General features: G+C 43.1%; 1 protein-coding gene across 2 annotated transcripts; it reads right to left on the bottom strand.

Annotated features, from left to right (window-relative positions):
- Positions 1-29174: 29174 nt before the first annotated feature.
- Positions 29175-139427, bottom strand: LOC147619767 (nuclear pore complex protein NUP93A-like). Of its 2 annotated transcripts, XM_086825601.1 has the most exons (15): positions 139163-139427; positions 138958-139049; positions 121245-121311; positions 120778-120837; positions 119949-120038; positions 119258-119521; positions 113866-113961; positions 113565-113699; positions 113424-113477; positions 113254-113337; positions 69829-69915; positions 56971-57864; positions 56661-56842; positions 35677-35968; positions 29175-30005 (listed from the first exon to the last, which is right to left on the bottom strand). In XM_086825601.1, exons 1-15 carry the CDS (start codon positions 139262-139264, stop codon positions 29928-29930), a joined length of 2577 nt encoding a protein of 858 aa, XP_086681727.1. In that variant the 5' UTR covers positions 139265-139427; the 3' UTR covers positions 29175-29927. The 2 variants fall into 2 exon arrangements, with proteins under 2 accessions (XP_086681727.1, XP_086681728.1); XM_086825602.1 differs by lacking the exon at positions 35677-35968 and having other exon boundaries at positions 139163-139410.
- Between the last annotated feature and the right edge of the window lie 4752 nt (positions 139428-144179).

Here is a 144179-nt window from a genome sequence, read left to right as displayed (position 1 = left end):
ATAGTGCAGTTGTTTGCTAAGGCCTCTAGATCCAAGTGTGACATACATAAATCTAGGATTACAGGCTTGACGGAGGAGGACAGCTTTGATATGGAAAGATGGGGGTGTGAGGTCATAGGAAGGGTCATTACTACCATGTCCTTGGCATGAGTAGGCAAGTGTAGAACCCCCAATCCTCCCATCTCTTTGGGAATGCAAACTTTATCCCAGGCCAACCATGCAGATACCTTCTTACCATCATTGCAATTTCTCCACATAAAATCTCTGATTAGGGCAATAATCCTTTTCCAATGGCACTTTCTAAATTCTATCACAAGACAGAGGAACATTATATAAGTATTGAGGACTATGTTGAAAATGGCCAACCTGTCATGAAATGAAACTCCTACCCCTTCCCATATTTTGAGTTTGCCACAAAATCTTTCAATAGAGCCTAGTTGGTCAGATCCTTGTTAGTCACTCCCACCCTAAAGGGAACCCCCAAATGTCTGATAATTTGTCCCTTTTCAATTTCTTCAACATGAAGAAATCTAGACCAGGATGCTCAGGGAGGTAGTGGAAGAATCTCAGGTGCAACTCAAAGGCCAATGGATGGGGCTGGATTGGAAGCAGAAGCTGCTATCATTTGCTCCTCTACAAATTGTGAACTCCCCCTTTTACAAATTTCTATACTTTAATTGGAAATAGGTGATGGGTTTGATTAGATGGAATGGGTGCACTAGAGCCTATGGGAACTCCTTTTTCATCCTGAACATTTGGGTGCACTAGAGCCTATGGGAACTCCTTTTTCATCCTGAACTCATAGATTTAACCCCCCCAACTCAATACAAGGACATCTAGAAGATTGAACAACAGGGGTGTAAGAATATTAGGGAACCTCTGGGACTGTTCACAAGTGGGCTGGAAAGAATTATATCAGATTGAAAGGGAATTTGGAATACAATACAATGAGGTACATGTGTTGAATTCTACGCTTGAAGAGGTTGGGAAAGGCTGGACCTCCATAGCTTCTAATGGAGCTTCTTGGATACATGATTAGGCCTGGTTCAATTGGGGTCGAATTGGATAGAATAACCACCAAAGCAGTATATGAGGAAATGAGAAAGAGTGACATCAGTGTTAAATACTATAACAAAATATGGAAAGTTAGGTGGTGCTTCAGTACTTGAAGGAAGAGGTGGAGTCTAACTTGGGAATCCCAAATCCTAGTGAAAGATCAGACATTTCTTTGGAGAGTATGTTTGTTGGCCTTACCCCCTTGGATTCAAACTGCTACAAAGAAACTGTACTGTTGGAATATGTCCTAGATGAAAATCAGTAATTGAAGAGGGGAAGCTTGCTTTTTGTGTGACTACCCTGCAATGGGTAGAAGAGGTAAATGGGTGGATGAGAGCTTGGGGGTTAAGGGGTCATGGGGTGAATGGCTACCAGGGAGTTTAATTAGGGGGTAGGAAAGGTGTAGTTAATATTGAGTAATATAAGATCTAGGGGATTTGGGAATTTAGGAATTTGCCAATTTTTAATAAAGGATCTAACCGGGGGGTAGATGTGTTAGTGATGTTCATATGTGTGCATTATTGTTGGTTTGCATATCATATTAATAAGCTGAATAATAATTTGTTTATTAAGGCAATTTAGGCATTACAAGTAGGGATTAGGTGATGCATTTCTCAACTAATGGGATATTAACATGTACTAGGATACCCTAATGTTTGTTGGTATGTGGCAAGTGTACACTACTTTGGAAAGATGTGAGGTCAAAATATCCCAAGTTTGGGTCCAAAAGCAAAAGGTGGTACTGTTATATGTACATTATGTGTGCTATGTTATATACACATTATGTGTGCATATACTAGGAGGCTAACCCACATTAGGCTTGTGAGCATGGGAGCATGGGAACAAGCTCTAGTGGAGCATGGGTTAGGACTAACCTTAAGGTTTAAGGTTAGGGTCAGGCATCCAAGGGTCACACATGAGGAATGGAAAGTCAAGAGTCACTTGAGGGCCCTCCTATATAATAGGGGCATGGGGCACACTCAAGGGGGCTTGGAGGTTTGGGCTCCATGAGGCCAAGGCTATGCTATGGTCTCTTGTGTAGAGGTCCATATCTACTCACCTACCATTTCACACTATAGCTACATGCTATTGGTTTGTATTATACCTCTTGATGGTATGGGACATCAAGGTAGAGGTATGATGTATTTCATTCTTTATTCATGTGTGCATCCCTTGGGCTCGGGGGTGGTTGGGTGGTTGAGTTTATGCCTGTTCTATGCATGTTTTATGCATAAAACATGCATAGAACAGGCATAAACTCAACCACCCAACCACCCCCGAGCCCAAGGGATGCACACATGAATAAAGAATGAAATACATCATACCTCTACCTTGATGTCCCATACCATCAAGAGGTATAATACAAACCAATAGCATGTAGCTATAGTGTGAAATGGTAGGTGAGTAGATATGGACCTCTACACAAGAGACCATAGCATAGCCTTGGCCTCATGGAGCCCAAACCTCCAAGCCCCCTTGAGTGTGCCCCATGCCCCTATTATATAGGAGGGCCCTCAAGTGACTCTTGACTTTCCATTCCTCATGTGTGACCCTTGGATGCCTGACCCTAACCTTAAACCTTAAGGTTAGTCCTAACCCATGCTCCACTAGAGCTTGTTCCCATGCTCCCATGCTCACAAGCCTAATGTGGGTTAGCCTCCTAGTATATGCACACATAATGTGTATATAACATAGCACACATAATGTACATATAACAGGTACTAGATTTTGGTTGTACCGAAAGGAGAAACAACAAGTGGATATCTTTCTAGCATTAATTGAAAATCCTATGGGTAGGAGACTAGTGGTGAAGATTTGGACTAAAGGGGACTATTTTGAAGAGCATACCACAAAGGGTTTTACTTTTGATATTCTGGAGGATGAGAGGTGGGACTTAATATGTTGTCTTCTCAATAGGGACTGGGATTAGAAGTGATGTGGTGATGGTTTAAAAATACCTATTGTAAATGGCTATTTTTGTCGTGTGAATATAAATATATCATTATTATTGTTCCCAAAAAAAGCTCTATTGGATTTCTCGAAACAAACTTACTTTATGCAAGATACTGTGAGGAACACAGGGAAATTGTTTGGTCAAAGCTCATGGGCATCAAGAGATTCAAGGGTGAAGGTATTTTTGCAATCTTTGTTTTTTAAAACTTTGTTTGTGTAAGTATTTACAATAAAGATGAATCACCAAGGTGGAGGTTCCTTCTCACAATTTTGTTTTTGAAAATTTTGCACTGGTGTAAATATGTTTTGATTAGCATTAATTGTTTGTGTAAGCATAGTTATTGTTTAAAATAAACATGGCAAGACAACCTTTTGCAAGGGGATGTTTTTTTTTTGGTGAAAGCAAAAACCAACCCAACCTAGATTGTGCGACCCCTTTAACCCCTTCGCACACTGGATTCCCGGTTGTTAGCAGTGGAAGTAGCTTCCTCTTGCGCGGGGCAGGGTTTCCCACTCGGGGCCTTGTCCACAAATGTCCGAACACGAGACTAATCTGATGGTCATTCCAAAACCAAAACCGGGGAAATTTCCCTTGCTCGGAAAACGGGGACAATTCCACCTTTTTTATTTTCTTAACGAATTTTCTAACGGGTCAAGAGAACTAAACTATCTATCCTTCACCTTATTAAACCAGATAGAAGGAAAACTATTACAGACTTAACTTGAAGATATCAACGCTTTTTTTTCTTAATCGAAATCAAGCACAGTCGATGATCTAATCATTTGAGAAAGTCTTCAGGTTTTTATTTAACTACTCGAATTCTAAGCGTATTCCTATTATTTCAATTTCATTATTAATATTCCACTGATTCCAGCCTAACCCCATCCGGCCCATGGGTTAGCCACCACCCAACCACCACTGGAATCATTAGAACCAAACAATGACTCACCCACCCATAATTGAATACCTTTCTAAACTCTTGCTTTTGAATACAGATACACGCACACTCCTCTTTAAAACTTTAACTTATAAAACAATCCATTGACAACAGTTATTGGTTACAAATATCATATCTCAAAATTTCCATCCAGTCCCTTGTTTCTTTAAAAAAAAATATAGTATCACTTTGGACTCTCCGTTGAGACCAGCTGGTCAGCCAACGAGATCCAGTTAACAGATTACAATAATCATTTCGTCCATCATACATATCGTCCATGACATACGCATGGGTGTCCTAGGCACCGCGAGCATGTGCATCGCCTGGTCAGAACCCTCTAAGATACTCCTTAGGTGTCCTGGCACTTCACTCAGGGATTGTTTCATCGGCCCTCGTCCATCGTACCAGAAGCGCACCATTTTCACCGTTATCGAGGCTGGTCAAGACCTCGGCAGGCTTTGCCGCGTGAGTTGTCCTTTGAACACTCCCAGCTGTTGCAACCGAACTTCCCTTAGAAAAACATATACCAAATGCTCCCTCCAGCATTCTGGCGTAAGAGACAGTCCTTTAAGAAAACAGGGTTTTTATGCAAGTTTTCAGTTTGATTTTCTTTTGAATACAATGAGTATATTTTGAATCAGTATCCCCAATGAGTATATCTTGAATCAATATCCCCAAAACTTCTTGAACGGAATTCTAAATTTCATACCAGAATTCCTCGAATTCTGTAACCTTGATCAACAGATCAATTCGAAGGGTCTCAAACTTAGTTTCAGATTTGGTGAGAGTTTTGAGGGTATTTTTCTAAACTGGTCACATCTTCTTTCCTCGAAGCTGACGAAAGAGTTTGGTCTTGGTCATAGTCTGATTCAAGGTTCGAGTTTGATAAGATTTTTCCTCCTGAACTATCTTTCTCGAAAAGGTTTGATAATTCAGTTACTATTTTACTGAATTTCTTTCTTTAAATATTCACTTAACTGATTTCTAAATTAGTTACGAATTCCAATGAGGAATAAATTAATCATTTATCTGAATATTTCAATCTCAATAGATTTCTTGAATTTTCTTTTTACAATCCGTGTGAGTATAAAACGATAGAAATTTCTCTCTTAGAGTATTGAATTATTCATTTATCAATTTCTCATAGAATTTAAGAGAATTCTAATTTTGATATAAAAATTCTTTATGCATCTATTTATGCATAAAAATCAACTTCAATGGGAATAACACCTAAAAAGAATTTCTTTATGCATCTATTTATGCATAAAAATCAATTTTTACAAGAATAATGCTTTTATAATAAAAATTTCATTTATGCATCTTTCTATGCATAAAAATCAAATTTAATGAGAATAACACTTTTATAATTAAAAAATTTCCATTATGCATCTTTCTATGCATAGAAATTAAATTTAATGAGAATAACACTTTTATAATAAAAAAATTTTCATTGTGCATCTTTCTATGCATAGAAATTAAATTTAATGAGAATAACACTTTTATAATAAAAAAATTTCCATTATGCATCTTTCTATGCATAGAAATTAAATTTAATGAGAATAACACTTTTATAATAAAAAAATTTCCATTATGCATAGAAATTAAATTTAATGAGAATAACACTTTTATAATAAAAAAATTTCCATTATGCATCTTTCTATGCATAGAAATTAATTTTAATAATTAATGTCAGTGATATCCATGCAAATTCATAGGTGAATATGTACATGAAGTAATTAGAATATTTCTTTTAGATGCAAAAATGGTGGGAATTACTCTTTTGGAATAACATAAAAACAAACTTTCTTTTTCACAAAGTTCTGAAAAATTTTGCCATAACCTCCTTTGTATGGCTGACCATTTCTCATTTTTATCATTCTTTAATTGACTTAAATTAACACAAATTAGATGTATAGGACTCTAATCTACACAATTTTTAAAATTCAAGAGAGTAAACAATAAGAAAAGTTTAATTAATCTTTTAGTTAATCTTTCTAGGTTTAAGAAGGGCTAGAATGTAAAGAAGAGAAGGGGGTGGCCTTTTCCTCAAAGGCATAGCATTTGAATTTAATTCAATCAACAGTAAAACATGAAAATCAAGAAAACCATAGATTTAAAAATTAAACAAGTTAGAAAAATTAGCTTACATGGAGCTTGTAAGCTTTCCTTTGGCTTGAGGGATTGAGGGTTCTACTCTTGTTTGAAGCAAGAGTGGCCACCAATTCACTTTGGAGAGGATTAGGCCAAAAACAATTGAATTATCAAGAAATTCAATGTAGATGGCTCAGGGCAAGAGTAGAGTAACAGTGCATAAACACCATTAAGATTTTACAAAGGGGGAGGCTTCTATTTATAGGAAAAAGTGAGCCTCAAACCAAGCAAATTGATTCTAGAATTTTCCAAATCAGTTTGGTCAATTTTGGACCATTTTTGGGTCAGTTCAGCTTACTTTTTGGATCTAGTTTTGAAATAGGAGAGAGGAGAGATGAAATATCTCATTTATTTGATTTAAAATTGGAGGGTAATGATGAGAAAAAGGTGCCTACTTCATGAGGGGAGATCCCCTCTCTGAGGTGTCAAAATTTATTTATTTTTAAATCTTTTTTTTTGGTCCTTAGTCCACTCTTCATCTTATGTGAGCATTTACTCATTTTTTGGGGAGGGGAGGTTCTTTTATTCTTTAATTTATCTCCTCCCTACATTTGGATTAATCTTATTGGTCCATAAGAACCTTAATCCAAAATTTTCAAAAAATTTGGACCCTTAGGCTAAGGTCTTTTGTGGGAGGATGCAAATTTCTCCAATGGAGGTGATTGAGTTTATGTAAGTTAAGGAAATCAACTTGGGAATTGAAGAGGACTCAAGACCAATCCAAGTAGTTAATGGGTATAGGAGGATGACAATTTCTTCAAGAGGTGATTGAGTTTATGTAAGAGCACAAGGATTTCTTTACATATAAGGATTTAGTAGATGTTCCCTTTGCCATAGGCACCCATCAGATACCACTAATTAGGAGACTAGCCCAGCCCAAAGTATGTTGTTAGAGTCAAAGAGGAGCTAGAGAAGATGGAAGCACCTAGGATAATAAGCCATATTGAGAATTCAATGCTTATCTCCTATAGTGACTACCCTAAAGAAGAAGACCAACAAGATCAAGTTATGTGTAGACTTTAGGCCACTTAATAGAGCAACCACAAAGGATAGATACCCCTACCTTTCATGGGGACAAACTTTCATGGATGGAATACTAGAGGATGTTGTAGGTCATGTGATTTACTTGTTTATGGATGGGTTTAGTGGGTATAACCAGGTTAAGATTGATGAACTGGGCGCTTTAAGATTGTATTTGCCACACAATGGGGGACCTACTACTAGGGTGCCATTTGGAGATTGTGCATGCACATTTTAAAAGGATCATTACAATGATATTCCATGAATTTCTTAATGACTTCATCATGAGGGTATTTCAACATGAATCCCTCAACTTCAATGGCAAAGAAGGTATGTATAGAGTGGAAGCCTTCCCAAAGCATGTTAGACAACTTAGGTTAATCTTTGCCAAATGTAGGAAGTTAGTCTAAGGGTGTTCGAGTGCTTCTTTTTGGTCACCATGGTTGTCTACTTGGTCATGTCATCTCTAGTGAAGGGCTAGCCACAGATCTAGAGAAAGTAATGTTAGAGTTGTAACCACCTAAGGGAGTGCAAATTTTCTTGGGACACATAGGAGATTTGTAAGGATGTATGCTGATGTCACATTTCCCTTGCCAAATCTTTTAAACAATGAGGTCCCATTTTCATGGGGAGAGGACCAAGTGAGAACTTTCGAAGTGATAAAAATCTTGTTAGCAAGAGCACCCTCCATGGCAAGACCAAATTGGACAATCATCTTCAATAAACACACAAATGCTAGTAACTTTGCTGTGGGAGCAGTGTAACCTAATCTTAAAAGCCAGTTTGATTCTGCCATACAATATCCTAGTCGCTTGCTTAATTGAGCTGACAAGAACTACTCCATCACAAAAAGTACAGTCTGGCCATAGTGTATGCACTACCTACATTTTATTGTTACCACTAAACATCAAGCTTTGAAGTATCTAACAAGGCTCATGTGTCTCACCACAAGATCTAGCGGTGGTTATTATTAATTCAAGAGTTTGACTTAAAATTTTTATTTACACTTGGTAGGAAGCCTCAAATGTTACATCACCTTTCTAGGATAAAGAGTGGTGATGAGAATAGTCCACCACACCAAAAGACACATGTGATGACTTACTAGATAGTGTATTCTTTGAGGTAGATGTTGTTTCCTCTTGGTTTGGGGACATAGCATTTTTTCTTTTACACAAGAAGGCAAGTTTCCATAAGGAATGTTAGGATGGCCAAGAGGAGTTTTCTAGTAAAAAGTAGGCCATTCCAACTGGTTGGAATGGCATTCCAACTGGTTAGGATGGCCAAGAGGAGTTTTCTAGTAAAAAGTAGGCCATTCCAACTGGTTGGGAGGTGATTGTATAACTTGGGAAGAGGAGTTTTCTAGTAAAAAAGTAGGCCATTCCAACTGGTTGGGAGGTGATTGTATAACTTGGGAAGAGATGGGATCATGAGAGGAGGTGTGTGTTGGAACATGAGATTTGAGATTTGGTGTTAGTGGAGCTCATAGGTCATGGATCATGTCAAATGAGAATCTACCAAGTGGGATTATAGTGGTCAACAATCTTCAAACATTACAATAGCACACGTAAGAGATTGTTATTTGTTCCAAAGGGATATAGCCAACCTAACCAAGTTGAACCACTCTCCATTCCAACCCACACCACCAATACAAAAAACCTTCGAGAGATGGGGGCTACATTTTGTGGGTTATATATAGCCAAAGAGAAAGATCGCTCAATGTGATTATATACTAGTGGCCCCATAGATTATGCAACCAAGTGGGTCAAAGAAAAAGCAACTAGGGACAAGACATTAGACACAATGGCCAAGTTTTTATATGAGCAGTATATGGGTGTTCAGTGGAGATAGTGTTATGTACACATTATATGTGCATATACTAGGAGGCTAACCCTCCCTAGGCATGTGAACATGGGAGCATGGGAATATGCTCTAGTGGGGCAAGGGTTAGGTCTAACCTTGGGTTGAGGTTAGGGTCAGGAAACCAAGGGTCACACATGGAAATGGAGAGTCAAGAGTCACTTGAGGGCCCTCCTATATAATAGGGGCATGGGGCATTCTCAAGGGATGTTCTCTTGTGTAGAGCATTGTGTCTACTCTCTTGCCATTTCAAGCTAGAGCCAAGTGCTGCTAGAGTGAAGTCATATCTCTTGGTGGTATGGGACACTAAGGTAAGATATGTGATACTTCATTGTATTTATGTGTGTACCTTTAGGCTTGGGGGTGGTTGGGTGGATGAGTATATGCCTGGTTCATGCATGTTTATGCATGGTTATTAGCTAGAGAGATCTTTAGGGTTTTAACAGATAGTAAGTCTTAGGTGTAAACACATCATAAATGAAACCATAAAGATACTCTGATTAGATGGAGATAGTGTGAAACCATAAAGACATCTTAGCTAGGTACCTGATGGAGATAATGTGAATGATAGGGGTAAGCACTTCATGAATGAAACCATAAAGACACTCTTGGCTAGGTACCAAATATTTCATAGGAAATCTTCAGCATACTATCCTAGGGAAAATGGACAAATATTCCATAGGAAATCTTCAGCATACTATCCCATGGAAAATGGACAAGTGGAGAGGACAAATAAAGTGTTTGTCGCATATCTTTTTCAAGTTATGTACTAAGCACATTAGCAACTGGGACCATGATTTATTAAGGGCCTTTTGGGCTTATAGGATTGCTTATAAAGCAACATCCATTTCAACTAGCATTTGGTTTAAAGCAATTCAACTAGCATTTGGTTTAAAGCAATGATGCTTTTGAGTTCTATCACCCAAACCACTACCGATTAATAGAAAGTAGAGAGGATATGCTATTTTCCTACTACTCGTGTGGCTAGGTTAGTCAAGTTAGAAAAGTTGGATGAAAACAAACATTTGGCATCTTGGGTAGTAAGGGTAGAGAATAGAGGAGAGCATTTGTCCAAACCTAGTTTCAAGGAGGGAGACTCGATGCTCCTGTATAACTTCAAGTATCTAAAGCACAAACCCAAACTCATATTTGGGTGGAAGAGTCCTTCCAAGATTTGGAAGATCCCATCTTTAGGAGTAGTGATATACAACCTTAGCAAACCAGAGAATCCCCCTAGCCAATAGGTCTATAATCAACCTCTACCTCCCTTCTCAACCTTTAAATTGAATCCCACTACCTCCCTTCTCTTCTTTGTGGTGCCCACACTGCACTGGACCATCTAATGGCATCATACCGCTACACAATGGGGTTCAACCCTAGAGGAACCATCTCGAAGCATTCGGTAGACTATCTAGAAGTAGAGGTGCACCACCAACGGATACATGAGAGGTGCGTGCACTGGCATTGAAGGCACTACACCCGACACTCCAACTGGCATCTTTTATAGATAGGAGATTCTACTAAAGGTCGCCACTCTAAGGGCATCTACTAGAGATAGGAGATGTCACCGGCTCCACCATGCCTTGCGGGAATGCTTATATGGTCCCTTGACTCATGAAGGACATCATCCTTCATACTACATTCTAGCCTTAGCCTTAGGTTTTGTAGTCACTTGTCATCAACTAGAGCTCGTGTGTTGTCCTACTCATTATGACCTCTATTGAGTGTGCACGGTAAAGTGAGGGCATGTAATAGTGCCTTGGAGTAGTACAAGTGTTGTCCAGTCTTCTTGTCTTGTAATCTAGTCACTTTTGTTGTGTTCCACTCCGTTCTATCTATTCCTACATGCATTGTGCTATGAGCATTGAGGACTCTGAACATACTGCCTAAAGAAGAGCCACCACTTTAGTAACCGTGCTACATGTACACTAAAATTTGGCACACCCAATGGGACTCTTGAAACTTGAAGTCCCTTACCTCTATGTCCTCTATATGCCTAGTACATGCTCCTGTGGTAGTCCGGTTAACCTATCCAAGAGTCCTCTCTCACAATGCTGCTATAGTGGGAAGAGGTTCAACTAGGGATCCCCTTCCACCTTTCCCTATGGAATCCAACCTTGATAATCCCACTCTCGAAAATAATGTTAGAGGCCAAGCCAACCCTCTTGGTCTAGCCAATCCTCCTGATGTCGCGCGAAAACCCTTTCCACGGTGCTAGACCGAGTTAATGTCAAGCTTCTAACCTTTAAAGGATCCTCCACTGAAGATGTAGATGACTACATCTGGTGGTTCATCTCTATATACAAGTGCCGAGACCTTGAGCGGGAGGATGCCTTCTTGGTACTCTTCTTGTCCACTCTACAAGGCTATGTAGATAAATGGTTCAGTCAGTTTCTAATTGACCACTTTATGGACTGGGCCACCCTGAAGAACACCTTCCTCTGCACCTTCTGTCCTGGTAACAATGAGGACTCAATTCTCTAGCAGCTAGGGAAGCTGTAAACTAGAGGGTGTTAGAAACAGTGCTGGTGGCTCGCTTATCGACTTACCCTGGAGACTTAATAGTGCATTAGTGGGTGACACATGCCTTGCCCTAGGTCCACCCAATAGAAGATTTGGGAGGGTCAGCCCCCACCAACTACCTTGTTGGAATCCTAGGAGCTAGCCTCCCAACTAGAAAATGCATGACTCATGTTTAAGCATGATGTGGGCTCTGTACATCCAACGGTGACACCACTGGATGACCCGATGGCTTAGCTAAAGCAGGAGTTGGAGGAACTCAAAGTGATCCAAAAATCTTCGAGTAAGGAAAGTACCCTGCTTCAACTCTAAAGGGCAATTGAGGATGTAGCTTGTCAGCAGTGATATCAGAGGTATTATCGACATCTAACTTCCATCCTCTGGAGAACATAGTGTCCTTTTGGTTTGCTACCATGTCATCTTTGACATATTCTCGAGGAGAAAGTTGATATGATAATGCACCCAGTACCTCAACATCAATACATTCAATTTCTGGATGCAAGGCATCAACTGACATAGAAACAATGGTTACTCACCATTTATCTTCGAAAGACTTATCGTCATTTACAAACTGAAGGAAAAGATGCATCTTGTGAATTTTTTGACCATGGAGATTGTAAAAGTCCATGTACCACTTCTTTGGCGGCTCGCCACTCGCCATGTCAACATTTGATGAAAATAACATTTCCTCTTTGGAGTCATCTGTGTACCTGAAATGAGTTGAAATAAAGATAAGTAAATTATATAAAAAACAATCATACTTACATCCAAATGAAAACTTCCATAGCATGCTTTCAAACCATCCATAGCCTAGTTCAGAATTTTATTATATTTTAATATTTTGTGCAAGCACATGTAGTGGTTGGGCAAAGCATCATTCTAAAATTTACCAACAAGGGAGCGGAGAATAGCCCGAGGGTCACACAAGGTTCTTGAGAATGGCCTTAGGGCCATTCTAAAGGACATTGTGCTTGCAACAAGAATGGGCCATTTTACCATGCAATCTTAAGATAATGGCCCTAGTGAACATAGGATAATCTAGAGTGACCCTTGGACCAAGCTACAATACACATGTCGGAATAAAAATTGGACCTAGGCCCAAGCTACCAACAAGAACAAATCTAGCTACTACACACAAGGGAATCTAGCTTGGAACTAGGGCCAAGCTACCATGAACAAATCTACACCATCTCTGCTGGCAACTTGGTCGGGGCCAATATACTAGCAAAGATGGTGTTGCTTTGTTGATAGCAGCACAACCATAGGGGAAATCTACCAAAAAAGAGGATGTAGATGTTTTCAACCCAAGGTAACTTGGCCCTAGGCCCAAGCTAGATTTTAGCGTCACATTATAACACCACCACCATGGGTCAACCCCAGAGGAGAACTCGATGAACTATCTAAAAGCGGAGATGCACTACCAACGGTGGTGGATACATGAGAGGTGCATGCACAGACATTGAAGGCACTATATCAACAATCCAACTTCCATCTTCTAGAGACATGAGATTCTACTAAAGATGCCACTCCAAGGGCATCTACAAGATTGGAGATGCCACTGACTCCGCCACACCTTGTAGGACTGCTTATATTGTCCCTCGACTCATCTTGAAGGGCATCCTTCATGCTCTCATCCTTTAAATTACATTCTAGCCTTAGCCTTGGGTGCTGTAGTCACTCTTGTCATCGATTGGAGCCTATGTGTCATCCTACTCCCTATGACCTTTGCTAAGTGTACACAATATAGTGAAGGGCATGTAACAATATCTTGGAGTAGTACAAGTGTTGTCCAGTCTTCTTGTCCCTCTTGCAATCTAGTCACTTTTGTTGTGTTGTTCCACTCCATTCCATCTATTCATACGTGCAATGCACTGTGAGCATTGAGGACTTTGGACATACTGTCTAAAGAAAAGACACCAATTTAGTGTGCCGGGAAACTAACCTTGCTACACTCTCCCCTAAGGGCGTCCATCAAAACTATAGTACATGAATGTGTAAAACAATATAAATCATGCGTACCCTTGATCTGGCCACTTATCTACCATGGTAGTATGGATGGTAAACCATGTGCAAGGAGGCCGAGGGGGGATAGGAACAAGCACTCAATTACTACCCACTAATCCACATTGTCATCCATATAATCTATATCTCAAAATAGCCTATAGCAAGGACACCATTAGATTAGCATGAAAAGAAGGATGTTACTAGGAGTACATGTGTCAAAATTATCAAGAATGAGGTGATGCTTTGATTTTGTTGAACATAGAAGAAGACTCTCACATGATCCTTGCATATTAAGGTAGGAAATATATTAAATAGAGTAGAAGCCATAGGCTATTATGAAGGAGAAAAAGAATGAAGAGAGAAGGGGTCACGAAATTGCCAAACTCTTTTTGTAGAATGATGCCCATGGCCAAAAGCTTAAAAGGAATCACCTAGAAAATGGTTTCAAGTTAAAAAAGAGCTTCAAAATAGTATAGTTGATTCATGACACTAGCATGAAATGAGTTTGAGGAACTTCACTAACTGAATTTTAAAATTGAGCAAGAAAAATCAACAAAAGGATGCAATTTTCATACCAAGATGTGGCACTAAACAAAAATTCCATGAAATCAAATAATATAATTAACCAAGGATTTGTCATCACGTTCTAAGAGAATATAGGGGAGGTTCACCAGCCGTAACAACTTTGAAGGGGGAGATGATATGTGTGTGGTGTAGTGGTGGTGGTGGTGGTGGTGTGTGTGTGTGTGTGTGAGAGAGAGAGAGAGAGAGAGAGAGAGAGAGAGAGAGAGAGAGAGAGAGAGAGAGAGAGAGAGAGAGAGAAGAAGAAGAAGAAGAAGAAGAAGAAGAAGAAGAAGAAGAAGAAGAAGAAGAATAGCCACCCTTGAGTATGGCTGAACATGTGCTTAAGGTTAAAATTAATCCTTAATTAAGGTGTGGATAAAAGTCTTCACCACCCTTGAGTAGGGTATAGTCAACTCTAGATCATTAACTACTACAAGTGAGGTCGTGCTTACCAATTGGGTGTAAGACCCCAACAATATAATCTATACTTTCCAAATGCTTATGTGCCTTGTCGGCACCTTCAACACACCGTGAAGCTCCCTAAGGGCCTCATCCTTATGATGCCCAGTCTTGGCTAACAAGATGCCCCACTAAGATTGTTAGTTCTAGCTAAGATGGGTGGCGAGGTATACATGATCACAAACGAAGATGATATGGTTGCTAGTGTGGGTGGGGGCATGCTTTCACTAGTTGGTGAAAGTGTAGTTGGGCTCACCAACTAAGTGTTGTTATAGCCCACTCCATCTCTCTCCAGCTTTCCTCACTCTCTCTCACTCCCATAGAAAAAAAGAACATGACTTAACATGCCATGGTGGGAAACTTACTAATGGACTGTAATGGATGCAACCCTCTCTTCTTTCAAAAAGAGCTGTATGTCATCGTACTCCTCCCGATTGTCATGCTAGCTTGGTTATAATCCATTGGGTAGACACACACTCCTCTCTCTCACACACACTATGGTAGCTACACAAGCATAAGGATAGAGTAAAGAATGAAGAGTAGTAAGACAATTGCATAATGGAGAGGAAGTTGCATTATAAGAGTAGCAACACAATTGCATAGTGGAGAGGAAGTTGCATTATAAGAGTAGCAACACAATTGCATAGTGCGGAGAGTAAGTTGCATTATAAGAGAAAAATAGATTTTTTTAAAAGGCTATAAGTGATCGATCACACACTTACATTGAGGTCGGTTAGGTGCCCAAGACTCACACTCTTAGAGTGAGAAGAATCACTATAAGTATTATGTCATACCATTACGTGCACCCATCCAAGTTGCAGGATTTGGACACCGTTGCTTTATAGCTTGATTATATATCCTTTTTTGTGTCCATCTTTTCTAGAATATTAGTGGCAACATCTATTAGTCCCAAAATGAGTTAACATTCCCCACTTCCTGATGTCGATCGTGTCCTGTCGTGATCGTGTAGAAAAATACATTGTGAAAATAATTGAGAAGTTTGTTACTGTTATGTTCTCGATACTAGTAGTGAGTGCTCGATGGTCATTATTCCTCTAGAATGAATAGGGAAGGCTTGCCTCTGAAAGCAATTGCATTTTTTTCTTTTGTGTGCTCTCTTTTAAAAATATTTTTGGTTATTTTTTCTCACTTTCTTTTTTGACAATCATAAGTAGGGTCACACTATTTTATTGTCAAGGTTATAGAAGGGTTCTAAGAGACTGGTTGCAATGGACGAGAAGAGATGGGGGGGTTAAGAGGAACATAGACACAATCATCAGAATTAGAGTGTGAATCTTAGTTCCTCATCAGAATTAGAGTGTGAATCTTAGTTCCTCATTTGATACATTGAAGCAATGTAAGAAAATAGTTCCTTGGTTTAATGCTTTCCTAGTTGTAATATAAGATAATAGCTTCCTTGGTTTGATGTTTTTCATGTTGTAGGGACTGTTCTCAAATAAACTTAAAGAGGATGTCCTTAGATGCTTCATCCCATGTGCCTTTTTATTTATTTATTTATGTATTTAAGTACTTTTACAAAGTAGATATACAATGAAGTGCATGAAGGTGAGTCATTTAAACTCTTGATGTAGATGTATTTTTTTTTATGTATTTAAGTACTTTTACAAGTAGATATACAATGAAGTGCATGAAGGTGAGTCATTTAGACTCTTGATGTAGATGTTGTGTTGAAGTTAAAACCATTAGAGAGGCTAATAGAAGAACTCAATCAACTTACGAGGCTGATTACTATTCTTGCGAGTGGAATGTGGGGTAGCGGGTCCCATTTTTAGTGAGGTTTTGGTTCGTTGAAGTAGTAAGAGTAAAGAAACCCTTTTGTGCTTACACCTTTCAAGGGAAGCCTAGGTGATATGGCTTGGCTTCTGCCCACCATGGGCCCCCATCCAGAGATGTACCTCAAAGGATGTTGATGGTGACATTATTGTGCTGATGAACGTTGCAGTTCTTCTACCGTTGGGTGAGAAAATACTCATGTTTACTCATATAGCATCTAGTTAGCCAGCTGAAACAAAGAATGGCAAGTTGAAAAACTTTGACATGAAAAACTCCTTTTCATGACGTAAAAATCTATGGTTTTTCTTGGCAACTTCAACTTTTGGATAATGTCACAAGTATGGAATGCCCCCACCTAAGATCTCGACACAAGGAGGAATCTAGTGTGCATACTGCATGAAGATGGGAAACCACGATACTACCCATTGCTACAAGAGTCAACCAGCCCGCTAGTCACCTGCCCAACACTTGGCTTTTTCAGCTTTATCGCAAGACCCATGCTTGCCAACGCACCTCACCTAGGGTAGTATATGTGCCTTAAAGAGGAGTTCTAAGAGTTGGAGAATTATTGTTGTTGCCTCCACTATTACCACAACAACCACCCATTCCCAGAGTGACCCCCATGGACCAATTGACCTTGATAGAAATACCTGAGGGAAAGGAAGAGGGAATGGGGGGACACTAACTACCTAGAACCACGAGAGGTCTAGAGTCCTCCAAGTCAAATCCAAAGTCACTACATTTAACATGGTGATATTATCTACCTTGTATATATAGCTATAATGCAATCAAATAGGGGGAGAGACATCAATGCCCTAGGGTATTGTATGCCACTAAAATGCTATCACTCCAAGGGACCTTACCAGTTGGTAGAGTGTCCCATTAAGAAGGCTACGGTAGCCTCATTGACCAGTCTAAAGCCACTACTAGTACCACTCTATATAGGTTGTGGTATATTAAGAAGGCTACCGTAGCCTCATTAAGAAGGCTACGGTAGCCTCATTGACCAGTCTAAAGCCACTACTAGTACCACTCTATATAGGTTGTGGTATATTAACCATATATACAAGGATTTCCCATTAAGAGCATCCATTCTAGGTTGTCTGACTCAAGAGCACAAACCAAGTATGAGCCTTAATTTTTTAAGCGTCAGGGATGGGCTATTACAAATAGTTTCTCTCAATGTCATGACTACAATGTAGAATAGGAGAGAGTCGCCACTCACGAAGCTGCTCAAGCTTTAGATCCCATACTCAAAGGATACAAAAAGCAGCCCGAGTCCTACTAGTTGACAAAGTTTTGAAACGTGTTAGAGTTACACCTAAGACCAAAATACCAAGGTACAAGAAGATAGGATGAGGGGAAGACCAAGTCATAGTTCAAGAGGGATCAAGTGAGGATATTGTTTCTAGCATCTCTTCAAGAGGATACAATTCAAGAGGGATCACGTGAGAATACAATTCAAGAGGGATCAGGTGAGAATACAACTCGAGAGGGATCAAGTGAGGATATAGTTTCTAACATCTCTTTATCCTCTTCAGAGGAAGAATCGAATCCCCATCCTATTTAGAGACTTGGAAGAACTAGTCATAGACCCTAGCAACCTACCTAAGAAGTTGGCATAATATCCCAATCCTATCGAGGAAAAAAGTAGGCTAAAAGTATCTTAGGAACTGGTAAGGGCATGCCAAGCACAAATGGACACTCTAACATCTCTTCAAAAGGATAGAGTTTAAGAGAGATTATGTGAGAATATAATTCAAGAGGAATCAGGTGAGGATATAGTCTCTAGCGTCTCTTTATACTCTTCAGAGGAAGAATTGAATCCCGAGCCTGCCAGAGATCTAGAAGAACTAGTCATAGACTCTATCAACCTACCTAAGAAGTTGGCAGAATATCCCAATCTTATTAAGGCAAAATGTAGGTTAAAAGTAGCCTAGGAGCTGGTAAGGGCATGCCAAGCACAAATAGATATTGAACCTCTTGTAGCCCCCACGGTTGGAGAGGACGCTAATGCAAAGACTAGTTTCACCTTGCTCAAGAGAAGATCAAGTAAAGAGCCAATTCATTCCACAATCTAAGAAAACTTATAACAGGGATTGGGGATGAAAACAAAATCTTTGAGGCAATGGCCTCCAAACTCTTGGGGGATTGACCAAAGAGTACCACACTCAAAAGGGCCTATACACATTTCATACACCATTATCGATCTCGAAAGCTATAGTGATAGTGGACAAACTCCTAGATACATAGTTGGACTCATCACCTTTCTTTCCTCCGAAGTGCAGATTTCTATTAGCTCCTTACTTCAAGGAAGTCCAAGCCTATGGAAGGACTTAAAGGATTAGATGGATAAAAAGTTAAAAGCGAGAATGGAAGAACAACCGATTCAAGACCCCTTAGATGAGAGGTAGTTCACTAAGCCTTTCCAAAGGTACAAATAAATAAGCATTACTTTAAAAATGATGACATGAGTGCCGTCCTCCCTGCAAAATACAAGGAATACCAACCAAGTCACCACCATCTTAGATGGAGGGTGGGAGTCAACATCATTACCAAGCAGTTCTGGGAAAAGTGGGGGCAACCATCACTTGACACTACCAGAGTTGATAGTTAAGCTTGTTGATGGGGCCACAAAAAAACCCATGTAGCTATTGTAGAATCTAAGAATTAAAACCTTGGGTCTAAGTTTCTGCCACTCTTTTGTGCAGCCCAAATCTTACGACTATATCCTTGTTAGACCCTTTATGAGAGAGACCCGAATGGTCCCATGATTGGGGCATAGATCACATCTACATTAAAAAAAGGAATGAATCCCTCAAAGTAAACTTATGAACATAGAGGAACTTTTGCCGAAGACTCCATAAAAATAATGCCATTGAGCTAACAAACTTGTCATAAAATGTGACGAGGAATGTGAGAGCTAGGAGTTTGCCTCACATTTCACAGGTGGAAGACTCTTGGATGCACATCCTTGCAACTATGGACATCCTCCCAATAAGAACAAGTATAAGATATGCCACAATAGTAGATGGCAAGGAAATCCCTTCGATATATATGTTGAGTACTATAGTAATGCAAACATGTGACAAATTTGAAGGTGATATTCGTGGCCAGGAGGTGGCAGGTTGGGGTCCAAAAAGATAAAAAAGGGATGATCAATATATTTTCTGGGGGGAGGAAACAATATAGATCATCTTTTCCTCTTTTCTTTTCTAGGAAGGAAACACTATAGATCATCTTTTCTTCTCTTCTTTTCTAGGGAGGAAAAGGAGACATTAGCTTCAATACATCTTTTCCTCTCTTCTTTTCTAGGGAGGAAAAGGAGACATTAGCTTCAATACATCTAAGTGCCATAGACTCCCATGTATATTTTTGCCATTAGTGAAAAATCTTTATGAAGTATTCATCAAGTTAATAGCCACAGAGAGAGATGAGCCTACAAGAGAGAATGAGTCTATAAAACTATCTTGCTCTGAAAAAGGGCAAATAAAAAAGCCTTAGTAGAGGTTGAAAAATAAGCTAAGAACATCCTACAAGAGAACACCTACACTAAATGACCTTAGACAGGTGCCTAAGCATTTTAAAATGTGCAATGTGGGTGACCTTTCTGCACACTTTGAAAAGGCGAAGAGAACCCCTGATGGGAAGCTTATAATATGTTATGATGGATTGGCAGAAGTTAAGGAGGTCAACATAGTAGGATCTGACAAGGATCCCAAGCCTGTATACATTGGAAAGGAGTTATCTATATAAGAAGAAAAAGACCTCATTGACCTACTCACATAATTTCAAGATTACTTTGCTTGGAAATATACCGATATGAAGGGCATACTCCTAGAGGTGGTCACATTTGTCTAAACTCATGGTTCACGGATCATGTCTCCAGGTTCATGGCTCATATCTTTAGGCTCACGTGTTTATCTCACATCTTTTTTCATGGGACTGTGGGCTCCAATCTCCCACCCTAAGAGCACATTTGGCCTAGTTTTGGGACTTGTTAGAGGTTTTGGGGACTTAAGGGGGGAAGCATTTAAGGGTTCTAATCTTAGTTGATGGTTGTTATACAAGTAATTAATTACTTTTTTATTATTTTTTGTTAGTTTTGCATGCTTCTAAGCTACTAATTCAAATAATGTATGAAGAAATATGAAAAAATATGAAATGCATGAATGAAAATAAACTCTCACTTTAATCCACACCTAATGGAGCTCGATGCTCATGTTTTTGGAGTGAAGTCCACTCCTAATCATAATTGCTAAGATATTCCTTGGCTTAATAATGCAATGAAATCTAAGCCTTATGGACTCCAAAATCATGCAAATCACCTAAAAAACAAGGTTTTCTTCTTCCCAAAGATATGAAACTAGAATATCCTACTGTAAATCAACTCTAAATAAAAAACAAAAACAATGAAACTAACACATCCAAGGCTCCAAAACCATATGTTTTTTTGGAGTGTTGTTATATATTTATAGTAGTACTATAGTGAGGCCATGTATAGATGCCATGGGAAATTTTGTCCCATCAGGTTTTTTCCTATATCCAAGTGTGAACACACATCGTAGGGTTAACTAGAATATAGGGAACCACATTCATTGTTGAGGATTGCTGCATATTTGTACTTTCTCCTTTATACTTGCAGAGAGCCTCATTGCTCTCTCCTTTGAGATAGCCATTCTCTCTTATGCTCTAAACCCTTGTGTTATTTTCATTGAGCATTATGTGTGTGTGAGTTCATCTCCATTGTGAGCTAATAGTGGTATCACACCAGGTTTCTCTTTTTCACCATTGAAGTTTTTCTTCCTCGAGATTTGGATTAGTGCAGTCAACAACTTACTTTGAAGCATTAACTCCAACACTGCAGTTCAACGACTTGCTTTGAGTGGCTTCAGTCTCAATAACTTGCTTTGAGTGGCTTCTCCAACAAACTTGTCTCCAACAATTGTCTCCAATAGTACTACATATGCCGTCATCTTTGTCACTTTGTAGCATCGATCGGCCGTCAAGACCCTATCATTGTCTCCCAGCAACTCACCTCTTTACCATAGCTTGACATTAACAATCACTCGATTCCTACATAAATTGTAGGATTCAAGACCAATACAATCATGCGTTTCATAACCAGCTCAATCGTGCAATTCACGATACTTCATATCAATAATATGGAATCTATATAGGATGGTCACATTGTTATATGTGCCAAAAATATCTCCTATCCAATCAAATTCATTGCAAAGATTTTCCTTACTACTCCTAGTGATGAGGATCTTTGTCTTCAAAATGTACTTTTTATTCTAGGTATAAAGAAGAATCTACTTTCAATGCCTAGTCCAACAAAACGGGGGATCTTAATATTGAATTCACAGATGATAAATGCATTGTGCCATGACAAAGAACATGACACGTATAAATTGTGCTGCTTACTAAAAATTTTAGCCATGGTTTGAGAATTTTACCATGGTTTGAGTAAATTAGACATGTATGACAAGTGTGATGATGCTTGTCTATTGGGGAAATCACTTCAAATGCAATGAAAGATGCAAAGTTGTGGCATCTTAGATTTGGCCATACATCGATTGGTGGATGAATGCTTTTGTAGAAACACGGGATGTTAGAAGACCTGCCTCAACTTGACACCCCCCCGACCCAAATATGTTTGTGAAGGATGTATCCTTGGCAAACACTCCCGCCAACCTTGACCCCCACCCAAACATGTTTATGAAGGATGTATCCTTGGCAAACACTCCTGCCAACCTGCACAGTGATGTGTGTGATCCAATGCGGACTCTGTCTTTGGCAATAAATATTTACTTTGTGACCTTCATTTATGATTACAACAAATTTGGATGGTCTTACCCCATGAAAGAAAAATTAGAGGTATTTTCTCATTTTCAACACTTTCTTGCTTTGGTTAAGAATGAAACTCGTTTAAACGTCCAAACCCTCCGTATAGATAGAGGGGAAGAATATTTATCTAATGCTTTCAAAGAATTTTTGGCACAAAAAGGCATTAACACTAGTCTTGTAATTGAGCCACAAAAGTGGCTTAAGCCACAAAAATGGCTCAGGGTAGCTTTATGTAATTCTTTTATAACTTCCTTATATGTTTATAAAACTTAACAAAACTTTTTAGGTGCTCTTTTTAGATATATAAAAAAATTGAGTATTGTTTTTTGCTTTAAAAAGTCCAAAATAAAAAAGACTTCTTTAAAAAATGATCAAATCACCAAAAAACATCGTGTAATGCAACTTGGGGGGTTTTTTAAATTTTGAGAATTTTTATGTAAACAATATAATATTTCTATAAATGTATCACATGCATATGGATGGATTTCATAGCATTTTTGGCCTGCTTAAAAATCTTTTGAGGCGTTTTATAGATAGTTTATTAAAATTTTGAGTGGTCTAGCCAAATGAACTAAAAGATGACAATATAAGCATATATAATCTCACCCTTTTTTAGGCCCATTATTTTTTCAACTTATATTTGATCTTGGACGTATTTTCCTAAAATGGTTTATGTATATAGGGTTATAGTTGAGAAGCAACAATTTATTTGCAGAAGTCTTTAAAAGCCATACAAGTGGCTTTTTCTTTACAAGTATAAGACTAGTGTTAAGCATCAATGCATAGTTCATTATATACCATAATAAAAAGATGTTGCTAAGAGAAGAAACAAGAATCTCCTGGAGATTGTTAGATGCATGGTTAAAAACAAGTTTGGGATGGAAGTAGTTCTTTGTGCTACCTATGTGCTGTGAATAGGTGCCCAACTAAAAATTTGAAAACCATCGCTCCTTATAAAATCTTGGTTCAACAAAAAACACAAGGTTAAACATGCGTGTTTTTGTTGTTTGGCATATGTCCATGTGCTAGCACAAACTAAAACTAAGGTTGATGAGATAAGACAATGAAATATATTTTTATTAGCTATAGAACCAAAGGCTTTAGTCTCCACAATCCTCTTATCTAGAAAATCATTGTTAGAATGTTCTCTTTGTTGAGGATCCTATTTGTCCTCTAATGGAATTCAATAAACATACTATGCCAATTCCCTAGACATGTTTGATGGTATAGAACCAAAGGCTTTAGTCTCCACAATCCTCTTATCTAGAAAATCATTGTTAGAATGTTCTCTTTGTTGAGGATCCTATTTGTCCTCTAATGGAATTCAATAAACATACTACGCCAATTCCCTAGACATGTTTGATGGTTTGTTGCCATTGCCAGTGTCTATTGATACTCTGTAAATTTTGCCTACCTATTGTCATTTGTTGCAAGGGGGGAGTGCTCAAGAAGCGGATGTACCAACTTTTGATCACAACTAGAAGATGCATTGAAAAATCAGTAAATCAATGAGTCTAGGATTATGCCTAAATGGGTTAGAAGCACCTTACATAGGATAGTAAATTGTTTACTCCTTTGTAGAGTATAACTAGATCCGGTGCTAAACCCATCTCTTTAATAGATATTGTTGAGCTTTCATTTCTTAGTTCTCTACATAATGTAGATGGACCTGAGTCTTTTGAAGAGGCTCAAGAGATCTACGTTGGGTTAAGCCGTGCAAGATGAAATTCAACGATTCAAAAAATCATACTTAGGATTTAGTGGATCTATCTCTTGGAAAGAAAGCAACTAGTACTAAGTGGGTTAACAAATTCAAGAGAAAGGTTGATGTGGATCTGCGCGGCCGGCGGGCGGCGGACAGATTCAAGGCCAAACTTTTGTTGTGAAAGGTTATGTCTAGCAAAATGGGATTGATTATGATAAAACTTTTTTTTCCACTTCTCATATAACCACAATCATATTTGTTACCACTTTGGCAAACCACTATGGATGAAAAGTGTACCAATTAGACATCAAAATAGCAGTCTAGAATGGTGACTTATAGGAAGAAGTCTATGTGAGAGTCAACCAACTAGATTTGCCCAAGCTGATCAAGAACAGAAGGTATACAAGCTCAAGAAAGCTTTATATGGTTTAAAACAAGCCCACATGGCTTGGTACTAGAAGATTTATGCCTATGTGATTGGACAAGGATTTCAAAATTACAAAAAAGGAACTTCATATGTCAAAAAGGACAAGTAAGATTTGCTTGTTATCATTCTTTATGTGGATGACATGTTATTGACAAGAACTGAGGATTTAATTGTAGCTTTCAGGGCTAACCTTGCCTCAAATTTTGAGATACCAGATCTTGGTCTTTGCACTACTATTTAGGCAGCAAGATAATGCTATAATCGTTAAGCAATCAAAGCACATCAAGGCACTGCCCATAAAAAGCTACAAACCAATCTCTACACCAATGAAACCCAATGTAAAGCTATAGGATCCCAAAGAACCATTTGACATAACCACTTATGATCAAGTTGTTGGATGACTTATATATTTATGTAACTCACAGCTAGACATTTAGTTTGGTGTGTCATATCTTTCAAAGTTTATGCATTACCCATGCATTAATCATTGGCAGGCAATTAAATGTATCTTTAAATACGTACAAGGCACTCAAGACCTTGGATTGTTCTATGGCAAGGGGGTGATTTAGAACTATAGGCCTTCTCTGATTTGGACTGGGTAGGTGATTATGATACATGCATATTAGAAGATTTACAAAATCGTACGCAATATCTTGGCAATTGGAGTCACACAGGCTATAAGGGGGAGATCTTTAATAGTCATGGGCCATAAATTGATGATTTCATTCTCAACAACTTCTTGTACTTAAATTCTAGTCGTAACATAATATAGATAGTAGTATTAGGTCTGTGTTATATCCTACTACCATCTGGCAATAGGGAAAGCAAAGGAAACCAACAAAACCTTATGTAAATTATTCACCAAGATTGTGGAAGCAAGAAAATTGGATTGGGAGCAAAAGCTTCACTTTGTCTTGTGGGCATATTGTACTATAGTCAAGAAAAGCACAATTTAAATTAACTTTTGGATTAGAGAACATAAAGCCAATGGAGTTTTTGGTGCCAAGCATGAGAACATTAGTGCACGAAAGGTTGGATGTGAATGGATCCATTGTCAAAAGATTCGAGGATTTAGAGAAACTGAATGAAGTCTACATCATGGTAGCACATGCAATGATGAGTAAAAAGGCTTAGAGGAAAGCTTGGTTTGGTCGCAACCTTAAGAAAAAGGGTATCAAACGAAGAAGATTTGGCACTTTTGTACATCTCTAAAAGCACAAAGTTAAGTTAAAGTATAGAGGTTTGGGATCGTACAAGATTAACAAATCACATAGTTGAGGACAATGAAAATGCAAATCACAGCCAATGAAGAGTTGCAACTTTCATCAAAGGAAGTAGATTAAAGAGCTACTATGCCAAAGAAGAGCCAAGGACCATGGAAGTTCCAAATCAAGGAGAGAACACAATGATATAAACCTCTTCATAGTATTGTTGGATGAGTATGCCAATAAACACTAGTGATATAAACCTCTTCATAGTAGTGTTGGATGAGTATGCCAATAAACACAATACTGGACCCATTGCAAATAAAGGTGTAAGCATGAAAGACTATTAACAAGGATGTGCATGCCAATAAACACAACATTGGACCCATTACAAATAAATGTGCAAGAATGGTTCCCAAGACCCAATTAACAAGGATAGCGATTGTGTCTGTATATTCCACATCAAATTCAGTTTAAGAGCAAACAAAAACATCAAATCAATCATTACCCACCCTACGTTATTTGCATAGCCCCACATATCAAAGTAGATTTCAATCAACTTGAAACTAGGGTGACCCAAGCCACGTCATCTCTCTTGCCAAAATGGAAGCATAAAAATAGATCAATCAACAATAAAAAGTGGCAACCCAATACAATTCAAGATTTGTGCAAAGGTGGATTCCAAAGACAATTTTGGATGTTCAACCAACAAAGGATGGGTCAAGAACCTTCAAGTGCAAGATATCAACAATCTCACAACTCGTGACCCTTGTGCTGCCTTAATTTTTGATGGGCACGCTTGCCCTTCAAAATTGACAGGCTTTACGAAATATTTTTGTATTTTAGTGTATTTTTCAAACATTTTATTTTTTTAACAATTACTTTATGGCCAAAACACTAAAAAATAGGCCTGATGCTATTATAAAGCAACTACACATTGGAGGCATCTAAGGAATCCAAGGAAGCTCCACAACACTAACAAGTGGACACATTGGAAAGTTAAATAAGGAAGAAAAAACGGGTTCCATGTGTCGTACAACTCACGAAATTGTCATAAAAAAAAAGAATAATAAAGTTGATCAATAGTTCAAACATCAAGAACATGGAACCCCCAAAAAATCTAGGACATGTGCAAGAGCTAGATCACCAATGTTATTAAGGGAAAATCAACATAGCTACACCTAGACCCTAATGAACTTATTGTTGTCACACATATCAAATTTTTTTAACCATGTGTTGTTAAATCAAACCTCACAAGTCCTTATCATCCTCCCTTGCCACTTGATTGCAAAAATAACTTCACCTTTTTAACTTTATTGTTTGCTTCCCTCCACTACTTATTACTAACAAACCTAAAACCTACCCACTAATCCTTCTTGCACGCCTATACATAATTCTACCTTGCTACCTTATACAATATTTACTTAAATTACTCTAATATAATCTTCTCCATATTTTGGTTCTTATTATTAATACATCTTTTATTCCCTAGCATAGACAACCACTTGCCCATACCTTCACACACACACACACACACCACTTATCTAATCTTCTCCATATTTTGGTTCTCATTATTAATACATCTTTTATTCCCTAGCATAATAGACAATCACTTGCCCATACCTTCACACACACACACACACACAAACACCACTTATTTCACCACCATGCCCCACACCAATCAAAGGCTTAAGGTATCACCCATTTCTTGTTAGAGTCAACTCTCTTTCTAATAATTTTCTTAATGTGATCCACCAATTTAAACCTAAGAACCTTCTACTCAAATTCATCTTTCTTTATCCATCAATACAATTATAACCTTAAAAACTCCCACTTATTCTTTTATTCTTTTTCCTTTTTAGTTTGATCATCTCTTCCATTCTTCATCTAAATCAACTACAACCTATTCCTTTCCATAGAAGCTATGCTACCCCCTTACTAACCCCAAAAAAGAGAATGGTCCTTGTCTTCTATTTTACTTAAGAGATGATCCCATTGCTTGGGACTCTATGAAGTGGGATGTAGGCGGCCAAGCCATGACTTTCCAACACCCTCCCTCTCGACGGCCAAGAGGTAGGGTACCCAAAGGCCCTGACAATATGGGACTCAGAGACTTCTCGCTCTGTTAGTGATGTCATGATTGGTACCACAATCTTCCTTTTGACCTATGATTAGGTACCCAACATGTCAGCAAGCTTGTTTGTCTGCTCTCATACACGCATTCGACCCTCGCTCAACTCCGTCGAGAGTAATTGGCAAGTCGACAGGGTCCCTAGCTCTAATACCATGTTGGAAATTGGAAGCCACTTCCCAAGAGGTCACCCATCCTAGTAGTGTTCACGCCACTGCGCGCTTAATCTCCACCACTCTAATCCCTTCTAAGCCATGAAACTTCGTGAAGAGGGATGGGAATGGCCCTAGTCTTCTATTACTTATAGATGATCCCATTGCTTGAGACTATACGTGTGGGATGTAAACAATTTGACCACAACCTTCCAACACCCTCCCTCGACAGCCAAGAAGTATGATACCCAAAGGCTCTGATGATACGGGGCTCAAAGGCTTCTTGCACTGTCAGTGATGTCATGGTTGGTCTTAGGATTTATACACACAGCCGTCTTCTTTTTGGCCCATGATTACACCTGGCGTGTCAACAACGAGCTTGTCCATCTTCTCACACACACATTTAGTCTTTGTTCAACATCATCGAGAGGAATTGGCAAGTCAACCAGTTCCACTAACATCCCAACATGCCCTCCCTAACTCTGATACCATGTTATAAATTGGGAACCACTTCGCCGGAGGCCACCCATCCCAACAGTGTTCAAGCCACTGCGATCTTAACCTCCACCACTCTAATCCATTCCAAGCCACTGAAAATTGGTGGGGAAGGCATGAGAATGGCCCTAGTCTTCTATTACTTATAGATATCCCGCCAAGCCATGACCTTCCAACATTCTCCCCTCTCTATATCCTCATCTTCATGAGGAAACCAACCAAAATTTGTAAAAAGAGATGTACTCACAGATTGTCAACTAGTTTGACATGCATGGTTATCAAACGGACCGCCTCCCTTTTGAGCACAACCTAGACTCCCCATTCTTGGCGCTCTTCCAACCACATCATCCACCTCGACTTGACCCAACTTTACATGAGTTAGACATGGGCATCATTGCCAGAGCTTTCAACCAAGCTTGACTCCAATAGACAGCACATCTTGAGGGTTTCAGGTGATGAGGCACCAAAGTATCTTTACAAACACATCACATGCAATGAGATTGTCCTCTCACTGAGCTGAGTTTGACCTAGGGAGAGGTGCACATCCCACGAGAGGCCTCAGTATGCAAGTTATTCAAGATTGGGGAGATTAAGATGGAGGAGCATTACACGTGCGGATTAAGCAGTATAAAGATTAAAGGTGTCTAGGCTTGTACTTCATTGAGCTTCGCCATCATTTTCTCAAGTTGCTTAGTGCAAAGTACGAGGAGTAGCAAACCCTGAGTAAGGCTGATTCTTCACAACTTTAATAATGCATGGTCAATGCAAATCAACTCTCATAAAATCAAATTAGTCAAACATTCAGGTTTCGGAAAGTAGAAGCTGACACTGTGAACTCTTCGGTGACAACCTTCAGACACAAGGTAATTTACCACATTGCTCATATAAAAGAGTTGATCAACAGGCCAAACTTCTTGATGTATGAAAAAGTTGATCAACAGCCCAACCTTCTTAATGTATCCACCCCTTTGTTAGTGTATAAGACACCATTTCATTACATCAGCATAAATTTGACTAAGCCAGCAAACCTATGGAAAGTTTGGATTTACCTGATGAGCTTCACTCCAAGCATACATCAATTGACAATTCCAGAAAAGTTTTTACATAGACAATAACTGGCAATCGAAGAACATGGTTCTTCAACCACTGTGCCTAAGCCAATCCCCATATTTAAGGCATCAAAAAAACTATTTGCTCAGCTAATCCTTAGGCCCACAACCAAGACAGAATTTGCAGCCAACAACTACATCATCAACGACCAATATAAAGCGTAGAGAAAAATTCTGCAGGGAAGTTTCATGTACAGAAAAGTTACTCCTCTCAATGAAAGGAGAAAATAAAAAGGTTTAGAATCTAGTTGTAACTGCTTCCATACTCCCTGCTTATTAGACAGTGCCAAGTCAATCTACCACAGGTGTGAAGTTGATACCACAAGTCCATCAACCTGTTAACGATTTCTTCCACAACAGACCCTCTGCTGCTATGAATTTACTCCCAGAGTCCATTACCCTGTAAAGATTTCTGCCTCTATGAAAATACTCCCAGAGTCCACCCTGTTATTATTTCTTCCAAAAAATTTCCTCTTCTTCTATGAACGTACTCCCAGCATAAAACTTTCTTTTGTTGTACAGAAGCATTACGATTCCTCAGAGGATTCGGGCAACTCTTTCATAGAGCTCATTAGGTAAACCCTTCGGCAAAGAATTGGCAACAAAGTTTGCAATCTGAAAGAAGAAAAAAGGGCTTATAAGATTGCATCAGCAACACACAAGACTCCATACTTTTGTTCAAGCACTTAAAAAGGAGTTTTTTTTTTTGGGAAAAAACACTTATTTTAATAGCAGTATGCATGATTTAGTCTGGGCCTTGCATATATATGTTCTAAGCAGAAGCTGATAAGGGTTCTTCCATTGCCTGTTTTGGGAGGCATTTGGTCCTCTTGGCCAAGTCATCCACTAAAAGGGTTGGAGACGAGTGGCCCTCTACTTCATATACTAAAACAGAAACCAACTCATGAGGCATATTGGGAGACCCGTATAATGCCATCAATGTCACTTTTTTTTAATAGCACACCACCAACGGACGACTAGAATAAAAAATTCTTCTCCTTTTGCAGCAACATGCTCCAGGAGGTGGAAGAAGAGCCGTCCGTTAAGGGAGGTTACTAAACCGGTATGCATGAGCTACTATGGGCCTTGCATGGTCTGCTCTAACAAGAAGTTGATAATGGTCATTCCATTGCTTGTTTCAGGAGAGATTTTAACAAGATTCACTAGGGCCGGGTGCGTAAGGGCGTCTAGAGGCCTAGGGCAACGGATAATGTGATATGCGAAATGCCCAAGGCCCTAGGCATTACTTTGTATGTCTACAGCTGAAGGCCCAATAGGGGGGGGCGTTCAACTTTAGAAGCCAATTGGCCACTTTATGGCATCAATTGGACGAGGGGGGAGCCACTCAAGCATGTGATAGAAGCACCCATTGTGGGGATTCCAAAAGAGGGCTTCAGGATCAGCCACCTTGCAAGGCTGGGTCATGAATGGGAGGTGAATAGAGAGAAGAAAGCCCACAATGAAGATGTGAATGTTGATCTGTGTAATTGAATCAATCGGACAATTACCTGGCTGAATTGGGGTTATTTGGACTGCGTACCAATCGGGGTCATCTAATGAATATCTGTAGGACTGAGAATTTACAGATGTCGTGTATTTGAGGCTGAAACTGTTGTTGCGCACAGGTGCTCTGTGCAGCCAATTCACCTCTTCTTTTCTACAAACAGACAACTATTAAAAGCTCTCAAAGTCTAGGCCACAAAGGCTTTGAAAAAGGGGCCGCCTAATCAAGAAAAAAAGTTGCCAATAGGTGCTGCCCTTCTTTAAGCCTTGGTCAACATGCCTAAATTGAAAAGGTGTGACTCGGCTGCCTTTGCGAAGAAGACAAAAATGTTGAGCATGTATAGAAAGGATGGGGGGGGGGGGGTGTGTGGGGGGCTCTCTCATGTGTACTTCACCATATGGAGGTAAACGTTTTTGTCCAAACACTCACCTACAGGCTAGCATGACTGGTTTTCCACTTACAATTTACTTGGCCTTGCAAAGAATACTATGAGCTCCTGGGATGATTGGGTGCTCTAATGGCCAAGTGCTTCTCCGTCTAGACGAGTAACTTTGTGTAGGTAGTAGACCCTCTTCCCATCTGTGTAGTTGTGCATCACTTCTGATCCACCAAGCATGACGTTGGGACTATCACCTTCTCCTTCCTACTGAGAGTGTCGCCCCAAAAGAAAATGTGACAAACTGATGGTAGCTATCACTATTCGAGCCCACACGATCAGCTTCTCCCTCTGCGCGAAGACGGACTGCCACTACTCCTTGCCGAAACCAGCTCCAAAATCTCACAAACTGAGAGAATCACATAGACCCTGCATCCTCTTTCCCTAGGCATGCAGACCTACCTTTGGACTATTTGCAACCTAGAGAGTGATTTTTGCCACAGCCTTCCTGTGCGTCTTTCTTGCTCTAGTGAGGGTGGTGGTGTTTTTTGTTTTCAGCCTCTACAGAGGTGTCCCATCTCTCTTTCCTGATGTGGCCTCCCTCTTTTTGTATGTTGACCAACTCAGCAGGTTGTTAATTGCTTAACTCTTCAAAAATTGTAGTCTCCTTCATACAAATGTTTTTTAAAAAACTAATAGAAGGATCTTTCTTTAAGGGGGCAAAAAAAGTTATGTAAGACACTCAAGAGGGGTAGAACTTACTAAAGGTGAAAAAGTATTTTTTTAATACTTGATTTTTTGGAAACCCTAAAGACCAGCAAATGCCCAAAACTCTCCTAGGTATTGTGACTAATTCAAAATGCTTAGAAAGATAGGTGAGTAATGCTACCGAAAGGATGTATAGTACATCTAGTGTTTTCGTCTACATCACCTTAGAAGAAAATTAGGCGATTAAGATAATCTGGTACATGTGTGAAACCCTTGTTTAGTTGATAAAACAGTTCAGATGATGTCAGGAATACACATTCAATATACTAAGTATTTAGACTATTTGGTAAAGGAAAGCGATAGGCTAGAGGAAAGCTACAATTTTGAAGAAGGTAAGCAATTTAAAGAAGAGATTCACTACTGTTGTTTCCAAGGACATAAAATTCCTCAGAGGGACTAAGTGTTACAGGTTAGATGTTCCCCTAGGGTGGGTGCATAAATCAGAACTCTAGTGGGTTAGACCAGTGGATGCGGTGATCAATTGTAAGGGAAATTTTCAAGGAAAAGGCCTACGCAATAATTTGTACTTCAAAACCTCGAGGCCTAAAAAGGGGATCAACCTTCAGAACATAGTCACAATGCAACGAGAATGGTCATGCTGTCCGGAACAGGAATGGCATATCGGGATTAGGGCTTAGGGAATGGGAACGCCACATCAACACACACACACACACACATATTATGAAAGTTTTTGATCTTTCATTTAAAACATGACAAACACGATACATTATACATAGCCATTGATCATGAGACTTGAGCACTCAAGAAAAACAGAAATAGATCCAGATTCCACAATCAACTTCTGAAACTTCAAACAATACAAAGAGAGGCAGCAATGCGCAAGAGCTACAAAGATAGATGCAATGCGCACGAGCGAATCCCAAATGTCAAATGACAGAAAACTAAAAGATGAAGTACAACATATCAAATGTCAAGATCAGCAACTAAATCATCATGAATTGCTCTGGAAGAGCTCCGAATCTCATCATCATGGCCCATGTCCATCTACATTGCAACATCATCTGAATCTGAAGAAGGGTGAACATCAATGAAACCCTCTGCCTCCGGAATGTAGAGTTGACTAAGTAGTCACAGATTTGCAAAGACATAAACCGAATCATTGGATCTTTGTGTAGCAAGTCGGTTCTGCTTCTTTGAGGCAATGTGGCTACGCTCAATAGGAGAGGAACTAGCTCCTTGGCTCAAAATACGAACGACAAGATGCTAAAGCTCAAGATTCCCTGCTCCATAATCCTCCCACCATAAGGTGGCACCCACACTGCATATGTCTCTTTGCGCATCTACTGAACCAAATCTTTTTTGCCTGCTTCTATAAATTGATACTTGATCTTTGATACACCTCCTTGGGGAAGGATCTAGCAATAATTTTCCTTATACTTTCTCCAAGCCATCTACAACCTCCTCATCAATCTCTCGGCCGCATCTGTGGAACTCTGGATCTAGCACAAACCAATTGCATGCAAGGGTGAATAGTAGTTATCCAATCGAGTTTGGGAAAGTGCTCTCAACTCCTCTTGCCTTCCCTCATTAGGTTCCACCTCTCTAATGCCCTCTATCATCTTGTCCATGTCCGCATAAACCTTGACAATGCAAGGTTGCTTGTTGTCTGCAATCCTTTATATGTGAATGATGGGCGTCACAACAACATTAAGATGGACCACATCAGCCCAAAATGCATCACGATTCACATTATGTAGCATGCTCTACTTGTAATTGAATCAAAGGTGAGCCAATTAATCCATTGATCACTCACCCACAGCTGTTTCAAAACATTTCCCACCTTTTGAAGCCTCTCCAACATAATAAAATTGTAGGCAAAGCCGGTTTCAAAGTATTTTAAGATATCCTTTTGGAGAGACCACTTTCTGAACTCTGAGAGAATGTAGTGGTGACGAGTGATAAAATCGACAATCTCTCTCCCTTCCTTTCTCAATGACAAAAGCCACCCATGGCAAATCCCCAATGTCCTTCAGCAAATTATTCAGCACATGTGCAATACAAGGAGTGAATGTGATATGGGGATACCTCAATTCCAGTCTTTCCCCTCCCGCTATATTTGATGCTTCTCCATCTCCTATGACCTGAATCACATCTTCTTGATCAATGGTGTCAACAGCCTTTCCCCACTCCTCCACAAGCACATCGCAACTCTTCCTTGTTTCAGATGCATCATGTGAGGATAATAAATGCACACCACCTCATGAATACGCCACAATACCATAGATGGTGCAAGAGCAAGAGTCACTCCAGCCATCAGTGATAAGAGACACCCCATTTCTCTTCCACCCAACATGAATATTCTTTGATGCTGCATCAATGGCCTCTTTCTCCAAAGTGGTCCTCAAAGTCTCTGATTATGGAGGAGTATATGTGGGTCCAAATCCAGCACTTGCACGGACCATCTCTTGGAAATATGGTGATCTTGCCACATTGAATGCAATGTGATCATGAAAGAAAAACCTGGCATCTGCAACTTCTCACTTCCAACAAGGATGCCATGAACTAGGAATAGTTCTCTGGACACCTCACGATGGTGATGCCGTGGGGACAGCAAAAGGCCCAAGAGGTTTACCCGGAGTACAGTCGGTACTCCCAACCTGTGCATAAGTACCACTAGATGCAATAGACGCAAAAAAAAAAGAGGGATTCACACCTATACATCAAGCCTTTCCTGTAACTTCTTCTCTGTTGCAACTGATTGGCAAAAAGCCATATCATGGCCATGTTCATGCATCAAATGAGCTTGCACACGATTGGCACCTCTTGTCTTTGCTTGCTTGCAATATCTGCACTTCGATTTCTTGGCACCTCCACTTGCATATGCCTCTGCTTGCTGCCTGAAGCTCTAGGTGCCATTGAATGATTGATGATTGAAGGAGAAGAAGATGAAAGTGATGAGGAGCAGGAGGAACAAAGAGAGAGACTACTCACTGGAATAAAGAAATAAAATGCAGTCTACAATAGGCACGAATGCTAAGACTCAAGAGGCAGCCAAGACGATAGGCAGGCAAGATGAGAGGGCCGACTCCTGAGGCAGCCAAGGTGTGTGCTCACTGCTGTGTACCGCCCGTGAGAGAAGAATTCAAAGACGGCATGTGAAGGACCTCGAGTCACTGTTCAATCCCAGTGAGGAGTCGCAAGCTAGCGCAAATAAATAATAGCAGCCCATTTTTTTCATGTGCACTGGGTCACAAAGATAAGCTATCATGCAAGGCTGGGTCATGGATGGGAGGTGTACAGAGAAGAAATCCCTTTCCAAAGCCATGAGTGGCGATTTGATTTAATTGGAGAAATCAAGTAATTATCCGGCTGAATTAAGGTTATTTGGACTGCATAATGTGTTTTGGGCTGAGACTATTGAGGAAACTTACTAGAGTCACTCACTAGAGCACAGCTACAGCAAACTTGATGATGGAGCACTTCATGAAGGAAACCTAAGATACTGGCCTGATTATATGTAGCACTCGCCTTTACTCAGTTTTTCCCTGCACTCTTTCAACTATACAGAGACATGCATTTAAATTATTGGCAAGGTGGCAGAAGGTTTTCCGTCAATGCACAAAACAAAAGGGCATTCCAAAGTCTTCAAACATCGGAATACAATGGATAGCACATACCTTGGACTTCATTGCCCTGACTGTCCCATCAATGTCAGGAAGATTATCTAAGCACATGAGGGCAACCTTTAAGAGATCCGGTATGCAAGATTGAATGCTTGGAGATACTGTGTGTAAAAACTCATTGCCTAGATCATATTTCCAACTATCTAAAGGAAGAAAAGACAACTTTGAAAGCTCCACTAGTGCATCAGTGTATTTTCCATTTCTTGCAAACTTATGGAATGCCAATATTGTTTCCAACTGCCTCAAGGCCGTCTGCCTTTCAGCAATCAGTTCCCTGTCTTGTGTGCTGTAATATTCAAACAAACTAAAAATTAGCTCTCTCTCTCTCTCTCTCTCTCTCTCTCCCCGCCCTTGCTCAGGCCCCCAAGGCAGCAACATAACTCACTCTCTCAGCTGAAACTCCTCTCTTTCCCTTTCCCCTACATGACTTGACCCCCCCCCCTCCCTGTTGCTGTTGTTTCGCACTGGTGTCATGGATTAATTTTCAGTCCATTGGCTGTGGGAAGTTCTGCAAAAAGTCATGGCCAAGACCGGGTTTAAAGAGGAGCTCGTGAAGGTGGAGGACAAGCTCGGCACAATTATCAAAGAAAACAAGAAGATGGTCGACTCTTCCGTTACCGCAATCATAAACCACCTCTCCAAACTCGAGAAGGGATTTGACAAAATCCAAGAGCTCGAAGAGAGATCTTCCAAGCAAGAGGCTGAGATTTCAGCCTTAAAGGAGGAACTAGTGGAGGCCAATTTGCATGCTAAAAGTCAAGCGGCTGAAATCTCAGCCCTCAAAAAGGAGTTGGAAGCCACTTCAAAAAGCAAGCTTGAGGATGGAAAATTTCAGCCCTCCTTTGTTGAAGAGCTTAATACCATCAAGGAACAAATGAGGATCATTCGAGAGGAGGAGGAGCAACATAAAGAGAAGACATCTTCATGGATGGAGGTGATCACAAAGACACAAAAGAAGATGGACGAGGCGGAGAAATGGATCGAGGTCGCCAAGAAAGGGAAAGGTAAAGAATCGCCACCCATCCCCACTCCCACCATCATCAACAGGACCCTTGAAGAGGAGCAAAGGAGGAAGACCCGGGCCTTACATGTACGAGTGTCCGGTCTAAAAGACCGTGATGATGCGGAAGGGGAAACCAAGGAGCTCTTCTCTATGATGGGTATTGAAGCCACGCACACAAAGGCATGGAGAGTGGGAAAGAAGAGAGAAGGTAGTGGCGAATCTTCTAAGGAGAGAGCACTTATCATTCGTTTCCCCTCCATGGAAGCGAAGAAGGACTTCTTGAAGAGACGTCCTATACTCAAGAAGACGGGATGACCTCACTCTCTCGCAACTTGCCCACATGAAAGAAGTTATGCCAGAGATAAGGGCAGCCCGAGAGAAAGGGAAAGTGGCCTTCTATAGAGATGGTAGAGTGGTGATTATGGAGAGGCGCTCTTCATGACGGCGTGAGACCTATGGGACTACACTCAAAGTTGCTACTTGGAATTGTAATGGATCTCTACACCTTGATGTAGGGGCTTTTGAGGATAGTTTCACTGGGAGGGATATCTTCTACTGTGAGACGCATCAGGCTCCTGGACAGTCCATGCCACATGTTAGTGGATACCGATGGGAGACAGCTTGTAGACAGGAGACTCGTTCAGAGCATAGAGGACGGGGCTTAGGAGGAGTGGCAGTATTGTTTACAGAGGAGCTACAACCACTGATACATATAGTCCGCAGAGATGAGCAAGCTAGGTACATGTGGGTTAGACTGAGGGCAGAGACAGGCAGATATCTCTACATTGCTATATGCTATTTTGCTCCTAGTACATCAATGTATGCATCACCTAGCGGGCAGTCTCCCTTTTCTATTTTGGATGATGACATTTGGGAGTTCTCCAGGAATGGTGACATCATTCTCCTGGGGGACTTCAATACCAGGACCGCCCATAACCAGACAGTATTTTATGATACCTCAGAGGAGATGTTGAGAGAGCTTGATGTTAGGGATATGGGCCTATCTAGACTCTCACAGGATGAGGAACATACAGTGTATGGGCGGTATTTGATAAACATGGGGACTGCACATGGATTGGCCATCCTGAATGGCCTACAGAGATTCCCGACATCGGGCGGTTTCACTAGCTTTCCACATAGGCATGGTGCAAGTACAGTGGACTATGTTATGGCTCAGCCCAGTCTCATTCCCTCTTTTCAGGATTTTATGGTAGGTACTAGGCCGGTTCGAATAGCAATGGATCATGCTATCTTGTCCTTCACTCTCACATTTCAGTTCAGCACAGCTCCATTGGGACAGGTCTCCACACATACTCGTTATACCTTTACGAGGGAGACTGACACCGTGTACATGGATGAGATATACAGACGCTTATGTGCCGAGGAGCCGGGACGGCCATTAGATGAGCTCACTCAGATATTGATAGAGACGCTTCATGCTGCAGCATCAGAGGCATATCCCCATAGTCAGCCTACACGGAGACGATCTGGGAACATGCCCCAGAACAGTTGGTATGATGAGGAGTGCAGAGAGATGAGGATCAGATTACAAAGAGAGGTGCTCATGGGTGTTACCACTCAGAGACAGTCACGGATTACCTTCCGGCACCTAGTGCGACGGAAGAAGAGGGCTTATCTTGCTCAGTTAGAGAGGGATTTGTATCAGTTATTTATGAGTCAGGACTCAGGCGAGGCATGTAGACTATTCCATGAGCATTCACCATCACCAACCATTACCTCCACAGAGATTTGGGGTGAGTATGTAGCATCCCTGTACACAGCAGCAGGACAGCCGCTCCTGCTAGACCCATCGGAGCCATGCCCAGAGACATGTGCTTTCTATACTGCTGAGATGGTAAGGAAAGCTATTGACAGGATGAGGACTCGGAGAGCATATGATCATGATGGTTTGGTAGCAGAACACTTTATTCATGCCAGAGATATGCTTGCAGAGCTTATTGCTATGATGTTTAACCGAGCCATGTGTGAGGGTTTTCCTGAATCTTGGAATATGTCCACGCTTGTGCCTATCTTCAAGTCAAGGGATCCCATGCTTCCTGGGAATTATCGTACCATCATGATTGGTCACACATTGGCTAGATTATATGCATCTATTCTTGAGCAGGAGTTGAGTAGATGGGCACAGAGAGGGGGCATACGTGCATCAGGGCAGGCAAGGTTCAGAGCAGGCAGGGTTCAGGAGAGGTTTCTCCACTCTTGACCATATCTTGACACTCAGAGCTATTATTGAGGAGGGCAAATTATATGGCAGGAGGATTTATTGTTGCTTTGTGGATTTCCGCAAAGCTTTTGACACAGTACCGAGAGCCAGACTGATGCGCAGACTACAGGAGATGGGAGTGCCCACAGAGCTGATTTGGGGAATCATGGCTTTATACACGACAGTTGTGGGGCAGGTACGTACTACTCAGGGTATATCTGAGATGGTTCACTCCACTATTGGGGTGAAACAGGGCTGCCCCCTTTCTCCCACCTTATTTGGCATGTACGTGGATGAGGTTTCAGGCTAAGTATAGCGGGAGGGTGACAGAGGAGCACAACTAGCAGGGACATGGATTCCGTTGTTATTGTATGCTCATGATATTGTGCTGATCTCAGATTCTCCAGCGCGTCATTTGGATGCATTGCACACGTTTGCACAGGACAGTGGATTGTCTGTTAACCTTGGTAAAACCAAGGTGATAGTGTTTAACACCACAGCACAGTGGGTTAGGAGGTCAGTAACCACCTTTACATATGGTCAGGAGACAGTGGAGTATACAGATGCATATACTTACCTTGGTGTGGTTTTTAGTGGCCCACTATTTTCCTTGAGGAGAGCAGCGGAGACCAGATTGACCAGAGCTTATGCAGCATTGGGGAGACTAGAGACGATGTGTTCGCAAGTTCAGTTTCAGGAACCTCGAACAAAGCTCTGGCTCTTTGACACTTTGGTCACTTCAACCATGCTGTATGGAGTGGAGATATGGGGACCCTCAGTGGATCACCACAGCCGAGCTGGTAGCACTGATGGATAGAGAGGCCCTTGATTTCTATGATTTCTCGGATGATTAGGGCCAAGGCCTCCATACCACATGATATTATCCGTGCAGAGATGGCTGCCCCCCCCTTGGTAGTAGAGGCACTCACTCGATCAGTCTCCTTTATACATAGCACTTGGGCTCTCCCTAGAGACAGATATGCTCGCTTAGCCCTGGAGTCTTCACGACAGTTGGCATCACAGGGAGACGGATCATGTTGGTATGCACATATGACAGCTTGGTTCCAGCTGCATGGCTTTAGTATGGACAGGCTACCTCCATTTCAGTACTACCTGGATGCACCCTCCCTCTCTCACACGGGCAGAGATTACCAAACTTATCACGCAGGACTTGATTCAGCTGGACACTAGGAGGACATGGATACAGCCGACACACGAGCTTGGTACGAAGATGTCTCCAGCTCACGCAGGATGGGTTTGAGATTAGACCCAGCTACATGGATACTCATCTTTCTCATGGGGTACGGTGTGCTATTGGTCAGATGCGCACATCCTCACACCAGCTAGAGATTGAGACTGGCAGATTCAGAGGAGTACCAGCTGAGGCCAGGATTTGTCAGCTGTGCCAGATGGAGCCAGAGACAGAGTTACATTACATATGTCACTGTCCAGTATATTATGAGATACGAGGCCGTTTTCACTACCTGTTTAGAGAGGGTTTCGGACCACTTCCTAGAGTCATGAGATACCAGGATCAGAGATGCCTCGGATTATCCTTGCTGGAGCTTCGTAGACATAGAGAGGGTCTCTTGAGAGGGAGGGGATCAGAGAGGGAGAGACACCTACAGAGGCAGATTACAGACTTCTTTCGACCAGAGATTGAGCAGTCAGGCCAGCAGGCATTGCAGCTAGCCCCAGAGTATAGCCACACTAGAGGTACACTGATTGATCGGGCTATAGAGCTGGGGCGGTCCAGGCGCCCCAAGATGAGAGGCCCATCTCGACACCGGCGGAGACTACAACAGAGGATCAAAACCATACTGGCACGACATGGGAGACATCCAGTCAGAGTACTCACCATGGAGGACATTGAGGATATCCGCCATCCACCGATGAGAGACATCTTTGGATAGTGATGTGTATGATGCTTACCTTTGTTGCTGGAATTTTCCTCCCAGATGTTATCCATTAGGAGCTCCTAGTACCATACTTTTCCTCATAGTTATTTCAGTTTCAGTTAGTTGTTTAGTTGTTTTTAGCTTTTCTTACACAGACATTGTATCAGATCCACCAATTGTTGTAACCTTTTTGGTCTCATAGGTCATTTTGGCCTTTTGAAGACGTTAATATATCATTTCATTTCATTTCTCTCTCTCTCTCTGTCTCTGTCTCTCTCTCTCTCTCTCTCTTTCTCTCTCATTCATAATCCAATATGTATACACTGATACCTTGCACATGGCTACCTGTATTATCACACATGTTCCCTATATTGAACGCTAGTTTCCTTTTTCAGTTTTTTGGTCCTTTTCTTTCCATAGATTAGTACTCTCATGGAACTAAATAACACTTTTGGTCCTTTTCTTTCCATAGATTAGTACTCTCGTGGAACTAAATAACACTTTTGGTCTCATTGACCCTTTGGGTCTTTTGAGTTCAACCGGATCCTCCGGTTAAATATATTCAGACTACACATACATCATACATGGGTGTTGCTGCTGTCACAGATTGGTAAGAAGTGAGAGTTCTACGGAGATCGCTCACGAGAATGGATTCATTGAGATCCCCGAATACAAACAATTACACATCTCACATGCTATGCATATCGTGATTGGTCAGCTGAGGGTATCCTCTTACCACCTAAGTGTAGAGACTGGCAGAGCCGAGAATATCCCATAGGAGGACTGGATATGCAGAGTATGCACCACGGGAGTGGTAGAGGATGAGGCCCATTATACACTTAGAACCACTTTAGGTGTCTGGCTTACTACGACATATAGGGGAGATTCCACTGCCTTTTCAGAGACGGATTTGAGTCACTTGCATACGTCAAGTGAAACAATATGAGAATCAGAGATGCTTGGGCATGTACTTGATGGAGCTCAAACGACACAGGGATGTAGTGCTGAGGTAGCACACTAATAGACAGGCCCCATCCCTGACAGGACACCTCTCAGAGAGCCATCACAAATTTCTTTGTGGTACATGCATCCACATCAAAGTCCACCACCCATACCGGTGCCTCAGAGCCAACCACCATACCCGTACCCCAGAGGAGTTCTTAGCAAGAAAGCCCCATCCATTCTACCAGCCAAACGCCCCCGACCCATAGCATCACCACACAAAGACAAATCCAGGATTTTCTTTGCCAACATGACATGCTCCAATCACATGCCTGACCCTCTTCCTTCCACCACCCATACCAATGCCTCAGAGCCAACCACCCATATCCGTACCCTCGAGGAGTTCTTAGCAAGAGAGCACGATCCATTCGACCAGCCAAACACCCCCCGACCCATAGCATCAAGACGCTCCACCACATAGAGACACATCCAAGATTTTTTTTGCCGACATGACATGCTCCAATCACACATGCCTGACCCTCTTCCTTCCCTGAGATTGGTATTAGCTGAGGGATCAACCGATAATCAAAGAAATAAGGGAATGGCTTCTTTATCAATACCTCTACATTGACAGCATGAAAAACTAGCATCTTATCAAGACTAGTATCTCAGCCAAGTAAAGGTGGAAATCAAGGGTCTCGTTCGCATTGTCACATTCACTATCCTGACATAGAAAAGAGATGATTCAAACATGCGTTTCCTCGTGGCAGAGGAAGTGGAAGAAGAGTCCCTCTCACCTTGATATTTTTTGAAGTAACTACCTCCTTGCAAAGAAAATCAGTATGAGCCGATTATATGGCAAGCCCACATAGACACTCCTTGATTTGGCCAATGGGTTCCCCGATTTCTATCACAAGCATAAACAGACCAACGACTGTTACATGCCAACACCCTTAGGGTTAGGGTTAGGGTTAGGTCTAGGGATGTGGACTGACCGAGGTTAGGGTTAAGGGCTTATTAGCTAGGGTGTGGGGACTCAGAGGGTTCATAGGTGGGCCAAGGGTGCTAGCAAGATGAGTCTCGATTGGCTAAGACCCTGTAACTAAAGCCTAGGGCTAATAAAGGCTAAAACTCTACAAATAAAAAGTAAAGAAAGCAACGGCCAATTATAGCTAAGTTATTGCTTTATAAGTGACCTTGGGGGCACTTATGAGTTATTGAGGTATCCACACATTAGACAACAAGGCTACCAGGCGCGTGCAAGACCTTATGACCATGGAGCTACAAGGTGGGTGGTTCGACCTAGTGGTATGGGATGCTAGGTTGGGGCATCGGTACTAAGCAAGCTAGTGTCTATCAGACTTGAAACTCGGGGATGGGTCCAAGAGAGTCTACGGTTGGGTGGTGAGTCGCTAGCCACAATAGGTTGTGGTCATGCGATGCAATTGATATCGGGTCTATGAAACTTGGTTAGGATTTCGGTTCTAGGTCAAATGATCCTTCACTGTGGTATGTGGTGACCTTACATTCTAGCCGTCAATTGATCAAAGATACGCCAGGGTGGACGCACGTCCATGAGATTATTTTGAGCCATATAGTATCTTCAAGCTATTTGAGAACATGAGACATATGCAGAAATTGATGGGGAGTTTTATGCATAGCCATTAGTATCTACTGGTTATGCGTGAAAAAACAATCTCTGTTCAGTCTTACATGAGGATTGGACAAGGGAGATATTGTGGTTGGAATATTGTACCGGAGGTACATGGCACTACGACTTGTTTGTACATTAAGTGGACTAGTGTTTGCCTACAACTAATGCAGGATGCCATTTGATATGACAATTGAGGTGTGTTGTGGGTATGTGCTAGGGTTCTTATCGTAGACCTTGTTTCACTTTAAAGACCGAATGTCCTAATGGGCCTTGGATGAGAGATAGTAAACAATTCGATCTTTGTAGCAGGGTCTACAAGAGGAGTCTTACATTGGCCTAGATAAGAAGCAGTAAACTTGGGTAGATGCTATGGACACATGCCTCAATCCAAGGGTTTGCTTACATAGGTTTGTCTCCTTATACATTCACGAGGACGAGAATTGAACAGGAGGAGGAAAGTATGCTAACGTCCTGAAAGCTCTAGAGTTAAAGCTAGGGATGTGGACGAACCTAGGTTAGGGTTTCAGTTCTAGGTTAGATGATCCTTGAGCATGGTCTATGGAGACCTTACATCTACCCATAGTAACAAAAAAACCTGTTTCTAGCTTTCGAAACTTTGAAACAGTTTTTAAAAACCTCGAAACCTCTCCAGTACGGCAATTTCGCCCAAATTTCAGGTTTAGTTTTTCCCTCCCACCCCCCCGCCCCCTCCCACCCACTCGATTTTTCTTGGATTTTTTTACTTTTGTTTTTCTTTCATATCCTCCTCAGCACCTTCCTTCCCTCTTCTTCTCCTCCCTCCCTCCTTCCCTTTTCCATCTTCTACTACTTCTTTCACCTCTAGTCCTCCTTCCTTCATTCTCTTCTTCTCTCCTCTTCATCTTTCTTTCTCATCTTCTTCTCCCTTGCTCTTCTTCTCCTTTTCTTTTCTTCTCCTCTCTTCTTTCCCCTTTTTCTTCATACACTATCCTTCAATGTCTTAAATCTTTCCCAATTTCTACCTTTTCTTCAATTTCTTAAGAGTCCTTGATTGAGCCACTTGTGGCATCTAATCAAGCAAAATTACCATAATGCCTCACCAAAATAAGGATGCTTCCCCGAGATGTGTGAGAAGACACCATTTTTTCATCATTACACTATATTTTTAGATCGCTATTATAAGTTCTTTAAGTATTTATACTTTATGAAATTATTGATTTTTGGAAACCTAACGGTTTCTTAGCCGAGGGACGAAACCTTTCGAAACAAAACCCCCAAAACCTCGAAACGAAAAAAACCTCGATACGTTTCTTATGACTATGCATCTACCCCTTTCACAAGTTAGCAACTGTTACATCCCAAGGTTAACATAACTAGCTATGGGTTAGGTTAACCAAAGGATGGGACTAGGCAACTAAAGGGAGAGGTCTGGGAGTTTTTAGAGGCTTTGGCTATTATGGCACCTTGTTTTTCCTTTTTTTTCTCTCCTGACTAGTCTTAGGTCCAAGATCTTCATGTAGTTACCATTTTTCACCGCCCATAGGTGCCCGCCTGTAGGCAATGCCACTAAGGAAGCACCTTGCGGGGTTCTGAACCTAGGACCTCCTGGTCCTAGGCAAACACCTTCACCACTCGGGTTATCACCTCATTGGCGGATATTTATGGCACCTATCTTATAGGAGGCCCATACTCAATTATTGAGTAAGTTTAAGGGAAGCTCATTAGACCTTTGACTCAAGGCCCTACTGAGACTAGTTGAGTTTTTGAACCCAAGACATCTTGGTCCTAGGCAAACGTTTACCTTCACCACTTGGGCTATCACTTCATTGGCGGCTATTTATGGCACCTATCTTATAGGAGGCCCATACTCCATTATTAAGTATGTTTAAGGAAGAGCTCGATGTGAGGCCCTACTGAGACTAGTCCATGCGTACATCATAGGGGTCTAGATGCTTCTAACCTCCAGCTCAAGAGTGAGCCTAATGGGCTCTATGATTGGACAACTCTAACGAGGACCAACAAGTTCTATGGCTTTTGGCACCGCAATAATTTGATTTCGAGGAGTATTACTTGGCTTTTGAACATGGATCCTCAAGGAAGTCAACTTGGGGAACCTCTTGAGCAACACGAGTTGGATGAATCCCAACCACCTCAGCCAATGGCTAACCAACCACTAGGGAGTGACCATCTAAATCAGTCCCAATCCCTAAGGAACCATATTACTTTACTACAGATCTAATGCTATGCCAAGAATTTTGATGTCACCCTTGCGCGGTGAAACTGGAGGTACTAATAAACGGAAGAACTTTGCAAAATCCTACAAAGAACAAAAACAAGGACTCATTGGAACGCCACATCCAAGCCAAACAAAAATCAATCCCAAGAAGCATTCTAATGGAATCAAGAAGAGGACTGGGCTGCTTACGAGATGTTGGGAAATTCTCACAGGACACATCTGCTTAAGTGCAACCACCCATCTAAAGAGGAAGACCTCAGTGCATATCAAGGAACTACAAGGTGATTCATTGATCCAACTTGCTGATATTCATCATTTGGCTATTGCTATCATTGCCAAGGCCTTAAGTCCGAAGGATGTCCTCTAAGTTGAAGAATATATAGGCAGCCATTGGGTGCGGAGTTTATCTGACAACGGCTCTACTCACAATTTTACTTCTTTGTGCTTGTTGCAGACACTAGAGGCAAGTGAACATTTATGTAGCTAGACTTGCTAAGGGTGCAATGCCGACTAAATAGTGGCTAAGCTGGGAGTCTAGATTCACAACTATCAGGAGGCTTTGGACTTCCACATGTTTAACTTGATAGGATAGAGATGTGACTTGAGGAATATCCTCATTCTTTGAGAAGAGCCAGACCTTAAAATTAGATTATAGGTCTCATAGGCTCTCTTATGTTTATGATGGTGAACTATATGTAATCCAAGGTGATGTCTATTGGCATTCAAAATCGGATGTACATGTTACTCGGTAACGACCAAGGAAATAAATGAAACACTTTTTTATCCAAGAATTAAATTTTTGTGTTGTTTTATTAATCTTTTTAATTTAGTAATGTCTTAATGATCATCCCCATGATAATTGAAATTTGTGTTATGTAATGAATCAACTAAAGAACATCAATTTCTAGATCAAATATTGTGTGAATTTTATGGTGCTACCTAGTGAGGACAATAGACAATTCAATCGAGTTACCAACTTCACAACAAATATATGGGTTTAGCCACAAGGAAGAGCATGAGATGGCTAAACAGTTGCAAGAGTATCTCATAAAGGAGGAAATTTAACTGAGTAAATTTCCATGGGGAACGCCCATTCTCTTGTCAAATGTAAGGTTCCCCCTTTCCACAAATAGGGGAAACACTTAAGATAGTCCGCTAAGTCTTATGTTAGAGAAAATTTCCTACTCATCGACACCTTGACCATACGAAGATTCAAGGATACGATTCATAGGTAAGACCTAGTTCTATCCCGCAGGGGGAGCGTGGTCTTCTAAAATCAAATCACCCATAGGGTAATTGATCACATAAATTGGGCAACTACAAGACTTGATTTCTAAACGCAACGCTTTTTTCCTCATCCATGCAAGGCACAACCGCTGGCCTAGTCTTCTAGAATAGAGTTGCCCGAGAACCTATTTATCTAGCGTAGGGCTTTCACTTAATCTGTTGGAAAGCTACCCGACTAATCAGGTCCACCCGTCCGTAGGATGGTGCCGTCGGGGCATTCCATCCTCCCACTTTCCACCCTACTCACGCATCAATTTGTTTTCTAATTAATCCTACCACACTGTTTGACATAAATAAACATATTCCTTAATTAAGACCCTTTTTCACAAGGTTCGTTAAAACAGCCTTCTTACACAATACAATCATACCAAAGACAAGATGTAATTATATAAAAAGTTTATACATGAACCAATTCCATACAAGCCAAACCGGCTCTCTTAATCTTTTCCTTTATACCGCCGATGATCTAGAATACGACCTTCCAGTCTCTACATGCTGGGCAAAACCCTCAGGACCATACACCTCATCGTCGGCAGCTGGCGAGGACTCAAGCCGGCCTGTCGCCCTCTCAGGCTTCATCGCTCAATCCTCCCGCCCCTCAGAGGGATGTCTGCGCACTAGGGGGGCTAATTCACCGCACTAGCCTGGGCCCTCAGAACTAGGCAGCATCATCACAATCACTTGCCTCAATCGGCAAACCTCATTCTCCCAATGGTATAAGGGATACCATGGGCCAACTCCGGGCCTTACTAACGTCTCCGCCGTCTGGCTACACAAGCACAAGAACGGGGCAGCGTCAAGGCAGGGAGAAGTTGTACCTGTACCTTAATTTAACCAAGATAACAATCCATTTACTCACTAAACCATATGACTAGGATCCATGTCACCTTCTTTAAGAAAACAATCTTTTTCACAAAGATTTTAGCATTTCAACTTGAGATTGCGATAAGTCATTCTTTATTAAGGCATATGCTATTGCTTAAAAGAATACAAACTTTAAATGGTAAATCAATCAAATAGATCACTGTAACAATCAATAGAGAAGCCGGGGCCATACCTCAATCCTTAAGAATGATATGTAAATAAAAAACAAAATATGTATATACCTTATAGAAATTTGTCGTTTATCTCGTTGTCCTTGCTTGTTAACAAGAGCTTTAGAACTTGACATATGAGAATAGAGTCTTCTAATACCTTGTCCTTTGATTGAAATCATCCAATAATCTCCAAACTTTATCTCCTCTTACTCGTACTGTGATTCTTCTCTCTTTCTAAGATCTATGGCAAAATAGCCTTCTCCTACAGGTCTACAGCATAGTATTCTTTCTCTAAAAGAAAAGCTATGGAGTTTCGGTCTCTTCCTCCGAAAGACCATAGAAATCTAAGATTATTTTCTGAGATATTAGATAAGAATGAAGGGATATATGCATCTCAAACTCTAGGATTACCTTGAGGCTACTTGCTGCCTTCTCACAGTTTTCTCTATGTAGAGACCCTGACAGAAACAGCAAACTGTTTCGACCATAACTCTCTGATAAAAACTCAGAATATAGTCATATAACCAGTCAAAAGAACGGGAAGGCATCTGGTCTACAAGCCAACGCGGGCAGAATAGGCAAAAACGTGTGTATATAGCCACAAACACGCCATCTTTGGAAACACGTTGTTTTTCCACATTTTTAGTATGCATGGACTCTAAATGTGTAAAAGTACTCTAAATATGACCTCTTATCACCTAAAATCGAAATTCTATTTTTGGGGATACTTATCTCTTAATAGAACTATTCTTATGTTCTTATTTCTTTTAGGATTTTTGGAGCTAATATTTTTATTCTAACACTTTTCTAATGTTTCTAGCCTTATTGTCTCACTCTTTCTAATTACACTCTCTTTTCTTATTGAAATCTATATTAAAAGAGACACATACATACATGGCTTGGGAGGGACCTTACAAGCTCCCCCACTTAAAAGATTCGAGATGTCCTCATCTCGCGAGCTGGGTAGTATCTAAGTAAATCCTCCTGTCTCTTTCAAAGCGGTGTCCCCACCACTAAGTAAAAATCTTCTTTTATCTAAACATTGTTCTTAAAGAGTCTTTTATTTCATGTGCTTGGCTCGTTTTATTATGCCTCCAAAAGGTCTTTATTATTTTAAAGTTAATTGACCTTATTATCCTAATTTCATGCATTCATATACCTCTCATATGATATGAACCTTCGAATTCCTTATTCTATACCTCCATGTAGTATGGTACTTAACAAATTATCATGGAGAAACATAAGGGAATCAATCCTTTACGCAATCCAACCTATGATAGCGATTTCATAATCTTAGTATCGTCTTGTAGAATACCTCTATTCATCATGCATATTACTTCACATGAATCTTGCACCAATCATCTATTTACTTATAGAAATACTTGTTGAATTCGGTTATCTTTAACCCTGCTATTCCTATTTCTTGACCTAATTTTTTTGCTCGAGCTCATGATTCCTTGTAGCCAGGGTGGGCTTGACATTCCTCTTGAATTAGGGGACCTCTTCTTGATTAACATGGAAGGACTCATGTCCTTCTCGACACTTTCTATATAAAAACTTTATCATAGTCTGGCTATAATTATGGCTTCTAAAATAGAGGATGGTTTCATATTCTTGATGAGGTTATTCAAAGGTAGATTAAGCTTCCAAATGAATCGACGGAGAAGAGTTACCTCATCCAGCTCTAGAGTAAATCGGAGAAGTTTAACAAAAGTTTGGTGGTATTCTTTTAGGGTCTTCCTTTCTTGGATTAGCTCAAAAAAAATTCATTCATTTTATCCTCTCGAAATCCAGGAGGACAAAACCTTTCACGAAGGTGTACTTTCATGGCATCCCATAACTGATTCTAGCTCCAGTGGATTAAATTGACAACAATGCTTCTAACTTTTTAGCTCCAATCGTTAGATTGACAACAATGCTTCCAACTAATTTGGCATTTCTTATGATTTTTAGACGCGAGCAAGGGTAAGCTTGCTTCTTTCATTATATCCATTAAAAGTTCAAAACTATCAAATACTTATTATAGCGCCGCATCTAAAGGCACTCTGGATTAATATATGTGAGATCTTCATTTTTTAAGAATTACACATCTGGTGCCTTGGGATTGACACATCCAAAGATTATCAGGATTGACACAGCTGAGATGATTAGTTTTCTAGTATCTTGGGATTAACACATCTAAGAGCATGATCCTCTGGGAATTACACATCCGAAGTTAGACCCATGTTTGTCTGAGATGGGTTCTAGATCTTGGATGATCATCCTAGTGTAAAGCATCCAATGGATGGCATTCACACGTCAACTATGCAAACCTTAATGGAGTTATAATCTTAATAATTTATAATATGCAAGTTAATGAGATATATCCTGAAAAATTTCTCTAAACAAAGTTTCGGTCTATCCTTCTATTTAGTCTCTCACTAGTTTCTTAATTTGATCACCCTATGTTTTTTTCTCACAAAAGGTTATCTCCCCAATCTTATTTCTCAAATTTATTGTACAAATATCTTACGTGTGCACCCCCAAGATACAAGCACAATTTCATAAGATGATTGTCTCAACATGTGAGGATATTCAAATCACTTCTATGGCCAGTAGAGATGATTGATTCGTCCTCATATGATAAACAATCACTTGTTTTAATCCCTTGACAGTTAACCTTTGAAAAACAAATCCTAGCAACTAAGATCGGCTCTGATACCACTTGTAAGGTTCCCCCCCTTCCAAAATAGGGGAAACACTTAAGATAGTCCGCTAAGTCTTATGTTAGAGAAAATTTCCTACTCATCGACACCTTGACCATACAAAGATTCAAGGATACGATTCATAGGTAAGACCTAGTTCTATCCCGCAGGGGGAGCGTGGTCTTCTAAAATCAAATCACCCATAGGGTAATTGATCACATAAATTGGGCAACTACAAGACTTGATTTCTAGAGGCAATGCTTTTTTCCTCATCCATGCAAGGCACAGCCGCGCTGGCCTAGTCTTCTAGAATAGAGTTGCCCGAGAACCTATTTATCTAGCATAGGGCTTTCACTTAATCTGTTGGAAAGCTACCCGACTAATCAGGTCCACCCGTCTGTAGGATGGTACCGTCGGGGCATTCCATCCTCCCACTTTCCACCCTACTCACGCATCAATTTGTTTTCTAATTAATCCTACCACACTGTTTGACATAAATAAACATATTCCTTAATTAAGGTCCTTTTTCACAAGGTTCGTTAAAACAGCCTTCTTACACAATACAATCATACCAAAGACAAGATGTAATTATATAAAAAGTTTATACATGAACCAATTCCATACAAGCCAAACCGGCTCTCTTAATCTTTTCCTTTATACTGCCGATGATCTAGAATTCGACCTTCCAGCCTCTACATGCTGGGCAAAACCCTACGGGACCATACACCTCATCGTCGGCCGCTGGCGAGGACTCAAGCCGGCCTGTCGCCCTCTCAGGCTCCATCGCTCGATCCTCCCGCCCCTCAGAGGGATGTCTGCATACTAGGGTGGGCTAATTCACCGCACTAGCCTGGGCCCTCAGAACTAGGCAGCATCATCACAATCACTTGCCTCAATCGGCAAATCTCATTCTCCCAATGGTATGAGGGATACCATGGGCCAACTCTGAGCCTTACTAACGTCTTCGCCGTCTGGCTACACAAGCACAAGAACGGGGCAGCGTCAAGGCAGGGAGAAGTTGTACCTGTACCTTAATTTAACCAAGATAACAATCCATTTACTCACTAAACCATATGACTAGGATCCATGTCACCTTCTTTAAGAAAACAATCTTTTTCACAAAGATTTTAGCATTTCAACTTGAGATTGCGATAAGTCATTCTTTATTAAGGCATATGCTATTGCTTAAAAGAATACAAACTTTAAATGGTAAATCAATCAAATAGATCACTGTAACAATCAATAGAGAAGCTGGGGCCATACCTCAATCCCTAAGAATGATATGTAAATAAAAAACAAAATATGTATATACCTTATAGAAATTTGTCGTTTATCTCATTGTCCTTGCTTGTTAACAAGAGCTTTAGAACTTGACATATGAGAATAGAGTCTTCTAATACCTTGTCCTTTGATTGAAATCATCCAATAATCTCCAAGCTTTATCTCCTCTTACTCGTACTGTGATTCTTCTCTCTTTCTAAGATCTATGGCAAAATAGCCTTCTCCTACAGGTCTACAGCATAGTATTCTTTCTCTAAAAGAAAAGCTATGGAGTTTCGGTCTCTTCCTCCGAAAGACCATAGAAATCTAAGCTTATTTTCTGAGATATTAGATAAGAATGAAGGGATATATGCATCTCAAACTCTAGGATTACCTTGAGGCTACTTGCTGCCTTCTCACAGTTTTCTCTATGTAGAGACCCTGACAGAAACAGCAAACTGTTTCGACCATAACTCTCTGATAAAAACTCAGAATATAGTCATATAACCAGTCAAAAGAACGGGAAGGCATCTCGTCTACAAGCCAACGCAGGCAGAATAGGCAAAAACGTGTGTATATAGCCACAAACGCGCCATCTTTGGAAACACGTTGTTTTTCCACATTTTTAGTATGCATGGACTCTAAATGTGTAAAAGTACTCTAAATATGACCTCTTATCACCTAAAATCGAAATTCTATTTTTGGGGATACTTATCTCTTAATAGAACTATTCTTATGTTCTTATTTCTTTTAGGATTTTTGGAGCTAATATTTTTATTCTAACACTTTTCTAATGTTTCTAGCCTTATTGTCTCACTCTTTCTAATTACACTCTCTTTTCTTATTGAAATCTATATTAAAAGAGACACATACATACATGGCTTGGGAGGGACCTTACATCAAAGAAGAACGGTAGCATGCACTTTTGTGTGGATTAAAAGGGGTGAATAAACTAACAATGTAGAACCCTTATCATTATCTAGGATAAATCGCATGGTAGATCATCCACAACGTACTAAGGATTTCACCAAGATCAATTTAAGGTCTAGCTATAATCAAATAACGATTCAAACCAAAGGATGTGCCTAAGACTCTATTTCGAACGTCGTATGGCCTTTAGGAGTTTTGGTTTTACCTTTTGGTTTAACCAATGCTTTCACTACTTTCCAACAGATGACAATTTACTTTGTCCATATCTAGAACATGAATTGTAGTCTCCTGAGATGGCACACTTATCTATAGTATCTCATTGAAAGAGCACATGCAATATCTCACGGTCGTCTTGGAGATTCTTAGACGAGAGACGTTGTATGCAAAGGAGTCAAAGTGTGAATTCTTTAAATAAGAACGGGCCATAGCTTTACCATTGATGATATACAGATAGAGCTGGATAAGAACGGGCAAGGTGAGTGCTCGGCAACTAGATCAGTGTTTTTAGGACACTAAAGGAGCTAGTTACCTCGGCAACTAGGTTGCTTGTTGTGAATCCCAGTAAAAAGTTCGTGGTGCCAACAATTTTGCAATAAGTGCAGCATTGTTCCAAGATAAGAGACCCATAGCCTTTGAAAGTAAGAAGCTATCAAAGACACACATGCGCTTTTCCACCCAAGTAAAGATATATCTCGCAGTGATCCATGCATTGAAGATCTAGAGACACTATTTTTATGGTGAAAGATCTGTAGTATCGTTCGTTTAAGTATGTTTGTGGTCAAAGGGTCTGATGGGTAAGACTCATGCAAGAGTTTGATTTTGGGTAAGACTCACTGAAAGAGGGACTAAGGCCAGGGTTCTTTGTTTCTGCCCTACATTAGGTGTGTCATGACACTCATACATACTTCTGGTACCGTTGACTAGACAAACCTTCTTGTTTTAAAATAGAAATCCATCGTTTTTAAATAGTGATCCGCCTCATATGAAATACTTGACTAATAACTTTCTTTCAATAGTAGTCCTTTGAGCATACCGTATACAAATCACTTAGATGTCATCGGTTGCTATTCGTTTGAACCAATTGCCAAAGTACAATTAATCTTGGCATCGCTCTTTGGGAGATAGATACAAGTCAATCAATATCTCCGTGAAAGAGAGAGCATTCACCTCATGAATCCTACCAAGGGCTTTCAGAACCCGATTGGTTGCGAATGCTATTGGTTTGGACCAATTACCAAAGTACAAATAATCTTGGCAACACACTAGATAAAAGTCAATCAATATCTCTATGAGAGAGATAGCATTGACCTCATGAATCCTACTAAGGGCGTTTGTAACACAATTGGTTCCTTAGTCGGCCAACTTCTTTTTTGGCCACAAATGAAATCCCATTAAGAAATGTGTGAAAATGTACCCAATGTCAACTTAATAAAGCTAAAAGGCGTAGAGTTCGGAATATACTACATCCACTATAAATTCCAGAGCACAAACGGTAATATATCTCCAACAATTTTTTAGTTGAATCACCGTGTACTAGTAGGGGCCATGATTCGAGTCATGGTGCACCTAAGATGGCTAGGTTTATACCTACGAAGTCAAATGTTGCGAGCCATGAATTGGCTTAGCTCTTTGTAGATTAACTATGCAAATTCTATAGGTTGCCATAGGAGATTGTCAATGAGCAGGATCCTTAATTCACTACACAGTTGTGGCAATCACTATTTTCCAAATTGGAAACATGCTTAAGTATGTTGTCTCCAGTTGGATGGTAAGACACGGAGCAAACTAACCAAACTATGGAGGACAAGTGGAGTCTGAGTGGGAACAATATATCCCACAGATAGAGTTTGCTTATAATGCTAGTAGGTATTCATGTTTATGTATGGTTATCAACCGAAACCACCCATAGTCGTAGGACTAAAACGGGAGTCGAAATGCAATCAGTAAAAATATGCTGAGAGTTGCAAGGGACACTGTGTAGAGTGCTCAAAATCACAATTTATATCACACTAACCATAAGCCTCGATCTCACAATGTCCCTTTTTTAAAAATCAGATCTCATGGTAATTGTATTTAGAGACCATTGAGTAGGCTGATCTACAACCACCTGAGGTTTTAAAGAATATATCTAGTCATGTCCTCAAGGTGAGGATCTCCTTCATTGGCACAACGACATTCTTTCAAATGACTAATATGAAAGACGGGGTGGATTTTGATTCCAGGAGGTCGTGGTAATTGATGAGCCACGTTACTTATCTTCGTTGTAATCTAATGAGGACCACAACATTGAAGACAACTTTTAATGCTTGCCGGTCCTTATCATCTTAGAGTCCTTGAGGATTTTGAGGATTACCCCCATGCCTTGCTGGAAGACTCTCGGAGTTGGGAAACTGTGCATTTCCTCAAATTCATTGCAAACGACATCAATGGTTCTTAAGAGTAAAGCATGTTAAATCCCAAGGCCGTGACAAGGTTAACATGACTAACCTTGGTAAGGTTAACTAGGCATGGAACCTATCTCCTATCTTATGGGAGGCCTATATAAGTGATTTATTAAGTCAACTTGAGGGAGAGCTCCTCAAACATGACCTTGAGTTGTGGGCCTCTTGAGACCGGTGTGTCTTGCAAGGTATTATGGGACACCAAGGTTTTGCATATGGAGCCAAGTCTCTAGATGCTTCTAACCTCCAGCTTGCAGGAGAGCCTATAAAGCTGAATGGTTGGGCAGTGAGCTAGATACCAGACTCTATATGTTCCTTGGATTTGCTAACCGCAGGTCATTGTCCCAACACTTAACCGCAAGGGGAAATATCATGTGGACCAAACACTAGTTAATGAATTGTAAAATTCTCATCACCATCCTTGCCAAAGGAATCAAGCCACGAGTCATGACGCCTTTGGAGACCATACCGTACAGTCCAACTCGTAATTGACCACATCACCTAAACTGCTGCTTTGTGAAGCTTTTGACCACAGCCCAACTGCCAGTTGTACCAAATACAAGTCAAATACAAGGTCATTTGGGCAGTGACCCTCTTTGAGCAGATCATTGGTTGAGTGTACAGTGTAGGGGGTTTCAGAACCAGTGTGCAGCACAACTGGCATCCAGCAAAGCTGTCTCCTTTCCCCAATCCTCTTTGGGGTCTATATATTTGAGCTAGAGGATCTCACACCCTTTCTATGCATACGACGTATCACTAAAGTCCTAGCCACCTTGAGGCTCCAACTTTTCTTTCAAGATCTGATAAATATTAGGTGAACTGGTTCCTTGCATGGGAAAGTATTTCTATACATACAACGTATCACTAGAGTCCTAGCCACCTTGAGGCTCCAACTTTTCTTGCAAAATCTGATAAATATTATTTGAACTGATTCCTTGCATGGGAGAGTATTTCAAAGATGTACAGGGAGGTTGAGAATTGGGCTGGGGAGGGCAATGGGCCCATGGCCATTCTACTCCATTCTGAGCAGGCAAAAGACCGGGTAAATCTTGCAAGGCACTCTCAAACATTTTCAAAGCCTTTTGGCTTCGATTGTTGAAGAGAGAATCAGCATGTCCACTCAAACATCCAACCATTTTGGAGAGCCGCCATGGATGCACTTCATGCAGCAGCTAATTAGGCCCTCATCCTTGCCAGACATCCCTGTCCAGGACTCCCTTCACCATAGAGTCAAACCTCAAAAACAGCAAAGCAACGGATCACAAGAAGCTACAAACTGAGTCACTTCTCATGGCTGCAGGATTGGGTTAGCAATAGCTATCTTCAATTGTATGCATGTAAGTGTGCACCTTCAAGCATTACAAGTGCATGAATTCTCTCATGAGCCAGAGGAAAAAAAGACAAACCTGGCAACACCAAGAACTCTGCTTGATTCAATAATACTGTTTCCAGCTAAAATGAGTCCTGCAGCTCTTGTTTCTCCTTCCATTCTCCCCATTGCAACAGCATTCACTGCCTCGGAAAGGCGGCTATTAACTATTTCCAATGCTGAGGCAAATGCACCAACACGCTTCAGCAGCTCAATGGCCTGCCATAAAGATCACTGAGCAGCTGATAATCCAATTCAACTAGCTTAACAAGCATATGCATTCATATTATGCACCAATTTTATGGAAATTGCACTATTCAGGTTCTTGTATAGATAAAAGGGATAACCTTGTCATATAGGCCAGAATCTTGGCATTGGCATGCAACCTCAAACAAGAAGTGCCGCTGTGCTTCATGATCTGGTAGAAATCTTTTCAAAGCACCCTCAGAACCTGTGCCAAACAAACCAAGCAGCAAGTGGACTCCTCCGTCACTGAGTAAAATTTCCGAGAGTAGCTGTTTTACCATCATTTGCCGTTGCCTTGCAAGATCAACACTCGTTTGACCACTCCATGATGCTGCACCTCCACCCATAGCTGCTGCCGCTTGTGCATAGTATTCAAGTGCCAGAGCTAAATTTCCCTGCCGCTTGTATGATAATCCACAATAACGGATGATGCCCGCAACTTCCGCTACACTATCCATTGACCCAAGTTTGTGAGCACTGCTAATCCCTTTGAAGAGCACCCCCTTATCAGCAATTGCTATGGCTATATGTACTGCATCTATGTTGTTACTTCCCGATTCATTTATCAGGTACGAAACAGCTGCATACAATTGAAGGCTTAGAAGAAGTACATAAGGATAAACTAATGGATCTTTGCCATTCCTAGTATAGTAAGATGGCTCAAATTTCAGCAAATAGGCTTGAAGGTCTTCAATACTGTATGACTGCATCCCTACACTTGTGCTTTGCAAAGAGGCATAGTTATCATCTCTGGCCACAGCAAGGTTGAACCACAAGAAGTCCTCAATCGTATTAAAGAGTGTCGGGATTTCTCTTAATAGCTTATCCATCAGCTGTCTACTTGCAGAAACGATTGCATACACAAGAAGCTTATACTTGTCAGTGCCGGCCCGCCCTGGTCTCTCTCCAGTTCTCATCATTCGCTCACACTCTTCTGCTGCCCCTGCTGCGGTGGCCCCTGAGACCAAACCTTGTGTAGATATCCACTCTGTCAACTGTAAAATCATAACAGACTTGTCAAAGGCATGGAAGATTGAAACATAGCAATTGTCTATTATATGTATCATATTCTCAATAAAATAGTACCAGAACAAGCACCATACACACTCCATTTGTCAGGACCAGCTACTCAAGCAAACATTTTGGAAAATAACACTCATTACAAACCTTGCTTGAAACCCACCATCCACATTTGTAATCAGCTTCAAGCACTGATAATTAGTATTCTTATCCATCAACTAAAGGACACAAATCGTAACAGACTTCTCAAAGGCATAGAAGATTGAAACATGGCAATTGTCTATTATATGTATAGCTTTAGACAACAACATTTAAATACATGGAGCTTTATTGCGCTTAGCTTGCCTCGTTGCTTTCCTAGTTCCTGTGAGTGTTCATCTCAAATTCCAAACTTCAGGAAGGTTCCTTGAATTGTAGATCGTTGTGGTTGAGCAAAAAAAAAAAAACCTTTCATAACATGATACTTCTCTCTTATACATCTGAAAGATGGATCATTCTACATTATTACAAACATTCCTGAATTTAGGCCCTAAAAATAGAATTGAGCCACCAAAAAGGCTTGGAAATTGACAGTAACTTGAATATATCTGAAAAATAGGGGGCACATCATTGCCCAAAAGAAATACCAGGGCAGTGTGTATATTGATCATATTCACAATTTGTTGTTACATAGCTGTTGATATGAAGGATTGCGCACCCAGAGGTATGTTGCTGCAAATGTGTCACCTAACTCTTATAGGAATTTTATTTCAATAACTTAAATACGCATATAAATGGATGCAAAACACACTTGACTGCACCCTTGTCAGTTTTGAATTTTTTTACTTTCGTTGTTTTAATTGCCTTCAGCAAATAGCTTTTCCCAGCAGGGCATGGCCTATCACAGACAACTAGTCCCAGTTAGCAAGCTTTCCTCTTTCCACCAAAGCTTCGACATAACTTGCTTTCCTAGTTACAATAGGGCATTTTCATTTTCACACAGCCCTTCTTGATGTCCCCCTTTTCCTTCTTGTAGTCCAGCCTCGGCTTATGGTCCATCTCCACTTGGTTCTTAGGGTTCTCTTCAGTAAAGAAACATCGACCACGAGGGGCCCCTACGATTCCCAAGTTCTTCCCAAAGACATTAAAATGGCTAGCCCGAAGGAAGTGCGTTGATCGCCAAACAGATTCGACACAAGCCAGTCATCACCCTTCCTGCCCACTGGATCCTTAACCCCCACTACTATATCTTCTCCCCTTGCAATAAACCTTTTCTTCCCCAAGAATATATCCTACTGTAAGCATCTACAAAATGTAGAGTACAACCCTCAATAGAGACAACAAGATACAAATGGCCCCTCATCCAAGGTTAGAAAACCAAAAACCAAAAGAAACAGAAGGGCTTATTGGGAAGTGGTGGGGTTTTTTTTTTTTTTTGAAGGGAGGGGGGGGGAGAGAGAGAGAGAGAGAGAAAGAAAGAAAGATATATTAACGTCTACGAGAGGCCAAAGTCGGCCTATGAGACAAAAAATAATACAACTGTGTTCTTCCGGTCATCGGAAGAAAAGAAACAAAAGAAAAAGTGTGCATGTGTCTGGATACAACTGTGAATCATCATGGATCGGTGGAGCCCATATACAAACAATATAAGGAGAGAGAGAGAAATGAAATGAAATGAAATGATATATTAACGTCTTCAAAAGGCCAAAATGACCTATGAGACCAAAAAGGTTACAACAATTGGTGGATCTGATACAATGTCTGTGTAAGGAAAGCTAAAAACAATTAAACAACTAACTGAAACTGAAACAACTATGAGGAAAAGTACGGTACCAGGAGCTCCTAATGGATAACATGTGGGAGGAAAACTCCAGCAACAAAGGTAAGCATCATACACATCACTATCCAAAGATGTCTCTCATCGGTCGATGGCGGATATCCTCAATGTCCTCCATGGTGAGTACTCTAACTGGACGTCTCCCATGCCGTGCTAGTATGGTCCTGATCCTCTATTGTAGTCTCCGCCGGTGTCGAGATGGGCCTCTCATCTTGGGGCGCCTGGACCGCCCCAGCCCTATAGCCCGATCAATCAGTGTACCTCTGGTGCGGCTGTACTCTGGGGCTAGCTGCAATGCCTGCTGACCTGACTGCTCAATCTCTGGTCGAAAGAAGTCTGTAATCTGCCTCCGTAGGTGTCTCTCCCTCTCTGATCCCCTCCCTCTCAGGAGACCCTCTCTATGTCTACGCAGCTCCAGCAAGTACAATCCGAGGCATCTCTGATCCTGGTATCTCATGACTCTAGAAAGTGGTCCAAAGCCCTCTCTGAACAGGCAGTGAAAACGGCCTCGTATCTCATAATATACTGGACAGTGACATATGTAATGTAACTCTGTCTCTGGCTCCATCTGGCACAGCTGACAAATCCTGGCCTCAGCTGGTACTCCTCTGAATCTGCCAGTCTCAATCTCTAGCTGGTGTGAGGATGTGCGCATCTGACCAATAGCACACCGTATCCCATGAGAAAGATGAGTATCCATGTAGCTGGGTCTAATCACAAACCCATCCTCCGTGAGCTGGAGAAGATGATCTCTATAGAAAGCCATCTTCGTACCAAGCTCGTGTGTCGGCTGTATCCATGTCCTCCTAGTGTCCAGCTGAGTCAAGTCTTGCCTGATAAGTCTGGTAATCTCTGCCCGTGTGAGAGAGAGGGAGGGTGCATCCAGGGAGTACTGAAATGGAGGTAGCCTGTCCATACTAAAGCCATGCAGTTGGAACCAAGCTGTCATCTGTGCATACCAACATGATCCGTCTCCCTGTGATGCCAACTGTCGTGAAGACTCCAGGGCTAAGCGAGCATATCTGTCTCTAGGGAGAGCCCAAGTGCTATGTATAAAGGAGACTGATCGAGTGAGTGCCTCTACTACCAATGGGGGGGCAGCCATCTCTGCACGGATAATATCATGTGGTACGGAGGCCTTGGCCCTAATCATCCGGGAAATCATAGAAACCAAGGACCTCTCCATACGTCTCCATCCATCAGTGCTACCAGCTCGGCTGTGGCGATCCACTGAGGGTCCCCATATCTCCACTCCATACAGCATGGCTGAAGTGACCAAAGTGTCAAAGAGCCAGAGCTTTGTTCGAGGTTCCTGAAACTGAACCTGCGAACACATCCTCTCTAGTCTCCCCAATGCTGCATAAGCTCTGGTCAATCTGGTCTCCGCTGCTCTCCTCAAGGAAAATAGTGGGCCACTAAAAACCACACCAAGGTAAGTATATGCATCTGTATACTCCACTGTCTCCTGACCATATGTAAAGGTGGGCATTGATCTCCTAACCCACTGTGCTGTGGTGTTAAACACCATCACCTTGGTTTTACCAAGGTTAACAGACAATCCACTGTCCTCTGCAAACATGTGCAATGCATCCAAATGACGCTGCATCCCCTCTGGAGAATCTGAGATCAGCACAATATCATCAGCATACAATAACAGCGGAATCCATGTCCCTGCTAGCTGTGCTCCTCTGTCACCCTCCCGCTCTACATAGTCTGAAACCTCATCCACATACATCCCAAATAAGGTGGGAGAAAGGGGGCAGCCCTGTTTCACCCCAATAGTGGAGTGAACCATCTCAGATACACCCTGGGTAGTACGTACCTGCCCCACAACTGTCCTGTATAAAGCCATGATTCCCCAAATCAGCTCTGTGGGCACTCCCATCTCCTGTAGTCTGCGCATCAGTCTGGCTCTCGGTACTGTGTCAAAAGCTTTGCGGAAATCCACAAAGCAACAGTAAATCCTCCTGCCATATAATCTGCCCTCCTCAATAATAGCTCTGAGTGTCAAGATATGGTCAAGAGTGGAGAAACCTCTCCTGAATCCTGCCTGCCCTGATGCACGTATGCCCTCTCTCTCTGCCCATCTACTCAACTCCTGCTCAAGAATAGATGCATATAATCTAGCCAATGTGTGACCAATCATGATGGTACGATAATTCCCAGGAAGCATAGGATCCCCTGACTTGAAGATAGGCACAATCGTGGACATATTCCAAGTCTCAGGAAAACCCTCACACATGGCTCGGTTAAACATCATAGCAATAAGCTCTGCAAGCATATCTCTGGCATGAATAAAGGGCTCTGCTACCAAACCATCATGATCATATGCTCTCCCAGTCCTCATCCTGTCAATAGCTTTCCTTACCATCTCAGCAGTAAAGAAAGCACACGTCTCTGGGCATCGCTCCGATGGGTCTGGCAGGGGCGGCTGTCCTGGTGCTGTGTACAGGGATGCTGCATACTCACCCCAAATCTCTGTGGAGGTAATGGCTGGTGATGGTGAATGCTCATGGAATAGTCTCCATGCCTCGCCTGAGTCTTGACTCATAAACAACTGGTACAAATCCCTCTCTAACTGAGCAAGATAAGCCCTCTTCTTCCGTCGCACTAGGTGCCAGAAGGTAATCCGTGACTGTCTGTGAGTGGTAACACCCATGAGCACCTCTCTCTGTAATCTGATCCTCATCTCTCTGCACTCCTCATCATACCAACTGTTCTGGGGCATGTTCCCAGATCGTCTCCGTGTAGGCTGACTATGGGGATATGCCTCTGATGCTGCAGCATGAAGCGTCTCTATCAATATCTGAGTGAGCTCATCTAATGGCCGTCCCGGCTCCTCGGCACATAGGCGTCTGTATATCTCATCCGTGTATACGGTGTCAGTCTCCCTTGTAAAGGTATAACGAGTGTGTGTGGAGGCTTGTCCCAATGGAGCGGTGCTGAACTGAAATGTGAGAGTGAAGGACAAGATAGCATGATCCACTGCTATTCCAACCGGCCCAGTGCCTACCATAAAATCCTGAAAAGAGGGAATGAGACTGGGCTGAGCCATAACATAGTCCACTGTACTAGCACCATGCCGATGTGGAAAGCTAGTGAAACCGCCCGATGTCGGGAATCTCTGTAGGCCATTCAGGATGGCCAATCCATGTGTAGTCCCCATGTCTATCAAATACCGCCCATACACTGTATGTTCCTCATCCTGTGAGAGTCTAGATAGGCCCATATCCCTAACATCAAGCTCCCTCAACATCTCCTCTGAGGTATCATAAAATACTGTCTGGTTATGGGCGGTCCTGGCATTGAAGTCCCCCAAGAGAATGATATCACCATCCCTGGAGAACTCCCAAATGTCATCATCCAAAATAGAAAAGGGAGACTGCCCGCTAGGTGATGCATACACTGATGTACTAGGAGCAAAATAGCATATAGCAATGTAGAGATATCTGCCAGTCTCTGCCCTCAGTCTCACCCACATGTACCTAGCCTGCTCATCTCTGCGGACTATATGTATCAGTGGCTGTAGCTCCTCTCTAAACAATACTGCCACTCCTCCTGAGCCCCGTCCTCTATGCTCTGAACGAGTCTCCTGTCTACAAGCTGTCTCCCATCGGTATCCACTAACATGTGGCATGGACTGTCCAGGAGCCTGATGCGTCTCACAGTAGAAGATGATGTCCCTCCCAGTGAAACTATCCTCAAAAGCCCCTACATCAAGGCGTAGAGATCCATTACAATTCCAAGTAGCAACTTTGAGTGTAGTCCCATAGGTCTCGCGCCGTCATGAAGACCGCCTCTCCATAATCACCACTCTACCATCTCTATAGAAGGCCACTTTCCCTTTCTCTCGGGCTGCCCTTATCTCGGGCATAACTTCTTTCATGTGGGCAAGTTGCGAGAGTGTGAGGTCATCTCCAAGAAATATTCCCGTTTGCTTGAGTGTAGGACGTCTCTTCAAGAAGTCCTTCTTCGCTTCCATGGACGGGAAACGAATGATAAGTGCTCTCTCCTTAGAAGAAGATTCGCCACTACCTTCCCTCTTCTTTCCCACTCTCCATGCCTTTGTGTGCGTGGCTTCAATGCCCATCATAGAGAAGAGCTCCTTGGTTTCCCCTTCCGCATCATCACGGTCTTTTAGACCGGACACTCGTACATGTAAGGCCCGGGTTTTCCTCCTTTGCTCCTCTTCAAGGGTCATGTTGGTGATGGTGGGAGTGGGGATGGGTGGCGATTCTTTACCTTTCCCTTTCTTGGCGACCTCGATCCATTTCTCGGCCTCGTCCATCTTCTTTTGTGTCTTTGTGATCACCTCCACCCATGAAGATGTCTTCTCTTTATGTTGCTCCTCCTCCTCTCGAATGATCCTCATTTGTTCCTCGATGGTATTCAGCTCTTCAATCAAGGAGGGCTGAAATTCTCCATCCTCAAGCTTGCTTTTTGAAGTGGCTTCCAACTCCTTTTTGAGGGCTGAGATTTCAGCCGCTTGACTTTTAGCATGCAGTTTGGCCTCCACTAGTTCCTCCTTTAAGGCTGAAATCTCAGCCTCTTGCTTGGAAGATCTCTCTTCGAGCTCTTGGATTTTGTCAAATCCCTTCTCGAGTTTGGAGAGGCGGTTTATGATTGCGGTAACGGAAGAGTCGACCATCTTCTTGTTTTCTTTGATAATTGTGCCGAGCTTGTCCTCCGCGAGCTCCTCTTTAAACCCGGTCTTGGCCATGGCTTTTTGCAGAACTTCCCACAGCCAATGGACTGAAAATTAATCCATGGCAGCAGCACGAAACAGCAGCAACAGGGAGAGGGGGGTCAAGTCATGCAGGGGAAAGGGAAAGAGAGGAGATTCGGCAGAGAGAGAGAGTTATGTTGCTGCCTTGGGGGCCTGAGCAAGGGTGGGTGGGAACAGGGAGGCGGAACAGCGAAGAGAGAGAAAGTGGAGAGGGGGTGGGCGCAGAGCAGGCAGCGAAGCGGGAGAGAGAGAGAGAGAGAGAGAAGCGGGAGGCGGAACAGCGAAGAGAGAGAAAGAGCGAAGGACAGGCAGGCAGCGGGATAGGGAGGCGGAACAGCGAAGAGAGAGAAAGGGTGGGTGGGAACAGGGAGACGGAACAGCGAAGAGAGAGAAAGTGGAGGGGGTGGGCGTAGAGCAGGCAGCGAAGCGGGGGAGAGAGAAAGAAAGAAAGAAAGAAAGATTTTATTAACGTCTTCCAAAAGACCGAACTCGGCCTATGAGACAAATCGGAGTACATGTATGGGGTATCCTCTGTCATCCCAACAAAATGAAAAAGTACTGAATAAAAAAGCTGAATCTGGGTGTGCAGGGGATGGAGCTCTATTACTAGGAGAATGCAAAGCTATATGCATGGAGTATACAATCATGGAGAGAGAGAAGCGGGAGGCGGAACAGCGAAGAGAGAGAAAGTGGAGAGGGGGTGGGCGCAGAGTAGGCAGCGAAGAGAGAGAGAGAGAGAGAGAGAGAGGGAGATTTCTCCGAAGGATCACCTAATACACAGGCGCAAACAAGATTAGTACAAACAAAGAAAGGCGTAGCAAGCTCACCACCCAACTGTCAGTTCGCATTTTCAAATCTCCCTCGAGCGAAGGGCCTTATAAGGTTCGGTCCATGCCACTCAGCCCTAGCCTCCCATACCACCATTGTCTGCCTCCATAGAAGACTACCCGTGATCCGCCATGTCCATGGCAAGAGTAAGCCTCTTGGTCAAGGTCCAAACCACACAAAATCAATAATAGCCCAAGACTCATTTATATAGTGCTTATTGGTCCTGTAAGTAACAGTCTAGTCAAACCTTGGATTTATTGAATCTGAACCTTAGCCGCTTGAATTCACATGCTTTTCCTCCAAGGCTCCCCTAACCCTGTTGAATTAGTCCCTAACCCCAAGGGTTAGTGTTAGGTACATAACATTTCTCCCCACTTAGGACATTTCCACTCCTGAAAATAAAAGAAGGAGAATCTAGCTACCTCCGTCAACTGTCTTTGAAATCAAGTTTATACATGTTTATCAAATCCCCATAGCCACGTATCAAGATTCAGCTCAACTGAAGCTAATGTTCCTGCTGTATTGACTGTGGGAACAAGACAAAAAAAAAGAACCTTTTCATATCCTTGAATAACATAAACCATCCTTCAATCCTCCAACTTCTCATATGCAAGCGGAGGGTGGAATAGAGATACCATGCCGAAGCCTCCTTTTGGACGCACGCGGTCACTCAAGACTTTTTTGAGATTGCACTCCCACACAAGCGGAGAGATGGTATCCGCAGGATACGAGACCAGGATGGATCCATGTTTTACGTATCAAGATTTAGCTCAACTAAAGCTGATGTTCCTCTTGTATATGACTGTGGGAACAAGACAAAAAAACATAACCTTTTCATATCCTTGAATAATATAAACCATCCTCCAATCCTCCAACTTCTCATGGAAGCGGAGGGTGGAATAGAGATACCATGCTGAAGCCTCCTTTTGGATGTAGGCAGTCACTCGGGACTTCTTTGAGATTGCACTCCCACACAACGGGAGAGATGGTATCCGCAGGTTACAAGACTAGGATGGGTCTCGCAGGCGTGTGTCCACAGGCGGACAACGCCGTCGTCCGACCCCCCCTCCCCCCATGTGAGAGCCATTGCCACATATTTCTTTAGCTCTCTTCTCACGGGTGCCCCGTATCCTCACAGGTGTTGAGCAAGTTTGGTGACATACGAGAGAGGTGGTCCCTTGCGCTATCTGCACCTTCACATCTGAGGAGTTGGCGGAGGCTATGACAGCATTACCTAGGGACAAATGCCCGGGAGAGAATGGGCCGCCAGCCTCCTTATTTCTCCATCACTTGGATCTCATGGAAGGCGGCCTCACAACTGCCTTCAATGAGATTAATGGTTACAAGAGCCATGCCAGAGACGTTGTCAAAGGGATTGATGCACTTGATTCCCAAGGAGGGTGGTGACCAACTGGAGGTTCGGCAGTGGAGACCCATACCTATCACCCTTCTAGGGACCGCCTACAAAATTCTGCCCAAGGTTATCAGCCGGCAACTGTAGCCCTTACTCCCCGACTAGATACATGGTACACAGCCGGGTTTCATTCATGATCAAAGAATTTTAGACAACATCTCCACCTTCTAGGAGGTGACCGCTTTGGTCAGGATGCGTCAACAATGTTCTCCCCTGTGAGGACAAATCTATTGTCTACTGTGTCATTTCTCAGTCAGTCGGTGTTAGTTGAGAAGCACAGTCACAGTTGAGGCTTTTTGGAGGGAACAATGTGTAGGATGGGATTTCCAAAGGACTGGGTCCAAGGTCTTTCGAGACTCCACTCGGCTTCACACACCCAAGTTATTATTCCAGGAGCTAGAGGCGACAGATTTCCACTTTTTTTCTCGGTCCGTCAAGGCTGCCCTCTAGCATCTTATCTCTTCATGTTTGTCACTGAGGCCATGAGTAGTTTACTCTTTGCCCAAGAGACCAGGCTCCAGAGACTACGATTTCCGAGCTGCTTGATTCCGAGTTCATAGATGACACAACAACATGCCTGTCAGGGGACAAGAGGAACCTCCAGAGATTCGCTGAGGCGATTGAGATCTCATGTCGTGCATCCAGAGTCACAAGTCAGGTGGATTTTGGGTTGGCTTACCGCCCGCTCCGCCTTGGTGTCCAAATGAGGCTTTTCAAGGGGCACTCCAATTCATTATCTTGGATGCCAGGTTGGCATTGATATCTCCCCCGAGCAACAGCTAGCCCCTCTTCTTCTGAGCATTTAGAAGAAGTTGCTTTACTGGAATTCAACCAGGTTTTCTTTAGTTGGCCACGTTATGGTGGCAAACCAGGTTCTTCTCACCACCACATGGTACATCACCTCCTGCTAGACTACCTCTTGGGCTTGTATTGGTCACATTCAACAATTGATCCACAACTTTCTGTGCCCTGTCAATGAGACGGTAGGCCTGCCCGGGCCAAGGTGGCCTTGAGAGCAATCATTCATCTGCGACGCAGAGGAGGCATGGGCATCATCGACCCCTCCATTCAGAGTCATGCCCTTTTGGGCAAGTTGATTGTTTGAGGCCTCCTTCCGCATGGTGAGCCTTGGAAGGGGCTAGTATCTCCACCCGCACCCCGATTCTTGAAGGCCCTTGGCGTCAAAGCACAAGATAGATTTTCACAGAGAAGCGGGCGTGTAGGTTTAGTTGAACATTTAAGGACAGATTTGCAGCCAATCTCTTGCATACTTGGGATCACCTCAAGCTGGCCCTTCAGCAGTCAGCTCCAGTAGCCTCTGACAGCCTCTAATCTGGAACACCATGGTCCGTCTACCTAGTCGTCACATGCTTGGGGCTCGCCTACGCATATCAAGGGGAGCTTTGAGGATGGGCCCCGCTAGGTCATGTAGAGATTGGCTTACATTCAGACAGTTGTACCCAAAGGCTCAAGAGAGGGGCCTTACTGGAATCCGGGGCAAGGACAGACTTAGCCTCGACATCGACTACTCCATCCCTCTTGAGTGGCTGACCTTGGCCCGGGCAGGCCTCCCGTCTCACTGCCAGCACACAGAAAGTTGGAACCTCCTCCTCCGTAATAATTGGGAGTGTTCACTGCTGTTGCGCTCTGGGGCAGTCCCAGAGGGTTAAGAGGGTCTTTCCACTCCCATTCACTGGCGTCCCACTGAATTTGCCAAAGCCAGAGTCTCCAAAACCTGTGTCGGGCTAGGGAGGTCGATGTGCCAGCGGTGCTCATGGAAGCCACTGATCCAGACCCTCTGAAGTGAGCCATCAATGAAGTCCTCCATTGGGAAGAGGGTCACACACCCATGCCATCCGACTGAGAAGATGAGAGCTCTACCCCGGTCTGATCCTAAAACCACCTGAGGGATAACGTGGCGCATGAAAGCTCCCAGCCACTGAGGAGGGACCTGCCGGGGCAGGGATCTTATAAGGGAGTCAAGCAGTCGGGGGGGGTGTCTGAGTCGATGGTGAGGACTATCTGCTCTTTGCCTCCGATCTCAACGAGCCACCTATCCTGAGCATCCTGGGGAAACTGCCTGAAGCTAGTCCACTCGCCCAGCGACTGGGCAGGGCCCAAGCTGAGGGGGCCTCAGGCTATGTGAAAAGGGGTGACCACTCTGCATCCTGAAGAGGCAGTTCCAGATCAACAGCTAGCGGAATCTCTCCTCGTTCGAGGCCGGGTGAAGGTGCTGAAGGGCTGGCTTGAGATGACCACAAGCTCTCATCAAACTCGCTAAAAATATTTCCTCAAAAGTGGTGCTCAAGCCTCAAGATCGGGCCTCCGTGAAAATCCATCATACACTGGGAGTCCATAGGCCACCAAGCGATGGGGTCTTAGTTGAGATACGGTCCATCAGTTCCAGCATTTAGGCGTGCCCTGAAGAATGCCCAGCAAGATGTAATGTGTCACATGGTGGCAAGGAGCACATGGTTAGCGAGGGAAAATCTCTGAAGGTTCCCCTCCTCTCCTGAGAGGTAGGCAGCTGTGCCATTTGTGAACTCTTTTACCGAATGCTCAAGAAAAGACCATGGTGGTGTTGGAACCCAAGGAAACGAAGAAATTTCGTGTCACCTTATGTCAAGTCTGCATCGAAAAGGATGTGCATGCATGATATTGTTACTTCAACGTTGTACCACTAACGCCTCCTAGGGGGTACGAGTTGCCTCCACTGGGGTGCTAGTCCAAGGTGTGCTCCTAGAGACGCTGGGACGAGGCTAAGCTGCAGCGGAGACTCCTTTCCTGCTCATTAAATACCTTGAGTGTCCTTTGCTGCCACCTGCAGAAAAAAGCTGACCTCTTGAAGAGCCCTGTCTAGAGCTGAAGCAGCAATGCTAATGGGGGTGGAAGAGGATTCCCAAATCTCCTCAATGCACTAGCAAATCTCTAGGAAGGATGAGGCAATCCAGAATCCTAGCATTCTGTTAATGATCTTGTCGCTACACGTCACCAAGGTGCAAGAGACCTTGGGCGTGATTGCAGTAGGTGGTGACATATAAAATATGTCCCTAATGATGTGTCAAAATATTGCATGAATGCATTGAATATAGAGCATCAAAGGCCAGGGAGAACACCTAGATTAACTTCAAGCAATTATTTTATAAAAGCCGCACCTGTGAAGCAAAGGTCCTACTGATTCTGGAAGATTCAGCAACCTCTTTGGCTTCTTCGTAGTACCCTGTGCGCATGCAAAAGAATATCTGTTCACAACCACCAAAAATAATAAGATATAGCAAAGCTTCAACAATCTACAACTAATGCAGGCTAGCACTGTGAAAAGCAATGCTGCATGCAATTCCAACTCTATATCTAACAGAGGACAAGAAAAAACGGGGGAAGGTGTGTGTATTGGGGGGGGGGGGGGTTTGAAGAGAGGATGCAAGTTGTCCTTGTACCCACCTAAAAGATCTGTTGTAGTCTTTTAAGAATGGCATGCAATAATGTCAACCTACAGAGGATTCAAAGGAATATTTATGATAGCTACTTCCACGTCAACACAAGCTCAAGACTCAGTATCTTTTCAAGTTATGCAGGTACAGCATCCATAGTCATTGAGCCGCTCTATAGAAGCATAGTTTGTTGAAAGTTGTCACTATAAAAGCACACATGCATGTTTGTGTGCACTCAAGCATACATGTATGCCCACCATCTGAGTGGCTCATATTGGGATTTCGGAGTTAGTTGGTGTGAACACCCTCTAGAGGTGTGAACAAACACAAACAAACAACAAAGCATCACACAAGAGACTCTCGAGGAGGAGAAACGCAGGAAGGTTAGGTCCCTCCATGTGCGAGTGTGGGGGCTACAAGTGGGGGCTTCCCCCAAGGCAAATGCCATTACGCTTTGCCACATGATAGGAGCGGACGGGACCCCCCCGCAATCCCCCCCCCTCCTTTTCAGATATGGAAAGATATGAAACGAGAGCGGCCCATCATCAGATTCCCTGATGCCACTAGCAGACATGCATTCTTAGACAGACAGGCTGCCCTCAAGGGCACACGTGTACATGGAGGGATGATCTCACCCCAGCACAGGTGGCACACCTACGTGAGGTGATAGACAGTCCATGAGGCCTGTAGAGCAGGCAAGTGGGCTGTCTACAGAGATGGCAGGGTCATTATTACTAAGCACCGTCCCAAATAAGGATGCTGGGGTCTATGAGACCAAACACCTAAGATGAGCAGTATGGAACTGCATGGAACTGCAATGGCACTTTGTGGTCAAATCTAGGAGGTTTGAGCAAGATTCTCACACACCCCGATATCATTTTCTATGAAGAGACTCATCAAAGCCTTGAGAGGGAATTACCATAAATAGCCAGGTATGAGTGGGAGTCAGCTTTCTGAGGCGAGACGGCCCGCACATGAGAAAGAGTACATGCCTCGAGAGGGGTAGCTTTCCTTTTCAGAAAGAGTACGTGCCTCGAGAGGGGTAGCTGTCCTTTTCAGAAAAAGTAGCTTTCCGAGGCAAGACAACCTGCACATCAGAAAGGGTATACGTATCTTTGGATGCAGCTACAGCTTCCAAGGACAGAGCCATCCACATTGCTGTGTGTTACACCCCCTTACATGGACAGTCACCGTACTTACCATCATATGGGGATATTCTACAATTCTAAGAGCTAGGGAAAGTCCTCCTGCTCGAAGACTTCATTGCGAGGACAGGGAGTCAACAGGTTCCACTACTTGATCAGGACGACCCTATTAGACTACAGGAGCTGGAAATCACAGACACAGGGTTACAAAGATCATCACAAGACCATGAGGTCGCGATGTATAGCTGCACATGGTCATGTTATCTATAACGGGATGTCCCGATGGCCCTCCTCTGACACCCTCACCTCCTTCACTTACTCCGCAAGAACAAGCACTCTGGATTACTTGACACACCTTGTCCCCAACTTCTCCATCCCACCATTCCCCTTTAAAGCTGACCATGCCTACCTCTCCTTCATTCTTACCACTCCCCTTTAAAACTGACCATGCCTACCTCTCTTTCATTCTTACGATTAGGCAGATCTGATCCCACACTGGCAAGGCATATTGATCCCCCTACTACTTTATGCAGATGACATCGTCCTTCTTTCAAATTCAATGGAGGGGCTTCACAGACATTTGGATGCCTTACACAGGACTTTTGCACTCAACGGGACCTCACTGTTAACCTTGGTAAAACCAAGGTGATACCTCCCGACCCTTCACATCTAGATTCAGCTTCACATTCAAAGGGGATCCTCTAGAGATTGTCCCCTCCTATGTCTATCTCGGCATCACTTACAGTGGCCCACGCTTCACCATGCTTTCCGCAGCACATGCTAGAGTGACATGGGGATATGCAACCTTGAGCATACTTAGGCAACAATGCTTCTAGACACGTTTCTAGAGTCCACAACGAAGGGCTGGCTTTTTACACCCTCGTCACACCAGCCTCAATGTATGGAGCAGCCTTCTGGAAACCAGATTTATCCGATGAGGATTGGTAGCGAGTTGAGAGGCCCCAAGTCATGATGCTCTCATGGATGCTCTAGAGCAAACCATCAGTCCCACACGAGATTATCCAAACAGAGTTTGTTGCAGCCCTGATGGTAGTGGATGCACTCTTCCAAACAGTCACATACCTCCATCACATTGATCACATGGATCCCTACAGGTACCCAAGGCCTCCCTTCGGATCCTCAAGACAGCTAGCACTCGTAGGCCACCCTAGAGTATGGTATGCCCGAGTTTCCACTTGGTTATCAGCATATGGGCTCCACATGGACCGCCTCCCACCCCTTCAATATAGTTTGAACTCCCCTTTTCTCCAGCTCTCTCATCAAGACACCAATATTATTTGGTTAAATCTTCTTAGCCTCTACATCAACTGCACATAAATCACACCTTTAGAGCTCCCACCGAAGATGCACTTCTACAAAGATCACTTCCTCACGCTCATTGAGGATGGATTCATCCAGCAGCCGGGCTACCCGAGCGTTCACATGTCCCATGCCATGTGGATTGCGATTGGCCAGATACGGGTTTCATCCCACCGCCTCATATTGGAAATGGGAAGAGTTGAGCGCGTCTTTAGAGCCCAGGAGCTCATACGAAGACCTAGGGAGGAAGGCTCTAACGATTATGCCACACAAAGGTAGAGACAAAGGAGCATTACATTTGTCGTTGCCCCTTCCATGAGGGATTTGGCCCACTCTCCAAGACCAACGTTGCCTAGAACTCTTCTTGATCAAGCTCTGCAGACACACGGACAATGTCGTGAGAGAGCTTCATCCTCAACCATCTGACCCCTTCCTCGCCAACCAACTATCACTCGCTTCTTCTAGACTTAGCAGGATGAGGACACCAATACAATGGATCCCGTGGACCCACTTCGGGCTTCTCCGAAACCACCTTGTCCGAGAGGAATTACCTCGGACCATGCCTCCACATACCAGCATGCCCGATGCCCTCGGCCCCCCAAATGTCGCCCACCATCCCCTCACGAAAGTGGTATACCTTCCATTGGGCATTGTTTCTTATGTTTCATGTTCTTGGTATTTCATGATGAGATTTCCATGGACAATTTTGTATCACTCTAGTGAAATAGTTTGTTTTGTTACTATTTTAATTTCCATTCCATGATGAGATATGTCATGGACATTATTGTATCACGTTGGTCTCATAGGCCTATTGGGTCTGTGGTAGTGGTTTAATATATGTTTCTTTCTCTCTCTTTTTCTCTTCACCATTGTCATGGATTGAGTTTCAACTCTCCTTAAACTCACATCTCTCTTCTACACTCACATCAGGGAAATCTTCCACCCTCCATAACTTGAGCTTCATATCCTATGGATACCAACATGGTATCGGAGGTAGGGTGAACCATCATCCTGGCTACTTTTTGATGATAATGCTGCCATCATCACCAACATCATCACTGTGTTTTTTTTGGAGCAACAACCTTAGTGTAAGCCCAAATCCAAATCTAAGTTCTAGTTCCAATTCAAATCTGAGTCCAAGTTCCAATCCAAGTTCTAGTCCCAATCCAAATCCGAGTCCAAGAATCACTCTCTCATCCCATGACTAATCTCCACAACTCCTACAGCCTTGTCGATGAAGAACACCATGGAAAAGCACTTTCTAGCAAGAAAATTGATATCCAACGTGTTTTAATGGTTTTTGGGCAATAAAAACCTCCAAAAAACAGTTTTTACCTTTGCTTTTGCTCTTTTTTCTTTTATTAATAAAATATTACTCAACTTTTGGTGCTTTGCTTTTCTAGCTTTAAGGCCTTGCGTTTTGGCCTTAGGGCTGCTTTTTGAGAAAGTGCCTTTTAGCTTTTTGGTCCGGCTTAGTCTCCTCTTTCTAATGGTGCCCTTGGCTTGCAGTCAACCCAGCTTGACTTTTTGCTTTTTCTTGCTTTTCTAACCAAGAATGGTGCTTTTTCTTAATCAAACCTTATGGACCTTGTCGCCATGTCTTCTTCCACCTCTGTGGTGTCCGGGCATGGGCTTCATCATGTGAAATAGAGCTAGGAGGGCCAAATAGGTACATTCCCTCCCTCTTATATCGCAGTTGTCCTCAACTGCGGACCCCAAGTGTTCCAAGTACTTCCATATGTCCCTGGTATATCCATATGTTCCTATACCGCAAGTGTTCCAAGGACCGCTCAGACTATCTATCCTCAAGGCCATCTGGTCACTAGGACCGCTCGAGAGTTCATCAATAGTCATCTCGGCCATCTAGTCGCATTGACCGCCCAACTATGAAATCCAATAGAGTCATCTGGGCCATGTGGTCGCAATGACTGCCCAATAGAGTCATCTGGGCCATGTGGTCGCAATGACCGCCCAACAATGAAGTCCAATACAGTCATCTGGGCCATGTGGTCGCAATGACCACCCAACTATGAAATCCGATAGAGTCATCTGAGCCATTTGGCATCTAGGCCATGTGGTCGCAATGACCGCCCAACTATGAAATCCAATACAGTCTCATCAGGGCCATCTGGTCGCAATGACCGCCCGACTGCGAAGTCCAATAAAGTCAATCATCTGAGCTATCTCGTCGCAATGACCGCCCGACTACGAAGTCCAAATTATATGGCATCGTTGCCGTCCAATGGATCATCTGGTATCGTTGCCTCCCATATACAAATCTTGTTCTAGCATCGTTGCCGTCCAAATAACCATTATAAGCAGAATAATGATCAATTCCAGTCTAATATATATATGTGTGTGTGTGTGTGTGTGTGTGTGTGTGTGTGTGTGTGTGTGTAGTAAAGAGAGCCAGAGGTATGATCCCTCCCTCTTGAATCTGTCTTTTGATTACAAGACATCTATATGTCTGTACTTCAAATATATTTGGACCAACCACTGCCTCATAAGCTCGAAGTAAGTCTCGATAGTCCTAGAAGTACTCCTCTTGCATCCATTTCGCATCCAATAGCGAATAATTCTCGAATTCCGAGACGAACTTTCTGAGTAGTCTTTTCTCTTTTTCTCACAGAATGAAACTCAATCTCTTCTAACTCTTCCACTCGTGGTGGTGGATCCTTCAGAACAGGCTCCTCTAAGGGTAACCTGTACATGGTTTCAATAAAATGTGTCCTCCAATGATTTGATCGGTCCAACCAATAACAAACATGGTTGATCTTCTTGGTATCCTAAGAAAGGTCCATATACTATAATTCCCTGACTTTGGTAATCCAAAGATAGAATCCATAGCAATATTCTCCCATAGATCATTCAATGGGTGCAATAATCCAGCTGGTGTTTGTCGATCAAACTTGACTTTCTGACAAACAAAACATTCTCGAATCATAAAGTGCCATGTCCTTTTTCATAGTAGGCCAATAGAAGTGGCTCTCCAAAGCTTGAAGTGTAGTCAATGTGTCTCTATGACCCATGTAGGAAGGATCATGGCACTCTTCCATTATCTTGGCCTCAATTCCTTATCACACATAACTTGGGTTCGCATCATAAGAAAACCCTACTTGATGACATAAAAAGTCACCAAATCTCTAATCTGCAATCTGTTCCAAAACATCTTTGAAATCCTCTTTGGTAGCATAAGGATCCTTCATCAAAGTGAAATCCATATGGTAATCCATAGAAACCGTGTCTCCGAGATAATGCATCTGCTTCCTTGTTGTCTTTGACATTCATAGGCCACAACATGGCCTGCTTGGTTAAAGACTGCTCCAATGCAATCTCCTGAGGTATCATACTCTACCATAAAAGGCTTTGATAATCTGGAATAATCAACACTAGTCCTTTCCTAGCATAAAACTTTAATGCTTGAAAGATTCTTTTTCAGCTTTGGCCCACCAAAATCCCACGGCTTTCTTTGTCAAATCATGCAATGGACTTGTTACCACGGCAAACCACTTGATAAACTTCCTGTAGTAAGAGCATAAGCCAAGGAAACTTCAAACCGCATGCACACTAGTTAACTCTGGCCATTCCATAATAGCCTTGACCTTGTCTGGATCCATCGTGACCCCTTCCTTGGAAACTATGTGGTCCAAGTACTGAATTTCTGCCCAAATTTTAAAAAAAAAAGAACTCACTCGTCTTACCGTTCACATATAACTTGTGTTTGCGGAGTTCCTAAAATACCATATCCAAATGCTTTCGATGCTCTTTCTCATTCTTTGAATGCACAATAATGTTATCTAGGAAAGTAGCTGCAAACTTTCCATGTTCTCGAAATATTCTTTCCATCATTTCGTTGAAAGCAGCCAGGGCATTGGTAAGACCAAAAGGCATCACCAAATACTCATAGAATCCAAAAAATAGTCTTGAAAGCGGTCTTGTGAATGTCCTCTGGAATAATCCTCACTTGATGGTAACCACTCTTCAAGTCAATCCTGCTAAAGATAGTGTCTCCATCCAATCTATCCAAGATATCGTCAATCCTAGAAATAGGAAACATGTTCTTCACAGTGATCTTGTTATGAGCCCTGTAATCAATACACATACGCCAAGAATCATCCTATTTCTGAATCAATAAGACTCCTATTTCTGAATCAATAAGACTGGGGAGCAAAAAGATAATGAGCTAGCTCTAATCAAACCCTTTTCCAATAGCTCGATCATTTGCTTCATAGTCTATTGTTGAGCTTCTTGGCATGATGTCAATCTGATGATCTTTCGATCTCTCTGGTTTCTTGCTTTGGCTTGTCAGGACAAATTGCAGCCAAGTGTCCATTCTTTCCCTTACTTGTCCCGAAGAAGCGGTATCTATAAAAAAAAGTTTGCTTGGGAATGGGCTTCCTGTTTTCTACACGATATCCTTCTACAATGGTGACTCCTTTAGCACGAAGATAAGCTTTAGCAGCTTCAACTCCTTTGGCTTCGGTGGCTCGATCCTTGGTGAAATCTTCAAGCATTCGAGCCCTTCTTTGGTCCCATTCCCTCTTGGTTCTCCAAGCAAGGAATTCTTCATCTCTAAGAAATTGTCTGAATTGCAGAAAGTCATGTACTCTTCTGATGACATGGTTGCGATCTCATACCCTAGTTCTTATCCTGAAGTCTTGGATCAGCCTGATAGTTGTTCCCTTCATTAGAAGGTTGGTTTCCCTCTTCTTTGGACATGGCTCTGTCACCCAAAGAAAGTTTCTTCAAGAGAAATCTTGCTCTGATACCACTATAAGCCCAGATCCAAATCCAAGTTTCAATCCAAGTTCTAGTTCCAATCCAAATCTGAGTCCAAGTTCCAATCCAAGTTCTGGTCCCAATCAAACCGAGTCCAAGAATCACTCCCTCATCCCATGAGTAATCTCCACAACTCCTACAACCCTGTCGATGAAGAAAACCATGCAAAAGCTCTTTCTAGCAAGAAAATTGATATAAAACGTGTTTTAATGGTTTTCAGGCAATAAAAACTTCCAAAAAGCAATTTTAAAGGTTTTTGGAGTAGTTTTAGGGTTTCTGAAATTTCACTCCATACATGTCCGTACGGCTGTAGGGATCCATGCAGTCATACGGGCAGATGATGATATAGCGCTACAGCCAATGAAGGTGCTCTGAATCAATGGACAGTGATGAAAAATTCCATAATTTGGTTCTTAATCAAGTAGATGATGATGGAGAAGAGGATCTCCTTGCTTCAACGAAGATGGCAACACGATGAAGAGGTTCTTCTTCAACTTGATGCTCAAGCCTTGCTTTTTGCCAAAAAGCCTTCATGCTTTTTCTTTGCCTTTATATGCTTTGCTTTTTCCTTTTTGCCTTTGCTTTTGCTATTTTTACTTTTATTAATAAAATATTACTCAACTTTTGGTGCTTTGCTTTCCTAGCTTTAACGCCTTGCATTTGGTCTTAGAGCTGCTTTTTGAGAAAGCGCCTTTTAGCTTTTAGTTCGACTTAGTCTCCTCTTTCCAATGGTGTCCTTGGCTCGCGGTCAACCCTGTTTGCCTTTTTGCTTTTTCTTGCTTTTTTAACCAGGAATGGTGCTTTTTCTTAATCAAACATTCTAGACCTTGTCCCCATTTCTTCTTCCATCTATCTGGTGTCCGGGCATGGGTTTCATCACGTGAAATAGAGGTAAGACAGCCAAATAGTTACGCTCAGTCTCAACTGCCAAAATAGTTGCTTCTCCACTGCCCGTGGGGCAGCTCTAAATTCACTCAACTATCCCGCTCTCTCCACTATAGTAGCTTCACAGCATTCTCTTCCTTCACGGCTTGGAGTGCCACTCTCAACTGCAATGCAGCCGCCAACGACTGATTTCCAGACCAATAGAGCTTGTGCCGCCATGTCAACACCAGATAAGGGGCTATTTCACATGCAAGGTGAAAACGGCTTTTTTAGCTCTTCCTTCTATCAATATTTAGAGTGTTGTTTCGAAAAGTTGAGATTTTATGAATTGGATGACAAATTTAAAGAATTTAAAGAATTTAAAGCTTCTATAACTTGAAAGATTTGGACCTTTTCTCAAATATGGAGAAATCCATCCAAGTGGAGATTCAGCACCCGCAAATTTTTGGAACTTTTTCAAAATTAAGCCTCTTGCATCAAATTGGAGTCTCCATACAAACGAAAATGTTTTGTTTACAGTTCCCAATTTGTGCAAGTATAGGTCCTCTACCTTAGACCCTAAGCCTAAAAAGATAGCCCAAGTGTCAATCGTTTGGCAACACTATCAAAAGGGACAAATCTTCATCGACACATCGACCAGAGGTTTCTAAACTTCCCAAAAGTTCTCGTATTTTCAAGCATGAGTCAAGAGTTGTATGCCCGGGATGTCCTTAAAATCTGAGTATTTTGTAGTGAGGGTTCCTTGCCTAGAAGTTCTCCAAAATTTGAATATTTTGGGTTTCTTTATGTAAAGCTCCGACATTCCCTCTTTATCCTATGTTAACCCTTTCCAGAGACCTCTCAGGCATTGAGGTCGACCACCTCTTCACTTTCACTTCATTTGGCTGTAGGTGCCATAAGGATCGCACTTCACTTAAATGGTTATGTATTGTATAATTTACATGAGCGCTCACCATTGTCAATGAAAGGCACGCCACGGGATAGCTTAATTAAGGCTAGGACTTAATTTTTAACTTTGGCCGCCTAAATGGTGTCAACCCTAGAAACGAAGGAGATAAGACAAAAGGAAAGCGTTCATTCTCTTGTATTATCTTATGCGTAATTTAAGTGTGCTCTTGCTCTCTACTCTCTCCCTCTTGCCTCTTGCCTCTTGCTTGTATGCATGATTTAAGCTCTCTAGCTGCTTGTCTATGAAGGAACAACAGAGCTACAGCTAGACTAGAAAGCAGGAGCAACTAAACTAAGACAAAGCTATGGAGGAAAGAGCTCAGAGACAAACTTAAAAGCTGAATCTGGGTGTGAGTGGGGGAGGGGATGGAGCTCTACTACTAGGAGAATGCAAAGCTATATGCATGGAGTATACAATCATGATATGCAACCTAGCTAGCTCCATCCTGTACCATACTGGGAATATAAAATGGTATACATCAATGAAGGGGGTGTCCACAGCTGCCTGGGTGTGCTCTGAAGTGAGCCAGTCGCTCCGCACCCTCTCTGTGAAACTGAGCTCTGATCTCTGTCATCTTTCTCTGGTATAGGCGTGGTGTTCGAAAAGCCAGGTGTCCTCTGTCTCCTGCGGGCTCTGAGTGTCTCTGATCTCTGGAGAGTAATTCCCTGCCGTGTAGGGGCTCGGAGTGGGATGAATCTCTGAAAAAATGTAGTAATCTATGTCTGTCGTCCCCCCTCTGGAGCTGTCTGGAGCTAACTACTCAGCATAGACTCAAGTTTAGTTAGGTTACAAGATTGAGACTTGGTACTCATGAAAAGACTTGAGAGCTTGCTGGATTATCTATTCATGATAGAGACCTCACTTATATAGAAGTGAGGTACACAAGGTACAACGTCAGCCCTCTATATGGGACAATATGAAATGCCACATGGGAACACCCTCAAACTCCTACAATACTAGCACTCCTAGATGCATACATAAAAGAGGCAGTTCCTTGATATTCCCAACAAACCCCCCCTCAAGGAAATGCCTCATACTGTATCAAGGATGAAGGCCTTGGACTGTTAGGGTTAGGGTTTGGAGGTGCTGCAAACACAGGCGTGGAGAAGCAGAGAGAGAGAGAGAGAGAGAGAGAGAGAACACGACTCTTGTATGTATTCAGATAATGAAGTGAAGTACAATAGCCACATAATAAAGTGACCTAAAAAGATGTGTGTTCACATGTCCGGCCATAAAATGTGCCGGGTGGACCAAAACACTTAAAAACTGTTTATAAGTGTAACTAAGCTAAACTAGAGCTAAATTGGGGAAAAAACCTCCACTAACTGAAGTAAAAAGTGCCCCAGTAATCTACTGATGATCACTAGCACTCCTCTGGGTGCATACACAGCATAAAACCCAACAAACCTCCCTGGAGTGATATGTGATCACTGTACATCATGCACCAAAAGGAAACAAATTCAAAGCAGTGCGGAATGCTTCGAATTTCGCACGTGGTAATGCCTTGGTGAAGATGTCTGCCACATTCTGATCTGTAGGACAGTAGATCAGACTAATATCACCTGCCTAGAGTCTCTCCCGAACAAAATGATAGTGAATCTCAATGTGTTTCGTGCGAGCATGAAACACAGGATTCCTGGCCACAGCAATGGCACTCTGACTATCCGTATAGATAGGTGTAGGCTCCTCCACTGAAATATCCATATCAGTCATGAGACGACGCAGCCAAACACACTCAACAGTAGTAGTGTAGGCTGCTCTGTACTCTGCCTCACAAGACGAAGTGGCCACTGTGGTCTGTTTCTTGCTTAGCCAAGAAATGCATGAAGAGCCAAGAAAGAAACAATTTCCACTAGTGGAATGTCTGGTATCAAAATCACCAGCCCAATCTGAATCACTGTAAGCATATAACTGCATGTCACCCCCCTCAGGATAAAGCAATCCAAGAGACAAGGTACCCTGCAAATACCGGAATACACGCTTCACAGCTTGCCAATGTGACAACCGCGGGCTGTGCATGAATCTGCTCAACTGAGAGACTGCATACTGAATATCTGGCCGTGTAGTACACAAGTAAATAAGGCACCCAACAGCCTGAGCATATGTAGTGACATCAAAGGAAATACTGTCATCTTGTAGTGACAGTTTCATCCCAGGCTCCATAGGAGTACTAATAGGCTTGCAATCCTGAAATTTAAACTTCTCCAGAAGTTTAGCAACATACCGAGATTGCAACAACCCAATGCCTCTGTTATCCTCCACAAACTGTATGCCCAAATAGTAGTCTATAAGTCCCAAATCAGACATGTCAAATGTCTGTTGCAGTATCTCTTTAAAAGCTGCAATTTCGTCATCATTTGATCCCATGAGCAAGAGATCATCTACGTAAAGACTGATGACCAGCAGATCTGTCTCTTCTTTCTTTACATACAAGGTGGCTTCTGATGGACTGTTCACAAATCCTTGAGTGAGTAGAAAAGCATCTATCTTTGCATACCAAGCTCGTGGAGCTTGTTTCAAACCATACAAGGCCTTTTTCAGCCTGCATACTTTCTCTTCATGACCATGTTCTGCAAAACCTGTGGGCTGATATACATAAACTTCCTCCTCGAGGTCCCCATGTAGGAATGCAGTCTTTATGTCCAACTGGTGAACAACCCAACCACGATGTGCAGCCAATGCAATGACACATCTAAGTGTCGACATACGGGATGTAGGAGCAAATGTCTCCTCATAATCAATGCCCTTCTTCTGTGCATAGCCCTTTGCAACTAGACGGGCTTTGTACCTGTCAATGGATCCATCTGCATGTCTTTTCAACTTATAGACCCACTTAGTACCAATTGCTTTCTTGCCTTTGGGCTGATCAACCAAATCCCACGTTTGATTCCTTTTAATAGAATCAAGCTCATTATGCATGGCTTTGTTCCAATGCACATTATCTCGTGCATCCACAAATGAATCAGACTCATCATCATCCTGTAAAAACTGGCTGCCATAACCAGATTCAAATCCATGATGTGTGCATGCTCATTGGTCCGTGTCTCCCTACGAGTACGACCAGCAAGAGGACCCTCTAAATGGATGTCCTGTAATGTCCTCAAATACCATCTAGGTATGTGTCTGACCTGTGGTGCCTGCTGCCCCATATTTGGTTCAGCTTCTGGCTCAATTTGCTGCTGAATTTCTGCACCACCTTCATCATTTGATGGCTGTCCTGTACCCTCATGAGTTGGATCACCAACTATGGAATGAAACTCCATAGGTAGTAGACCTTCAAACACATCATTTTCAGCCTGATTTGCATCATAACCAGCCATGGATATTTCTGATTTTTCATCAAAAATCACATCCCGACTAGTGAATATCTTCCTGGATAGTGGGTCATATAACCGGTAGCCCTTGCTCTCACGGCTATACCCAACAAAAATGCATTTTGTGGCTTTATCATCCAACTTCCTCCTCAACTCTTTGGGTATGTGTGCATCTGCAAGACACCCAAAGATACGAAAATGTGATACAGAAGGCTTGCGGCCATGCCAAGCCTCAAAAGGAGTAATGGAAACCAATGCCTTTGTGGGACATCGATTCAAAATATGACAAGCACACATGACAGCTTCCACCCAAAAGATATGTGGTAGCCTCTTTGCCTTTAGCATACATCTGGTCATCTCCATGAGTGACCGATTCTTCCTTTCTGCAACCCCATTTTGCTGTGGAGTATAAGGAGTAGTATACTGATGTTTTATACCTCTACTCTCAAGAAAGGAATTCAACACTTAACCTTGCATCCTGACTCTGTTTCAGCAAGTGCTACAAAGGCCAAAAATGCATCATATACCTGTGATTTCTGTGTCAAAGGATAGACCCAGCATATACGAGAGAAGTCATCAATAAATGTAGCAAAATAGAAGCAACCACCTAACGACTTCGTCTGCATGGGACCACAAAGATCACTGTGTATAAGCTGCAACTTTGCAGTTGCTCGTAGAGCCTGATCACGTGGGAAGGAAAACCTATGCATTTTTCCCAAAATACATCCTTCACAAATGTGATCTGGAGGCTTCTCCATGAGAGGTAGATCTGTAAACATGTTATGTCGCTGCATAAGCATAAGACTACCAAAATTTACATGCCCCATGCGAGCATGCCATAACTCCGCACCAACCATAGCTGGAGTAAGAGTGAATGCATTATAAGCAGACTGATCCACTGGCTGAAATGCATCCAACTGATAAAGTCCATGACATAATGTACCAGTAAGCATCAAGGTCAAAGCATTAGCTGTCTCTGACCATGCATTTATCATCATCAAAGTGGACTTGCATACCACAATGTGCTAAAGAAGAAATGGACAACAAATTCTTCTTTATCCCTGGTACATATAAGGCATCTGTAAGGCGGAGAATGGAGCCATCAATGGCTGTGAGCTGAATCTCCCCAATGCCATGAACTGGATATGAAGCATTGTTGGCACACTGAACAGCTTTGCCAACAGGGGCAGGGCCTACATGACAAAACAAATCCCTGCAAGATGTGATATGCTTTGAGGCACCACTATCAAAATACCAAGTACATGCATGCTCTGTCATACTGAGTGCCTGTGAAGACCAAGAGGCATCATAGCTGCATGTATAGAAACAGTAATCCCTGTCCTCAACAAAAGAAGCAGTCTCTGGAGGAGCTTTAGAGGCATCATTTACAGACATCCCAGATTCTTTTGCCTTCTCTTTGGCAATCCTCTTTCTACACTCTGTGATGTAGTGACCTGGCTTCTTACAGTAATGACATTTGCCCTTCTTCTTGGGCTGTCCATCACCTTTCTTGGTATCCTGAGATGAACCACCATCACCTGAATTCTGATTTGAACTCTTTGGCTGAGTTTTTCCTTTCCCCTTTTGACCTGTAGTAAATGCTTGTTCACCACTTGTGTTCATATTCATATTCTTCCTCATTTGCTCTTTTTGTAGCAAGAGAGCAACAAGTTCCTGATACCTAAGGGGTTCAGCACCATTCCTCATGCTGAGGTTCAAAGAGGTATGAAAAGCCAAGTAAGATCTTGGCAAAGAGTGCAAGATGGTGGACACAAGCTGTGTCTCAGGAATAATCTCATCCACATTGATGAGTTGCTCTCTCAAATCCTGCAGCTTGTTTAAGTGGCTAGACATATCATCTCCTTCATGCATTTTCTGATTTTCCACCTCTCTTTTCAAAAATGAGATCCGAGCCTCATTACGAGCAACATACATCTACTCCAAAGTCACCCATGCATTCTGTGAAGAGCCAGCTGAACGAATATGAGGTATAATAAACCTCTGTACTGACAATGCAATGAGTGACAACGCTTGTGCATCCCTGGCATCCCATGTCTTCTGAGCATTTGTTCTTTGAACAGGCAATGGCTGCCCTGGAGCCTGTACCTGTTGTCCTCGTCCACGAGCACCCCCTTGGGGAGGAGTCTCTGGAGCCAATGGACCTGGACGTGGTTCATCACCACTAACAAAATCCCAAAGACCTTTTGCCACAAGCACATTTTTCAGCATAAAACTCCACAAGGAGTAGTTCGTGCCGTCCAATTTGTCTTCCTTAGACAAATACGTGAATACATCACTCTGCTGTTGATTTGCCATTATGCCTATGCACAATGTTGTACCTGTGTATCAAAAAACCCAATCGCAAGAACCCTGATAGCAACTGTACTCCACTGAATACAGTTCACCCAAATATGCCTGCACTCTCAATCCTCTGAATGTGCAGCTCAATGCACCAGTGACTGAGTAGAGCAGCAAAAAATGGCTTACACAGTGCCAAAATGTCCCAAAAATGCCCAAAATTACTGCACCCAAAACCTTGCAAAAAGCCTATAGACTTCTTTGCAAGAAAGTCTGCCTGTATCTGCCTATAGATTTTCACAGAGAAAATAGAAATGCCCAAAAATCAAAATTTGTAATGCTTACCACAGTTGAGATTTCAACAGGGACAAGTTGACTGCAGTGTGCAGGTACGGATGACTTGATTGTTGTACTGTGCAGGTACAGATTACTGTACGGAGCAGACTGCAGGTACAGTGAAAGTACGACGGATGTACTCAGACAGAGCACTGTATTGAACAGTGCAAACAGGTACACTGCAAGTACTCGTTGCAAGTATAGTCGACTGTATGCAAGTACAGTACGGAAGCAATCGACTGTAAGCAGGCAGGTACAGTACGGGTACTGAAGCAGTCGACTGTAGGCAGGTACAGTACCAACTGAAGGCGGCGCTGACAGATGCAAAGGCGACGCTGACAGGTGCAGTACTATACTGAAGGCTACGCTGACACGTGCAGTACTGACGGCGCAGACTGTGTATGGGCAGGTACTCGTGTACGGGCAGGACAGTACCTGAAGGCGGCGCTGAATGTGTACAGGCAAGTACAGGTGTACGGCGAAATGTACAGCGAAGGACAGTAGCTCGTACGGACAACTGACGGCGAGGGTGGCTGGTGGCTATGGCCTGTACGGATCGCTCTGATACCAAATGAAGGCCTTGGACTGTTAGGGTTAGGGTTTGGAGGTGCTGCAAACACAGGAGTGGAGAAGCAGAGAGAGAGAGAGAGAGAGAGAGAGAGAGAGAGAGAGAGAGAACACGACTCTTGTATGTATTCAGATAATATGAAGTGAAGTACAATAGCCACATAATAAAGTGGCCTAAAAAGATGTGTGTTCACATGTCCGACCATAAAATGTGCCGGGTGGACCAAAACACTTATAAACTGTTTATAAGTGTAACTAAGCTAAACTGGAGCTAAACTGGGGAAAAAACCTCCACTAACTGAAGTAAAAAGTGCCCTAGTAATCTACAAATGATCACTAACACTCCTCTGGGTGCATACACAGCATAAAACCCAACAAAGGATAAATCATAGGCTCATGGTTTCTCATGCCAGTTTTTCTGGACAAAGATAAATCCAAGGCCCTAGTTTCTCATGTCAGTTATGGGCTTCCCCTAGGTAGAGACAAAATGTGGGATATACAAGGACAAACACACAAAACCCCCTCCAATGGTTATCTCTCCTGCATGTACAAGGATAAATCTTAGGCCATATGTGGACCTAGTGTCTCATGTCTGCAAAAGGTACCGTGGAGAAACAACATACACTTGGCCTACATCCTATGGTGGCCAGAGGTGTTTACAAAGAAAGAACACACACACACACACACACACACAAAATACCATAGATACCTAAAAGGAGGTTTACAACCCTTTGGAAACATGATCTAGGAAGGGCTCACTAGAAAACATGAAGGTAAGGAAAGGGCGTGACTAGCTAGCTCTGATACCATATGAAGAAACAACAGAGCTACAACTAGACTAGAAAGCAGGAGCAACTAAACTAAGACAAAGCTATGGAGGAAAGAACTCATAGACAAACATAATGAAGGAGCTAACTACTCAGCATAGACTCAAGTTCAGTTAGGTTACAAGATTTGTACTCATGAAAAGACTTGAGAGCTTGCTGGATTATCTATTCATGATAGAGACCTCACTTATATAGAAGTGAGGTACACAAGGTACAACGTCAGCCCTCTATATGGGACAATATGAAATGCCACATGGCAATACCCTCAAACTCCTACAATACTAGCACTCCTAAGTGCATACATAAAAGAGGCAGTTCCTTGATATTCCCAAAAGTCTATGAGAGTGTGATTGTGTGAGTGAGTGAGAGGGGGGGACCAAGCTGGCAGTTGAGCTAAGAGGAGTGTGGATTTTATTTGCGAGATTGAGCACACTGATATGGCGTATCACCAATTGTGATTGTATCCAAGAAATTACGAGGTAAGTGACATACCCAATACACCATATCAGTGTGCTCAATTGTGATTGTACCCAAGAAATTACAAGGTAAGTGACACCTCTGTATCCGATGTACCAGCACCCGTATCATTTGTAATTGTTGAAACAACACTTTTACCTATTGTTAGTGTTGTACTGGAGTGTACTCTTGGACCTACTTGTGTGCTTGTGCGTTTTTGTGCGCTCGTATTAGGAGAACTTGAACTCTAGTCTCTACAAGAGGATAAGCCAAGCTCTAGTTAAAGAGCGCCTGTTTGTGTGTGGTCACAGAACAACAATTTCGCATTCATCCCTCTCCAGGTGTATGAGATTGGTGGTTAAGTCACGATGAGTCTTATGACGAGCCCTACATCAACATTCTACATACTCCAAAAATATACTTCGGTATTGAGGGGCAGGCCGCCCGGTGGCTTGGGGGGGGGGGGAGGGGGGAGCGCCTTGTTCACAACCCTAGTGATGATGTATTGTGCAGTGCTTGTCTCTTTTGCATATTATCTTGTGCAATGTTGTATCATTCAGTTGTTATGTGCAATGTGGCTTTTACATATTTAGCGTGATGTGTGTATTGTTCACAAGACGGTGCCCAAGGGCGTTCACACATAGCCAGTGTAGTTTCAATGGTATCAAAGCACGATTGTTTTCCTCTTCTCAGTGGGGAAACAATCAATTGGGCAATGGGCTCCGTGTGGACAGCTGTTGAACATTATGGACAGCCATGCACAAAGTGGTCAAGGGGCTAGTTCACATGGCGTAACAAGCGATACTCAAGCTTCTGAAGCTTTGGGCAATAAGCATATGCATGCAAGTTATATAGAGGAGCAAATACAAATGGGAAAGCCTTCTCAAGGTAAAGAGAAGATGCAAGAAGATGACCCAAATGTAGTGAAAGGGAGAGATTAAAGGCAGTTGTATGCCAAAGATGAAGGCACTTGTATTGCAAAGGTAGAGATTAAAGGCAGTTGTATGCCAAAGATGAAGAGCTCGAGATGCTCTATGATAACTCGCGGGTTCACAAGCTTATGGAGGCCACAAAGGCCAAGTCTATGGTGGCACACACTATGGATTCTATGGCGAAGGAATTGAGTATGAATCCTCAACTACCTTTTACACACTGAAGATTTGGTGAAAGGCAATCCAAGGGAACTTTGTGTGAGAGAATCCCCGCATGGGGAGAGGTAATGCTATGTCTCGCACGGTGAAGTCTTACGTGCACAAAGATGAGGCTTCCGTGACTTCCAATCAAGCCTCCGCCCTGCATGGTTTGAGAAAAGAAAGGGGGATGTACAAGGCAAAGAGAGTGGCAAAGAGGATGTCAATGTACATGTGACACATGCTCCGCATGGGGAAAGTGGTAGGCATGTTGTCACCAATTGGCCGACCATTTGGTCCATCTCCAGTTTTGTGTCTCGTTCACTTGAGGCCAGCCCGGTGTCTCATGTGAAGAGGCCAGTATTTTTGCTTAACATGGACGGGAGCCAGACTAGTGCCACCCGTGTGTTAGCAGGATGGTGTCGTATGGACGGGAGCCAGACTGGTGCCACCCGTGTATGACCTGGACTGTTTTCTATCCATGGGATTGTCACGCTATGGAAGAGCCAGTATTTGTGCCGTGTCTTACCTATGGGACTGTCACTCCATAGGGAGGCTCGTGCCTGGAACTGTGTTTTACCTATGGGACTGCCACTCCATAGGAAGACCAGGATTTATGTTTTATGTCGTGCTATTTTTGTGCCCGACAAATATTTTGTACTTGTTCCATGAACGAGAGATATGTCCATGATACTATTTGCACATGCACTCATGTTTTGCATGTTTGAAACTGTTTTCACATGACTTGTATTTTTGTGTGTGCCTGTTTGACGTGTCACTTACTGAGCGGGGACGCCTACCAGTGAGTCGTAAAGTTTGCTCTGTCTTCTGACGAGTTTTGTTGCATGTGAACAGGTGGTAAGTGTATTGCACTTGTTGGTTTAATAGTTTATTTCTAACCTTTCATTTTATAAGGTTCTAAGTTCACATTTCATTTAAAAGTGGGCACCCATTATGGGCACCCACATATGGGCCAAGGTGGGGAGCCACACTTAACCCTTAAGTGTGTGGGGGTGGATGCATGGCCACCTACCCACACCACACCATGGAACTGGCCGCCCCCATGCAACCTTGGGGAGCCGGCCAGCTGTGGTCGTGGAACTTCCCCTCCAACACCTACAAAGGGCGATTGTGCGCCTCCTCTCCGACACAACAGGCTGCGCTTCACCTCCAGCAAGACGACTGCGTATCCTCTCCAGCAGGCTACTTCTTCTGTCCTGCAGGCGGCGGCTGTGCTCTGCATACCGGCGCCTCCTCCACTTCAGAACTGCTGCGCCTCCTCCTCTCAGGCTGCGCTTCTGTTTTCACAGGCGGCTGCACATCAGAACTGCTGCGCCTCCTCCTCTCTAGCTGGGAGCTGTGCTCCTACAGCCAGACGGCTGCTGTACCTACAGCTGGTGGCTGCGTTGCCTCCTCTTGCAGGCGGCTGTGTGTCCATCTCCAGCGGGCTGCTCCTCCTCCCATCCAGGCGATCCCTTCTCCATACAGGCGGCTATGACTTCTACAAGGTGGCTGCACTTGCTCAGCAGCCAGGCGGTTCCACCTCCAGTTGGCGGGTGCGCCTACTCCACCTCCTCCCCTGCAGACAGCTGCTCTCTTCTCCACTGCAGCTAGGTTTCCACTCCACTTTTCCAGTGGCTACACCTTCTACATTGGCAGCTCCTCCTCCCTCTCTTCGACAGGTTGCTGCACCCTGGTGTCTACTTCTAGTAGCTGCACACGAACACCTCGGGTATTTGTCTTCCATCTGCGAGCTACAAGTAAGTGAATTCAGATTTAAGTAAAGAACTTTGTTATAAATCTGATAAGGGATTCTCTCTACGGCTAACACCCGTTCGGTGCCGGGTAGTCCAACCTTTTGGAGAACTACGGTCCAAAGGTGCCGAGATAGGGAGAGCCAGGCGTTAGTACGGGAGCGCCTGTTTGTGCGTGGTCCTCGAACACCAGTGGGGCGCTCTCGCGGAGTCCAGTGAAGGCACTGGACTGTAGAGACTGGACCACTCAAGTGGTCGCTTTCCTTCGAACATCTACTTCGAGCCTCTTGTTTGGTACTGTATTCATTTGTACATGGACATCATCTGGTTCATTGAACCCATGGAACATTGTATTTGTTAAATACTCCCAATAATATATCATATATTGAGGGGGGGGTCGGCCCGTTCTGGCCCCAGTGCTGGTGTCCATCTATTTCATTTCATTTCATTTCAAATTTCAATTGTTATTAAGTTGTCCATTTCAAATTGTGATATTAGGTTGTGCTATTACACGTGTGGGTGTCCAACGGAGTCTATTCCCACTTGAAGGGATCGGTTTCACATGTTAGCCCCCACACTTTGCCTATGGAATTGGCTAGAGATGAGCCCGTCATTGGCTGGAAGTTGTGCATAATGTTGGGACAGCCAAAGCTGATTATGTATCACATGCCACTCATGCCACCGAGTACACCCATGGTGAAAGAGTCTCCTGCAGGGATCCTTATGTGATTGCAGGGATCCTTATGTGATTGCAAGTATTAGGATGCGGTCTTTGCACAGGTCACTGTTGCATAGAGCACATGCCTCCCTCCCGAGGGTCTCATGCATGCATCTATTGCCGCCCCATTGGATAAGGGAAAGAGAAAACGGGAAGATGAGGGTCACCATGCCAAGAGACTAATTTAAAGCAGGTGAAAAATCTGTGAAGTTTGAAGCCTATCATGGTGATTGAGATATAAGCAAGGCAATGACTTTTATAGCCCAATTCGACATTGCCATCAATGTTGAAGTTTTCTCTGAGAAACCCAAGGTTCGCCGTGTAAGCATGTTTCTAAAGGTCTCGGCTGCCCATTGGTGGATCACGAAAAAGCTCTCTAGCAGCCCCGTTCAGACATGGGAGGACTTTAAAGAGAGATTTGATGCACAATTCTTGCCTCCCAATGCCGTGGAGAAAATCATGAGCAAGTGGGATAAGATTGACTAGAAGAACAATAAGTCCGTGCAAACATATGTAAACATGTTTTGGAAGATCTACTTGGAGGCCTCGCCATTCTTGCTTGTGGGTGAGCCCAAGAAGAAAAGAAAGATCAAGTTTGGACTTCAACCTATCTACAAGTCCAATCTTGATACTCACTACAATGCTACCTTGCACGACTATATAGCAGCTGCTCTTGCCACCGAGAAATTGGAGCATAAATTGCAACGTTCTAGTAAAGGAAACCATGCGTTCAAGGGAAAAGAGAGGGCTGGTCATAACCAGCAAAAGAGCGCATAGCATGCTAAACCTTTTGTGAAAGATGGAAAGAGTGGTGGGAAGGCTGAAAATATGCAACCAAAGGATGCCTCTCAGAAAAAGCACAAGTTTAGCCTCACTCCTGAGCAAAGGGAGGAATATGCCAAGCAGAGTAAATGCTTCTCATGTGGTAGCAAAAATCACATGTTTAGAGAATGCCCGCAACGTAAGAAAAAGGAAAAAGAGAAAAATGTGCATGCCGTTTCTGAAGTTCAAGGGAATACATAGCATGACAACAAAGAGAGAGTGGTATGTAAAGCATGGGGAGAGCTCAAAGATCAGCCCGCACTCTTTATGTTGGATGATTGTGCCACAGATAATTTCATTTATGTGGAAATGGCGGCCGCTTTAGGTATTAAAATAGGGGACATGGCACCCCAAATAGAAGCAGAGGCCACATTTGTGAGTAAAGAAGTGGAGGTAACCCGAAGCATTGGAAAGTTGAGAATACATATCCAAGGTTACCTCGATCATGAGAACGTTTTGGTTGCACCACTCAATGGATGTGATGTATTGCTTGGAAAACCATGGCATCACTGCATAGAGCCATGTAAGGAGTATAGAACCAATAGGATTACTTTAATGCATAAAGGCCACGGCCCACATGCAAGTTATAGATGTTGGCCATGAGGCAGACTCCATCCCAATTGTATCTCATATCCGGATTAATAAAGCAATGAAGAAGAGTGTTTCCACGTACTTGGTCTTTGTTTGTGATAAGGTTGAATGTAATGATGAATGTATAGATACTCTCACAAGTGAAAGGCTTAAATTTTTAACTCCATACAACCATTGCTTTGCAAATGCATTACCAGGAGAGCTACCTCCTGACTAAGATCATCGCATTGATTTTGTGCCAGGTAGCTCCCCACCAAATAGACCTGCATGATATAGGATAAGCAGAGCATAGCAAGAGGAGATTATGAAACAAGTGACGGAGCTTTTGGACCGAGGTTTGGTTCAACCAAGCTCTTCGCCATATTGCTTACCAATCTTGTTAGTGCAGAAGAAGGATGGTTCCTTTCGTATGTGCGGATTACCGGGCTTTAAATAAGCTTACTTTCAAGAACCGGTTCCCAATCCCACACACAGATGACATCCTCCATAAACTTGATGGGTCTTCATGTTTCAGTCGCGTTGACCTTAAGAGTGGGTGTTGCACCACACAATGTACACAAAACGGTATCCATGTTGTCATTTGTGCTATATGAGTTTTTGGTTATGTCGTTTGGTCTCACAAAAGCCCCGGCCATGTTCAATAGGACCATATATCACATTTTCCGGGAGCCTCGAAATTTCACAGGTGTGTTTTTCGATGATATCTTGGTATTTTCCAAGAATGAGCAAGGACACCGCCAACATTTGGCCATTTTATTTAAAGAGCTTCCTAAGCACAAGCTCTTCATTAATGCAAAAAAGAGTGAACTTTTCCTTTCGGAGATTCACTATTTGGGACATTGTTTCAAAGAATGGCGTCAAGATGGATCTTGCAAAGATTTAAGCCATTCGAAATTGGCTTGAGCTATCTTCCATATGTGAAGTACGAACGTTTTTGGGTTTATGCTCATATTACAAGCCTTTTATCAGACACTTTGCATGGATTGCTTCCCCATTGCATAAGCTCACTAAACAGAAGGAAGTCTTTAAGTGGACAGTTCATGAGAAAGAGGCATTCCTCCGCCTCAAGGATGCCATTATGAGTGGGCATGTGTTAGTAATTCTAGACTTGCAAAAACCTTTTTGTTTGGAGTGTGATGCATCCAAAAGTTGCATTGGGACTGTCCTAAATCAAGGACATGCAATAGCTTATGAAAGTCGCCGTTTGCATGACGAAGAACTTTCTTGGGCCATTTATTATGAGGAGTTTTGAGCTGTCTTAAAATATCCCATCGCTGTCTGGCTTTACTCTTATATGATGGAGGTTGTACGATATGAAATTTTCGAATACCGTACGATAAAATACGGTCTTTTTTTTTACACTTACAACCTATAGAGCTTCAAGCTTGAATGTGAGGGAAGGTTGGGGGGGGAGGAGTCTACAATGCTTGAGGAAACAGAACATGGATATGTGTCGCTCTCAGTTGGATCTCCCAATTGTCTCCAAAAAAGAACCTAGATGGGTAATGCAATACCAAGGGTCTCCCAGTGTAGTGTTTATGACTAAGGGACCGTCCTTGCACAAATACAGACAGTGCATCTAGGGTGATAGGTTTAGGGACACCTCTCTAGATCAAAATGGCCATGTCCAAATCTTCTCCCTCGTACGTAACTTGAGAATCTAAGTGTCTAGCCTACCTATACTACGGATCTCCAAGTGATGTAACAAGATTCTCTCATCCTACCAATCAAGTGTGCACTACCAGTCTACCTTGCCATATTTTTTAGGTCTCTCAACAACCCCATATGGAATACTGAGTGGACACGAAAGTTGCAAAGTATTGTAGGCATTTGGGATCTTCGTTAAGTAGGGTATCTATATTTTTTTTAAGCATTTGGGAAAAAAAAATTCAAAGTTTTTTTTTGAAAGGAAGGGGGAGAAAAAAAAACTCGTGCCGTACGATATCGTACGGTATCACACCGTATGAACCGTACGGTACGAATGGGTTCATACCGGTACGAGAAACAACTATGTCAAGACAAATCATCAAAGCCTAAGGTACTCCTTGACGCAAACAAAGCTTTCAGAGAAGCATACGAGGATGGCAAACTTCTTGTCTATTTTTCATTTTCATATTATGCACACTCCAAGAAAGAAGAATATGGTGGTAGATGCATTGTCTAGTCATATGTGGCTGCAATGGCAATTGCCTCACATGGGGACTTGTCTACCATGCATGAATTGTACCATACGGACGTTGGTTTTGGGTATATATCAACTAATTTAGTGGTTGGACATGCACATGCCCCTTATGTGATTAAAGAGGAAAATCTCATGAAGGATAACTGCCTATGTGTTGTGTCAAACATGAGGCAAAAGTTCATTGATGAGTGCCATGATCCTCCGTATGCAAGACATAGAGGTATAATGCCTACTGCATATGCGCATGATTAAGCGTTACTTCTTTTGATCAAGAATGCGCAAATATATAGAGACATATGTGCGTGCATGTATCACTTGCCAGAAAGTCAAGCTTGACAGGCAAAAGGCTCCTGGTTTGCTTCAGCCTTTGCCTCTACCCTTATAGCCATGGGAAAGTAAGGCAATGGATTTATCATGGGCCATTGATTGCGTTCCGGCTTGCATTGCTTGATCATTGGATGATTCACAACGCCGTTCGTGTGAGTCTATTGTGCAAGTATGTGAGGCCAAAGCTAGAAGAGCTTGCACACAAAAGGACCGCCAAGGTTGATGGGCTAGAGAAAGTTCTTCAACCAAAGCGAATTGTGTTTCACAAGGAGAGAAAGCTACCTGCCGGTAAGCTTTCATCCAGATACTTTGTGAAGTTAAAGAACTATTTGCCGATCGTCGCAAAATGGGTTGATGAAGACTACTTCAAAGATTACCCATATCTTCTTTGGGTGTATTTGGAGCCTTTTCAGTTGAGGTCAACTGTTTAAAAGCCGGGGGGGATGTCACCATTTGTCTGTCCAGGTGGTCTTCCCCTATTTCGTGCCAAGGTCTGGGAGGCCAGGGACCTTTGTGTTGCCCGTACAAAGGCCAGGACTCGCTATGCAAGGCCAGGCCTGGTGTCACCCGTAGTGTGGCCAGATGTCATGTGCACAGAGTGTATCTACCGTGTGCAACACGCACACAAGACTAGCTTCGAGGCTTGGGGAAGCTTGGAGCTAGGCAGGCTGATTGGTGAGCTGAGGTAGGGATAGATTAACGGGCAAGCACCCAAGTGTGGACGCCCGGTGACCGGCCAAGAGCCTATAAAAGGATGGCCAAGGTCGGTCAGTTGGTCATAGAGTCTCGCGAGTCTTTGCAAGAGCTCTACGGTCAGGAGCCTGGATCTAGTGCAGACGTGCACCTACTTCATGCAGCTGAGGCCGACAGCAATCTCGAGGCCCGCGACGGTAGTTCCGTGGCAGTATGGGACATCACGGGGTGGAGATTGGTCGGCGCGTCTTGCTAGTTAACTAAGGTCGTGGCTCTGTGGGGACAACCAAGACTTGTGCCCATGGCTGTCATGGTTGGGTGGTGAGTCAGGCCTGCACCCCCTTCATGTTGTTTGGCTTTGTTTTGCAAGTTTCAAGTCATGTTTCAGGAGTGCTCTACAAGGAGATCCGTGGGGATTTGACACCAGGCCTCATGTCACCCGTAGAAGGGAACCCATGGGGGTTGTACCCCTCCACCAAATCTTCTCCACGACTCTCTCCTAATCTCTCTCCTAGAGGTGGGCGTGGTGTTCCCTTCTCTCTCCTTGGCTGAAAGTCGACTATCTCTCTCTTTCTGTTGGTCAACTACTCCCCTTGTGGATAGTTACCCTACCTGCTCAAAACCCTTCTGTACCTACTGTATCGATTGTACCACCTACTGTACCTGCTAGAAACCCTACTATACCTGTTGTAACACGTGTACTTCCTACTGTACCTGCTGGAAACCCTACTATACTTGCTATACCACCCAACCTGTACGAAGATCAATCTTCTTAAATACTTGGCTCCCGACAACCTATCTATTATTAAATCGTCCGCTCGAGGAAGCCGATGCTTATTCTCAATTGTAACCTTATTCAACTTTTTATAGTTGGCACACATCCTCCAAGTTCCATCTTTTTTATGCTTCAAAAGCATTGGAGCTCCCCAAGGGGATTTGCGGTTCCAAATCTGTCCCATTCTAAGATATTCCAACAACTGTCGGACAATCTCATCCTCTTCCAACTGGCCCATCCTATAAGGTGCTATGCTCACAGGTTGAGACCTTGGAATTCAATCAATCCTATGGTTAACCGACTGACTAGGCAATAAACCATGAGGTAACTCTACAGGGAAAACATTAGCAAGCTCTGCTTTGATGCTTTCTAACTCTCGTGTCTCCCAAACATCAAATTTACTAGATTTAAAAGCAGAAGTAACATTAGATGAAAGAGGATCAAGAACACATTGAAACACTTCATAATCACAACACGAACTCTTTATTATATTATCAAGTTCTGCAAAGTTTACAAAAGTAGAGGGTGGGACTCCAAAATCACCCTTGAGACAAACTGCCAGTAAAAAAAGACAACATATGATTGATTCTTCCAGTCCACATGGACGTCACGGTTATAAAACCATTCTTTGCTATAATAATATCTACCCTATCTAGATTCATCCACAAAAAAATCTAGACTATTTGAATAACTCTGGATAGTAATAGGCAACTGGTCACACATATGTCCCACATTTGTCCATGTCTCGTTGGCAAGATGGCACGATAAACATGATCACTTTGCCAGATCTTCACTTCCAGTGCTTCTTGGATCAAATAGGATGCGTACAATTTTCCCCAACAATGATCCATACATGCGTATGAGATCATTAGGTTAGAAAACTGCCATGTTAAAGTTACAATCCATGCAAGAAATATGTTCTAAAACTATGGTATAAATGGAAGTAATCTTAGGATTAGCTGTGATCTCGGTCATGTGATCTCCTTGTGCCTTCTGCTTGGCTGAAATCTACTTTTACGCCAAGGGACAGCTCCCTTTTTAATAGCCCGTCTGGCCACATACAAAGCACCAGCCCTCCCACATGTTCTAGAGGCTCTCCTTGGTCTTCTGAGTCTTCTTTGCACTAGGGTCTTCTGCTTCTCAGAAACACTTTTCTTACTCTTGCCGGCAATTGTATCTTCATGATTTTTTGCAAACCAGATGGCATCCTCCAAATTTTTGCAGCCGTTGTTCCTCACTTGAAGCTTATGGTTGGGGGACAATCCCCGCATAAAGAAACCAAGTAGGGTGACTACATCCGTATGTGTTGCTTTTGCATGTAACTCCCTAAACTGGTGCAAGTGGGTGTCAAAAGATGTGGTTTTCATATCGATGTCTGTAAATCTGGATACCACATCATACTCATCCTCCTACTGGAGGAACTCATCCCTGAACATCTGCTCCAAATCAGCCCACATTGTAGGCTTGTTCTGAAGCTCTTTCCACCATGACAAGGCTTTTCCTTTCAGGAGGCCTTGTACCATCTGTATCTTCCGAGAATCCTAGAAGGGATGCATTTCAAAATGAACATTCTACTTATTCAGCCATGCATCAACTATCTCCTGTGTTCTCGCCTTCTCCCCCGAAAAGGCCTCTGGGGTAAGGAAAGGAGCAGCTCAAATGGGTCCTACAGGTGCGGGAGTACTCGCAACCTCCTTCTGTAGGATGATAATCTGCTGATGCAAAGTAGAAATCTCCTTCCGGGGAGTGGCTACTTCTGTCCTCCCCTACTTTTGTAAAGCAGTTATCTCTGCTCGAAGGTTGCGCATCTCGCTGTCAAAATATACTTTGTCAATAACTTCTATTTCTTCCTCCTCAGTGTCCTCTTGAGTCTCTTCATGGTCAAGATGCCTATCATCCGCTCCCTATCTTCGCATTTCCGATCAGGATCAGAGGGATCATCGGTGAAAGTGAGAGGTGTGGAGGACGCCATGGGAAAGAGAGAGAGGCAAGAGAAAAGAAAGCAAGGGTTATACCTGTCGTTGCAGAAAAAAAAAAACGAAGAGATATGAGTGCTGATTCTGAATTTGCAGAAAAGCAAAGAGAAAACCACCAAAAGATCGGTGATACAAACTCTGCGATTAAGGTGTTAACCCTTACCTCAACTTTCCCGAGTTCCGTGTACAGAAAGCACAGTACGATCTCTGTCCCTCGCTGGTTTTGTCCCATGCTGAAGTTTGGAAAAGTCGCTTGGATAATTCGGCGGTGTATATGAGGTATGTATTTATAAAAGTGAGTGCTTTTTTGTTTTGTGAAAACCAAAACAACGCACTGTTTACAGCTAAAACATGTCTTTTTTTAACAAAAAACTGGGCACCCCCTCTATATGCTGAAAAAACATGTGCAGCTCAAAAAAGCTAGCGCACCGTGTTTTAACCACACACACACACACACACAAAAAAAAAACAAGCAACGAAGGCCCCAAATCAGGCATCATCCTAAAATTTAAATCAACCCAAGTTGACCAGGACTGAATCGGCCCCCAATCAAGCACACACACATGGCAATTTTCCTTGGGCGAGAATCTGGGCAACCCGTCAGAAAAGCTCAAGCTCATGTTTGCCATGCTTTTTCTAAAACAGGCCCGGCTTCTGTGTGCTTGCTACCACCACCTCTGCTCACAGCCTGTGTGTATGCACCTCTCCAAGTTGGCCAGGACTGAATCGGCTCCCAATCCAGCACACACACACGGCAATTTTCCTTTGGCGAGAATCTGGACAGCCCGTCAGAAAAGCCCACACTCATGTTTGCCATGTTTTTTCTAAAACATGGCCCGGCTTCTCTGTGCTTGCCACCTCTGCTCACAGCCTGTGTATGCGCCTGAGCTCCACCACTCACCAGCAAGCACGGGTGAGCTTCCGGCGCCTCATGCAGAGGAAGAAGCGTGCCTATCAAGCCACACTTGTGCAAGAACTATACCACCTGTTTTTGGGACGGGTCTGCAAGGAGGCTTGGAGGCTCTTCCAGGATCATCACACACCGACTCCAATTACCTCACCCGACACTTGGCATACCTATGCCGCTTCCCTCTACCACATCCCCGGACAGCCACCTCTCCCTCATCCACGTGAGCCTTGACCCCCCCATTCATCCTCCTCCAACTTGAGTATGGTTAGAGATGCCATTGCCATGATGCAGAATGGGAGAGCACAAGATCAAAATGGGCTGCTTGCCGAGCATTTTTCCCCATGCGAGGGATGTGTTGGGTCCACTTTTGGTTCATATGTTAACAGAGCAGTATGCGAGAGTTTTCCCGACAGTTTGTCCTCAAATACCATTGCCATAGACACATGGAATGTTGTTCCCGGATGCTTGGAACGTGGGAACACCACTTAGCACATGTGGGGAGCGTGGGAACGTGTGAGGCGTATGGTCACACAACTCACATTCCAAGAACGGATGTGTGTGGGGAACTTGGAATGGAACGGAATGTCATTACCTCTCATTCCTATAGCTATTAAGTTACATAATGTCCACATTTTCTATCTTGCAATCTCTCTCTCTCTCTCTCTCTCTCTCTCTCTCTCTCTCTCTTTAGAGTTTAGACTCTCTCTCTCTCCCTCTGCTATGTCTACCTCATTGTCACTTTCAATGGCCCACGCTTCACCATGCTTCCTGCGGCACATGCCAGAGTGACACGGGGATATGCAACCTTGAGCTTACTTGAGCGGCAGTGCTTCCAAGCACATTTGCAAGAGCCCAAGACGAAGGGCTGGCTTTTTGACACCCTCGTCACACCAGCCTTGATGTATGGAGCAGCCTTCTGGGGACCAGATTTATCCAATGAGGATTGGCAACGAGTTGAGAGGCCCCAAGTCATGATGTTCTCTCGTATGATCCGCAGCAAACCATTAGTCTCGACTCCCACACCAAATTATCCAGGCAGAGTTTGCTGCAGCCCCGATGGTAGTGGATGCACTCTTCCAGACGGTCACATGGATCCCCACAAGTAGCCCAGGTACGCACTAATTTCCACTTGGTTCTCAGTATATGGGCTCTTCATGGACTGCCCCCCCCAATCCCCCCCCCCCCCCCCCCCCAGTATAGTTTGGACTCCCCTTTTCTCCGGCTCTCTCACAAGAATACCAACTGGGTTATCCGGTTAGATCTTCTCAGCCTCTACACTCATTGCACATGGATCACACCTCTAGAAGTCCCCACGAAGATGCACTTCTACAGAGCTCACTTCCTCACACTCACTCAGGATGGATTCATCCAGCAGCCAGGCTACTTGAGAGTTCACATGTCCCATGCCATGCGGATTGCAATTTGCCAAATATGGGTTTCATCCCACCGCCTCAGAGTGGAGACAAGTAGAGCTGAGCACATCTTCAAAGCCAGGAAGCTCATACGGAGACCCAAAGAGAAGAGGATCTACCAATTATGCCACACAGAGGTTGAGACGGAGGAGCATTACATATGTCGCTGCCCAGTATACTATGAGATCCGCGGGAGGTTTCACTCTCTATTTCGTAAGAGATATTGTCCACTCTCCAAGATCATTGACTTCCAGGACCAGCGTTGCCTAGGCCTCTTCTTGCTTGAGCTCTGCAAACACAGGGACACCTTCTTGAGAGAGCTTCGGCCCCAGCCACCACGCCCCCTCCCTCACTAGCCAACCGTCACCAGTCCCAAAAGGTGGAGGACAATGATATAGTGGATCTCGTGGACCCTCCACGAGCTGCTCCAGACCTACCTCGCCCGAGAGGAGTTACCTCGAACCGAGCCCCCGCACTCCAACGTGCCCGACGTCCCCGGCCATCGGCCACGATCACCTCATCAACTCCAAATCCAAGACATGGTCCACCGCCATCGCTGAGGAAGACCTCTCGTCCATACTCATTAGCCCCATGCTTGATATTTTGGAGAGTGGTATACCATCTACTCGGAGCTCATGCTGCTCTCATGTTTCTATGTTCTTAGTATTCCATGATGATTTTCTATGGACAGTTTTGTATCACCCCAGTGAGATAGCTATGTTTATGTTTTCTTTCTATTTTATTTTCCATTCCATGATGAGATATGCCATGGACATTATTGTATCACTTTGGTCTCATAGGCCCATTGGGTTTTTTAGTAGACGCTCTCTCTCTCTCTCTCTCTCTCTCTCTCTCACACACACACACACACACACACACCTGATAATCCAGCCAGAGTTTGCTATAGCCCCAATGGTAGTGGAGGCACTCTTCCAGACAGTCACGTACCTTCATCGCATCAGTCACATGGATCCCCAGAGGTACCCGAGGCTTGCCCTGGAGTCCTCCAAACAGCTAGCACTTGAGGGGCACTTTGGAGTATGGTATGCACTGGTTTCCACTTGGTTCTCAGTATACAAGCACTGCATGGACCGCCTACCCCCCCTTCAGTACAGTTTGGACTCCCCTTTTTTGCGGTTGTCTTTCGAGGATACCAACTGCGTTATCCGGTCAAATCTTCTTAGCCTCTACACACATTGCACATGGATCACACCCCCGGAGCTCCCCACGAAGATGCACTTTTACAGAGACCATTTCCTCACACTCACTAAGGATGGATTCATCCAACAGCCGGGCTACTTGAGTGTTCACATGTCCCATGCCATGCGGATTGCGATTGGCCAGATACGGGTTTCTTCCCACCGCCTCAGAGTGGAGACATGTAGAGCTGAGCGCATCTTCAGAGCCGGGAAGCTCGTACGGACACCCAGAGAGGAGAGGATCTGCCGGCTATGCCACACAGAGGTTGAGATGGAGGAGCATTACATATGCCGCTGCCCAGTATACTATGAGATCCGCAGGAGGCTTCACTGTCTATTTCGTGAGGGATTCGGTCCACTCTCCAGGATCATTGACTTCCAAGACCAGCGTTGCCTGGGCCTCTTCCTGCTTAAGCTCCACAAACACAGGGACACCTTCTTGAGACACAGGCCCCAGCCACCCCGCCCACTCCCTCGGCAGCCAACCATCACCAGTTTCTTCCCGACCCAGGAGGTGGAGGAAACCAACATAGTGGATCTTGTGGACCCTCCACAAGCTGCTTTGGACCTACCTCGCTCGAGAGGAGTTACCTCAAACCAAGCCTCTACACTCCAGCGTGCCCGACGCCCTCGAATCCCCCGTCGGCTACGATCACCTCATCAGCTCCAGATCCAGGACATGCTCCACTGACATCGAGCTACCTTTCCACCTGACATAGCTGAGGAAGACCTCTCGGCCATACTCGTCAACCCCATGCTTGACATTTTGGAGAGTGGTATACCATCTACTTGGAGCCGATGTTGCTCCCATGTTTTTATGTTCTTAGTTTTCCATGACGAGTTTCCATGGACAGTTTTGTATCACCCCAATGAGATAGCTATATTTATGTTTTATTTTCCATTCCATGATGAGATATGCCATGGACATTATTGTACCACTTTGGTCTCATAGGCCCATTGGGTCTTTAGTAGACGCTTAATATCTCTCTCTCTCTCTCTCTCTCTCTCTCTCTCTCTCTCTCTCTCTCTCTTCATAATAGAAGATATGTTACCAAAATTACTTTAGAAATGGCCACATGGCTGCCATGTGATGTACCATGTTTCCCTCACTAATTACTCTGAACCACAGGTGTAGCTCGAAGTACCCTCATCCAATATATAGCCGTGTCATTCTCCACCAAATGAGCTCACTGCAAGGAAGAGACTTGCCACAATAGTAGCCCTTTTATACGACCTATGTGAGCTATAATACCAACTTTTGCATCAAATATGAAGGCATTCCTAGTTAACGAGATATGCCACGAACCTGTCCACCTAGAAAACTGAATATTCTAGGTTATCTGGCCCATTCGGAATCTTGCCAAAAATCCAATCTTTAACCTTTACGGGCCTATCGGTCAATGGAGTCCATACGCGAGAAAGGAAATCCCACACCTTCTTTTCCACCCGACATGAAATGAAAAGATGTAGACATGGTTCCAAGCGTGTAGTACAAAACACACAATTACCAAAAGCAATCCGCCGCTTTCGCAACTGGTCCCCTAATGGTAGGCCTCCAACTAGCATGCGCCATAGGAACACCTTCCCTTGATATGGAATCGTAGACCACAAGCCGCCTATGCATGTGTGGCTCAAAGTGAAACAATCCATTATGATTAACATGATATCTTTTTTCTTGCCTTTATTGCCATGGACGGGCAAAGCTTTGCAGCAGATACAATAGCCAATTCGATTTATGCTATGTAAAAGAGCAGGAAATAAGCCAGGGCAGTTAGATGTGGATTTCTTGGGAACTTTCCGAAGAAGAGTGGAGAGGCAGCCCTATTAGATGTCAGATTACATATGGTCGCTAGGAGATGGTCTTTATTGCAAGATATGTGTGTATCTCAAGAGCCATGGGTGGTAATGGCTAAGGTCCTCATAGAGGAGGCCGCACTTGTACATGGTAATACTAGGATTCATGGTACGTGGTGGGATATAGTAAATGTTCCCAACAGGTGCGAGTGGTGGCTTCACCTCTCCTTTATCATTTGATGATCTCATGGAAGGAGGTGTTGGCACACACTAAATAGAAGCCTTCCGATCAGTGTACCATATGATGGTAGAAGATAAGCGTTGGATCACTGAGAAGGCTAATAGGGTATGGAACATCAGGAAGAGTACGGCTTGGTGGAAGGAAGTAATCTTACAGCAACCCTGAGATTTCCAATACACAAACTTATAATTTATCCTTGCAGAAATCCATGCCAACAAAGCCTGTGAATCAATATCAACTCCAATCGGATAACCAAGTGGCGTGTGATGCATCCCCTTTGTATGACTTGCCGATTCCATCCCAAACCAAGCAAATTGCTCTCAGTACAACTTATTAGAGCAAATTTCTACATATTAATGCATAACTCTAAAGTAAGACCAAAAGAATCCCAAACAGCCATAGCCTTCTGAACATTATCTCTTTGAGCCTTAAGGAACATGAAAGAATCATATGTCAATGCCTAGCCGACCATCTGCTTGGAAGCCCTACAGCTTCACCATCCTCCAATAGCATATCCAGTCAAAATAAGATTGGATGTGTAACAATTGCAAACAAGAGAGGACTAAGTGGACATCCCCGCCTGACCAATCTCGTCAAATGAATGGGCTCAGTCACCCGACCATTAACCATAAGCCTAGCCATTGCATGTTGGCTAATAGTATAAATCAAAGAAGACATGCAAGGGCCAAATCCCATGGCCTGCATAAGCTATGAAAGAAAAGACCAACTAACGTGATCATAAGCCTTGTCAATATCTAGTTGAATCATAACCACCTCTTGCCTTGAAGCCCTTGCATAATCAATTCCAATTTGTACATTCAGTATATTATGCAAAATATTCTAATCTTTAATAAATCCATATTGCCTTGGATGAATCAAAGTATAAAGAAAACTCTCTCTCTCTCTCTCTCTCTCTCTCTCTAGGTGCCAGTAGTATCATCTTTATTTTTCATTTTCTGGGTTTTTTTATCCAGACATTGTATCAGATCCACCATGATGTAACTTTTGGTCTCATAGGTCATTATGGCCTTTTGAAGACGTTAATATAACATTTCATTTCATTTCATTCTCTCTCTCTCTCTCTCTCTCTCTCTCTCTCTCTCTCTCTCTCTCTCTCTCTCTCTCTCTCTCGATGACGTGTCGTTCTTGTTCCCATTCCGAGTCCAAACGTCCCCGTTCCACGTTCCAAAAATCGGGCCTTGTTCCCACTCCCGTTCCATGTGACTATGACCATTGTGCTCATTCCGAAGGCAGGTGACCCCACTACAGGACTATTATGATCGGTCACACATTGGCCAAGATCTATGGATCGAGCTTTGAGCATGAGCTCGGCAGATGGGCCGAGGAGCAAGACTAAGAGTACCAAGGCAGACAGGTTTTCAGAGAGGACACTCCACACTAGATCGCATTTTCACATTACAGGGTATAATTGAGGAAGGGAGAGCTCATGGGCATCACATATACAGGTGCTTTGTGGATTTCCACAAGACTTTTGACACCATCCCACAGCCCAGATTAATGAGGAGACTGCAGGATATGGGAGTACCACCAGATGTGCTTCGAGGGAAATTCACGTACAAGTCCGTCACTAGTAGAGTACAGGCCCCGCGGGTGGGGGGGGGGGGGGGGGGCGGGGGAGTTGTGACTCAGATGTCATACACAGCACTATCGGAGTGAAACAAGGCTGCCCCCTATCTCCTACTCTGTTTGGGCTATACATTGATGAGATATCTAACTACATAGATAGACAGGGAGGATCAGGAGCATAGCTAGTAGGAGTCTTGATACCTATCTTGTTGTATGCAGATGACATTGTCCTTATCTCTAATTCACCAGAGGGGCTACACAGGAACTTGGATGCATTAGGGGCTTTTGCGAGGATCGAGACCTCACGGTGAACCTTGGGAAAACTAAGGTTATGATCTTTAACACATCCCCACAATGGGTAGATAGATCCGCACCTCAGTTTACATATAGTAGGTCCCCCATGGAGTATGTGGTCTATTAGGTATATCTTGGGATCACTTTTGTTGGGCCTCAGTTCTCTATGCAGAAGGCAGCTGAAACCAGATTAATGTGAGGGTATGCAGCTCTGGGCTCACTTGAGAGGCATTGCTCATAGATACAGTTTCAGGAGCCGAGGAAGAAACTCTCGGTGTTGGACACATTAGTCACACCTACATTATTGTATGGAGCTCCCATTTGGGGTCCCAATTTATACCACCACAAGAGGATATTGAGAAGGGAGTCAGCTATGACAGATACAAGAGAGGTATATGATACATGGTAGGTGATGGAGAGGCCACTAGTGATTATGAACTCGCAAATGGCATGAGCTTGTGCAAGCGGAGATGGGGACTGCCCCTATCGTGATAGAGGCTCTTTTCCAGACAGTCACATACTGGCACAGACTATGGGAGCTCCCACCAGATAGATACCCCCGGCTTGCCCTAGAGTCCTCGAGACAACTGACACTTCATGTACATGCAGTGTTGGTATGCAGATGTGAGCAGTTGCTTTGGTTTGCATGGCATGCAGATGGGGGCACTCCCACCATTTCAGTACAGCATAGAGGCCCCTTCCTTTGCTCTCAGCCGCATAGAATTGAATAGGGTGATCAGGCAGGACATTGTGATATTGGATACTCAGAGGACCTGGTATCCACCCCTCCAACCCCTAGGGACGAAGTTGGCTTATTACAGCAACCATCCTCTTCACATGACGGAGGACAGCTTCATCATACACCTGCATTGCATAGATACACATCTCTCAATCGGGGTGCAGTGTGCGATTGGATAGATCCGCACCTCGTCCCACCAGTTGAGAGTGGAAACAGCCAGATATGGGCTAAGAGAAGCTGCACCAAAGGACAGGACATGCCAGATTTGTCATACAGAGGCTAAAACAAAGGCTTATTATATATGCAGATGCCTAGTATACTATGAGATCAACAAGAGGTTCCACTGCCTCTTCCGAGAGGGATTTGGACCACTCTCTAGGATCCTAGATTTTCCAAACCAGAGATGCCTGGGGCTCTTTCTTCTGGAGCTCCGCAAACACAAGGAATCCCTACTACCACCCAAATCAACTGCACCTGCTCGAGGACCAGCACAGAGAGCTCTCATTGACTTCTTCCAGACTAGAGCCCCGAGAGCAAATCCACCCACTCCCCCGACCTCCAGGCTAATGCAAGAGCCCGACCAAGAGGAGTAACATTAGATAGAGCCACCGAGCTATGCAGAGCCTGATGCCCCCGACATAGTGGCCGCCGCCAACACTCACGTCACCTCAGGAGGACCAGAGCCATCATTTTCCGCCATTGTCACAAATACAGAAGCATGTGCACAAAAAAACAAATACAGAAGCGTGTGCACAAAAAAAACAAAAACTTATCCCATACATGACATCATGGCATCATACATAGCATCTAACAATATCATCATCATACTTTGAAATCACTGAAACAACAATATGAAAACCTGCACAAGACACAGCACTAGGGACAGAAGTTATCTTTATTACCAACAAAGTGTTCCAGTACAAGAGAACGGGTGCCAGAGAGTAAATACTCTTCACACAGGCACCAGATCATCCAGAATAAGATGAAAACAAATCAAACAATTGCATGAGTCCTCAAACTCAAGCTTCCAAGAGTTCCTCGTGCACAACCACACTCTAGTACGTGATCACACCCTATAGCAATGGTGTTGTCCCAAATAACCAACCATGAAAACCTTGGCTCTGGCCACCCGAAGGTTCCACCCTTAGAGCCACAGGCTTCACGTAGGTTTAGAGACTATTTGCCTCAAATCTGTCGCGAAGAACCTTGCTGAATTGGACTGGACAGCACTGTTTTCAGCCCACAAACATGCTGTACGGGTCACCCTAAGAGATGAGATGGGTGCCCTATTGTTTGCCTTGAACTCGGGCCTTCGGAGCATCAAAGTTCATCCCAAAAACCTGCTGTACCGCAGTCGACCAGCCTTGTAAAAGGGGTCGCCTGCTTCAAGGGAGAGAGAGAGAGAGAGAGAGAAGAATCGCTTTTGCTTGTAGAAGTTGTGGAGGCAAGCGACCAGCTTTAAATCAGCCCTGTCAGTAGTCGACCAGCTCTCCCAAGCTGTTTTGCATGCCCAACTCACATCTTTCTCAAGCCCAGGGTGTTCCACCTCCAAAAACAGCTAGAAAGGGGGGCGCTTAGCTGATTTTGACCCTCCCCTCCCAGAATAGCAACTCGGGATTTGAGTAATGGCCAAATTTTATTAAAAACTGGTCCTCTTGATGTGAACACTTTAAAAGTTGTCCACCCAAACTTAAGTGTATGTGAACGCTTTATAATTTGTCCCCCCAAATTTAAGTGTATGTGAACACCTGCACTCATAAACCTTAGTATAATAAAATATAAGCTGTAAATTGAGTTTGGGGTCACTTACCACCTGCAAAACACATAAGACCACCGCCTCAATCCCAAACAAGTGTGCACACACTCGTCCACAGGTTTCCAGGCATCCCCGAAGCCCATGGACAATCACAAGCAAAAATACCGAGTATTGTCCACGCAGTCAAGACAAGTCATTCATACATGTCAAAACACACACAAATGCTTTATGCATAATATTCTAGATTCCATCTCCCGATTTATTCATCTTGTACCGAACCCTTCTCGAGCACCACCCATACAGGTATAAAGAATGCTCACCAGGGTGTCCACCCTTCCATGAGACTTCATCAGCATGCCAGGAACTCTCACCAGGGTATCCACCCCCCCATGTACTGAGTCATGCTAGGAACTCACACCACAATATCCCAAGAGCTCACACCAGGATCTCAATCCTTCCATGGAGTCCTTCCACATGTACTAAAACATGCCTAGAACACACAACAAGGTCTATACCTACCCTTCCATGGTGTTCCTCCACATGTGTATAGTCAGAAATATAACAACCACCGCAAGACTTTCTCCCGCCGGCTCAACCTTACCACATTGGGTACTATGTTGCAACACCCTATGTTAGATATTCTTGGCTAATGCGAGAGCTTGAAGCTCTTTGTTTTTTACCAATATTTTCTTTTATTTTTGCTTTCAATACCATGATGATGTATTCCATGGACCTGATGTAACATTTCGGTCTCATAGGTCATTTTGGCCTTTCGAAGACGTTAATATAACTTTCTTTCTTTCTATCCTCCTTTCTCTCCCCAATAGAGTTTTGCAAGCCACGTGTTACCCATCGGCCACACCGAATTGACCCATCTTCCCACCAACGCAAAACACTGAACAAAGTGTGCATGATGTTCTCTACACACAACTACACGGGCCGAAAGGCTCCCTACTCTCTGCCACCCCCTTTATACTTACGTATCAAACATATGCAAAGGCAAGTACCTCAACAGAGGTTCGCGTGGCGAGACAAAAACAAGAGAGAACTTCAGATTCCTCTGCAAATCGATATGCGCCACCATCCCACACCCAATGCATCTGCAGAGCCGTCTACAAACTACCCCCATGCTTGACATCCTGGATGGCCCCCTCCTCCTACCGAGAGGTTAGCTTCCTCTGAAAACCCTAGCACATAGGCACAAGTGTTCTACAATTGGTATCAAATCCTAGCGAACCTGCAAATTTTTTTCTTTTCTGGCACCCATGTGCATTGACTGCTTGGATAAGGTACAACCCCTAGATTACAAGAGTACACAAGGTAGGGTTGTATGATGATGATGATCCCATTTTGTATCATATGGCTCGGATTTGACATTCCCAACTCATAGCTCTAGTCTTTGTTTTCTTTTGTACCATGATGAGATTACAAATTTACATGGACACTATTGTATTACTTTTGGTCTCACAGACCCATTGGGTCTTTTGAAGACTCTCTCTCTCTCTCTCTACAGAGCCACTGAATTATGAAAAACACGATGCCCGAGACCCCATGGCCCTCGCCCATAGCCTCGTCACCACAGGAGGATTCAGGCCATCATCTACATCGTAGGACCTCCTCGCGCCAGCTCAGGTTTACCACCTTGAGAACCATGTCACAGCGGCCCATGAGGGATGTATTACGGTGATATGAGAGCTCTCTGCTCATGTGCCTAGATCAGATTTTATAGCTCTAGATTTTTGTTATCTTTCTTTATTACTATTTTGTACCCAGCATGATGTACCTCATGGATATGATGTAACCTTTTGGTCTCATAGATCATTTTGGCCTTTTGAAGACGTTAATACAACTTTCTTTCTTTCTCTCCCCCACATTCCTAATCTCAACCCCACAAACTTATCACACCTACCCCAACCTACCTCTACCACCCTCTTTACCATACATAATGCTATTAAAGTCATACATAAACTGCAGCATGTGAAGGCCATGGACCACAAGGACTTACTAGCTGACCGTATTGCCATACATAATGGTACTAAAGTCATACATAAACTACAGCATGCGAAGGCCACGGACCACGAGGACTTACTAGCTGAGAATATCGCTCACACCTATGACACTTTGGCTCCCTTCCTAGCTGATATGTTTGATATAGCCCTTTGCCAAGGTTTTATACTCGCTTGGTTAAATAGCACCATTGTGCCGATCCATAAATCCCCAGACTGCTTAGATCCAAATAACTACCGCACCATCACGATTGTGCCGATCCATAAATCCCCGGACATTGTGCCGATCCATAAATCCCCGGACTGCTTAGATCCAAATAACTACCGCACCATCACGATTGGCCAAACATTAGCCAAACTTTACGGATTAGTGATCGAGTCCAAGGTCACCACCTTTGCAAAGAGACATGGGCACAAGACTAGGACACACGCACGTTTGCGGAGAATCTATTCTACCCTAGATTATGACTTTACATTGAGACCCATCATTGAGGAGGCACGGGCGGTAGGTTTACTATTGCTTTGTGGAACTCCGCAAGGCCATTGATACTATACCCTAAGCACGTCTTCTTAGATGCCTTCTAGATTTGGCCCATCCACTGGAAATGATATGGAGAGTCATGGCATTGTACGAGTCCGTGACAGGGAGAGTCCGAGCACCACGAGGCATGTCAGATGTGATCACTAGCACCATAGGGATGAAGTAAGGATGCCCTCTCTCTCCGACACTAGCACCATAGGTGTGAAGTGAGGATGCCCTCTCTCTCTCTCTCTCTCTCTCTCTCTCTCTCTCTCTCTCTCTTTGGCATTTACATAGATGGGATCTCTTGTTGGATTACCGGCTATGGAGGCTTCTGTACTACAGCCGTCATGACTATGATACTGATGGAGATATGGAGAGAGAGAGAGGGAGAGAGAGAGAGAGAGTATACATGACTAAGATTGGGCACAAAGTACACTGTTGATTAATTGATTTGTGAGTACATTGGTGCCCCTTTTATGGGCTGAAAGTACAACCTCTTCTTTCACCTTATTAAATGAGGTGTGACATCACTACTTACCTCAAGGGAAGATTCCTAGGCTAAGAGACTGTTCCCACACTTAACTCCAATTTCCCAACAAACCCCCCTTTGGAGTGAAGCAGTGGTGAGACTCTTACGCAAAAAAGTTTCATTAACTACTGTTCTTTCGAGTCCCCCCTAGGCTGATTCACCACTCAACACCTCCCGTGTTGTGGTAACAGAATCCCGAGTAAACCTAGTCAAAGTATAGCCATTAGCAACTAATCTTTGTCACCCTCCCCCTTACTTTTATGAAATCTCAGAGTTGGAACATATAAAATAAAGAAAAAGTACACATTTTGGGGGACGACCCAAGCTGAGGACCCTTATTGACTCAAACACACACAACTAAAACATAAAAATGTGGAAGGTGCACAGACTTCCTATACATGATGTTTGCTGGTGTAGATTCTCTTCTAGCGGCCAAACAGTGGATGGTTGGCTCATCATTTTAGGCCCGAGGGAAAGGGCAAAGCACCCGAAGGACTCTCAATGTATCGGTGGAGGCTTCAATTTGATAAAAGAGACGTTAGATTAAAGAAGCCCTAAAATTTGTCAACTGCAGTGGCTTCAATTGAGTGTCAATGCCTCAATTTCTCAGAAAGCCCAAAATGTGAGAGGATGCAAGTACCTTTAATTAGCCAATTTTGGCTTCAATTTTACAAACCCCCAAATAAGGAATTTGCAGGGCCCTTAATTAGGGGTTAATGGTACAATTTTTCAAAAACCCCCAAATATTATGACAATTGTAGCATCTAATTAGACAATTTCAGAGAAAATTAAGGAAATCCCCAAAATGCTACAAACCCTAATTTTTCGCAGGTACAATCAACAGGCTGATAATGTTGATGTTTGCGTGTTGATGTGGAGGATCACGTTTGTGGTGCTATCTTTTTTGCAAACTGCAGATCTGGTGAGTGGCGCATACAAATGCTAACGAGGCTTCGAAACCTTTCCAGTCTGCGCTCATGGCGGTGACGTGTGTAAGGTTGAGATGGAGCAGTCAGAAGCGAGCATGCGGCCGAAGTTGGCAATGACTTCAAGCCTTTTAATTGAATAAGGCTTTAATAAAGTTAAGGCTTAAAGATCACACGTGGAAGCTGGGCGGTGAACTTGGTGGCAAGCGCAGCAAGACGGCCAGCATCAGGCACGAAAGGGCGCAAGAGTGAAAAGAGAATACAAAACAAGTTGAACAAGGAGATCAGGCTAGCGAATGCAGCCAAGGCTGACGAAGAGGCAGAATGCAGGTCAGCACCAAGATGGTCGAGGTTGAGCAAATGGATTGGGGTGAAAACCAAGCTCTGATACCAATGTTGGATCAACAGCTATGGAGGCTTTTGCATACAGCCGTCGTGACTATGATACTAATGGAGAGAGAGAGAGAGAGAGAGAGAGAGAGAGAGAGAGAGAGAGAGAGAGAGAGTACGCATGACTAAGATTGGGCACAAAGTACATTGTTGACTAATTGATTGGTGAGTACATTCGTGCCCCTTTTATGGGCTGAAAGTACAACCTCTTCTTTGACCTTATTAAACGAGGTGTGACATCACTACTTACCTCAAGGGAAGATTCCTAGGCTAAGAGATTGTTCCCACACTTTACTCCGATTTCCCAACATCTCTATCACTAGCACCTACTCCATCCAACAAAGATCCTTCAAAGATACAGAAGTGCCCCTCCAAAGGCAATGGATGTGAAGAACATGTATACAATCATAGATGTTGAGGACCCACTTTGATCTCCTCACATTGAATCATTGTCGCATTGTACCACTTGCACTTACAAGGCTGTTGTTTGTTTCGCTCAGCTCTAATTGGGTTTTTTCATCATTTGTTTTCCATGATCCTTTCACTTCATGGACACATTATAACACTTTTGGTCTCATAGACCCTTTGGGCTTTTGTGAATGTTAATAGTATTCTCTCTCTCTCTCTCTCTCTCTCTCTCTCTCTCTCGCATAACCCTAATCAGAATTTCCCAAGGATCAAGTGGGTCAAGGCCGATGATTAGATACTTTGGGCAAGGATCTATAGATCGAGGCCAAAAGATGAAGTGGAATGCTTGAGGACAAGTGGTCCGAAGGATAGCAATAGACATGGTAGCATGAGGACGCATATCATCACTCCCAAGCTGTAAGTGTGAGTGCTAGTATGAGGCAAGCAGCCAAAGGAAGGCTCAGTTCGTGGGTTAAGCCAAATTGGCGAGAGAGCCCAATGGTGTGTATGCTTGGGGGAACAAGCTGTGTGGACGAGTGTGCTGTATTTCATATCGGATTCAATGCCTAGTTTTATCAGGGTCTTCATTACCTGGTGCCATGTAGTGTCAACAGGTGGCTGCCTCCTTAGCTGATGTGCATCAAAGTCTAGCACACCATGATCTCTCAAGCGCACCTACAAGCACAACACAATGGGATTGATGCTTCCCTGCCACAGCCGTCCTTACATACATCAAACCTCTCAGATAGAGATGTTCATACCCGCAAAAAGGCTCGAATCAGTTGCAGGTTACCAGTAGAACCTCCAAGTGCTGCCTGTGACCGATAATATATTCAAACAATGCTTGTCTCACAAACACTTCAGCAGAAGTTGAAAACAACCTATTCCACAAAAAAATTAACCTGTGCTGGGTGACTTTGTATAGTATCGCGAATGTATTTTTCATGACCTCCTTCCAGGTGATGCCTAGCACCGATTATCAGTTGCATTTTCCTCGTCATACTTCCAGACCTGTCAACATCCTCTGAAAGTAGACACTGAAACAAGAGTAGCAAGCTAACATGAGAATCAACTACAAACCAAGGTCCATGCACAAAAACAAAGCATCACAGCCAAAGGCTTGCCATCTACAGCATTTCAAAATTACGTGCATCAATGAGAGCTCACGGTTCAGAAACCATCAACATGACTCTTGCTCCTAACCTGTATGAGGTGCCAAATTTTCCGCATAGTAACTGATTTTGGACTCTGTGCATCCTCTGCCACACTTTCACATGCTTCCCTGAATGCAGCTGCTGCCTGAAGACAGCTTATGATTTAGAGATGTGCAAGTGCTGATTGAATAATAGAGAAGAGGGCCTCGTCTAATTACACAAGATTGATTAGACAAGCCAGAGTTGGTTGTCTAGGACAAAAGCATATAACTGTATAATGTAACATGTTTCTTTTTTTTTAAAGGTAAATTAAGCTGCCTGATGAACAGCAAAAGGCCCAATGGTTTCAATTCTTAAGCAAGATTGTTGATTCTTCCTACGAAATGGCACACCATACAAAAAACAGAGGTTTGTAAAAGGAGAGAAGTGTACCACAAGACCACTGTTCATGCTGCCACCTTTCTCAACCATATCATAGAAACAATCAAGCACATTTGTATTGGCACTTAACTAAGGTATTCAAACCCCCACTGACCAAGAAACTGAGCCATCTCCATTCTTTCTAGTGCTAGAAAGGACACATCTGGAACCGTAATGGCATCAATGATGCACCCTCAACCCCAGTTCCATAAGCTAATAGCACATACCATCACAAGGTCGCCATTGAGGGGCAGGGGCCGCAGGGTGGGACAAAACACGACGACTAGCCGTTGTGTGTGATAAGGAGCCTCCCCATATCTTAAAGAAGCCTCTTCGTACCACCTAGACTCTTCTTAGGCTAGAGAGACACGGGTGTGACAGCACAGCAGCTGCAGCAAAAATGGCTCACACATCATGTAAAGGTACAGTGTGTATGGTAAGCACTGGAAAAACACAGTATGTTCAGTATTTCCATACACCACCTTGTTTGCATAATGATTTAAAATGCATGCAAATCCTATAAGACAATAATCTTCGAAAGGAAAATCATTCTGTTAGGTCCAATTTGAGAAGGGGGAAGAGGGAGGGAGAGAGGGAGGGCGGCAGGGGGGAGGAGGAAAAAATTTTGGGGAATTCGGGAAATATAGGCTGCCGACTAGCTGCCCAGGCTCCGTTATGGCCTAGATGCTGCCTTGTATGGGCTGGCCATGCCATGGCCTGGCCCATAGGCTTGTCTATATGCAACTAATGCAAACCTACTGCTATGGCTAGACTTCTACATGCACTAACTGATGAATTCTCCAAGTGGGTAAGAGGATTGACACATGCAAACTCTCTATGGCTGTGGAGACTGACCTGTGTAGCTCGTGCCTGTGTCTTGAACTTGGGCTCACGATGGGATCACGGCATACAACAAGATATTGCTAAAAAGGTAAATCCTACTGATGAATGATGCACTAATGTAGAGCCATTGTGTCACATAGCACTCCAATGTAGGGTGCATGTTACATTCCCTCCTGCTTAGCTTAGCGGCAAGTTCGTTGCTTCCAAGTAGTTTGCCAGGAGAGCTAGGGGTGCTTGGGGAAGAACTCTTCATCGAGCCATACCGCTTCATGGGTACCTTGGTCTCGAAACTTCGTGTAGAATTGTCTGTCTTTGACCGGATACATGCTTCCACCTGTGGAGGAGAATCTGTTCAAGCTCAATCACTTCGGCTTCGTCTACCACGTCCCGTTGTTGCTCGTCTATAATATCCTCGTCACTTCTGACAAGAATGGTATCACCTTCCTTGGAGGCCAACAAGACCACCGAAACATTTTCAGAGATCATTGAGTCTGTCAAAGAACGCCTTGCCAAAGCACATGAAGCATACACCAGACAAGCCAACAAATCAAGAAGAGACATCAACTTTAAAGAAGAGGACTGGGTATATCTTCAGATTATGAAGCAAAGACTGAAGCAAGTGAGCAAACATTGTCCAAAACTATCCTTTCGCAGCTTCGGACCCTTTCCTATCATTAAAAAGATAAATGATATCTCTATGAAGCCTAAGCTTCCTGACAGTTGGACTATGCATAATGTTTTTCATGCTTCTTGGTTGAAGCCCTATATTGGTCCAGCTGTGCAATGCTTTTCCATGTACAAACCTTATGGTCCTTGTCCCCACGCCTTCTTCCACCAGTCCAGTGTCCAGGCAAGGTTCCATCATGTGAATAGAGTGCTAGGAAGGCCAAATAGTTACAGAGCACCACATCAGAAGATTTACTACTGCTCTACGGATTTCCACAAAGCTTTTGATACTATTCTCTAAGCCCGCCTCCTACACTGTCTACAAGAGATAGAAGTCCCATCTCACATGCCTTGGAACATCATTGCCCTCTATGAGTCCATCAACGGACAAGTGAGATCCCCACAAGGTACATTGTACAAGATTTCCAACACTATTGGAGTGAAAGTTGAACCATAGTCACAAAAAAACCTATTTCTAACTTTTGAAACCTCGATACTTCGGAACAGTTTCAAAAACCCTCAAAACCCTCTACAATACGACAATTTTGCCCAAATTTCAGGTTTCATTTGCTTTCAATTTTTCTTTGATTTACAAGTTTTTGAAGTCTTTTGGTGTTGCCCTCTTGGTCCAAACACGCCCTTGGAACTTGCCAACAGACGGCTGCAAGGGAAAATCATGTCCATGTGCAACTCCCCTTTCAATTAAGGGGCTTCAGTGACATTTGGATGCCTTCCAAGATTTTTGCACTTAACGGGACCTCACTGTTAACCTTGGAAAACCAAGGTTTTCAATACCTCCTGCCCCTTCACATCCAAATTGAGCTTCACATACTGGGGGATCATATGGAGATTGTCTCTGTTGGACCAAAGGTGAACTCTACGAGAGAGAGAGAGAGAGAGAGAGAGAGAGAAAACGAAAGAAAAAAAAGAAAAGATATATTAACGTCTATGGAAGGCCAGATTGGCCTATGAGACAAATCTGTATACAACAAGTCCATGTCTTGAGTATGATGGAAAGAAAAACTGAAATGAAAAGCTAATCCTAGTCATATGCAGTCACTGTCTAGGATGCTATAGATGTACAATCATGATGGGTGTTATACTACTAATTCCACCCAGTGGAGATGGTGGGGTGTAGTACATTATACATGGGGCATGGGGCAAGGAGGACTCTCACATCTGTTGCGCCCTCGTGCAGCCTCTGGACTCTTTCCTCCATAGCTCTGCCGTATCGTGCTTGGATCTGGGTAGACTAGGCCTGATGGAGTAGTGGTGATCTGCGTGCAGGTAGTCACGGTCTCCTGGCAGCTTTGATCTCCGAGGCTCTTTGTAGTGTGAGCCCTCGACGGGAGGTAGATGATACATGGGGAGGGGGATGTGGCTTGCTGCTAGGCCTAAAGAAGCCGGCGATCTGTGGCTGGGATCTCTAGCTCTACACTTGTAGAAGCCTCTCTCTATGTCGGTGTAGCTCAAGGAGGAAAAAGCCTAAGCATCTCTAATTAGGATACTCCATCACTCAGCTAAGAGAGTACACCGTGTGAGCTCAATGTACGTTGTTGCTTGAATCAAATAAAAAGTGAGTACAATGGGGCTCTTTTATGGGCAGAGATGACTTGTCTTCTTTGCACATAGGCAAATACACAACTAATAAAAATATGCCACATGGCACACACTAGGATAAGATAAGTGGATAAGTGACCGTTCACACATGGGCGGAGACACACACACGGACACACACAATACGAAAAGAGATACTAACAGTCTCATCCTATGTCTACCTTGGTGTCATTTTCAATGACCCACGCTTCACCATGCTTCTCGAAGCACATGCCACAGTGAGACAGAGATATGCAACCTTGAGCTTACTTGCGCAGCAATGCTTCTAGGCACATTGTGAGGAGCCCACGACGAAGGGTTGGCTTTTTGACACCCTCGTCACACCAGCCTCGATGTATGGAGCCGCCTTTAGGGGGCAGATTTATCTGATGAGGATTGGCAGTGAGTTGAGAGGCCCCAAGTCATGATGTTCTCACATATGATCCACAGCAAACTATCAGTCCCACACCAGAATCCAGATAATCCAGGCAGAGTTTGTTGCAGCCCCGATGGTAGTGGATGCACTCTTCCAGACAGTCACATACCTCCATCCCATCAGTCACATGATCCGCACGGGTACCTGAGGCTTGCCCTGCAGTCCTTGGTACGCTTACTTGAGAGAGGGCTTCAGCCATAGTCACCTCAACCCCTCCCTCGCCAGCCAACCATTACAAACTTCTACCGGACCCAAGAGGAGGAGGACACACGATGGCAATTTTCAGCATCCAAGAGGACTCCCCCCCTGTGGCTTTTGTAGTTGGTGACAACTAAGGCCAGCTACATCCAAATTGGTCACTCTCCGAGAAGGACTCCTTGGGACATCCAGGCCATAGTTGCCAAAAAACGTGTTCCATACCTTAGGGTACCTGTACGCAACTTTGAAACGTTTCAAGCATTTTTTTCAAGTTTTTTTCAGCACTTTTTTTGAAGTTCCTTGGAGTTTTCTTCAACACTTTTTCTTTAAGTTTGGCTAGTTTGAGAGCACATCTGGAATATGAATCATAGTTCATGAATTTATCTTCTATCACCTGTCTTGAGCAATTGCCAAGGTTGAACCCTTAGCTGCCAAGGCCCAGCTGGCAGCTCTCAAACCTTGTTATTTTCACATGTTGTAAATGCTAAAGATATGCTTGTTGTGTATGTTTATACATTCTGCAGGCTGTGCCAAGTACAAAAAAGCCAAATCTAGCATATTTCTGACCTATACACTCCCCCCCTTGTATGAACTGTATATGAAACTTCCCCAGTTTGTATGAAACGTTTTTAAAAGGCGGTTTTTGAAATGTCTCGCAACTATGGCCATCCCCAACAACGGGGAAGGATAGTTGGTTTCAAGTTTCATGCAGTTGTTGTGGCATCCTCCAAGAGTCACAGTGCCACTGCCTTTGGATTGCCCAAAGGTGTAGCAGGTTCGGTGAAGGACTCTCCGTCTGTTCACCTCCAAACCCACTCGGGCTATAGAGGTGGAAGCAGCTCTACTTTACCAGAGGGATGGTGACGGTCTTGCTCTTAAACTCACTCACTTGCGAATTTCGGATATCCCTGCCTCTACATTCTTGATGCCCCAATGGACCTCATGGTCATGTGTATGCCAAAGGTGGGAGTTCATCATCAGCATTGCTACCAGGTATATTTGGTGTGCTTTGGAAGTATAGGCCCCTCTGTGGCTTTCTCCACCTGCTCCCCCGATGTACCTTCCCACCAAGAGCAGCCAGCAGGAGAGGGAGCCCCTTCCCTCCTCTTGTTCTTTGGGCTTCTTCACACCTCGGAAGACAGACAATTTGTATCTTGTTGCCTCATCAAGGGTTGTATTCTACATTATGCATACATTTTCATTGTGATTAATAGAAGGATATTTTCTTGAAGGAAAAAAATGGGACTTTAACTTCAAAAGCTGTAAAAGAGAGCTAACTTACATTAAAGGGGGTGCCATGCTCTCTAGATGCATTCAGCTTTACAACAACTCCAGCATATGCTGCAGCCTTCCTTTCAAGAAAGGTGTTATGCACTGAGGCGTGTATTTGAGTATCTTGTGGTGAAGAATTTGAGCCAAATGGCACTATTTGGCTCCTCAAATTTTGCTTTGTGCCAATGGAAGGGGCACCATTACTTCGAGCAGGAGTCAGTGGTAAACGGCTTAAAGTGTGCAAGAAGTCGCGTTTTTCCTTTTGCCACTCATCCTGCAAGGACAAGCAAATCCAGATATCAGAGAAGCTCACTTATGTTACGTTATAATTGCATCAAAAAAGTGAAATTCTGAACAACGTTTCAGCAACATTAACTACGAGGCTAAAACCAGCTCTACTTTACCTTGACAGACACACACAAGATAAGAAGGCACTATTCTTCTGTGTCCAGAGAAAGACCCTAATCCCACTCTAGAATCAGCTAACTAAAGCTCGAGAGCTCATAAGCCTCTAGCTCACACATTAGAGTTGTCATTTATTATGCAGCTACAGCACATGCTTAATCAGACAATTCAAATTCCCAAAGAACTGCAGACAAAATTGGAAGAAAACCAAGGAATCATGTTTGAAGAGATAATAGCGAGCATTATGTTGAAAGCCCTTCAAATTAATTTTGGTTGTAAGAAATGGAGACTCTTGCCTCAAGCTCCTTCATCATGTAGTCATTGAATGCTCGAAGATTATCTCTCTGTGCTTCTTGTATCGCAGAAAGCATAGTCATTTCGTGTACCTGCCAAAGTATTTTGATGAATACATGAGGAATCAAAGCAACTGGCAAATATACCTTCATCAGGTGGAATACATACAATGAAGCTCTTGCAAGAAAAATCTTGGCTCAGGGACTTAAAGCAGGAGGTGAGTTCCACAAGGATTGACAAAGCCTTTGCTGCAATGTCTTGATATACCAAAGTTTATAATTGTTATGCATGTGCCAAGCCCTAAACCCTGATCCCCTAAGTGAAAAATGAAGACCGCCAAGCAACAAAGGGAAAAAAAAAAAAAACGCAGTCAACTATTCCTGAAAACCCTACAGGAAAGGGCAGGGGACACATAGGGCTAGGCGCTGGACAGGTAAGGCCAAAAGGGCCAGTAAGGGCAACAAAATGCGGACAGCGACAGGACAGGTTAGTAAAAGGCAAAGTGGCAGCATCAAGGACAAGCTAAGGCAAATTACAGAGGTATGCCCAAGAATGAACGAGTTAAGTGTACCAAAAATATATAATCATGGCCATGAGACCCTGCACTGGATTGCAAGCAAAGAAACGTGAGCTTTCACTTTTAAATAAGTACATCTGACTTGCAAAAATGAGCCAAATATGCATCAGGATTCATCAATGCAGAAAAAGTGCAGGTGTGCAGGTAAGATTATTAAGGTCGTGTACAGCTACTATGGTCTTGCATGATTAAAGTAAAAACTGAAACTTTTGAAGCTAAGCATGACAAGGGAAGGAGTCAGGACAGCATGCTACCTGCTGCAAATACTCCTCCACTGTCGTTGCCTCCACAGGGAAAACATCTTCAAAGCTTGTCTGGAGAAACAACAAACACCTAAAAAACCTTGTCAGGCTCTACAGAGAAGGTTTAAGCACACTTGAATACATTAGCACTCTAGCAAATTTTAAGATGTACATCTCTTGTAGTCATACATACACTAGAAATCCTTCATATTGGGATTACCATTAAGAACCAAAAACTGCTACTCCACATATTGTTGAATCAAAAATAACGGCAAGATGATTGAAATTGGATAGCATTTAAATTATTTGTGTGGTCAATGCTACGAGTACAGCAATTATCCGCATCTTCAGTTCTACACCCCCAAATTGCTTCCTACTCCCTCAAGCTGTGATGAGAAACCTGCTCAATCGTGTAGAATACTAAGAGCTCTCAAGCTGAGCAAATCAAAATCCAACACAAATGGCCTTGAAATACCCACCTTTAGTTCAAAAGAATTCAAATCTCGTGTAAGCTGGTCTGCATTGATGCCCTCTCGTGCAAGCAATCTACAAATGTGCACCAAATAGTGATCTGAATTAGAAGAGCTACTTGCTATTAGATGCAATAAATACACAGCGATTTGGAAAAGCTTTGGAAGGGATTGCAACGTCTTGAAGATTAAAATTATGCCTTACAAAAAAAATACAAGGTAATAATACCTTTTCTGTGCTGTAACTCAAAGTGGACAGAAACAGAGGCATGTTCACAACAAACAAAAAATGGTTGTGCTTTGTCCATAAACAGCCCCTATCGATTTTCTCACATCATTTAATAATTACAAACTTGATTTTAATCTGCATTCAGCCAACCAGTCTCAATAACATTTTCTAACAATGTTTTGTCATTCTGTGTTTTGTCTCATGACACCATCACTCCTTAGCAGCAATAATCTCACCCCCTTCAGCAGTAATACGCAGTCAAATCTACTAATTCCCTTCCCCATTTGCCCTGCACTAAACCCAACAGCAACTACATTCAACAGGTTAGACAGCCAATCCATGGAAACGTGAATAGATCTAGCAAGCCAAGAAAATGAAGACAAAAAGCATACGGGAGAAGACCAAGGGTGGATGAGCCTATTTACAGCCGTTCAAGGAAGTAGAAAAGACAAGAAGAGGCCATTCAAGTGAAAAGGGGGGAAGGGGAGGAGGGAGGGCAACTGGAACCCAATGGTGGAGCACTATTTTCTCTTTCTCTGTGTCACCGAATGTCACGTGCACACCCTTCAGGTTGCAGTGTGCACGGTGACAAGCTGGCATCGTCATCATCAGCATTACCTTTAACGGAAGGGCAGCTGTAACACGGAAATCTTATCAATCATGAAAACTGAATAAACACATAAGCATGACAGATAAAAGAAAGATCACAACTCTGCACAGTACACCACACTAGGGGCCAGAAGACCCCCCCCCCCCGCCCCCCCCAATGGTTAGATTACCAAAAAGGAGTCTGCTTCCATATACAACTTCACGGGTGCCCATGGATTCTTCACTAGCTAACACCTATCTCTTCCAATACAGTACAGTATGAAAGCAAAACAAAAACATATGTTGAATTTGATGACGATCCTCAGCACGAGAGCATTCCCGGCGTAAAGCACATGTAGGACAACCATGGACAGTCCATAGCACCGGGACAGCCTTGCATCCTCATCTTCCTCCTGTCTAGCTCACACAACAAGTTGACCAGCCTCGAAGGCTGTTTGCAGCAGTCGACCAGCTCTCAGCAACCACAGGAAAAATCGACCAACTGCAGTACATAAGCCTGAAGGTCTCCAGTCAGTAGGAAATCCCTTCTCCTCAAATTGGCCAGCTCTTCTCCCTTTTTCAGTGCCCTGACCATCAGCTTCTTAGAGCTGTAAACAGCCGGCCAGCGGTAGGAAAGCTCCCAAAAGTAGTCGACCAACTTCCCCCATTATCCTAGATGGTTTCCGTCGTAGTGGATGGCGGCATAGTTCATATCATACTTGTATGATTGGTGAAGCAAATGTTTGCTAACGTATGGTAAAACAGTGTATGAAACTAGCCTATCATTCTTGCTCTTTTTTTGTAGTAAAAAATTGAGACTTTTTTGCTGAAAGTGACACTGTGGCTGGTCTACACCTTGTAGGCACTAGGCTCAAGCTGTAAAGAACCTTGCCCTCAGGTTGGGCAGTGGGCACTATACTATGAAAAGCCCTAAACTTTACCAATGTACTATATCGCCCCAAATTTAAGGCCACGTATGAAACTTCATGAGGAGCTGAATCATACCTATCATTCTCCTTGACGTATGGCAATATGAAACGTATGATATGAACTATGGATGGCGGTAGAGGGCTGCCAAAAGCTGCAAAACTAGTCGACCTGCTCTCCATGCACATATGGCGGTAGAGGGCTGCCAAAAGCTGCAAAACTGGTAGACCAGCTCTCCATGCACACAGAAAAGCATGCGCATCCTCCAAATCTGAGTTTTCTCCAGTAATAGAGCCTCCGCTAAAAATAGCTTTATCATGTGCTTTTTTGGTCCAAAAGGGGGAGCCTACAAGTGGCTTGGTAGAAAACAAGTCCGGTGCCCGCCTTATGGCCGTAGCCTGCCACCACATGTATTAAATAAGTCTTGTCTAGTGTGTACAACTTATAAGTTGTCAGGTTAGTATGAAAGGGGTGTGGTGGACTCCAGGACGTCTAAATATTTGGAAAGTACAAGCTTTGGGAATGGGGGATTATCTTGGAATACAAAGGATCACACTCCTAAAATTTAAGAGAGTTGCTATTTTTGGCCTGACTCCATGGAAATTCTGTTCGCGTCATTACATCTGGAATTGAGCAGATACCAAGAGTTACCAAAGTACCTATGACAAATGGACTACTAGTTGGGATATTTTTAGAGGTAAAGATTATGGGAGAACCCATATCTTAGATTGGGACATGTGGCAAGAAAGTGGATCAAATTGAGACAAGTGGCCTCACACTTGTCACTTCAGCTATTGTATGGCTCTCCACTTGTCATTATAGCCTTCTCTTGCCAATTTTAGCTCATGCGAGGTCCAAATCTATAAATTGGAGTCCTCTCTTCATTTGGAGGAGGCTCTTTTGTTGCACACTAGCCTCTACCACCGTTATAGGCTGCCCTAATGATGGCTACTCTCTCTCTCTCTCTCTCTCTCTCTCTCTCTCTCTCTCTCTCTCTACTGATGTATTGTGGGACTAGATACTTAGTTCTTTCTTTTCTTTTCCAGACAGTGTATCAGATGTCACATGGTTGTAACTTTGGTCTCATAGGTCACTTTGGCCTTTTGAAGACGTTAATATAACATTTCATTTTCTCTCTCTCTCAGGCTGCCCATGAAGTATACTGGCTGTTGGGGACTGTTTTGGAGGCTTCCATCGCAAAGAAATACTGAAGACAAGGTATTTAATCATTTTATTATGATTTCTAGCCATTGTACCTACTGTACCAACCACTGTACCGGCTGTACCAACCCTTGTACTTGCTATACCAACCACTGTTCTGGTTGTACCAACCCTTGTACCCGTTGTACCAACCACTGTACCTGTTGTACCACCCACTATACTTGCTATATTGGCTGAATGGAGAGCTGAACTTGTTGTACCAACTCTATTGCATGAAGACCCGTGGTTTTTGGGGAAGAATCAATACCCACATAGAGGTATATGAATTATATTATTGTCTCGGCATTTCTACAGTCTGTGTTCTGGCTTGGTTGCCTCGTGTTGGGCTGTGCTATGGCATTTGTATATCGATAATCCGGCATCTCCTGTGGGGAGGGTAAGGCCCTCAAAGCTTGTACATGATATCATTCTCCTTGGGTAATAAAATACTCTAAGGGGGGGAAGGGGATCGGCCCATTCCGGCCTCTATGCGGTGTCACATGTGCAAGCTCCATTTTTCAACATTTATGGATGTTTTGTCCAACTTTTATGTTTTGTGCAAAGTGATGATGGATATGTGTTAAGGCTTTGGCCATGTTTAAATGTTTTAATATGCATTGATGGTATCAACAAGTGTGTCAAGGGCCCTAGTCACTCGAGCACCTCGAGTTTCATTGGTATCAACGCATAGGCTTTCTTAGAAGCAAAGACTTCCTTCTATCAATAAGGACGAGAAAAGATCTCAAGTGGGAACCACACTTACCATCATTGTTGTTAAGCATGGCCAGCCGCTTCATAGTCTATAAAGCAAGAGCATGAGCAATAGACAGCTTGGTCTAAGGAATTATGAATTCATAGAATTTATCTTGGAAGTATGGAGTTGGCGTTATGTGCACGACGCATGTGTTTAGCACTCTTTCCATATGGATATTATGGATTATATTATCAAGCTTACAGGCAAGCTATATGGAGATATATCTTGGGGATATCTTAAGGATATGGTGAGGAGATATTTCTTTTGGCTTCATGATCAACCTGGCAAAGAAAAGCTAAGTATGCTTTGAGTTTGCAAAGTTGGTGCTTTTGCTATTCACTATGAAGTGTTTTTGATATTCACTAATCATTGTCTATATAGCCATGCAAGGAGAAAGGTGGTGTTGTTTGCCTTGAGATGGTTTCAAGGAAACATTGTTTATGGCTCCCTTTATTTGGGATGCATTGGACTTATCGAACTCATGGTTCACATACCCTGTGTAGTGTTCTCTTGTCCTACGTACTCTCTTGAAGATTGTTTCTACCATGTGTGGGTGTAACAATAGAGAGCACATGGAAGGGAACATGAGCACTTCAAAGGGTAGTATCAAGCACAACATACCTTGTGTAGTGTTCTCTTGTCCTACATGCTCTCTTGAAGATTGTTTCTCCTATGTGTGGGTGGAACAATAGAGAGCAGATGGAAGGGAACATGGACACTTGAGAGGAAAGTGTGAGTTGGTGGTGGCTGAAATGCCTATAAACTGTGTATAGCAGAAATGCTTATGAAACACCATGCTATCTATGCCTGCGAGTGATTATTTTATCTTATTACTTGAGCCCACCTCTCATCCAAGGTGTGTGGTCGGAGTACCAACACGGAATGCAAGTGGTAGAGTGGACATGATGCCTGTTTGGCAGGGAACTCATGTCTACGCCAAGGGTCATGTGGATTGGCACCTCTTTCTGTGCCTTGAGCGTGTTTGTGCTCTAGACTCGCACATGTTTGTGTGCCTTGAGTTAATGGATTATGGATTTGGATTTAATATCCCATGTTTCGACATATATTGTTTGTAGATACGGTTGACTCTATGCCCGTATCTAGTATATTCTATGTGGAGACATGGTTGATTCTTATCATCATGTCTAGGACATACTCATTTGACTCATTTGAGACAAAGTTGGCTCTTGTGCCTGTGTCTAGCATATCTTTCACGGAATTCTCGCCCATTTATTTTAGGACATGATTTTGATATTGGTATTATAGAGACTTATTTAGTCTCACCCATTTCTTTGGAACGTGGATTCTTTCAATTACATTGGATTTTTGAGACTGTCTCGTCTCGCCCACTTGATGGGACATAATTATATCTTGGATGTATGGCTTCAAGCTTAAAGTTGCGGACAACTTTTAAGCTAGGAAGGATGTCACTAGCCAGGGCATTTCCAAGTATGAAAGGGGTGTGGTGGACTCCAGGACGTCTAAATATTTGGAAAGTATGAGCTTTGGGAATGGGAGATTATCCTGGAAAAGGATCACACTCCTAAAATTTAGGAGAGTTGCTATTTTTGGCCCGACTCCGATGGAAATTCTATTCACGTCATTACATCTGAAATTAAGTAGATACCAAGAGTTGCCAAAGTACCTATGACAAATGGACTACTAGTTGGAATATTTTTAGAGGTAAAGATTATGAGAGAACCCATCTCTTAGATTGGGACATGTGGCAAGAAAGTGGATCAAAGTGAGACAAGTGGCCTCACACTTGTCACTTCAGCTATTGTGTGGCTCTCCACTTGTCATTACAGCCTTCTCTTGCCATTTTAGCTCATGCGACGTCCAAATCTATAAATTGGAGTCCTCTCTTCATTTGGAGGAGGCTCTCTTGCTGCACACTAGCCTCTACCACCGTTACAGGCTGCCCTAATGATGGCTACTCTCTCTCTCTCTCTCTCTCTCTCTCTCTCTCTCTCTCTCTCTCTCTGCCCATGAAGTATACCGACTGTTGGAGACTGTTTTGGAGGCTCCATCGCGAAGAAATACTGAAGACAAGGTATTTAATCATTTTATTATGATTTCTCGCCATTGTACCTACTATACCAACCATTGTACCCGTTATACCAGCCCTTGTATTTGTTGTACCAGCCATTGTACCTACTGTACCAATCACTGTTTTGGTTGTACCAATCACTGTTTTGGTTGTACCAACCCTTGTACCCGTTGTACCAACCACTGTACCTGTTGTACCACCCACTTTACTTACTGTACCGGCTAAATTGAGATCTGAACCTGTTGTACCATCTCATTGCATGAACACGTAGTTTTTGGGAAAGAATCAGTACCCACACAGAGGTATATGGATTATATTGTTGGCTTGGCATTTCTACAACCTTTGTTCTAGCTTGGTTGCCTCGTGTTGGGTTGTGTTATGGCATTTGTATATGGATAATCCAGCATCTCCTGTGGGGAGAGTAAAGCCCTCAAAGCTTGTACATGATATTATTCTCCTTGGGTAATAAAATACTCCAAGGGGGGGAAGGGGTCGGCCCATTCCGGCCTCTATGGGGTCTCACATGTACAAGCTCCATTTTTCAGCATTTGTGGATGTTTTGTCTAGCTTTTATGTTTTATGCAAAGTGATGATGGATATGTGTTAAGGCTTTGGCCATGTTTAAATGTTTTAATAATATGCATTAATGGTATCAACAAGTGTGTCAAGGGCCCTAGTCCCTCGGGCACCACGAGTTTCACATACATGTATTGTCATGTCCTATTCCATATGCTATACAGACACACCATGTCAGGCTCCACTAGCCATACATGCATGTCGTGTCAGGCTCCAAATGCCATACATGACAAGTAGAAAAACAGAAGCTGTGAGAAATTTTGTGACATTCCCCCCGGTTTCTAAGCAATCGACCGCAACTGAAAAGCTTCCTCAGAAGCTCCGGATAATCCTCAAAATAATTCCCGTCCATCCATTTTGCATTCATAGCCGAATAGTTTTTAAACTTCACAAGATACCTGCGTACTAGCTTGCCGCCTGCATGCTTACGCTCTTTATGAAAAACCATCTGCTCAAGTTACAATACTTCCTCAAGTTCATCCACCTCTGGTGGATCTTCCAAAACTAGTTGAAGTGGTCCCACATATGGCCTCAACACGCTGACATGAAATGCATTATGTATTTTCCAATGATCGGGCAATACTAATCTATAAGCCACTTTATTTATCTTCTGCAAGATCTGGAATGGCCCTTAATACCTGTTTGAAAGCGTATGAAACGGGCCTTTTTTGTCTGGCCTTTACCGAAGGCATACTTTCTCAAACTTAAGTAATACCCAATCACCTTCCTTGAAAATAACTTCTCGCATGTACTTGTCTGCTTCCTTTTTCTGCTTAGCTTGAGATCTTTCTATGGCTGTCCAAACTTGTGCAAATGCAGTATCCAAATCTCGGATATACTCATGCAAAGATTTCATCTTTTGTTCATAAGACAGATGGAAGCACCACCTTGCCATAGACTATCTCAAACGGAGCCTTATTAGTTGAAGAATGCACAGTGTTATTGTATGCAAACTCACCCAATGGCAAATACTTTTCTCAATCTGACTTCTGCTCAGATACACGACACTTGAGCAAATCAAGTACAGGTGAATTTGCAATTTCAATCTGACCATCCGTTCAAGGATGATAAGGTGATGAGAAACTCAGCTTTGTCTCCATGTTATCAAACAATGTCCGCCAAAATAAACCGGTGGTCTGAGAATCTCTATCTTCTACAATGGACTTGGGCATGCCATGATATTTGAAAATCTGAGCCAAGAACAACTTTGTCATGTACTTTAGCTTGATTGTTTTCCTCACACGTACCTATTTGCTAAAGCAATCAATGATAGTCTATATAGCATCACTACCATGCGCCAATCTCGGCAAATCCATAATGAAATCCATAGCAATGCTTTCCCATGGTTCCTGTGGAATGGGTAAGGGTTGAAGCAAACCAGTTGTCTTGTGCCTGTCAAACGTGGCTTTCTGACACACTAGGCACTCACGAACATAAACTTCAATATCCCTACATAAAGCTGGCCAAAAGAAATATCTTTAGTTGCCAAAATACCACGATGATATGCATATGGAAGAGCATGACACTTTTCCATAACCTTTTGGCACAATTCTTGGACCACACATACGGTTTTGCACATCAGAAAACCATCTCGAATCAAATAAGATGGGACAGCAGTATCATCATTCAAATTACCCCAAATAAGCTGAAAATATGTCCCCAAAGCATACATATCCCGCATCCCTAACAAGTCCTGATGATAGGCGGTAGTCACTGCATGCACTTGAGGCCTACGTGACAAAGCATCCACTACCAAATTCTTCTTCCCTGGAGTATGCAAAATCTGAAAATGACACATGGACAAGAAATTTGCCCACCATAGATGCTTTTCTGAGAGCTTAGGCTATGTGAGAAAGTGCCGTAAACTCTAATGATCTGTTTTAACCATAAATTCAACCTCCAAAAGATAATGCTTCCATGTTTGGAGGACATGAATAACAGCCAATAACTCTTCCTCATAGACCTGCAAATACAATTCTACATGTTATAGGCGATGGCTTTCAAAAGCCACTGCATGTCCCTCTTGATTTAATACAGCCCCCAAACAATCTCCACATGCATCACATTCGACCACAAAAGGTCTATGCAAATTTGGAATAATAAGAACATGCCCTGAGATGATGGCGTCCTTTAACTTTTGGAAAACTGTCCTTTCAGAATCAGACCAATGAAATGCAACTTTCTTCTTCGTCAAATCATGCAACGGAGAAGCCAAGAAAGTAAAGTGTCGAATAAATCGTCGATAGTAGTAAGAGCATAAACCAATGAAGCTCCTGACTTGATGAACATTCTGAAGCTCTAGCCAATCCTTAATAGCTTGAATCTTTGCGGGATCCATGTGTACACCATCTTTTAAAACAATATGCCCCAAATAATAGATCTCTGACAAGAAGAATTCACTCTTCTTTCCATTGCTGAAAAGCTTGTGTTTCCTAAGCTCTTCAAAAACAATGGCACGATGTTCTTTATGCTTAGTCTCACTCTTTGAAAAGATAATAATATCATCAAAGAAAGTTCATGTGAACTTGCGGTGAGGTCTAAAAATTATGTCCATCATTCTACTGAAAGTGACGGGACCATTTGTAAGACCAAATGGCACCACCAAATATTCATATAGCCCAAATGAGGTTCTGAAAGCCGTTTTGTGCACATCTTGAGATACCACTCTAATCTGATGGTAGCCACTCTTAAGATCAATGCGACTAAAACAAGCAGCTCTCTCAAGTTTGTCAAGAATATCATCGATTATAGGAATCGAAAACCTGCTCTTGATAGTAATCTTGTTAAGGACCCTATAATCAACACACATTCTGTATATCCTATCCTTTTTCTGCACAAGCAAAACTGGAGAACAATAAGACAAAGAACTTGGCCTTATCAACCCCTTTTCAAGCGAATCATTCACTTGAGTCATAATTTCCTCCTGTTGGACAACACTCCCCCTATAAGGAGGTCGGTTTTAGGAGGAGAGCTACCAAGGAATATGTCAATACAATGATCCTCTGGCTCTGGCCCCTCTGGGGATAATTGTCCAGGTAGGGAGTCAACATAACAATCAACATAATCACTTAAGAAATCAATCTTATCTTGATCTACGGGATTTACAGCATCATGCCCCTACACAGACGAGAGCCACGAAAAACTCTAGGATAGCTAGTCCCAAGGAAACACATCATGTCAAGCTCCATGAGCCAAACATGTACACCATGTCACGCCCCACAAGCCACACATGTACTATCATCTCAGGCTCCATGAGCCATACGTGTATTGTCATGACAAGCTCCATATGCCATAGAGACACACCATGTCAGACTCCACCAACCATACATGCATGTCATGTCAGGCTCCATATGCCACATATGAACAGTAGAAAGATGTGAGGAATTTTGTGACATTACCATCATCATTGGAGAGTGTAGAGAACCAATCGGCAACCATACAGCCCCTTGGGCAGGGGTCGGCAGCCACATCAATGTTGAGATATCAACCTCAACATGAGCTGACACTCACGAGGCGCCTGCATGACTGTTCGACATTTATATCACTGGCGGGTTTGGTAGCTGGCATTGACATATCTTCGCCAGAGATTCTACAACTGGACTACACCGACTAGTCCACATTTACCCACTCCTCTTAGCGTGTTCACATTATGGACCGCTTGTATATACTCTATTATGTGTGTTAGTCACTTTATCTTCTTTGTATACCTCTTTTGTTGTGTGAAGAAGAAGAAGAATTTTCAACCTCTCACCTTGTGTGCTCTCTTCTAGGGTTTTTGTGAGTGTGTGCACGCTTGCAAGAGCTCAAGCTCTCTTCTCCCCTGCATCTTTTCAATCAAGAACCCTAACAATAGGCGGCCAAGTCATAATCAATGGTCATCATTTATTTGAGCAGCATCAGGACAAAGTGCAGCATTTAAGGGATACTATTGCAAATAGTAATTGTCTAAACCTCGCCGACAACACTTGTGCTGGCCGACCAGCTTCCTCCACACATATTTAAGTGATAGACATCATTTTTCATAAATCAATCAAGTTCATTCATCAAATCCTGAAGTTGTCATTCAACATGAAGTCAACATCAACGTCAGCATCATAGAACTGTTCACAAATTTCTTCATAGAACTGTTCACAAATTTCATCTCAGTTATAATCGTTTGCATCATTAATATAGTTACATTTGCATTCATCTAAATTCATCTCTATAGTAATTAAGTTAATTAAGGCTGTGATTACTACGATCAACCTTCATCATGTGAAGCATCATACCTAAAAAAAAATCTCAAAAAAAAATCTCGAACGGCCGTTCCACACTTGTCACAGCTGTTTCAAAATGTAATCTACGTGTATAGGTAGGTTTCTAGGGTTGGTTATATGTTGGCAAAGATATAAAGAGATATTTGTAGCGCCATAAGATATTAAATTTGAATTTCAGCAAATGGAGATTCAGAATGATAACAACCACTCTAAAGATGTACTGGCTGTGTGCGAAGGATTCTTCCAAGCAAAACACCTTGCTAGGTCAAGGTCTCCATTCGGACAACCAAACTCTAATTGTCTACAAAATATTGCCGACATATGCGAACGGACTGAGAAAAATCACGTTGCTTGCAAGGAGTACTTAAAACCTCTTTGGGATAAGATCCATGGAAGTGGCAGCCAAAGGGGAGATACGCTAAGAGACGAGTTGTATTCGTGCCAAGAGATTTGAACAAAGATGTCCAAAAATGTCCAGTGAACTTTGGATCTCTGTCAGAGATGATGGTCTTCGGCAAACCATGAAATTTGAAGACATGTTGTACGAGCAATGACACCACATCTGGGACTGAAGCAGTTTTCTTGCAAGGAATGAAATGCACCATTTTGGAAAATCGATTAACCACCACAAGAATCTGAACATTACCTTTGGATGAACAAGGCAAAGTGGTAATAAAATCCATACTGATACTTTCCCATCTCTCATTGGGAACTGGCAACGGTTGAAGTAACCCTTGAGGAAGTCGTCGAGAGGCTTTCATTATCTAACACGAATGACAAGCTTTGACAAATTTGATAACATCTTGCTGCATCTGAGGCCAGAAGTATGTAGCAGACAAAAGCCGATATGTCTTGTTGATACCAGGATGAGCAGCATAAGGAACTTCATGATGCTCTTGAATGAGAATCTTCCGCAATGAAGTATTGTGAGGCACACAAATGCGATCAGAAAAGAACAGCAATTCATCTATGATGGTGTAGGCTGCAAACATGTTCATTTTTGCAGGACTGGGATTAGAAGATTTGAGAGCACGGAACGCATCTCCAAAATCTCTATCAATCAAATACTCATTTTTGAAACAAGCAAGGATTTCCATTTGCACATCTCTGATGACAAAATTAGTGGCTCGAGGCATGCGGCTCAAAGCATCTGCAACCACATTCTGAAGACCAAGAACATACTGGATAGTCATGTGGAAATTAGCCAAGAATTCAACCCATCGGCCTTGTCTCGAGAGTTCATAACAGGCTGAGTGAAAATGTACGTCAGAGATTGATGATCTATACGTACATCTAAATCTACTCCAAGAAGATAATGTCTCCAAGTCCGATAAGCATGCACGATTGCCAAAAACTCCTTATCATACATAGGATACCTGCTTTGAATGGCTGAAAACTTCTTGCTATCAAAAGCAATGACACGATCATTCTGCATCAAAACTCCACTAGAAGCACAATCTGAGGCATCTATCGTTACATCAAAGGGCTGGGGTGGGATCTGCAATGCCAAGACCAGGGTTGTCGTCAAGGCATGCTTGAGATCATTGAACGATTGCTCAGCTTCAAAAGACCACTAAAGTTTGTCCAGCTTTGTCAATTCTGTCAAAGGGGCAACAATCTCTGAAAACCTACACACCTTGCTGTGATAAAAGTTAGCAAGTCCCAAGAAAGATCGAACATCTGAAATGGTGAGAGGCAAAGGTCAATCCACAATCGCCTGAATCTTCTTAGGATCTATTGCAATCCCATTAGCAGAAATGATGTGACCAAGATATTCCACATGGTTCTTGAAAAATTCGCTCTTCTTCTTGTTGATGTACAGCACATTGGTGCGTAGTACTTCAAAGACAATCTGTAAATGCTCTTTGTGATCGACCATAGATCGGCTAAAAACCAGAATATCATCGAGATAAATGATCACAAACTTGTCCAAGTACGGCCCAAAAATTTCATTCATCAGGGTCATGAAAGTGGCCGGGACATTGGTTAACCCAAAAGATATGACTAAGAATTCATAATGGCCATATTTTGTCCGAAAGGCTACCTTGTATTCATCACCATTACGGATACGAATTTGATGATAGCCGGACTTCAAATCAATCTTGGAAAACACCTTTGCACCAAGCAGCTGGTCGAACAACTCATCGATGGGAGGCAAAGGGAATTTGTTCTTGATTGTCAGCTTGTTGAGAGCACGATAATCAATGCAAAGCCGCATTGATCCATCCTTCTTTTTGACAAGCAAAACCGGGGCTCCGAAGGGACTTTTGCTAGGGCGGATGTGACCTTTGTCCAACAACTCCTATAATTGCCTTTGTATCTCTTGAGATTCAGAGTACGAAACACGGTATGGAGCTCAGGTTGGAGGAGGTTGACCTGGGATAAGATCAATCGGGTGATCCACAGGACAACGAGGAGGCAATGTCGTCGGAAGATCATTCGGAAACAGATCTTGAAAAGGCCTGAAGAAGGATTGCTCCAAGTAAGCAGTTGTTGATGACGAGGCTTGAGATTGCTCACTGGTTTCTGCTTCAATCTCTCGTAACATGACCAAGGATGTTGTACAGTCACGTTTGCGGACAAGGCGTTTGACTTGCAGGGCAAAAACAACAGTGATGGGTTTGGCACTGAAAAGGCCACGAAGTTCCAGCTCTCGACCATCATGGTATAACTGGATTGAATGAGAACGAAAGCTGATCACTGGATCATATCTATACAACCAAGATTGTCCCAGTATCATGTCATAATGTGACAACGGCATCACTAAAAAAGCCTTGCGAAGAGCACGCCGGAATTTATCCCACGTCGGAGTAGACTTGCCATCTGAAATCCTGCGTCACCACCAAAGGAAGGCGGTATCTTTCAAGAGGGTACTGGCCAATGCCACCTTTTTATTCTCGAGCAAATCGGTATTTGAGAAATAAACCTCCATCTTGTAAAGCCAGTGATCGATTAACCACTTATCACGATGGCCATTGTAGGGCTCAGGTAACTTGATATCCATCTTTCTTGTCTGTGCTGTGGCCATTAATTTATACAAAAGTTTGAGTTCAACATTGTCTACCTCGGCGGTCGGATCAGGAGGAGTTGAGAGATCTTCCTGCTGGCCCACCGAGGATGATGATGAAGTCGGTGAACGCGATCGACGCGCTCGTTGTGACTTCTTGGATCCCTTGCGCTGGTGTTGGTGCTGTTGTTGCATGTCTTCCATTTGTGATCGCATTGATGTCATACCGTCGAAAAGGACCCTTTGCAAGTCCTCCATCTGTTGTTGAAGAGTGGTCATCTACAAGGCCTCCATCTGACGATCGGCGGGTGGCACGTTGTCGTGCGAAGTCAACATCTGGAGAACTCAGAGAGAGTACTGAGGTGAAGCAAGAAAGGTCCACCCAGGATGTAGGATGGAAGGAACAACTGCTGGAGAGGCAGTAACGGGATCCTCGTACTTGAAGTCCGGGTCCTCCACTTTCTCGGGATCATCTTCGGAGGTTACTTCGTTTGCTACCACTTCCTTGTTTGGTTCCGCCAAAGGGCTAGGCACCGGAGATAATGGAGTATAATCGGGAACAAAGATCTCGCAATAGAATGTCACAAGAGAGCGCGTGGAGAAGATATTGCGGAGGCCATCCACACTGCACTCTGGAAGAAAGTGTGCCAACTAAGGGTACCGTGACAGGAAGTACTCGAAATGAGCAAGGTGCAGTGGCTCGCAGGTGAGGAAAATAGTCTAGATCGCCCAAGTGCCGGGTTCGGTTACATGCGGCTGCTGACATGTATGTGGTACACCTGTGAGGCCGGGGCTACTGGGATAGGAGAGTCCAGGAGACGTGGAATCCACCCAGCATCGGCAGAAGGTGGCACCGGTTTCGGAGTGGGGGCACGAAGAGGGCTGTGTTCGAGAAGGAGAGCCTCGGGGATCTCGTCGATGTAACTCAGGTAGGGGATGTGCATGCAGGGCTCCTCCGGAAAATTGTCCATGAAGCATGCACGTGGATGGCAAGAGCGCGCACACAGTGTGACGTGGGCAGAGCCAAGAGAGAGGATGAAGGCGAAAGTGCAGTCGGCGGCATCCTAACAGCCGGGGGGGGGGGGATAAGCGTCAAATCGCCAACGGAAGGGGAGGGGGGAGGCAGCGCTTCACATTCACGCACACTCTTTTTTTTTTTTTTTAGAGGCCCAAATGCCATGTACCGTGCCAAAAAAAATAAAATAAAAATTTGTTTATGGCCTAAGGGTGACGGTGGCCTAGAATCGTCACATACCCAACCAGAAGGAAGGGTGCGCCTCTTCGAAAAGGCGCCGCCAGCTGCATCTTCACGATGCGAAGAGGGGGGCAGTCGATACTCAGCAGCGAGGGGGGCTCAGGGCCGACAACTGCACGAAGCGAGGAGGGGGCTCATGGCCTACAACAAACGAAGCGAGGAGGGGGATGCTCCATACTCAGCAGAGAGGGGGGAGTTCCTGACATGCAACGAACGGCTACCACCACCGACAGCAGGGAGGGGGTAATCTAGGTATGCAGAAAGGGTTTCCTCTCTGAGACACACAAGGTGCGTGTGTGAGTGGAATTTTTTAATTTTCTTTTACATCACAATGGGCAAAGCTTTACGCCAGGTCCACCATCGCTCCGTTGCTTCCATACAATACTGAGAAGAGGGGTGAAAGAGAGAGTGCCGCAGAGAGGGTGAGGGCTTCACAACCCACGGGTAGGAAAGGTTTTAGCTCTGATACCACTGTGAGGATTATGTTGTTAATCCCTCATATTGTGTACTAATTACTACTTAAGTACTTAACTTAGAGAACAAAAGACTTTAGGAAAACACAATAGGTCTCTTATATAGGAGATGAAGAGAGACATTTGAAGAGGCATGTCCTTTGAGGAAAGGACGTGAAAACAGACGAAAGGATACAACTTTAGGCTAAGGGATTGTCTATTCGATGTAGAGGCACAACCATTCATCAAGGGATACAACCATTCGTCGAAGGCATGTGGCTATTCGATGAAGAGGTTGTCTCCAAAAGACAAGGTTCATGGGAGGATTATCAGAATTTACAATTTACATATAACAATACTAAGCATACGAGTACCAATTTTAGTCCTTTTATGCTTATGTATGGATTTCAACCAAGATCACCTATTACCATGGGATTTTTAGGACTTCAGCATGATGCAGCACGTACTTTTTTGCAAGACATGCAAGAAATGTTACAAGTTGCGAAGAAATCTATTAGAAACGCTCAAGACATACGGATTTTATTCTAATAGGCATCGTTCACCGAGAGTTCTCTAAAAAAACGATGGTATATTTGCGAGTTCCGAAAGATTCTGAGACTTTACGGACGGGTCGATCTCCAAAAATATCCCCTATATACTGCGGACCATTTCAGGTTGAACGTCGGATTGGTTCAGTTGCATATGAATCGGACTTGCCTTCTCATGTGAAAGTTCATCTCGTATTTCATGTCAGTAGACTTAAGGAAGTATTGGGTGAAACAGATCAGTTTCAGCATCCACGTTGGCCATCAAATGGATCCAAAGGTACACCCTATCACAATCCTAGACACAAAACCATTAGTTTTAATGGTCAATTTACACTTCTAAGAAATCATACAAACATTTGTTAACTAACACGTCAAAGGTCGAATTTTAACAAACTCTAGTTTAGAGTCCGTTTTTTTCTCATAGTTTGAAATAGAGAGTTGAATGGATAATGCAGTATTTCTCAAACACCATGGCATTGGTTAGAGGATCTAAGCCAGAGTATTCCGCACATGAGCCAAACTTGATTCTAGATCACAACAAAAGGGCCAGAATCAATTCTCCATCAATCAAAAAGATCTTACGGAAGATGATAGTTCTTGGAAATCTCTGGAGTCTCTTTAGAGGCATTTCCCTGACTTTCTTGCTAATAACTTTTTCATCGAATAATGAGGGATTATAATATACTCCCTACCTTAAACAAGAGTCAAGACCCACACAAGGAGTCGTCCCTCTGGATGAATAGCCAACAAGGCCTTGGCCATGGCTCTAGCTCAAGACTTAGATAGTGGGCTTCCATGGTATAGGATGCTCAAGTTTGAGTTTGACCCTAAACAGAATTCAAAAACAAGGATGTTCCAAAGATATCAATCAATAGAACGATCGTCTCAAAGTCAATAGTTCTTGCGAGTTTGTGGAGTCTCTTAGAGAAAATTCTTGGACTTTCTTGTTAGTAACTTCTGCATCAAAGGTAAGTGAGCAATCTCCAAAGGTCATGACACAATCCTACTTTAAATTAGACCCAAACAAGGAGGAGTCCTTCAGGATGGAGACCCAAGCAAGGCCTTGGCCATGGCTCTAGCTAGATACTTGGATAGCAGGGTTCGGTGGGATGGGATGCCGAGGTGCTCCGGATGGAGCTATGGTTGTCTTGTAGGAGCTCCTCCGAAGCAAGGGGCTGTTTTAATAGGAGCATTGGGATAGACTATCCTTGTGCAATGGAGGAACCAACTAGCAAAGTTGGTCTAGTCATGTATCCTATCTTCCCATCTAGTAGAAGAACTTGATAGCGATATTCATGAAGCCCTATACAAATCTTAGCCAGGACCTATCCTATACATGCTGGTCTCCCACGTGTATAAATTTACCCACCCTTATTTTGAACTCAATCACCAGCTAGTGCCAACATAACAAAGCATTTTCTGCTGCTCTCGCCCATAATGCCCATCACATGGCCCACAAATTTACACTTGTCTTAACATTGTGAACATTTTAAAGCCATCCCCTTCATCATTGGGTCTTTGACTAGATCGGTAAGAAAAGTTCTTGCATGAGCAAATAGGTGCACCTTGCTGAGATAATATCCTGCTGTCGGCTGCATAACTTCCTAACCTAAAATGAACTCCGGTGGCCAAGCACATCTACTCCTCAAAGAGATACATGACGAAGTCTTTCCAAATACATTTCCCTCGAATAACAACTCTCGTGGACCATGGCCTTTTTCAGCCTTGCATAATAGGCTCAGTAGCCTGAGCCCTCAATCTGTAGCCCTAGCCATCTGGGAAATGTATGCAATTAAAAATCATTCCATCTAGCTGTTCTTCAAAAGGGAACATTACTATCTCAAGTCTTGACAGACAATGAAAGAGAGAACAAGACCTACCTTGTGGCGGCAATGGCCTGGCTGGGAACTTCAAGCCGTGATGTCCGTGCTTTAAGCTTCCTTGACAAAGCCTCCAGCTGGTCCAGGCTTCTCTGCACAGGAAAGGTCCTGGGTAATCCAATAGCATTTACTCTATCGATTCAAGGGAAAAAAACCCTGTCGCATGTGGCGAAGGAAAACTTGACGCATGAAGAGGAGGACGCACCTGGATGGGGGGGAACTGCGCCGAAGGGGTGGCCGATTGAAGGAGCTGGGTGGAATTGTGCAGGAGATCGGCCCAGCTCCTCATGTCCGTGTCGCCCGCCATGGCTGTACGTTACCTGTTGAGATGCGAGAGAAAATGCTTCAAACAGCTCCTTTGGCGCCCTAGCGCTGATGATAGCAGCTTCACGCTACTACTCTTAATTCTTGCTTAAAGAAATTCCTTAGTTTTGCTTTTTTATTTTTTTCTGCATTAAAGAAATTCCTTCGTTGCTTTTTTATTTTTTTCTGCATTAAAGAAATTCCTTCGTTGCTTTTTTATCCCATTCTCTCATTAATTGGGCCACCTTCTCTCCAAGTGGCCATAAGTGTGGATAAAATCACACCAGATACTGCAAATGCACTGCGTATCACAGTGCCCTCCATGGTCTTAGTGCGTCTAGCCTTCCAAATGTGCCAGGTTGTGATGATAGCAATGATCTCCTATACAGTGTCCAATCTATGTGCTAAAGGTACGTAGCCTGGCTTGAGCATGATCGTGGCATGTCTTGAAGATGACACCGACACCGCTGACCCACTCGTTGAGTAATCCGCATGACCATCTCTATCGTTCCCTTCAAACCTGAGTTACAGCCCCGACTATGTCAACCAAGCAATAGCACCAAAACAAATGTAGGCATCCCTCCAAAAAGGTGTGCTATTGTAATCCAAATTCTATGTGCCTCCTTGCACTCCCATAAGCAATGGTAGATTATCCTTGAAACTCCTGCACATCTCGGACAAGCTGGGCTAGCACCAACGATTGATCTCCATTGGTTGGTGGCAAGGCCACCAACGTAAAGAAAAGAGGAAATCTTTGTTTCCATGTACGAATGCCACAACCTCTACCAAAAAGCTCTCTGAATGTCAAGGGTGAGCTTGCTACAAAATTACAAGCATGTAATCTAATCTAAAATTGTTATAATGTCTTCATTTTTTGCCCCTCTTGTGACATTTACTTCATGTTGATCGAGTCCATCTCCTTGTTGACTTGAAAGCTTGTCATTGCCTTCACCTCGATCTTGAAACTCTTGCCCCTCACGTGCATCAAAACAGAGGCTATTTTTCCATATACTCAGTTCATCTTCAAGGTCTTCCACATGCCTACTATGTGTTGGTAGGGCTATGCACCTTGCTGCTGAAAATTCAAGGTCCCCCATTTGCCATGATTCTGAGACCATGGTTGTCCCCTCCTTTGAGATACAAACATTGCCTCTCCAATGGATGCATGCATAGCATAGAAAACTCCAATGAGGCTTTAGAGTGGTTGTTCTTCAACATAATTAGAGGGAAAAATATTTGCAGAGAGACATAAGAAAATGGAGAATCATAAGAAAATTTGAAACAAAAAATCCAATATTAGCATGTTGTTAAAGCTGTGTTTATGTTACACTGACAATTTGAAGGAAACCTTGGTCGTTGGCCTTGAATGTACAGGTCTCCAAGGGTATACACATGTTGCACTATGGCAATCAGTCCTTCCTTCTTAGTATGCTTGAAGCCTTGTAGTCACCCCTTCCAATGATGTATAGCATATTCCCCACTTGACGCACTCGATGTGGTCCCTTAGAGCTTGGTTGCATGTAGACCCAAGCCCCAACCCTGAATCTTGTTGGAGCCCAAACTCCATTCTCATCTCTTGTGTTATGCAGCACAAGATCTTCCACATTCTCCCTAGGTCTTCTCACATTACTGGAAGAGGCCATGGTGGTAAGAAAAAAGAAGAAGGGAAAAGAAAAGCTTGTTTTACAACAGAAGAAGGGAGAGGAGAGAAAGTTCAGGGTTTTCAGTGCAGCAATGGAAAGCTTAAAAGAGGGTTAGAGTTTGAGGATAGGCTTCTTGAACCTAGAGTAAACTAAAGAGGGATAGAGTTTCTTCAGCAATGGAGAGGGAGGGAGCTTGAGAGAGAGAGAGAGAGAGAGAGAGGGAGATTGAGAGAGAGGGAGCTTGAGAAGGAGGGAGAGCTTGAGAGGGATGGAGTTTCTACAGCAATGGAGAGCTTAGAAAAGGAAGAAAGAGGGAGAGGGAGCTTGAGACTAAGGGAGCTTAACAAGGAGGGGGAGCTTGAGAGGTATGGAGTTTCTGCAGCAATGGAGAGCTTAGAAGAAAAAGAAAGAGGTTCAAAATGAGCTTTCCAAACCTAGAGTATGTTGGGGGGACGTTTGAGAGGGAAAACACACTTTTGGGAAAAAATTGAAAATTTTCAAATTTTAGGGTTTTTCATCTACGCGATTCTAGGTGGAGGGACCTCTAAGTTTGGGCCCAAGAGGTAGGGGGACAAGAGTAGTAATTAGGCCCCATTAGCAAACCAAAACCTAGGCCCCCTAGGGTCAAAGAAGTAAAAAATGTGCACCCAGCCCTCTTCCTATTGCTCCCTAATCAAAAGTTAATCCAAGAGGCCCTCTTTGGGTCCAAAAAATTCCTAATGTTCCATGGGGAGTGGTGTACAGATATGGATTAAAATTTTGGTGAAGAGGTATCGATTGACCACTTTGTTCTAATGCTAGGGAAAATAGGTATAAAGTTTCTTGTGTACGTAGCATGCCCAATCATCTTGCAAACTTATATGAATTTCTTGGAAGTTTTTGTAGGTCTATTTTGTTGTACCTATCCATCGACTTTATCTCCATAATCATGGGCATTGCTTGTCTAGTCAGCTCAGCTACTTTATTCCTGATATTTGTATATTTCACTCTATTTTTGTTGAAGGTCTTCTCTTTCAACATTGTATCAAATGGTAGGTCTTTCTTTTTTACTCGATGAATGTGGTTGGATGAGGGTAACTGGATAGCTTCTCGGATATTGCTTGTCTGGTCATCTCATCTACTTTATTTCTAATATTTGTATATTCCACTATATTTTTGTTGAAGATCTTCTCTTTCAACATGGTATCGAATGGTAGGTCTTTCTTTTGGACTCGATGCATGTGGTTGGATGAGGATAACTGCATAGCTTCTCGGATCTCATACTTACAGATCATTACCCTTCTTGTTCTTCCTTAAAGCATGGTCACTTCCCCATCTTCGTTCTTCTATCATAGGACTTAATGAGTGCAGTGCTACAAATAGCGACATTGATGATCTTTGGTAGCTATTTAAACGTATTGGTCTATGCCAATAGCTTGTAGTTTGTTGTAGATGGGGACATTGATGAATGTATCATAGGACTTGTTAATGAACTCAATGTGCAGAGACAAGAGCATTGATGATCTTTAGTAGTTGTTCATTGATGTATTGGTCTATGTGAATAGCTTATAGTTTCGCCTTTACCTCTGGTGTTTCTATGAAAAGTAAGCACTAATGGAAAAATAATTTTCCTTTCTTAGACCGCCTCTCGGTTGATGATAGTCCCAGCCACATCTGATAAGTATGGCCTAAGATGAGTGAGGTTCAGTGTGTGAGACACCTTATTTTTTCCTTTCTTCTTGGTAGGGTTAGGATTGGTCCTTGTCAAAGCCTCTGGATATTAAGATGCATAGTCAAAATCTTTAGTTCCTTTAGCAAGGGCCATCCTTTAACATCAAACATTAATTACGTCCTCCTCTTGTATTGGCTTTTAGGGAATCCTCTTAGCCTATATACCATTTTTTTCTTCCTCTTTCTCCCCTCCCTCTCCATTTTTGTTAGTATGTTAGTGCTACTTACCTGTGTTGTGAACTTAGGGATTCTTTGAATTGGGTTTGGTTAGGCGTGAAACCAATCTTGTTTTTCACAGCCGTGAATATCAAAGAGTGAACATGGATGGTAGCTATTATTAGTAAAATGTTGTTTGTATGATTCATGATGGGTGTAAAGTAGATATTAAACACTTTTGAAACATTGAGGAAGCTTGAAGTGGAATAAAAAACCAATCTAGTTTTTTAAAGCCATGAATATTAGGAGATATTTAGGACGAAAAGTATGAGTGTTAGTCATTGAAAATGCCTAATGGTGATTTAGCTAGCTTTAAGAACATGGAATTAGTATAAATCATGTCAATTAAGCATAATTTTTCTAGCATGAAAATCCATGGTGGTTTTTCATGACTGTGAATATCAGAGATATTCACACCAAAGAGGGTCTATTTCCTTTATATAAGTAATGCATGCTAGTTACAATGGTCTGTTATTGAAAGGATGAAGCTAAAAATAAAGTTAGTACTTTAGGGGCATGAAAAACCAAACCAGTTTTTCATGCATGAAGTTTAGGAGAAATTCACGACTAAGGAAAGTCAGCTTTATGATGAGGTGATGTTAGTAAGAATGTTAATGCTATCAAAAAACTGGTTAGTGGTTTTTCATGGGCATATTTATGCTTTGGGGGGTGCTAATGGTTGATTTATGTCATTTCTCCTCTTTCTTGAGGTGTGAAAAGCCAATATGGTTTTTCACAGGCATGAAGTTCAAGAGGAATTGACAGCTAAGGAAAGCCAGTTTTAAGGTAAGAGGTGATGTTAGCAAGAATGTTAGTGGTGTCAAAAAGAATTTTTGTTAGTTTCTAGCTGGGTCAATTAGTGTGAAACACCAATCATGCTTTTTCATGAGCATGAATACTAGAGATATTTACATTGAAATTGAAATTGAAATTACCAAATTTATGCTCTTTGGGGTGCTAATTGTTGATTTATGTCATTTTCCCTCTTTTTCTTGGGATGGTGGTTTTGGCTAGTCTATTTTTTACATGGGCATGGAAAACTAGACTCATTTTTCACGAACTATATGTTTTTCATAGAGATGCTCTTGTCTAGTTTAGGTTGCACAAAGTATACACATTATGTATGTTAGATTGATGAGTAAAGCTCTTTTGTGGGGCACAATAAGCACGATTGATATTTAGGGGGTTTTCCTTATTTTAGTTAGTGAAACAAGACATGGTGGCCAAGCTTTGTGGGCAAGATGCAAGGGAGCATGGACATGTGTAGAGAAAAAAGCAAGGGCACATGGTTGTGAGCAAATTAGCATGATGTGGAAATTGGGGAACACTAAACACAGAGCATAAGGAATT

This window comes from Cibotium barometz, chromosome 32 (assembly GCF_041138505.1).
Source record: "Cibotium barometz isolate CiBa-2024 chromosome 32, ASM4113850v1, whole genome shotgun sequence".
NCBI lineage: Eukaryota > Viridiplantae > Streptophyta > Polypodiopsida > Cyatheales > Cibotiaceae > Cibotium > Cibotium barometz.
The sequence above is the reverse complement of the archived record's forward strand: the minus strand, read 5'-3'. Positions and strand labels throughout refer to the sequence as shown.

Excerpts from the sequence above, each read along its gene's own strand:
- LOC147619767 (XM_086825601.1), bottom strand. The coding sequence starts at position 139,264 with ATGGCGGGCGACACGGACATGAGGAGCTGGGCCGATCTCCTGCACAAT. Across the intron at positions 121,312-138,957 it reads CAGGCCATTGCCGCCACAAG|ATTGCTTGCACGAGAGGGCA; the intron begins GTAGGTCTTGTT and ends GCACATTTGTAG. Across the intron at positions 30,006-35,676 it reads TCAGGGCAATGAAGTCCAAG|ATTGCAAACTTTGTTGCCAA; the intron begins GTATGTGCTATC and ends TTCTTCTTTCAG.